General features: G+C 43.0%; 2 protein-coding genes across 3 annotated transcripts; both read right to left on the bottom strand.

The window, feature by feature from the left end:
- Window positions 1-46,492: 46,492 nt before the first annotated feature.
- ARK2N (arkadia (RNF111) N-terminal like PKA signaling regulator 2N) lies at window positions 46,493-112,128 on the bottom strand. 2 transcript variants are annotated; one of them, XM_050948145.1, is made up of 5 exons: window positions 111,978-112,123; window positions 90,834-91,643; window positions 70,232-70,414; window positions 58,311-58,437; window positions 46,493-49,475 (listed from the first exon to the last, which is right to left on the bottom strand). In XM_050948145.1, exons 2-5 carry the CDS (start codon window positions 91,555-91,557, stop codon window positions 49,286-49,288), a joined length of 1,224 nt encoding a protein of 407 aa, XP_050804102.1. In that variant the 5' UTR covers window positions 91,558-91,643; window positions 111,978-112,123; the 3' UTR covers window positions 46,493-49,285. The 2 variants fall into 2 exon arrangements, with proteins under 2 accessions (XP_050804102.1, XP_050804103.1); XM_050948146.1 differs by lacking the exons at window positions 46,493-49,475; window positions 58,311-58,437; window positions 70,232-70,414 and adding an exon at window positions 76,695-84,155 and having other exon boundaries at window positions 111,978-112,128.
- A 12,010-nt stretch (window positions 112,129-124,138) lies between these two features.
- Window positions 124,139-143,424, bottom strand: HAUS1 (HAUS augmin like complex subunit 1). The gene is made up of 9 exons (XM_050942931.1): window positions 143,322-143,424; window positions 137,389-137,563; window positions 133,934-134,069; window positions 132,374-132,508; window positions 131,354-131,477; window positions 129,650-129,715; window positions 128,180-128,251; window positions 126,022-126,069; window positions 124,139-124,433 (listed from the first exon to the last, which is right to left on the bottom strand). The coding sequence occupies exons 1-9, from the start codon at window positions 143,340-143,342 to the stop codon at window positions 124,350-124,352; spliced, it is 861 nt and encodes a 286-aa protein (XP_050798888.1). The 5' UTR covers window positions 143,343-143,424; the 3' UTR covers window positions 124,139-124,349.
- Between the last annotated feature and the right edge of the window lie 755 nt (window positions 143,425-144,179).

Here is a 144,179-nt window from a genome sequence, read left to right as displayed (position 1 = left end):
GGCAGCCAAAGAGGCAGCCTACCAAAGAGAACAGGCAGCCAAAGAGGCAGCCAAAGAGGCAGCACACAAAAGAAAACTAGAAGAAGAAGAGATGGCCTACCGAAGGAAACAAGCAGAAGATGAGTTGGCCCACAGAAGGAAGCAAGAAGAAGAGGAGGCGGCCCACCGCCGAGACATGGAAAAACACCAAAAAGAAATGGAAAAACAACAAAAAGAAATGGAAAAACAACAAAAAGAGAATGAAGAGAAGGAAAAAACAGAGAAAACATGAACTGGAGATGGCAAAAGCTGGGCTGCCTGTGCCAGCCAACCCTAACAACCCGGCGCCAAATATTGCTCCACAGCACAGAAAATTTCCCACCTACAAGGCAGGTGATGACACCGAGGCCTTCCTGGAAAACTTTGAAAGAGCCTGTCTTGGGTACAGCATTCCCGAAGACCAGTACATGGTAGAATTGAGGTCACAGCTCAGTGGACCTTTAGCAGAGGTGGCAGCTGAAATGCCTAAGCAGCAAATGAATGACTATAAACTTTTTCTAACCAAGGCCAGATACCGAATGGGGATAACCCCAGATCATGCCCGTCGGCGCTTCAGAACCCAAAAGTGGAAACCCGAGGTGTCATTTCCCAAACACGCCTACTACATTGCAAAAAACTATGAGGCCTGGCTAACAGGAAACAACATTCAAACCTTGGAAGAACTGAACCTCCTCATACAAATGGAGCAGTTCTTGGATGGTGTTCCTGAAGACATCACACGGTACATACAAGATGGAAATCCCAAAGATATCGCTGAGGCGGGGGAGATTGGAGCCAAATGGATGGAACTGGCAGAAAGCAAGAAAGCTACTGTCAAGGGGAACGATTACCCCAGGGGGCACACAGACCATAAACCCTACAACCGAGGACAGCCAAAGACCCCACAGACCACCCAAGTAAAGCCACAGATACCCTACCCTTCAACCTCACCAGTCTCCAGTAACTCACCTCGGCCCAGTGACCCATCAGATGGAAGATGCTTTAAGTGTAATGAACTGGGACATATCAAGGCCAAGTGTCCCAAGAACACCATGCGAGTGCAATTCATTACACCACCATCACACCAAAGATCCCCAGGCCCGGATGCCTCTCAAATACCCTTGGAGCGAAGGGAAAATTTGAGAGTGGGCGGAAAGAAGGTTACTGCGTGGAGAGACACGGGGGCACAAGTGTCAGCTATCCACCAATCCTTCGTTGACCCCAAATTCATCAACCCAAAGGCCAAAGTTACAATTTACCCCTTCATGTCACAAGCTGTAGACTTGCCTACAGCTCAACTGCCTGTCCAGTACAAAGGCTGGTCAGGAATGTGGACTTTTGCAGTCTATGACAATTATCCTATCCCCATGCTACTGGGGGAAGACTTGGCCAACCAGGTGAGGCGGGCCAAGAGAGTGGGAATGGTTACACGTAGCCAAACCAGGCAAGCTTCCAGACCCATTCCTGTTCCTGAACCGTCCACAGAGGCCCCGTCTGTGTTACCAGAGACCCAGACAGAGGTAGTGGACCCGGATTCCATGCCTACCACTGAAACAGCCACAGCATCTCCAGTCCCAGGCCCGGAACTGGAACAGCAACCAGCACCAGCAAGTGCAACTACATCTTCAAACTCAACGCCAGAGGGCGCCAGCGAGCCAAAACTGGCAGAAGCAACAGACAGCCATACCCAAAAGGCTCAGCCAGAGCCTGAAATACCCTCAGGTGCACCAGCGGAGAGCGGTTCACCAGCAACGGAAACAACCCCATCACCTACATCGCTTCCAGAGGGACCAAGCCCAAGTCCACAGTCTGAGGAAGAACTGGTGACCCCAGCCTCAAGGGAACAGTTCCAGACTGAGCAGGAAGCGGATGACAGCCTTCAGAAAGCTTGGGCGGCGGCACGGAGCACCCCACCGCCTCTCAGCTCTTCTAATCGATCCCGGTTTGTTATAGACCAAGGACTTTTATACAAGGAAATTCTTTCTGGTGGACACCGGGAAGAATGGCAGCCGCAAAAACAGTTGGTGGTTCCAACTAAGTACCGGGGGAAGCTCTTAAGCTTAGCCCATGATCATCCCAGTGGCCATGCTGGGGTGAACAGAACCAAGGACCGGTTGGGGAAGTCCTTCCACTGGGAGGGGATGGGCAAGGACGTTGCCAAGTATGTCCGGTCTTGTGAGGTATGCCAAAGAGTGGGAAAGCCTCAAGACCAGGTCAAGGCCCCTCTCCAGCCACTCCCCATAATTGAGGTCCCGTTTCAGCGAGTAGCTGTGGATATTCTGGGCCCTTTCCCAAAAAAGACGCCCAGAGGAAAGCAGTACGTACTGACTTTAGTGGACTTTGCTACCCGATGGCCAGAAGCAGTCGCTCTAGGCAACACCAGGGCTAACACTGTGTGCCTGGCCCTAACAGACATCTTTGCCAGGGTAGGTTGGCCCTCTGACATCCTTACAGATTCAGGGTCTAATTTCCTGGCAGGGACCATGGAAAAACTGTGGGAAACTCATGGGGTGAATCACTTGGTTGCCACCCCATACCACCATCAAACCAATGGCCTGGTGGAAAGGTTCAATGGAACTTTGGGGGCCATGATACGAAAATTCATCAACGAATTCTCCAATAATTGGGACCTAGTGTTGCAGCAGTTGCTGTTTGCCTACAGGGCTGTACCACATCCCAGTTTAGGGTTTTCACCATTTGAACTTGTGTATGGTCACGAGGTTAAGGGGCCATTACAGTTGGTGAAGCAGCAATGGGAGGGGTTTACGCCTTCTCCAGGAACTAACATTCTGGACTTTGTAAGCAACCTACAAAGCACCCTCCGACACTCTTTAGCCCTTGCTAGAGAGAACCTAAAGGATGCTCAAGAAGAGCAAAAGGCCTGGTATGACAGACATGCCAGAGAACGTTCCTTCAAGGTAGGAGACCAGGTTATGGTCTTGAAGGCGCAACAGGCCCATAAGATGGAAGCATCATGGGAAGGGCCATTCACGGTCCAAGAGCGCCTGGGAGCTGTAAACTACCTCATAGCATTTCCCAATTCCTCACTAAAGCCTAAAGTGTACCATGTTAATTCTCTCAAGCCTTTCTATTCCAGAGACTTACAGGTTTGTCAGTTTACAGTCCAGGGAGAGGATGCTGAGTGGCCTGACGGTGTCTACTACGACGGGAAAAAAGACGGTGGCGTGGAAGAGGTGAACCTCTCAACCACTCTGGAACGTCTGCAGCGGCAGCAAATCAAGGAGCTGTGCACTAGCTTCGCCCCATTGTTCTCAGCCACCCCAGGACGGACTGAACGGGCATACCACTCCATTGATACAGGTAATGCTCACCCAATCAGAACCCCACCCTACCGAGTGTCTCCTCATGCCCAAGCTGCTATGGAACGGGAGATCCAGAACATGCTACAGATGGGTATAATCCGCCCATCTACCAGTGCATGGGCATCTCCAGTGGTTCTGGTACCCAAACCAGATGGGGAAATACGCTTTTGCGTGGACTACCGTAAGCTAAATGCGGTAACTCGTCCGGACAACTATCCAATGCCACGCACCGATGAGCTATTGGAAAAGTTGGGACGTGCCCAATTCATCTCTACAATAGACTTAACCAAGGGGTACTGGCAAGTACCGCTAGATGAACCTGCCAAGGAGAGGTCAGCATTCGTCACCCATGCGGGGGTGTATGAATTCAATGTCCTTCCTTTCGGCCTTCGAAATGCACCCGCCACCTTCCAGAGGCTGGTAGATGGTCTACTAGCTGGACTGGGAGAATTTGCAGTTGCCTACCTCGATGATGTGGCCATTTTTTCAGACTCCTGGCCCGAACACCTACTACACCTGGAAAAGGTCTTTGAGCGCATCAGGCAGGCAGGACTAACTGTTAAGGCCAAAAAGTGTCAAATAGGCCAAAACAGAGTGACTTACCTGGGGCACCAGGTGGGTCGAGGAACCATTAACCCCCTACAGGCCAAGGTGGATGCTATCCAAAAGTGGCCTGTCCCACGGTCCAAGAAGCAGGTCCAATCCTTCTTAGGCTTGGCCGGATACTACAGGCGATTTGTACCACACTACAGCCAAATCGCTGCCCCATTGACCGACCTGACCAAAAAGACCCAGCCAAATGCCGTTAAGTGGACTAATGAGTGTCAAAAGGCCTTTACCCAACTTAAGGCAACGCTCATGTCTGACCCTGTGCTCAGGGCCCCGGATTTTGACAAGCCATTCCTAGTAACCACAGATGCATCTGAGCGTGGTATAGGAGCAGTGCTCATGCAGGAAGCAACAGATCACAACTTCCATCCTGTCGTGTTTCTCAGCAAGAAACTGTCTGAGAGGGAAAGTCACTGGTCAGTCAGTGAAAAGGAATGCTATGCCATTGTGTACGCCCTGGAAAAGCTACGCCCATATGTTTGGGGACGGCGGTTCCAACTACAAACTGACCATGCTGCACTAAAGTGGCTTCATACTGCCAAGGGGAACAACAAGAAACTTCTTCGTTGGAGTTTAGCTCTCCAAGATTTTGATTTTGAAATTCAACACATCACAGGAGCTTCTAACACAGTAGCTGATGCACTCTCCCGTGAGAGTTTCCCAGAATTCAGTAGTTAAAAAGTTTTCTTAAAATGTAGAAGTCTGTTAGTTATATACTTAGTAGTATATGTAAAGGTGCATGTGTTGTATTAATCTGTTTATTTTCAAGTTCTAGAAGGAAATCGCCGCCAGTGAGCTTCCCCACTGTCTGCAATTTGGGGGGCGTGTCATAAACAGATAGCTAAGGGTTAATGTCTCTTTCACCTGAAGCACCTGACCAGAGGACCAATCAGGAAACCGGATTTTTTCAACTTTGGGTGGAGGGAATTGTGTGTCTGAGTCTTTGTTTTTCTGGCTGCCTGCTTTCTCTGAGCTTTGGAGAAGTAGTTTCTATTTTCTAGTCTTCTGTTTCCAAGTGTAAGGACAAAGAGATCAGATAGTAAGTTATATGGTTTCTTTTCTTTGGTATTTGCATGAATATAAGTGCTGGAGTGCTTTGATTTGTATTCTTTTGGAATAAGGCTGTTTATTCAATATTCTTTTAAGCAATTGACCCTGTGTTGTATCATCTTAATACAGAGAGAACATTTGTACTTATTTTTCTTTCTTTTTATATAAAGCTTTCTTTAAGACCTGTTGGAGTTTTTCTTTACTTCAGGGAAATTGAGTCTGTACTCACCAGGGAATTGGTGGGAGGAAGGAATCGGGGAGATCTGTGTGTTGGATTGCTAGCCTGATTTTTGCATTCCCTCTGGGGGGAATAGGAAAGTACTTTTTGTTTCCAGGATTGGGAACAGAGAGAGAGATTCACTCTGTTTGGGTTCACAGAGCTTGTGTCTGTGTATCTCTCCAGGAGCACCTGGAGGGGGGAAGGGAAAAAGGATTATTTCCCTTGGTTGTGAGACTCAAGGGATTTGGGTCTTGGGGTCCCCAGGGAAGGTTTTTCAGAAGGACCAGAGTGCCCCAAAACACTCTAATTTTTTGGGTGGTGGCAGCAGGTACCAGGTCCAAGCTGGTAACTAAGCTTGGAGGTTTTCATGCTAACCCCCATATTTTGGACGCTAAGGTCCAAATCTGGGACTAAGGTTATTACAGGGGCACCTGGCACTGTCCACTGTCAGAAGACAGGATACTGGGCTAGATGGACCTTTGGTCTGAAGCATTCTTATGTACTGTGAGAATGTGTACGCGAGCAGTGGAATCATGCCCCTAGTTCATAGTGTAGATGTAGCCTGAGTTACAGTGATAGAGCTGCAAACACAGAAAGACGATACACTATTTCCATCCCCAAGCATTCAAAAAAAATCACGAGTCAGTGCCCCCCAAGTTCACAAGAGCAGCTTTAAAATCATGAGGTTTTTTTAAATGATGCATTTGGGGTTCTTTTTTCTTTGCCTTTTTATTTTAGACTTCAGGGTTCAAGTTTTCAACGTTTTTCAGAGGCCTGGAAACTCACTTATCAAAAAATAGAAAGCTGCGAGTCCCACATAATCAAGGCTGTGTGTCTGTCACAGAGGTAACGGAAATCAGATTCCGTGACTTTCCATGACCTCTGAGACTTCTGCAGCGTCCAGTGTTGGTTCAGGGGCTGTCCGAGCTGGGCAGCCCCCAGGCCAGCAGCAGCAGTTTGGGTGTGTGGGAGGGGGCTCAGGGCTCGGTCAGGGGATTGGGGGAGTGCTTATCTAAGGGGGGGTCCCCAGCTCCCACCAGCATGTCCCTGCAGCTCCTAGGTGGATGAGCCAGGGGGCTCCATGCACTGCTGTTCCCGGCCAATGGGAGCTGTGGAGCTGGCGCTTGTGGCAGGAGCAGTGTGCAGAGCCCCCATACCACCCCTCCCCCAAGGAGCTGCAGGAACATGACAGTCGGAGATGGGTAGGGAGCCTGCCAGCCCCGAGGGTCCTAGCCCCAGCACCCATGGGGGTCCCAGCCCAAGTTTTAGTTAGGGGTATTTTTAGTAAAAGTCATGGACAGGTCATGAGCTGTGAATTTTACTAAAAATACCCATGACTGAAATGTAGCCTTACACATAATCACTTGACTCCAGGAGCTGTGGCTTTAAAGAAAAACATCAGATATCATGAGACTCAACGTTGCAAGAGTTGGCAAGACTGCTGATGTAACTGAGAGGAGACTCAAGCTCTAATCCCGTCAGGCTCCCTTCTTATGACCTTCTGACCGCACTCCTGTCCCTGTTCTTTTATTAGTTGTCCCCCAGAAACAGTTGGGTTTTTGAGGTCCTGTAGATCCTCTCCTTAGGCTGGGGGGGGAGGTGGAATCCGTTAGCAATGGGCAGGCTTCCACCCGCCCAGTTCCCAGAAACCCAATAGGTAAAAGCTTGCTGCTGTTTAAACATCATACCTCCCAGTTTTCACTTGTATAAGGAAAGAACAGTAATACTTACTACACCCAATATAAAACATACAATTTGGTTACTTTTCCTGTGGAGTCAACTCAGTCAGAGAATTTCAGAAACTATTGTCTCATTGTTTCCTTGTACGCTCCCATTGGTCTGCCTGTATCCATCTGGTGTCTCATTTTATATTTACTTTGTAAGTCCTTTGGGGCAGGCACCATCTTTTTGTTCTGTGTTTGTCCAGCACCCAGCACAATGAAGTTGCTGACTAAGTCTCCTAGGTGCAATGATAATCGAAATAACCACAAACACTATTTGCAGCATTCTTGAGGTAGCAGGGACGATCAAGCATCCAGGAAACACTTTTAGTTAACCATTGTATCAACAACATGGTAATAGAAATACCCAAAACACAAGAAGAGGTTCTGTAAATGCAGTAGGAGCAAGAGAAAGATGAAGGAAAGTGTTGGTCCACTAGTTACCGGGGAAGCAGAGCTAATAACTGACAACATCAAGAAGGCTGAGGTGTTTAATGCCTATTTTGCTTCATCCCTCACTGGAAAGGATAATTATATCTGACAATTAATATTAAAGGAAGGAACACAAACCAGGAGAGGAAAAGAACAGGGTAAAGAATATTTGGGTAAGTTAGATGTTCGTATTCAAGTTGGCAGGGCCTGATAAAATTCACCCTAGGGTACTTAGGGAACTATCTTCTGAAGCAATCTTGGAACCATTACCAATTACCTTTGAAAGCTCATGGAGGATGGGTGACGTTCCAGAGCACTGAAGAAGGGCAATTATGGTATCTACCTCTAAAAAGGGGAATAAAGAGGATTTGCGGAATTACAGAGCCTGACTTCAATACTGAAAGGATTCTGGAACAAAATCAGTCTGTAAGCACCTAGAGGATAATAGAACAATAAGGAATGGCCAGCATGGCTCTGTTAAGAACAAATCATGCCAGACCAACCTAATTTCCTTGTTTGACAGGGTTACTGGCCTAATGCATGGAGTGAAGGGGAGCAGTAGATGTGATTTATCTTGAGTTTAGTAAGATTTTTGACAGTCCCTCATGACATTCTCATCAGCAAATGAGGGAAATGTGGTATAGATTAAATTACTATAAGATGGGTGCACAACTGGTTGAAAATCTGTACTCAAAAGAGTAGTTATCAATGATTTGCTGTCAAATTGGGAAGACATATCTTGTAGGGTCCTGCAGGAGTCTGTTGAGTCCAGTACTAGTCAGACACTTACGACAGCGATGGAAGGGGTTCCTCCATGTTGTAGCAAATCTACCTCCCTGAGAGGCAGCAGCTAGGCTGATTTTTTTCCCCCATCAGCCTTACGGTGTCTATGCTAGGGCTTAGGTTTGCTTAATTACATCGCACAGAGCGAGACTTTTTCACATCCCTGATTGATGTAGTTACGACAGCCTAACTTTGTAACGTAGACTATCTCCCAGCAACATAGACGCTGGAGTGCAGAACATCCCACTGTGATTCTCTTGGCAGTGACGAATGCCCGTCTCTGCACTTCGGGGTGGTTTGTAGTATCCCAATGTCTCCCGGTGACACCTTAAAGCAGTGGTGCCCAAACAGTTCCTGTCCTGCCACCTCCCCAGTAATGGAATCTGTCCGCATCCCCACTCCATCGCTGCACAGTTGGCTCAGCAGAGGAGCTTGGGCTGAAGACAGTGCTGGGGACAAAACTGGGGATGGCGAAGGGGCTGAGGCTTGAGGCACAGCTGGCCTGGGGGTTGGCCTAGGCCCTGCTGTGCACCCCCCAAACATTCCCCCAGACCCCCTAGGGGGGCCCGCCCCGCCCCATGGGTTGGGAACCACTGCCTTAAGGCCTAGAGTCCGCACAAGGTTGCGCCAGTTTAAGGAAGGAGTGATGTTCCACGGATTTAGTTAAAGCAGTAGTGCTTTGCATGTAGGCACTTTGCCTTTGTTTTAAGCCTTGCTTTCATCAGATGAGCTGCAGGGGTTTAAGGCAGGAAATGGAAGTGAAGTATGTGCGCATATAGCCAGTCTGGCAAAGGCAATGTGTTATGGCAGGAATGGGCATAGTATTTCTTTCCCCTTCCTGTACCTCAGCTTACCTCTCCGCTGGGGTGCAGACCAGAGTCTGGTGTTTTCAGGAGTTTGAGGTTTAGATCTGTCTAGATTAGACAGAGAAATCTCTGATGGCAGGAGAGTGACCGAACCTCAAAAGGAAAACATTTACTAAATCCCTCTTGGTCCATGTGACTACATGACAACGTATGTATAAACCAAGAAACAACTATAAATATTGTCAGCAACAACTCTACAAATCTACACTTCCAGGGGATTTCCCCCCAGGTTTTAGTACTTACTATCACACGTTCAAATGCAATCTATAATTACTCATGTACATACATATGCTTCCTCTTCTCTGGGAGGATTCACCCAGCTCAGTCTCTGAGGAATGGTGTCCAAACCCTCTGTATGGCACATCAGCTCCTTAAAGGAGGGAAAGAAGTGATAGTCCCACAATCTCCTTCAAATTCCCTGTAAGACTTTGCACTATCAGTCTACGATTTGCACAGCCTGCAGTCAATTCTAGCCCTCTTCTTCTCCAGGGGAGTGATGCAACCTGCAGTCTAAAGCCAACAGAATCGGCAGAGTTTCTGGAACACAATCCTTACAGTGGACTCGCCTGGGCTTTGTCAGGGCCGGATTTACACCTTATGCGCCCCTGTGCACAGTGTCTTCAGTGTCCCCCGTGCCTACAGCTCATCTTTGTGTTTTCCATAAAAAATGAAAATTTTAACCCACTTCTAACTTTTAGGTGCTCCTAGGTATGTGCCTACTGTGACTAATTGGAAATCCGGCCTGGGGCTTTGCACTGTTCTGCCACAGACTGCTTCAGTTGGGTTCCCACTTCTATTTATAAACTCCTTGAGTTTCCATTGGTTCCACTCTCAGAGAGTGACTTTGGGCATGTCCTGCCAAGCTGCTTGCCCACAATGGAAATTAACTTCCAAGTAACTTCAAACAGCCAAAGAGCATGCCTAGTGCCTGCCACACCCAAGTTCTGGATGATTCTGGCCCACCCAGCAGAGTTGCCTCACCTAGCTCCACCAAGTCTGCAGGCACACAGAGCCTCTCAGAATGCAAACAAGAACTGTGTATGCTCACCACTGTTTCTTCCCTTATTTACACCACTAAATGCTTCAATATAAGCCTGGGGTTATACACACACACACAAAGCTGTACCAGTTTAACTTCACCAGTGCAGCTTCTTTGTCTCAAATAAGCCCTATCATCAGGCAGGTACCACAGGATGGAAATGTTCATTCCACTCTGTTCAATAATATCTCATGGCTAAACATCCCCACCCCATCTGTTGGTCTCCTGCTATGTTGCTGTGGGATTTTAGTTAGTGTGACAGGGTGGGGATATCCCATCCGGTGCATGGTGAGTGCACCTCATGAATACATCTGCCGGAATTGCCTTGGCCTCAGGGCTGTAAGGCCTACGGCCAGAGTAAAAAGAGTCACCTTTGCTCTCAGAGTTGTAAGGCCTGATGGCCAGAATCAGTATGGCTGCCCCCTCTCTCAGGGCTGAGTGGTCCAGCAGCCAGTCGGACACCAGCTAGAGGTGGGTGACAGCCAGGGTAGGGGGACCTGACTGTTCCTAGGCACATGGCTGCCTCCTCCCTCTGGGCTACTTTGTACCTTGTTCCTTGTAGTCGAGCACCGCCGGGCGTCTCCCGGTGATCCTGGGTTCTCACAGACCTCTGCTGGCTTCTGGGTCTCTACATGGACTTCATTGTCCCTGGTTACCGCAGTCAGAGCCTCTGGCACCTCCCAGGCTGGAGTCCTCAGCAAGTGTCCTTCCTTCTCAGCTGTCAAGCCAGACTGAGCTGAACTGGTCCCTTTTATACTACAGCTACACTTGGAGCATGCCCAGTAGGGTTGAGGGGGTGTGGCTTCCTCAGCCCACAATGCAGAGTTAACTCTTCTCTGTCCATTGGGGGGTGAGTGCACTCTGTCACAGGTAGGTTTAACTTTAAGCGTGGGAATAGTCCCTTGATGGGGACCCCTTTGTGTTTGCATCAAACAAACACAAGTGACAGTCCCTGCCTCAAAGAGCTACCATCTACATAGACAAGACACAATGGAAACAGAGACACAGAGAGTTAAGGGACTTGCCCGCGGCCACAAAACAGTTCAGTGGCAGAGCCAACAACAGATCCCAGCCTTCCAGAGTCCCACACCAGTGCCCTAACCACTGGAGCCGCCTGCTACACATGGTCTAGCATTGTTAGCTCTCATTTTCCTCTGCAGCTCCCTGTTTGGGCACTAAATGCAAAAAGGCTTTTACAATGATGCAGCAACATCCCTGCAACAGCGTGAGGCAAACAGCTGCATTAAATGGGCCAGTATTTTTCTACAAGGTCATTGCTGTTGTACAGGCCATAAATAGGGCTCTCCCCCGACCCTCTATGCGTTCAACAGTTGCTTTTGAAAATGATCACTACCAGGGCTGGCCTTTTAGCAGTTTTCATTTCTTTTGATAGAAACAAAAAGATAGCCCCCTACTGGAAACACCTGTTACTGCACCAGGATTTAAACAGCTCCAGGAATTGAAGTCTACAGGTACATCCAGACTACTCACCGGATTGGCAGGTAGCGATCGGTTTATCAGGGATCGACATATTGCGTTTCATCTAGATGCAATATATCGATCCCCGAACGTGCTCCCCATCGACTCCAGAACTCCACCAGTGCGAGCAGCGGTAGCGGAGTCGACGGGGGAGCCACGGGATCCTGTGCCGTGAGGACGGGAGGTAAGTCGAAATAAGATACTTCGATTTCAGCTATGGCATTCCTGTAGCTGAAGTTGCGTATCTTACATCAACACCACCCCCCAGTGTAGACTAATTTCGTTTGCTAATTACAGCAATCTCAGTGGTTAGTTCAAAGATGCGCAAACTCAAGGTGGTTTTGGTTTTGCGAAGCCTCATTGGTAGGGTGACCCGATAGCAAATGTGAAAAAAATGAGACATGGGTGGGAGGTAATATATACAAGAAAAAGTCCCCAAAAATGGGACTGTCCCTTTAAATATGGGACATCTGGTCACCCTACTCATTGGAGCTGTTTGGCTTTTGAAAAACCAGAGTGTCTTTTCCCAATTTATCTCAACTGCGGAAGTCCAGGGCTGCTAGAGCTGGGTAAATGATCCTGGTTTTTCCTCAACTGTAGTTCTTTTGGGATTACAGCAGAATCATTTCCTGTCACTGTCAGAGTTGGCTGGGCAAGGTTATTTTCCTTCTTTTATGGTTATTTTACATATCATATACTCTCCTACTCCAAATCTGTATAAAAACATATGGGTGGGGGGTTGTTCTCAAATTACTGTCCGAATAAGGAGCGTTATTTGAGCAATAATGTGTCGAGTTTTCTATTTAAACGTGCCTTTTTGGTTTGGCAGCTGAACAGAGGCTAGCCTATGCAGTCACATTTGGGTCTAGGGCCAGATTCCCAACACCCCACAGCTGCAGCTGTTTGGATTCTTTGACACAGCTGTTCAGGGAGCTCCTCGGGTGACCTCTTTGAGCATGTGGCTGTAAAGGGAACAAGATTTCTGACTCCCCTATCTTCTAGTAAGACACTACTGCTAACACTTCCATCCTCAACTTTCTGTGTAACCTTGAGCAAGTCACTTAGCTGCTCAGAGTCTCAGTTCCACATCTGCAAAAACAGGGGAAAACAGCACTTCCCTACCTCACAGGGGTATTGTGGAGATAAATGCATTACAAATTGTGAAGCACTTTAAGATTTATGGATGAGCAGCACTATGTTAAAGCCAGGTATTATTATTACTAAGGTGAGATAGCTCAGGATTGTTATCCCCATGTCACCAATGGGGAAACAGAGGCACAGGACCATGACATGCCTTTCCCCAGGTCACAGTAATAGAGCTGAGTTTGGAAGCCAGGAGTCCTGATCTCCAGTCCTGTGCACCATCCCCATCTTTGTTCCCACTGTTTTCTCTCTCCCTCCCGCCCCCACTCTCTCTCTTTGCCCCTACTTAGGCCTTTCTTCTTGCCTTTTCCCACTGGCTCCTCTGTTCTCAGTTGTCCTGTCTCCCACACAGGCTGCTCTCTCCCTGAATTCCTTTGGCACCTGTCTCCCTCATAATATGGCTGGCTAGTGAGGTTGAGATGCTGCTCGGGGCCAGGGAGAAGCAGGGCTACCTGCTTCTTCCTCCTTACTGTGCTGCACTGAGAAGCACTGATCTGTGGGACAAGGGGGAATATGGTCTGGCTACCTGCAAGGAAGCCCCATGGAGTAGCCTCTCATAGCCAGCAGGAGAAGCTAATGGCCAAGTCTTGCTTCCTGTCTGGATTTAAGCTGGCATGAGAGAGAGTGAGTGACAGCAGAGATTACTGTGTAACTGTGAGGGACCCTTGGCAGCAATGCAGGGCTTTGGTTTGGCCCATCACAAAGCCACTTGCAAAACATAGGTTTGTGTTCATAAGAACAGCCATACTGGGTCAGACCAAAGGTCCATCCAGCCCAGTATCCTGTCTGCCGACAGTGGCCAATGCCAGGTGTCCCAGAGGGAGTGAACCTAACAGGTAATGATCAAGTGCTCTCTCTCCTGCCATCCATCTCCACCCTCTGACAAACAGAGGCTAGGGACACCATTCCTTACCCATCCTTGCTAATAGCCATTAATGGACTTAACCTCCATGAATTTATCTTATTCTCTTTTAAACCCTGGTATAGCCCTAGCCTTCACAATCTCCTCAGGCAAGGAGTTCCACAGGTTGACTGTGTGCTGTGTGAAGAAGAACTTCCTTTTATTTGTTTTAAACTTGCTGCCCATTAATTTCATTTGGTGGCCCCTAGTTCTTATATTATGGGAACAAGTAAATAACTTTTCCTTATCCACTTTCTCCACATCACTCATGATTTTATATGCCTCTATCATATCCTCCCTTAGTCTCCTCTTTTCTCAGCTGAAAAGTCCTAGCCTCTTTAATCTCTCCTCATATGGGACCTGTTCCAAACCCCTAATCATTTTAGTTGCCCTTCTCTGAACCTTTTCTAATGCCAGTATATCTTTTTTGAGATAAGGAGACCACATCTGTACACAGTATTCAAGATGTAGGCATACCATGGATTTATGCAAGGGCAATAAGATATTCTCCGTCTTATTCCCTATCCCTTTTTTAATGATTCCTAATGTCCTGTTTGCTTTTTTGACTGCCTCTGCACACTGTGTGGACATCTTCAGAGAACTATCCACGATGACTCCAAGATCTTTCCTGATCAGTTGTAGCTAAATTAGCCCCCAACATATTGTATGTATAGCTGGGGTTATTTTTTCCAATGTGCATTACTTTACATGTATCCAAAGTTCATTTATCCATCCAGTACATTTATCCATTTGATCAAAGGAACAGATGTCAGTGACAGAAACAGGATGTGTGAGAGAGCATGAGAGCAGGCTTTTCAATGTCCCCTTCCAAGCACCTACGCCTGGCAGCAGTAGGACTGAGAAGACTTGGTGTCACGGATCCACAGGATTAGTGCCACCTCCCCTAGCTTTGCAGCAATCTCTTGGAGGAGCCCCTTTGATGTGCCAAACCAACAAGAGTTCTCACCCTTCCTTCTGGCCAGCCACACGGCCTCCCTGCGTCCCAAGACGGAACCTTTGGGCCTCAGCTCGCCTGCTTCACACCGTGAGCTCCGTTCAGCGAGTCCAGCTGAGACAAGCTCCTGGGAGAGACTCGTACATGCCTCATGGATTAATGCACCTTACCCCTTATTTGCAGGGACACCCCAGCAGCGTTGTCAAAACAGTCAGGTTTATTAGTACACTGGAACACAGCATGGGAAGTCCTTAGGTGAGCAGAGAGAACTGAAGGTTCTTTTGAGCCCAGAGCTCCAGCCAAGCTGTGATGAACATCTCGTTCAGGCTCTGTGTCTCTCTCAGTCCAACCCCCTTAGTTAGTTCTCAGGTGGGAGAGCTCCCAGCTTCCTGCAGAAGCCAGCACTTATCCCCCACGGCACATCTTCCAGTCCTTTGTTCCAGAGCTGGGGTCTTTGTTCAGCTTCCCTATCGAGAGGCAGGGAAATCCATCTCCCTCTATGTCAATGTCCTGGAGATTGGGGTTTCCATTTTCTTCTCTGATTTTCCATTGATATGGGGTCAGCCTAGGCAAGTTCTTTTTAATTACCCATTCAGGCTCAGAGAACTAGGCGACACCCTCTCCCCCATGCCTCTTAGCCTACTGTAGGAGCCAACATAGTCCTGCCCCCTGCCACCCACTGTAGCCATGCAAAATATCAGGGAAACTGAGGCACACATAGGCATCATAAACATCTTACCAAAAATTCCCACTTGGTCACACCAGGTTGTGGGAAGAAGGGCACAGGACACCTGCTTTGAGTTGAGGGGAAGCACAGGGAATGAGATGGGCTGGAGGCCTGCATGGCTGAAGGATGGGGTGGAGGAGACCCGGGAGTGCATAACACAGCAGGCACGCAAGCAAAAAAGAGACTCAGAAAGGAGCAGAGGAGATCTGGATGGGCTGATGGGAAGAAAGACTCTGTCTAGGCAGGGCCGTCCTTAGGATTTATGGGGCCCTAGGCAGTATTATTAAACTGGTGCCCCTATGCCGGATGGCAGCCCAAGCTCACAGCCTGGTGGGGGAGGGGGAGGAGGGACTTGACAGCAAAGGATAATGAGATGCCCAGCCTGCCTCATGGTGCCGGAGAGTCACAGTTCCCGCAGAGACTTCCATGCCCTCTCCCTCATGCAGAATGGACATGAAGAAAGTACCTAATTAAAAGCACTAAAATTTGGGAATAAAAAATGTCAATCACAGGTTTTTTGATATGCCCTGAAGTTTGTCAGAGATTTATTTGCAAAAACTTCATAGTAAGGGTGAGTCAGCTGTCCTGCTGAATACAACATTACATATAATGGAATACATGATGCAGCTCTTCTCTGTTTTACATTTTCTTCATCAGTATTTCTAAGTTGAATTTATATTTTAAATGTACTCAAATCTTAAGCCAGCATTCCAGATTACTACATATTTAACGCACTGAAACAAAGACATTCTTTTAAATTAATCAGAGAGGTTTAGTGTGTTCATAACAATGTTCATTGCTTTTAGAAAAAGGGAACAGTAATTTACTTTGTGCGATCTCCATAACAAGAGACATGGTTATGAAATTTCACCAACTTTAAAAAAAATATGTTTCCAAAGATTTTAGGTATAACAAGGATTTTGTCTTACTAAGGTACTGATTTTGCTGGAGAGTTCTTTTAAAACTAGTTTGTCGGATAGTCAGAAGTAAAGAAAGGGAACTCTTTGTCCAGCTATCTGGAAGGGAAGGACTGTTGTCCCTTTAAGGGCTCTCTTCAGTGGGGAGTGGGGGGAGAAGTGGTGAAGGGATGGACAGAAAGGACAGGAAGACTTGGAAGCAAAACTATGGTAATTAAAATGTGTATTTTAGATAAGGGAGGTCTTTTGAAGGATTTATTTAAAAAACTATTTATTTAAAAAACTATGTCTGAAGATCCACGCATTTAAGGCTAAAGATGATTGTGCATCTAAAACTCTATGCAAGCATTTTTTGGAAATGTGATTTTATAATCTTCACCAGCTCACTAATGAAATATTTTTAAAGCAAATTTTAAACTAAGGTCCTGTAGACCGACATGTTCTGTGTAAATATTACATTAATGCACAACTGTTTTTGTCAGTAAAATCAGAAACTGACAGTATAAAAATTTATTTGGGCATAAGCTTTCGTGGACATCTGATGAAATGGGTTCTAGTCCACAAAAGCTTATGCCCAAATAATTTGTTAGTCTTTGAGGTGACACAAGGACTCATCCTTGTTTTTGCTGATACAGACTAACAGGACTACCACTCTGAAACCTGTCAGTATATACCTTGGGGTTGGCAAATGCCTGTTAAATAGCTTTATTACCCCTTGAATGTCTCTTTAACAGTTTCAGTGTTGTGCTAATAGGTCTGGCAGGCTGGAGGTTTTTTCACTTTTAACTACTAGATTCCCTCCCAAGGAAGACTCACCAGGCTAGAGCAGCCATCTGTGGGAGCCTGCAGGAAGGGTCAGAACAGGGATAGGAAAACAAGAGGGTGGACACTAAGACCCAGTGGTGCCCCAAATTTTCAGGTGCCCTACGCCTATGTTGCCTATGCCTAAGGACGGCCCTGTGTCTAGGGGTAAAGTGTGCTCATGTGATCGAGACCTGCATTAAAGACCTGGATGCTAATCCCAGCTCCTGAAACAACTGGGTGATTCAGCTTACTTTCTGCAGCAAATGGATTCCTTATTTAGCTGCGGATGTCAGAGGAAAGCCTCCAGATTGGGCTCTGGAACTTGGCATTTGTTGCAGTTATTGCCATGCTACACAGCAGAGCAGATGATAGGCAGGTATGTAACCAGCAAAACGCTAACACATTAGCAGAGCACTGTCTGGTTGCATGCTACAAAGTCATGTCAGCTCTGCACATGCCATTTGCTTTAAGAGCCACTGACAGGACTGGCCAGGACTGAATCTTACTTTGTAGATTTCCCGGAAGATTTGCACCTTGCTTTCCTACTTAGCCAGCAGTGTTAGGATTATGACAGCATTCGGCAGGGGAAATGTTTTCAGGATGCTGCAGCTCAAGTCTCATTGCACTTTCTAGCACTGTTCAGACCTCAACAACACCTGTCATTCAATCAGCAGCTTATCCTGCCTGCTCATATATAGACAAGAGGCATGACCACAGAACGCCTCTAGAAATGTCTGCAATGCACGTTTATTGGGTGTGGTTTTGAATTGGGTCCAAAAAAATGTAACTAACTTTGGTGCCATCTAGTGACTTTCCAAGGTCTATTTCTAGTAGGAGACTTTTTGAGCAGAAATATCGGGAACACAAAGCTGTGTAAAGAACAGGAGTACTTGTCGCCAGGGCCGGTGCAAGGAAGTTTCGCGCCCTAGGCGAAACTTCCATCTTGCGCCCCCCCAGCCCTGCAGCAGCTCCTCGCCCTGAAGTCTGCACGGGGAGCCCTGCGGTACCTCCCCACCCCAGCTCACCTCTGCTCCACGTCCTCCCCGAGCACGCTGTCCTGCTCTAATTCTCCTCCCAGGCTTGCGGCACCAAACAGCTGATTGGCGCCGCAAGCCTGGGAGGCGGGAGAAGTGAAGTAGCAACTGCACAGTGGAACCCCTGGGCTGCCGGTGGCACGCTGACCCAGGCATGGGTGGCAAGTTTGTAGAAATTTTGATGGTGCCCAGAACCTGCCCCGCAAACTCTGCCCCCACTTACCTAAGGCTCTGGGAGGGGTTTGGGGGGAGAGCTCTGGGGTACAGGCCCTGAGCTGGGGATTAGGGTACAGGAGGGGTGCAGGATTTGGGATGAAGTTTGGGTGCTGGGTGCAGGCTCTGGGCTGGGGCAGGAGGTGGGTGTGCAGGAGGGTTTGAGGGGTGCAGGCTTTGGGATGGAGTTTGGGTGCAGGCTGGGGGTGGGGGTGTAGGAAAGGGTGAGGGGTGCAGGATCTGGGAGGGAGTTTGGGGTGGGAAGGAGTGTATGGGAAAGGGGAGGTGGTGCACGCTCTGGGAGGGAGTTTGGGGATAGGAGGGAGCGCAGGGGGATGAGGGTTGGGGCTGAGGATGAGGGGTTCATGCTGCAGAGGGGCTCAGAGCTGGGGCAGAGGATCAGGGTGTGGAGGGATGAGGGTTGGGGCTGAGGATGAGGGGTTCATGCTGCGGGGGGGGGCTCAGGGCTGGGACAGAAGATCAGGGTGCGGAGGGATGAGGGTTGGGGCTGAGGATGAGGGATTCATGCTGCGGGGGGGGCTCAGGGCTGAGGCAGAGGATCAGGGTGCAGGGGGATGAGGGTTGGGGCTGAGGATGAGGGGTTCATGCTGCAGGGGGGCTGAGGGCTGGGGAAGAGGATTAGGGTGCAGGGGGATGAGGATTGGGGCTGAGGATGAGGGGTTCATGATGTGGGGGGGCTCAGGGCTGAGGCAGAGGATTAGGGTGTGGGGGGCTGAGGGGTTTGGGGTGTTGGAGAGACTCAGGGCGAGGGCGGAAGCACAGGATAAGGGCAGCCTGCCCTGCCAGTAGGAGATGGGGGGCACTAAGACCTTGGGACAGCAGACAGCAGTTCTGCTGGAAGCCGCTCTGCTCCAGCAACAGAAGCAGGCAGGGGAGAGGTGCTGCGCTGCTTTCTGTCAGGCAGGGACGCGGCGGGCCGTGTGGTGGGGGAGACCCGTGGGGGTCGGAGCTGGGGCTCGATCCAGGCAGGGCCGGGGGAGAGACCCAGCTCCAAATATTGCTGGAGCAGGGCCCCCAGCCCCGAATATTGCTGGTGCTCTAGCACCGCAAACATATAGAACCTGCCCCCTATAAACCCTGGGCTGCCGGCTGCCACGGCAGCGCCCTGACCCAGGGGACACCCTGGGCTGCTGGCTGCGGATGCTGCCGGCAGCTCCGAGTCCCTCTCGATCCCAGCAGCAGCGGCCGCTCAACCACTTAAAAAAAATTTGGGGGCGCTTTTTGGCACCCCCAAATCTTGGCGCCCTAGGCAACCGCCTAGTCTGCCTAAATGGTTGCACCGGCCCTGCTTGTCGCACCTTAGAGACTAATAAATTTATTTCAGCATGAGCTTTTGTGGGCTACAGCTCACTTCCTCGGATGCATAGAATGGAAGTGAGCTGTAGCTGTAGCTCACGAAAGCTCATGCTGAAATAAATTTGTTAGTCTCTAAGGTGCCACAAGTACTCCTGTTCTTTTTAAGATACAAACTAACACGGCTGCTACTCTGAAACAAAGCTGTGTGAGTAGTGTCAGAATTTGTTGATGATGAGTTCAAGAAGGAGACCTAGTAACCTCCAGGCTGGGAAGTTAAACTAAATGAGAGGTGGAACCAGAGATCTTGGACTGTTCCCAACCTCCTAGGCTACCTTGCCCCAGCTTGCTAGCTCTCTTGTCATCAGACAGAGGGTGATACATGAGCGAGCTCAGACAGCACAGATAACAGCTGCGTCTCTATCATGCCCAGATTCCAGAACTGGATTTACTCAGATGATTTGTGGGCAGGAGGGAAGTTGCATCACGTATATATTACATTGAGGAAAGTAGTTTGCTCAAAGGTCTCTTCTCCAATTGCAAATCACTGAGTAACAATTCTGTGGCACTGAAGGATTTCCCATTCACCAGCAACTCTACCACTTGATGTAAAGCAGAATCCCTCTTAGGTGTGCCAGTGTGAAGGCTCTGGGATGACCACTAGAGGGAAACACGCATATACACATCCTTGGACAATCCGACATGTTAGTCAACAGAGGACCCTACTGTATAGATACACTAGCCAGTATATTACAGCCCTGGCCTTCGATGGGACATTGGCTGGTGCTGCCTTGGGTGTGGTACATTTATGACTTGAGAATTGATTTTCTTTCTTCAAAAGCAAAGAGTGCTCATGTGAAATCATTGCTTCATGTTTTTAATGGCAAGGATCTCATTCTGGTTTGTTAAATTAAAGATGTAGTGACACAATGAATTGATGAGGAGAGAGAGAGAGACAACCTCCATTTGACTGGCAACCAAACTCCGGTACATACTAGGATTTTATATTTCTTGGATTAAAAAGAATCCCGCTAGCACATACCTCGGCCAGAGCCTCTCCATTCCCTCCCAAATCAGAAGAAAAGAGAAATGGGGCAGCAAGACTGGGAGGGAAAGTAGTCTGAGAGTCTCCTTGTCCTTGATGTTTTCTGCCTCCTCAAAGAGCAAAGAGTCTCAGGCTTCAGTGAAATGCTTTTAGTTAACCCTTACGTCAGCGATGCAGAATTTGAGTGCAGAATCAGTTGTACTCAGACAGTCCCTCAACTCTATTTGTCTTCATGTCTCTCCAGCAGATCTGGTTCCAATGAAAAATTTTGATGAAAGCAAAATCATTTTTATTTTTGTGTTTTCTTTAATAGTTTTCAGGTTTTCATTAAAAATAAAATAAAATCCAGCATGAAGAAATGGTTTTTTTTTTTCAGTTTTTGGACAAATTTGTTTGGTTTTCATTGGAAGTCTGAAGCATTTCATTGAAAATGGTCATTTCCTGCTTAAACTTCTGTTTTGACCACACACAAAAAAAGCTGTTTTTCATCTCCTCCCCATCTCCCCAAAAAAGTGTTTCAAATTAAAGTTTCATCCTGTTCCACTTTTTAGGATGTTTTCACTTTCTTCTGCACAAATGACCGACAAAGCTGGTGCCCCTGTGACTACTTAGTGAAAAATCTAGAAGGGAACCTTCAAGACCTAGATCCTGTGGGCCCAGCTGGTGCTAAGAGAATGTAATTGGCACGTATATCAGAACATACTGATGATTGTGTGCTGTGCCATATTAACTATGGAGCTGGGAGAGCAAATCCTGGGGCAACAGCAGTCAATGAAGCTCAAGGAAAGGGATCCCAGGATGATTCTTCATTCACGGTTTCTATCTGGGTTTTGATCTGACGGAGTCAGATGTTGCACTCTGGCCAACAGAATGTTCTCTCTCTAATCATTGTATCCAAGGCATTCTCCCATAGCCTGCACTTGATGTTTTGTCTCTTTGCCAGATTCACACCAGTTCCATAGGCAGGTGCATGTGAGATTTTACATCCTGCACATAAGAAGGCCAGGCCAGAGGAACAACATGAGAGCTATTATTTTGAGGTGAGAAATCTGAAGTACCATCCCACATTGATGTGTCAGTACAAGAGGTTTTTAGAACAAACAGATACATTAAACAGTAATAAGTCCTTAGGACCCAGTGGCATTCAGCCAAGAGTTCTGAAGGATTCAGATATGAAATTGTAGAACTAGTAACTGTCCAGTATATAACCTATTGCTGAAACAAGCTTCCGTGCTTGATGACTGGAAGGAAGCTGATGTAACACCAGAGGCAAACCCAGCAATTACAGGCTGGTAGAAGCCTAACTTCAGTACTGGGCAAATTGGTTGGAGCTATAGAAAAGAACAGAATTATCAGACACAGAGATGAACGCCATTTGTTGGTGAAGAGTCAACATGGCTTTTGTAAAGGAAATCATGCCTCGTCAATCTACTAGAATTCTTTGAGTTTATCAGTAAACATGTGGGCAAGGGTGATCCAGTGGATATAGTGTACTTGGCTATTCAGAAAGCCTTCGGCAAGGTCCCTTGCCTGGTACTGATGCTAGGCTTACCAGTCTGTAATTTCTGGGATCAGCACTGCTGGAGCCTTTTTAAAAAATCAGCATTACTTTAGATATCCTTCAATAATCTGGTACAGAGGCCCCCACTCATTGTTGGGCAGGCTTCCTGCTTCTGATGTACTTAAAAATTTTACACTTGACTTGCCATGGAGGCATTTTGTTTGTTTTATTTGGGCTATATATTTAGTTTGAGCCCCTGCTATGGTGTTTTGTTGTAGTTTCCATGTAGCTTGCAGGCACTTCACTCATGTGACTGTTCCTTTTAATTTCTGTTTAACTAGCCTTCTCATTTTTGTGTAGTTCCCCTTTTTCAAGTTGTGACCAGAGTCCTAGGGGGGCACACTGAGATTGCTCAATTAGGGCAAACTGCAAAGAATGGGGCAGACAATCCCCAAAACTGTTGGCTATTCTAATACTTAGATTCATCAAGCCAGCAACAACACAGCTTCCACCATAGGTGCCAGCTTCCTCTGGGCGCGGGAGGGTGCTCAACCCCTCACCTTTCCCCCAAACCCCCACCCCCATCCTGCCTTTTCCTGCCCCTGCTCTGCCCCAGGCCCCACCCTGTCCCTTCCCCCAAGGCCCCACCTGCACCCCACCTCTTCCCACCTAGTTCCACCCTCTCCTCCCAGCACGCCCCATCCCCGCTCTTCCCCCTCCCTCCCAGAGCCTCCTACATGCCACGAGACGGCTGATTGTGGTAGGCAGGGGGCTCTGGGTGGGAGGGGGAGACATTGGATGGTGGGGGGGAGATGCTGGGGTGGGGAAGAGGGAGCTGGGTGCCAATGGGTGCTAAAACCATGGGTGGCATGACTACCAAAACCTTAGTTCACTACAACAAAGGTGCCTCTTCCCACTGAGATGAGTAGTGTTTAACCTCACTGTAGCTAGCTGAGGTCGCCCATATACCCTCACCCGTGGCTGTCCTTGACTAGCTACTTGGAGTGCCTTGTCTGCACTAGGATTTCAGAGCTATCTCCATGTTAAAAAACACACTCTCTTTGCAGGTGTAACCCTTCTGCCCGTCTGAGTTGGCAGCAACAAGGGCCGGGTTCAGTATCTAGGGGTTCTGTTTCAATAAAGCAATGCAAAACCGGCTCGAGCCCCCATCCAGTGACCTGGGACAATTACATACCACTCCCTGGGCGCCTCTAAGAGGCAATACTTCCCCCTTGCAAGCATGGAGTCTGAGTGTAGCAAAATCCTTTTAATAAAGGAGGGAAACACCACAAACAGGATTCATAACACAAACCATGAGCAAAAGATCCACCCCTAAGTAAGTTTGGCAGTATCCTTTTTTCCTCAGGGTCTTAAGTCCAACACCCCAAAAGTCTCTTGAATCCAGCAACCCAAAAATCACCCAAAAGTCCCTGTCCCTGGTCAGTGCAGCCCCAGAGTTCAAAAGTTTATCTGCGGAGTTTTACACACACACCCCAGCCTAGGTAGAAATGGCGGGGGGGGGGAGAAAGGGGCACACAGGATGTTATGGGGCACCTTACATGGTCCAAGGCCGACTGCCCCACCTGTCCGTGGGGTTCTGCTGCAGCCTTCAGCATGAGCCACTCCAGCCGTCCCACAAACTGCTCCACTCTGCCCCGCTTCACTCCACTTGCCGTCCCGTGGACTGCTCCAACCATCCCACAAACTGCTCTGCTTTGCTAGCCGCTTAGCAATATATCTTCAGGCTCCTCCACTAGTTAACAAAGCACTTAGTGATCTCAGCTCTTAATGATTTCTGCTTGTAGTAGGTGAGCCCAAGTGCTGGTGCACTATTAGCCCAAAGTAAATTAAACACAGCAGTCTGTAACTAGACTCTTAATGGAATCAAAATTAGCTCTGCTATTCAACAGTGGAGAGAGGCAGAAGTACAACTGGTGTTTTAGACCCCATACCATCAGATACAAACACCTACCCCAACCCTTTCTCCATTCACTGGCTTTTAGAACCCCTGTCCTTTGTCTAGCAAGTGCTACTTAGTTGATGGTGAGTCCCTCTGTCATAAAACAGTTCCACTGGCCTTGAGTCACATAATCAGGGTAATATCGCTTTATTCTTCCTGCTCCAATAACAGAGAAACTGGGGATCCCACAGCAGCCAAAGTGACCATTTGGGTGGGTTGTGGGCTCATGCTAGGCGGGGTGGGTGTGCCTATGCAAACAAGACCAGCTCCTGAAGTTCATTTCCACAACTCACCACAATTCACCACCAGATGTCAGGGTAGAGCTCATCCTGACTCTGCTTACACAGGATACACATAGCCAAAGTATTTTGATGCCATTTGGAGCAGCAATAACTCATTAGCAGCAAAAATCTGCATCTTCATAGATTTCAATGAAACTATGGACATTTCAGTATCTGTCTAGGCACACAGGGGCACTTTGCCAACAGTCGATATATGCGGCTTCTTCTGAAACTAGAGGAGCCTTGGAAAAGTGTGCTGGACATTTCCCTGTGCTGTAGCTAGGCTTTGTAGACTTAGGTTTTATTATTTTTAGATATAATTTTTACTGATCTTATTCATTTTTAAGCCTGTTTTTCTATTTGGATCCATTTAAATTTTCACAGTTGGGCAAAGTTCTAGGTTTTAAGGATTTTTTATTGTTTTCTTTATTTAAATTTTCATGCTTGTGGGAAATTGAGGGGCAGACAACGGAGGGGAGTCAGACAATAATAATTTAATAACAGACACTGAGTTTTTAAAAGTTAAAGCTCCATAATGGTTAAAACACAAATTGTCAACAACACATGTCAAAACAGACAAAGTAAATCTCCTGAAAGTAAACTCCACAGAGTTCTCAAGCCGCATTCTGCTTACTTTGCCTAACTGTACCTTTCAATCATCATCAAAGGATGCATTTTTTCATCGATTTGTCTGCATTCAGTGAAATCAACAATTACCAGCAAAAGTCTAATCCTTCCGAGCCTAGCTGTAGCCCAATTTTATCAATGTCGCCCTTAGTGGTATAAGAAGTATTGTTGTAGCTGTGTTGGTCCCAGGATATTAGAGAGACAAGATGGGTGAGGTAATATCTTCTATTGGACCAACTTCTGTTGGTGAGAGGGACGAGTTTTCGAGCTTACCCGGAGCTCTTCTTCAGGGGCAGTAACGCCACATCTTCCCCAGCACAGTCCACACAGTTTGCCATTCTCTTCACTAGGTGTCTCTAGCTGCACTCTCTGCTGGTTAGTAGTCTGAACTGAAGCCGGGGGAGCAGATGACAACGGGAGAGGCTCAGAAAAGGAGCTGGAAATGTGGAAAGAGAAAGGCACAAGGAGGAAGGGTTAAAAAAAGAGGAGGAAAATAGAGAGGCGAGGGAGAATTTCAAATCACTGTTTCCAGCAACAGCACTTACATAGCGTCCTACAAACTGCCACGGCCTTACTGCTACCCTGAGAGGTAGGCAAGCATTATTATCCCCATTTTCGGGAACCTATTGATTAGCAAAATCAGTCCCTGTAGTTTAGCAACTGTCAACTGTGGGACAGACACTGGTGATGACACAGTGGGTGTGTTTACACTGTAGTTGGACGAGTAATTCCCAGCTGATCAAGGCAGCAGACTTGCAGCAGTGGAAGCGGTGGGATGGGCCAGTCTGAGACCCTAATGACCAGATGTTCCAGTTTTATAGGGACAGTCCCAATATTCGAGGCTTTGTCTTATATAGACACCTGTTACCCCCCACCCCGATTTTTCACACTTGCTATCTGGTCACCCTACCCTAAGTACCCTAAGTCTGTACTAAGGACGGCTAGACCGCCCCATGCAGCCACAGCTACACTACTATTTTTAGCACGCTAGCTCAATCAAAGCTAGCCCTTGTATATCTACCCAAGCTGGAAATTACACTTCCAATGCCACTGTAGACGTACCCTGAGTCTGTGAGCATTTGCCCCATTGCTGGAATACAGACACTCATTTTGCTTGTGTCGCACAAGCCTTACAGATGAAGAAACTGAGAGACACAGAAAGGTTAGTGACTTGCCCACAATTACACATCAAGTCAGTGTTGAAGCCAAGTTTGGAACACGGGTGTTCCAAGTTCCCATTCCTGTGGTCAGACCACTAGGCCAAGCCTCTCCAGAAACCTCATGTTTTCTAAACATCAGCTCATCACAAGTACATGAGTTGGGTGGGGGTTGAAGGAGAGGGAGGAGGACTCCCAGGGATCTGATTTGCTGGACTGTGAACATCACTAGTTTAAAGGGGTATGCACAAGGGCATGGAGTCCACTACTTGTCTTTCACTAGTAGCCTGTGGGTTTTGTCCTCTGCAGGTAACCTGTCCTCTGCAGGTAACTAGTAGCCTGTGGGTTTTGTCCTCTGCCTTTCTTTACGACTCTGCCCTTTGTCAGCTTGAAGGGGGCAGCTGGATCCTTTCCCCGGCTCTATATAAATGGGCTCCCACCCCATGCATAGCTCCAGGCCACTGAGCGAGGCTCTGGCTGCTGATGCTTTAATGCACACAAGCTTTCTCTTGAGCAGAAGTGTTTAGTAAGCTCCAGGCTGTGAATCATATTGAGTTATTCCAAATAATGAGCTATAACAACCAACACTAAGGCTGCAGTGGTTGCTCTTAAGGTTAGTCACAGCTGAGGTGAGAGGATGTTTAAAACAGATCCATCAGAATAACCTCATTCTGGAACAATCAGCTCCAGTGGAGTGGGTAGGGGAAACCTTGAAAGAGCAAAAAGTGCATCAAAGTGCGGCTCACAGCAGATCCGTTGGGGGAAAGGAATTATGTCAACTTTCTGGGACCTTAGATGGCTTTTTAAACCTGATTTGGAGCTTTGAATAATCCCTAAACAGATAATTCACCTCTGCCTCCAGATTTGCTTGCTTCCTTGTGTTTTTTAGTGTGTTTAAAGTGGCAGTGATGCAGACAGCCAACTCTAGCTCTGGATCTCTGCAAAGGGCAGCTTTTCTTTTAAAATCCATCCTGAGTACAGAAAAGAGCATCAGCCTCTGACAATAAGAGCTACAATTTTAAAATGAGAAACCATGACCAACAGCTGGGAGGCCGAGCTATTGTTCACCTGAGAAGCCAAACTCCTGGATGAATGGAGAAGCATCACGTGGGTAGGAATTCAAAAGCCAGGGGCCAGGATGGCTCATGTCATTGGGAACAAGCCTAGTCTTGCTCTGCTAATTACTTTAATGGGCGACTCATCTGGTTGAGAGTAGTGACAAAAATCCACTGTACTATGAAAACTGTTCAGTAGCCTGTGTGAAATAATACAGGGAGCTTTTTGTGCATGGATCTCTAAGCACAATCCCCATTTCACAGGTAAGGAAACAGAGGCACAGAGATATTAAGCAAATTTATTAACATCACACAGCAAATCAGTGGCTGAACTGGGACTAGATCTGAGGTTCCTTATCAGCTGAGCGACATTGGCTGACCTCAGAGCAGCTTCCATTTGACAAGCGTTTGCATCACGAACGCTAGCCCCATTCATTACACAACAAGATAGTCTCCAAAGGAAAGTGGTGGATGTTCCAGTTGCATGGCACATGGCTACACATAAAGCTTGCACGGGGTTTATATCTGTTTAGCTTAATTATCCTCTGTGTAGCTACTTTGTGGCTGATGGTCATGTTGTCTGGTGATCTCCATGTGAGGTTGTGAGGCCTCTCGTGCTGGAAGAGACAGCCTCCTCTCTTAAGGGAGTTTGTGCCACAGAGAGTAAAGGGCCATTCACCCTTGTAGGTTCAGATGCATTCTGCTGCTGTATCTTTGACTCCCTCTCAGACAGTAGAATTGTTGCAAATGTGCGTCTACCCAAGAGCTAGGCACCTTTTTTGAAGGATGTCAGCATCAGCAAAGGAGCAGAGGTTGGCTTAGATCAGGGGTCGACAACCTTTCAGAAGTGGTGTGCTGAATCTTCATTTATTCACTCTAATTTAAGGTTTTGCGTGCCAGTAATACATTTTAACATTTTTAGAAGGTCTCTTTCTATAAGTGTATAGTATATAATTAAACTATTGTTGTATGTAAAGTAAATAAGGTTTTTAAAATGTTTAAGAAGCTTTATTTAAAATTAAATTAAAATGCAGAGCCCCCCAGACCAATGGCCAGGACCAGGGTAGTGTGAGTGCCACTGAAAAGAAGCTTGTGTGCCATCTTCAGCACCCGTGCCATAGGTTGCCTACCCCTGGCTTAGATCATTGTCTTTGAGTGACCACGTTACAATTTATACTCAACAAGATCACGAAGATGGACAAAAAGGGTGTTCTAGCAATAGGGAAATTCGAGGACAAAGAAACACAGATCAGATTGCACTTAGCAACCATTCCAGGGTTCTACAGGACCAGGCTGATGAAAGTCTAGAAGACTGGTCAAACGGGAAGAAAATGGTATTGAAGACAGCAGCGGAAGTAGCGGGGCTCCAAAGAGGGCAGAAGAAAGAAGCATGGATTCCATCTGGAGCATGGGCTGCAACTGACAAGCAGAAAGCTCTGAAGGCAAAAAAGGAAGAGTGTAAGACACAGGCAGAACTCTTAGAGAGGTGGCTGTAAGTGTGATACTTCCTGGGGACACCCAGGGCTATGAGGCACCTCACTACCACCATGCCTTTAGCATGAGGAAGCTTTCTCTTGCGTGACAGGGGTCGGCTCCCCAACTGCACCATCCATGGGCAACACGACCACTCCCCTCTAGGCCAATGCAGGCCCTGCTGTTTCTCTAGGTGATAGGTACCCTCCAGTCTCCTGGGATAAGAGACAACAGTCTGTAACGGCATAAAAACCAAGGAGAGAGAACAAGATTTAATCCTTCGCCGAGGAGGCAAAATGACAGTGTGGTTGTGTCATGAATAGAGGGCCACAGCCAGCCTATTCTATAGGACAGCTCCATAGAATAGTGAATGGCATCTCAGGAAGACCCTGATCATCCCAAGTAATGCCCATCAGAGACTCGCAGAGACAGATGTTGAAACCACATGAAGAACAAGCCAAACAATGGAAAGAACATTTCCCTCCTGTCTGGAGCTGATGACCACACATACAAGTGTGAGAGAAAAGCCAATGCTAATTTAGAAATAGAAGAGGGACCAGTAACACCCAATGAGATTAAAGCTGCCATCAAAAGCCTTACGCAGGCTCCTGGAGTTGACACAATTCAAGCAGAGGTACTAAAGGCAGGAGGTGAAATTCTGACTGAGCAGCTAACAAAACTCTAACGAAATACAGGTGAAGGAACATGTGCTTCAGGACTGGAAAGATGGAATCATCATGGCATTGCCAAAAAGGGTGATCTTATTCAGGCGTGGTCTATGCTACACAGTTAGGTCAACATAAGCTACCTTGTATCTAACACTTACATTTGTCTCCCACTGATCTAAGCTCTCCTTTACACCAACACAGCAACACCATGTCCCCAAATGGCATTATGTCATAGTCGATGTTCTGAGGTCAACACAACACAAATATAGACACTGTGTTATCTATGTCAACCCTAACAGTCCTCCAGCAGCTGTCCCACAATGCCTGACGCTGACTGCTCTGGTCACAACTGTGAACTTCACTCCCGGGATTATGCAAACCATAAGATTCCCACCTCCCTCACTTAAAGCCCCAAGAATTTTTTAAATGCCTTTTTCTGATTGTCCAGCTTGGCGAGCACACCCAACAGCATGCCATTGTTGTGTGCAACTGCCCAGCTGCTCATACCAGAGGAGGAGACCGGAGATACTGGATCTCCTGGGCCTGTGGGAAGACGAAGCTGTGCAAGCACAGCTACAGACCAGCTGTAGAAATGTGGACAGCTATGAGCAGAGGGCACAGGGGATGCAGGAGAAGAGGTACACCATGGATCAGCAGTAAGGTTGCAGGAAATCAAAGGAGTTGTCAAGTATATCAGAAGGCCAGGGAGGCCAGTCCATCTTGTGCTAAGCTGCAGACCTGCTGAGTGCAGTACTTAGCGGAGACGCTACCACTGACCCAAGCACCACCATGGATACCTGCAAGAAGCCTGACTCACAGGCCCCTGGCATGAACAGCAAGGATGAGGAAAAGGAGGAGAATGGGGGACTCCAAAAAACATTTCCAACCTCAGTTAGTGAAATGGCTAGGGCTGCTCCTGCCCCCACACCTGCCTGCATGGGGTTCTTACACCCTCCTCTGAAACATCTGGTGCTGTCCTCAGTCAGAGATGGGTTACAGGTCTAGATGGACCTGGGTTCTGCTCTGAAGTTCTGGATGAGTTGGGACGACTAAGGGAGAGCTTCTCTATTCACTATTTGTCAATGTGTTCACATATAATTAGCATCTGTTTATATTGCACAAGTGCCCAGAGGCCAGTAATGGGTACAGTCTTCTAAATCAAGCACCTGAACAAGGGTAAATTCTCTCTCCTCTGAAAGGATCCCTAATGCAGAGGGACTATCTCACTAATTTTGCTGAAACTTACCCTGTCCTCACACACATGAATTTTGAGGTCTTAGAGCAGTAGTTTTCAACCTTTTTTCATTTGCAGACCCCTAAAAAATTTCAAATGGAGGTGTGGGCCGCTTCATAAATCTTAGACATAGTCCAGCCCCCCCGGGGTTCGCAGACCACAGGTTGAAAACCACTGCCCTAGAGTCTTCAGTCTCTCCCTTCTTTTTCATAAATAGCTGCACCATTTAGGCTACAGAGTGGAGAAGGAGAGGCTGTACAACAGAACCAAGCAAGGGAAAGCTTTGGAGAGGGAAAGCTCTATATGTTATGCAGCCTTTTAATTCCGTCATCTCTTGGTTCTGTTGTACATCCCCTCCTTCTCCATTGGGTCCTGGCCCAGTAGTGAGCATGGTCACCACCCAGTCACCAGGGATTCTTCCACAATACGCTGACTTTCCTCGGGTGTGAGGTACTACTCACTCCACACCCCTGGGTCACTTCCTATCATGAGTCTTGAAGCCGGGGTCCATTCATCATCAGGGTCTCCAAGCTCTTTGGCGCAGGAAGCTTGTTGGGACTCCGACTCCTGTCAACTGACTGTGGGCAACCGGTCTCTGGTCTGAGTCTCAGACTCTCTGGTTCCTGCTGCCAGGGGCTGAAGTGGCTCCCATGCTGGAGCCTCCATCAAACATCCTTCTTCCCTGGAAGTCAGCCCGGAATAAATTGGGCTGCTTTTCTTTATACTAGTGCAGCATTTGGAACATGCTCAGTCTGGTCTAAGGGGTGGGATTTACACCACCCATAGTATGAGATTAACACTTTCTTGCCTAGTGCAGGGTACGCATGTCCCATCACAGGGTTTTTTACATATATACTTAATGGCATGATCACTCCTGAACTGCACTTCACAAATTTCAGACAAATAAAAGGAAGTATTTCTTCACACAATGCAGTGTCAACTTGTGGAACTCATTGCCGAGGGATGTAAGGCCAAAAGTATAACTGAGTTTTAAACAAAAGGATTAGATAAGTTCTGTGTCTATTAGCCAAGATGGTCTGTGATACAACCCCATGATCTGGGTGTCCCTGAGCCTCTGACTGCCAGAAGCTGGGACTGGACAACAGGGGATGGATCAATTGAAATTGCCTTGTGCCTTTCATTCCCTCTGAAACATCTAGCACTGGACACTGTCAGAGATAGACACCTGGACTAAACTGATCATTGGTCTGACTCACTATAGCTGTTCTTATTTGGTTTGGAATAAGACACAAACATTTCCACAGCATATGAATATATGTTACTCTTTTTTTGGTGGGTGTGTGCTAAGTTTCTCAGCTGAAATACAAAAAACTGTTCTATAAGAAACTGTGCAACACTCTTTTTAGTTGCTCTGCAGAGCATATGCCACAGGAAAAAAAGACACTGCTTCTTCAATTATTGAAGAGCAGGCATCTATTTACTCTCTCCAGTTTAAGTAATACATGATCATTCGAGCAGCACACACTGTCTTCCAAGCCAGCATCCACCAAAAAGCTCAAGGCTTTGTATTTATTTATTTATGTATTTATTTGTTAAGGAAAAGGACTCTGTGAAAGTTATTTACCAGGCAATGCTGTCTCTGTGCAATGAGTACTGTGTCTAGTTATTTAACATATTCCAGTATTGCTAACTCCAGAAGTTCCAAAATCAAGAGACAGGCCCTGCAAAATCATGAGATTTTAAAACAGAACAGTTGGGTTCTTTTTATTCATAGATTCATAGACTCTAGGACTGGAAGGGACCTCGAGAGGTCATCGAGTCCAATCCCCTGCCCTCATGGCAGGACCAAATACTGTCTAGACCATCCCTGATAGACATTTATCTAACCTACTCTTAAATATCTCCAGAGATGGAGATTTCACAACCTCCCTAGGCAATCTATTCCAGTGTTTAACTACCCTGACAGTTAGGAACTTTTTCCTAATGTCCAACCTAAATCTCCCTTGCTGCAGTTTAAGCACATTGCTTCTTGTTCTATTATTAGAGGCTAAGGTGAACAAGTTTTCTCCTTCCTCCTGATGACACCCTTTTAGATACCTGAAAACTGCTATCATGTCCCCTCTCAGTCTTCTCTTTTCCAAACTAAATAAACCCAATTCTTTCAGCCTTCCTTCATAGGTCATGTTCTCAAGACCTTTAATCATTCTTGTTGCTCTTCTCTGGACCCTCTCCAATTTCTCCACATCTTTCTTGAAATGCGGTGCCCAGAACTGGACACAATACTCCAGTCGAGGCCTAAACAGCACAGAGTAGAGTGGAAGAATGACTTCTTGTGTCTTGTTTACAACACACCTGTTAATGCATCCCAGACTCACGTTTGCTTTTTTTGCAACAGTATCACACTGTTGACTCATATTTAGCTTGTGGTCCACTATGACCCCTAGATCTCTTTCTGCCCTACTCCTTCCTAGACAGTCTCTTCCCATTCTGTATGTGTGAAACTGATTGTTCCTTCCTAAGAGGAGCGCTTTGCATTTGTCTTTATTGAACTTCGTCCGGTTTACTTCAGCCCATTTCTCCAATTTGTCCAGATCATTTTGAATTTTGACCCTGTCCTCCAAAGCAGTTGCAATCCCTCCCAGTTTGGTATCATCTGCAAACTTAATAAGCGTACTTTCTATGCCAACATCTGAGTTGTTGATGAAGATATTGAACAGAACCGGTCCCAAAACAGACCCCTGCGGAACGCCACTTGTTATACCTTTCCAGCAGGATTGGGAGCCATTAATAACTACTCTCTGAGTACAGTTATCCAGCCAGTTATGCACCCACCTTATAGTAGCCCCATCTAAATTGTATTTGCCTAGTTTATCGATAATATATCATGTGAGACCATATCAAATGCCTTACTAAAGTCTAGGTATACCACATCCACCGCTTCTCCCTTATCCACAAGACTCGTTATCCTATCAAAGAAGGCTATCAGATTGATTTGAGACGATTTGTTCTTTACAAATCCATGCTGGCTATTCCCTATCACCTTACCGCCTTCCAAGTGTTTGCTGATGATTTTTTTAATTATTTGCTCCATTATCTTCCCTGGCACAGAAGTTAAACTAACTGGTCTGTAGTTATTTGCCCTTGGAAATAAAAACAACCCAGGAAACTACAGACCAGTTAGTTCTGGCATATCTCTGCCATTTCCAAGTTTCCTGTTACTGTTTCTCCCTCCTCACTGAGCAGTGGGCCTACCCTGTCGTTGGTCTTCCTCTTGCTTCTAATGTATTGTTACATAATTATTTGCCCTTTTCCAGTCTTCTGGAATCTCTCCTGTCTCCCATGATTTCCCAAAGATAATAGCTAGAGGCTCAGATACCTCCTCTATTAACTCCTTGAGTATTCTAGGATGCATTTCATCAGGCCCTGTTGACTTGCAGGCATCTAACTTTTCTAAGTGATTTTTAACTTGCTCTTTTTTTATTTTCTCTTCTAAACCTACCCCCTTCCCATAAGCATTCACTATGTTAGACATTCCTTCAGACTTCTCAGTGAAGTCCGAAACAAGGAAGTCATTAAGTATCTCTGCCATTTCCAAGTTTCCTGTTACTGTTTCTCCCTCCTCACTGAGCAGTGGGCCTACCCTGTCCTTGGTCTTCCTCTTGTTTCTAATGTATTGATAAAAAGTCTTCTTGTTTCCCTTTATTCCCATAGCTAGTTTGAGCTCATTTTGTGCCTTTACCTTTCTAATCTTGCCCCTGCATTCCTGTGTTGTTTGCCTATATTCATCCTTTGTAATCTGACCTAGTTTCCATTTTTGATATGACTTCTTTTTATTTTGTAGGTCATGCAAGATCTTGTGGTTAAGCCAAGGTGGTCTTTTGCCACATTTTCTATCTTTCCTACCCATCAGAATAGCTTGCTTTTGGGACCTTAATAGCGTCCCTTTGAAAAACTGCCAACTCTCCTCAGTTGTTTTTCCCCTCAGTCTTGATTCCCATGGGACCTTACCTATCAGCTCTCTGAGCTTACCAAAATCCGCCTTCCTGAAATCCATTGTCTCTATTTTGCTGTACTCCCTTCTACCCTTCCTTAGAATTGCAAACTCTATGATGTCATGATCATTTTCACCCAAGCTTCCTTCTACTTTCAAATTCTCAACGAGTTCCTCCCTATTTGTTAAAATCAAGTCTAGAACAGCTTCCCCCCAGTAGCTTTCTCAACCTTCTGAAATAAAAAGTTGTCTGCAATGCAGTCCAGGAACTTATTGGATAGTCTGTGCCCCGCGGTGTTATTTTCCCAACATATATCTGGATAGTTGAAGTCCCTCATCACCACCAAATCTTGGGCTTTGGATGATTTTGTTAGTTGTTTAAAAAAAGCCTCATCCACCTCTTCCACCTGGTTAGGTGGCCTGTAGTAGACTCCTAGCATGACATCACCCTTGTTTTTTACCCCTTTTATCCTAACCCAGAGACTCTCAACACTTCTGTCTCCTATGTCCATCTCCACCTCAGTCCAAGTGTGTACATTTTTTAATATATAAGGCAACACCTCCTCCCTTTTTCCCCTGTCTATCCTTCCTGAGCAAACTATACCCATCCACACCAACATTCCAGTCGTGTGTATTATCCCACCAAGTTTCAGTAATGCCAACAATGTCATAGTTGTATTTATTTATTAGCACTTCCAGTTCTTCCTGCTTATTACCCATACTTCTTGCATTTGTATATAGGCATCTAAGATACTGGTTTGATCTTGCCTCCCAGTTTTGCCCTGACCTTCCTTTCTCTCTGCCTTCTGGTTCTGAGCCTTTTGGGAGTGCTCAGGCCAAGTTTTAAGGCTACTCTCCACAACGGTGAGGCCTAAAAACGCATCATGACAAGACAGGGCTTCTCCCCAGCTTGCTGAGGATTCACTGCCACTCCCACAGTCTCTTTTAGACATGTTTATTGTCCAAACAAAGGAGTTCCTCAGTGTCACCGTTTACATTTTAGGCTCACTGCCTTCCCTACCAGGGGACTCTGGTGGCATTGGCAGCAGCAGCAGTTGTGCTGGTAGTGATAATTGTGTTGGTGCTGCCTCAGCCAGTTGTGACTCACTGGTGCTTTCTCTCCCTTTTTAGTTCCCAACATATGCTGCAGAATGGCTCGTGGTATTGAAAGCACTCGCTTTATAGCCCCAGGTGCAGCCCTGCCCCCTTAATTCTCTGACTGGGAGCACCTGTTCTGGCACAGGACCTACTTCAGTTACAGGGGCCTGTGACACTTACTTTTTACTTAAACTTGAAGCAGAGATTCTCACATAATCACATGACTCCAGGAGATGAGGATTTAAACAGAACATTGAATATCATTAGCATAATTGTGTTGCAGAACCTTCCTCCTTTGGGCTCAATTCCCACTGATATCAATGGGAGCAGTATGAGGCCCTCGGTTATTTCTACCACCTTTCCCACGGGTTCAATCAATATGTAGCAATTTGCTACAAAAGCAAAATAAACTAATCTGTAGATGGCTGTGAACATAGGATCTAAAGGGATAAGATTTCCTACGTCATGAAGGAGGATACCAATAATATGAGTCTGTCCAATGAATGAAAGGCTTCCATTTCTGAAGCATCAGGCAGGTTTTAAGTCTGTTGGTAGCACTTTTTCAGCATACCTAGCCTATATGCTACCCCCCTTCACCCCAAACATCTAGCTACATTCACATGGCAATCTGGTACCTGCAGAGAACTGTACTGTCCAACAGGGTTGGAGGAGTCTCAAAAGGTCTGGAAGTTCGTTTCAGCTAAGCACACAGAGATGTTTGGTGCCTCTTCAAATTTCTGCACTATCTGATCCTCCTAAATCTGCAGAATTAGGATGGAAATCTTGCTTGAACAGTCTGTCCTTGGCAACACTTACCTTTCCAGTGACAGATAGAGCCAGAAGCTGTCCTAACAATAAAACATACTGGGATATTAGTCCACCCTGCTGTCCCGTCTCTCTGAAATAATCTGGTTCAGGGATAGTTCCAGTTTTGAATTAGGCTTCAAGTTGATTTTTAATTTAACTAAGTAGCCCATGGATGGTATCCAGAGTCTCTGGACTGGGGGAGGGAAGAGTCAGCCGTCAACTACCCATAGTCCCCACGGCCAGACTTTCATTGACACTCACTGGGGATCAGATTTTCAAAACAGCCCAATATTCCCAGTGACAACCTGGCCATTTTATTTCCTTGCCTAAGGGCACTTCTACACTGCAATCAGGTGGGTGTAATGCAGCATATGTAGACATACCTGAGCTAACTTTAAGCTAGCTACTGCCAGGTACCAATAGCAGCAAAGCGTGGGTTTCAGCATAGAGTCTACAAGCTTGGGCCCATGAGTGCGTGCTCGGACAGCAGGCTTGTGCTGAAAGCTGGGCTGCCACAGCTTCACTGCTATTGGTACCCAGCAGAGCTCGATTAAAGCTAGCTCAGGTACGTCTACATGTACTTCAGTCACTCTCTCTCTCTCTCTCACACACACCCCCCCCCCAATTGCAGTGTCTCAATGCATGGATGAGATGATGGTGTAGGGAGGAGAGGTTTAGATTTATTGGGAACTGGGGTCAACCTTTTGGGAAATGTGGAGCCTATACAGGAAGGGTGGGCTCCACCAAAATGGAACCAGATAAAATTTAAAAGGTTGTAGCACTGTTTTTAAACGAAGGGTTGGGGGAAAGCCAACAGGTGCGGAGGAGCACGTGGTTTGGACAGAGACATTCCTTAGGGGAGGATCTATTAATGGAGATTCTCTATGTCCTAGTAAGGAAGAGAGGATGGAAGATAAAATATGGATAAGATCTGATGAAAAAAAGTCCCATTCAATTACATCACGTAACGGCAGACAGCTAAAAAGTAACAATTTTTTAAAACTGCTTATATACAAACGCTAGATGTCTAAATAATAAGATGGGTGAACTAGAGTGCCTCGTATTAAATGAGGATATTGATATAATAGGCATCACAGAAACTTGGTGAAATGAGGATAATCAAAGGGACTCAGTAATACCAGGGCACAGAATGGAAGGACAGAACAGATCGTGTTGGTGGGGGACTGGCACTGTATGTGAAACAAAACGTGGAGTCAAATGAAGTAAAAGTCTTAAATGAACTAACCTGTACCATAGAATCTCTATGAATAGTAATTCTGTGCTTGAATAATAAGAATATAGCAGGAGGGTTATATTACAGACTCCCTGACTAGGATGATGATAGTGACTGTGAAATGATCAGGGAGATTAGAGAGGCTATAAAAATAAAAAAAACTCAATAATAATGGGGGATTTCAACTCTCCCTGTATTGACTGGGTACATGTCACCTCGGGATGGGATGCAGAGATCAAGTTTCTTCACACCTTCAATGACTGCTTCTTGGAGCAGCTAGTCCTGGAACCCACAAGAGGAGAGACAATTCTTGATTTAGTCCTAAGTGGAGCACAGGATCAGGTCCAAGAGGTGATTATAACTGAACCGCTCGGTAATAGTGACCATAATATAATTAAACTTAACATCTCTGTGGCGGGGAAAACACCACAGCAGCCCACCATGTTAGCATTTAATTTCAGAAAGGTACAGTGCCAAAAGGGAAATCTCTGCAAGCTGCATGGAAACTTTAAAGAAACTGTAATAGAAGCTCAACTTAAAAGTATCCCCCAAATTAAAAAAACAGTAAGAGGAACAAAAAAGTGCCACCGGGGCTAAACAACAAAGTAGAAGAAGCAGCAGGAGGCAAAAAGACATCCTTTAAAAAGTGGAAGTTAAATCCTAGTGAGGAAAATAGAAAGGAACATAAACTCTGGCAAATAAAGTGTAAAAAATATAATTAGGAAGGCCAAAAAAAATTTGAAGAACAGCTAGCCAAAGATTCAAAAAGTAATAGCAAAAAAATTTTAAGTGGATCGGAAGCAGGAAGCCTGCTAGTGGGGTCACTGGACGATCAAGATGCTAAAGGAGCACTCAAGGACAATAAGACCATTGCAGAGAAACTAAATGAATTTTTTGCATCGGTCTTCATGGCTGAGAATGTGAGGGAGATTCCCAAACCTGAGCCATTCTTTTTAGGTGATAAATCTGAGGAACTGTCCCAGACTGAGGTGCCATTAGAGGTGGTTTTGGGACAAAGCATAAACTAAACAGTAATAAATCACCAGGACCAAATGATATTCACCCAAGAGTTCTGAAGGAACTCAAATGGGAAATTTTCAGAACTACTAACTGTTGTATGTACCCTATCATTTAAATAGGCTTCTGTACTACATGACTGGAGGATAGCTAATGTGATGTCAATTTTAAAAAAAGGCTCCAGAGGCAATCCCAGCAATTACAGGCTGGTAAGCCTGACTTCAGTACCAGGCAAACTGATAATTCTGTTCTTTACTATAGTTTCAACCAGCCACATAGATGAACACGATTTGATGAGGAAGAGTCAACATGCTTTTGTAAAGGGAAATCATGCCTCACCAATCTACTAGAGTTCTTTGAGGGGGGGCAACAAGCATATGGACAAAGATGATCCAGTGGATATAGTGTACTTAGGTTTTAAGAACGCCTTTGACAAACGGTCCCTCACCAAAGGCTTTTAAGCACAGTAAGCTGTCATGGGACAAGAGGGATCAGTAACTGACTGAAAGCTAGGAAACAAAGGGTAGGAATAAATGATCAATTTTCTGAATGGAGAGAGGTAAATAGTGGTGTCCCCAGGGGTCTGTACTAGGACCAGTCCTAGCCAACATATTCATATATGATCTGGAAAAAGGGGTAAACAGTGAGGTCACAGAATTTGCAGATGATACAAAACTACTCAAGATAGTGAAGTCCAAAGCAATGAAGAATTACAAAGGGATCTCACAAAACTGAGTGACTAGGCAACAGAATGGCAGATGAAATTCAGTGTTGATAAATGCAAAGTAATGCACATAGGAAAACATAATCTCAACTATACATATAAAATGATGAGGTCTAAATGATCTGTAACCACTCAAGAAAGAGATCTTGGAATCACTGTGGATAGTTCTCTGAAAATATCCACTCAATGTGCAGCAGTAGTCAAAAAAGCTAACGATGTTGGGAATCATTAAGAAAGGGATAGACAATAAAACAAAAAATATCATATTGCCTCTGTATAAATCCATGGTACACCCACATCTTGAATACTGCGTGCAGATATGGTCTCCCCATCTCAAAATATATATATATATATTGATATTGATATTGAAATTGGAAAAGGTTCAGAAAAGGACAACAATAATGATTATGGGTGTGGAACAGCTTCTACATCAGGAGAGATTAATAAGATTGGGAATTTTCAGCTTGGGAAAGAGATGACTAAGGGGGGGATATGAGAGAGGTCTATAACATCGTGACTGGTATGGAGAAAGTAAATAAGGAAGTGTTATTTACTCCTTCTCATAACACAAGAACTAGGGGTCACCAAATGAAATGAATAGACAGCAGGTTTAAAAAAAAACAAACCAAGTATTTCTTCACACAACACACAGTCAACCTATGGAACTCTTTGCAAGAGGATGTTGTGAAGGCCAGGACTATAACAAGGTTCAAAAAAGAACTAGACGAATACATGGAGAATAGGTCCATGACTGGCTATTAGCCAGGATGGGCAGGGATGGTGTCCCTAGCCTCAGTTTGCCAGAAGCTGGGAATGGGCAACGGAGGATGGATCACTTGATGATTACCATTCTTATGTTCCATTCCCTCTGGGGTCACCCGGCATTGGCCACTGTCAGAAGACAGGATACGGAGCTAGATGGACCTTTGGTCTGACACAGTATGGCCATTCTTATGTTCTTAAGTGGGAGCTGAGATCTTCTGAAAATCTGCTCTGAAAAGACTCCTTTGGGTACTGTCCTAACCCTCCCTCCCCCACCCCCCAGTCAAAAAGTTCTTTAATGCCTTGTTTTCACAGGGGAACAAAAAGTTTATTTCAACACTGGTTATCTGGTAAATCCTAGGCTTTTGCTGTGGATTTACCTGGACCAGCTAACACATGTTAATATGGCAGCTGCTCCTGTCCACATGAGGCTTTTAACACTTGTTAGTTAACCTGTGTTAAAAATATACAGTTTTTCCTCATGTGGGCATGGTCTTATTCTTCATCTTGGGTTTTATCCTATCACTGCAACACCTGAGCACACTCCTCTAGATTCCCTTTTCCTTCCTTCACTTTGAAAAGCTTTCCTGGTGTTTCACTTTGAAAATCTGACAACCCTGTGTCTCCCCAACATTTAATATTCACTCTAGGATTGGAAAAGCTCACACTAGCAGCCTATTGCCAAGACCTTGATACACAGAAGAAAGGTGTTAAAAAGATGAGTGATTCAACAAAAAACACAGAGAGCTGTTTTCTTTTTCTTCTTCGCTTGTTTCGTTCAGCTTCATCACATACAGATGATGACTTCAAATACTACTTTTAATGCTAAGATCCCAGTTTTGCTACCCTAAGTCAGAGTGAACTGCCCCTCACCCTGTGCATAAGCCCTGTTGATAATCCACAGGTAGGACACAATCATGAAGCTCCGTGAGGATGCAGTTCTGTCCTGCATTGCCTCATTCAAAACTCCAATGATATTTACAGGTTCTCCTCCTGTGTATAAAGGCTAGGTCATCCAATTAAAGAACAGAAACCAGAACCTAGCTGAAGCTTGACAAATTCAGACTACAAAAAAAATTGCACTTTATTTCTAATCAGAGAGGGTCATTAATCACTGGAACAATTTACTATGGCACAAAGTGGATGGTATCATGGTGGTCCATCACTTGCAGTCTTTAAATCAAGACTGGATGTCTTTCTAAATGATATGCTATAGATCAAAGGGAAGTTAGGGGCTTGATACAGGAATTACTGGGTGAGTTTCTATGGCTTGTATTATGCAGGAGGTCAGATTAGATAAGCATAATGGTGCCTTCCAGCCTTAATGTATATAAATCATGTGATTTAAATTACTAATCACACAGCTCACTATCTAACCCCAAATACTCAGAAGACTCCCCAGTATGAACTGTTTGCCCAAATCATAGAATATCAGGGTTGGAAGGGACCTCAGGAGGTCATCTAGTCCAACCCCCTGCTCAAAGCAGGACCAATCCCCAGACAGATTTTTACCCCAGCTCCCTAAATGGCCCCCTCAAGGATTGAATTCACCACCCTGGGTTTAGGAGGCTAATGCACGAACCACTGAGCTATCCCTCCCCACCAGTCTAGTCTCAATAATGAACAAATAAGGAAAAAGTCACAATCTGTTCAGGGACAATGCACAACCAGAAGAAAACTCCACAAAGAAAATCGCTTGTAATGAGTAGTCAGCCAGTTGTCTGCATTGTTAAACAGGGCTCCTCTTTGGCTATTTGTGCAGGTTACAGAACCCATTAAAGCTCTAAAATGTTGGCAGGACCAAGGTATTACTAAGATGTCTGACAATAGACAGCCAGTGTTTAGCCTGTGATTTGTAGCTGGCTGCTCATATCCCATCAAGGGGTATTTTTATTAGGTGTTTTTGTCACACAGATCTCAGGGAGAGTGTTAACAAAGGGCCCCAAAGTAGAAATGTAATCATGTGGAAAAGCAATACAATTATCCTTTCATGAATCCCTCTCATATCCTGCACATCCTCTCGAGCAGGTGAGATGAGCTTAGAGTAAGAACACATCTCATAAAGCAGTATAATAGCACCACATTGCTCATCTGGCTCTTAAAAGCATAACTCCAAGCCAAATATCCGACTCTAACGCTCCCCTTTGGGTTCATATAATAATGAGGCCATCACCAGAGCATAATACAAAGGATAACAGAAACACATCCCGATCTACTCTCGCTGCGGAATTTAAAATGTATACCTGCTGTTACAAAGTCAGTTAGTCCTCAGCCTTATCCTGGACCTTACAATTTGCAGAGCTTTACGGTGTTCCAAAGGGTTATCATTAGGAGTACTGGGACGAAATTGGGCTATTTAAGGCTATCATTAAAATCTGAAAGATCTTCCAAAAAAAAAAAAAAATGTCAGGAAGACTATTGCTTAACTCATTTAAAACTTGCCAGACAACACATCATGAGAGGAATAATGGTTGTGTGATTAGGACGCTTGACTGGGATTCAGGGGATTTGGGTACAAATTTGTAGCTCCGCCAAAAACTGCCTGTGTGATCTTGGGCAAGTCGCTTCATTTTTCTAGATCTCAGGTCTCCATCAGTTATGTAAACACTTTGGGGCAGGGACTGTGTCCCTGAGGTGTATGTGCCGTATCTAGCACAAAGGGGCCCTGATATTGAATAGAGCGCTTACGGCAACTACAGTAATACAAATTATCATCATCTAAACTAGAGGGAAAAGTTCTATTATGTTATCTAGTCCATTTCCCCAAATAGCACCCAGAGTAAACCCATGATTGTTCTAGTATTTAAATAAAAGAGAATAAACTTGCAATGGGCAAGGGACATACCAGATGATGTTAGGCCTTTTCCACCTCTTTCATCTAACAAAGTCAGAGGGCTTGACATACTTATTTTAATAAGGTGAAGGCCAAATGAGTGAAAAGCTACATCTGCTGAACAGGAAGCAATCTATCGAGGTTTCTACATTACATTCATGGCCATAGTACTTGAATGCCTGCTGGAATAGGTGAGCCCCTACACACAACTATAAACTTAGTGTGGAAACAGACGCTGTAATTTTCTGCATCTTCACTTGAGGATTATGGTTTAAAAAAGAGCAAACTCGAACGTCAGCAGGTCTGTGTGAGATTGGCGGCTGGGAGGATGAGGGAGTCTCGGAGAGAAAGCAGGGGAATTGAACTGCCATGTATAATAAGCACTATTTTCCAACAGGCACCATCTCTCTCTATATATAAATACGTACCTCCGTTTTAAACAGGGCTGATGCTTTTTTCATCATGGCCTTCAGCAGCTATGTTAGCTCTTGAATGTGTGTTTTTAATTTATTGTCTCAGACATACAGTGCTCACAAGAGGTATCCAATGGACATGCCTGCAGATTGAACTCCTTTATTTAGCTACAGCAGAGATACTGCCAGCTTCCTTACGTTGCCTCTCCCCTCTCCAAAACATGCCTCAATCCTGAGCTGGAGGGACCCACTGCAAAGAATGAGAAGATAATTTCATACCAATAGAGGTGCCTGCTGTGCTGCAGATACTTATCAGTTAGGAACTAGATGGAGACCGTAACTCCCTTCACATTGGCCATCCAACAACCAGCAAAGTGACTTTCAGTTACTACCACCTTAGTGGGATTCAAACAAGAATCAATCCTAGGTAATAGGCTCCATATCCAATTACCTTTCCCTAGCCCCAGAACACACAAGAAGCACCTTTAAATAAAATCTTTAGGCAGTAGGACAAAATAAAGGTCCTGGGAGAGCAGCAATTTAAACATGATGGAAAGGACAGGACCTTCAGTAGGTAAGGAACATGTAGCAACTCCCTGATGGATGTCACGCTGTGATTCGCCCTTAGTGTTCTGCAGAACTTTGCTTTCTAAACCTTCAGTCGAATCAGGGCTTCCCACTGGAAGCAATAGCATTTCAAACACTTAAGATTTTTCATCAGAAACTTGGGAAAAACAACGTGTTCTAGTTCTTTTGCCCTTTCATCTCTGGCATAGTTTCTCACTTGCCTCTTGCCAATTTCTCACGTGCTATCCCTAAATCGGCAAATCAAGGCAGTAACTCGGGACGTTTATCGGGGGTTAAATGAGTTCATTGGGTTTACCGCTGCCCATTTCACCCCTTTTGCCCCCTTAGATTTACCCTTTGAAAAATGCCATCCCCCTTATCAGCAGCTGGCAGCCAATTTTAATTTTAAGCTGAATTGTAAATACAGCTGAATAACCATCTCCAAGAGAATGCAGGCAGGGTGTGCGGGGGTGTTTTCTACACATCAGTGTACTCATCGAGTCTGTACAGAACACACCCATCTGCTCAGGAACACGTGAATTTTGCTCAGCCCTGGTATCAAGACAGACTCAGGGCTCTGAACTCCTGGACTTTGCCATCTGATTTCAATATTAGGTGGAGACTATTCTTCTTTTTACCTGTTCCAGACCACTTTAAATGCAGGACCTGTTAGTAGTAGCAGTAGTAGTAACCCAGCCTTTGGTGGAGTGCTGCTCTCTTCCCAATGTAAACTGCAGTCATAATTCACTGATGCTCTGGGAAACAAAGCAATAGCAATTGTCATTCAGCCTATGGCATTAAGGTGGCGGGAGGGAGGGGAACAGCATTTCACCAAAGGATACAGAGGTATTTACAAATGCTACTGTGAAAATAGACCACGTTTCAATCCATTTACTTTCAATTCCCATTTCATAGCAGATGGAAGAGCTTTTCAGCCAAGAAATTAATTTGCATCCAGAAGATCCGGGGAGGGGGAATGAGGAAGGGAAGGAAAATCAGGACTGATCTATTAGCTCTTGTGTTGTCCTAGGAATCATGATTTTCATAAAGCAATTGGAAGTGGATCAGCTTGAGCCAGGAGAAAGAGGTAGGTGATTGGGGTGGAACGTCAGATGCTGTATATTTCAATGTATGAAGGCTTAGTTTATGGTACCTTCTGGGTGTGAAGAAAGCAGATTTAAAAAATATAAATGACAGAAAATGGTTAGAAACATATCCAGCCTGTTACTGAAATCTTTCAAAAACAAACAACCAACCAACCCATCAATATCAAAGCAGGAGCTGAATGACTTGCAGGTGCACCTGTTGTCCCCTCTAGCTTTACATCAAACTCTAAAGTGTCAAGCTCTCTACTGATGCCCGCTGTGAAATTAGTTGGAGTCCTCTACCAGTGCACACATTACCACCACCACAATTTGTAATTTCAATACTAAGGCGTGAATGGGTATGAAGAGTGAACTACCCTCAGCACCTGTCCCAATTTATCTTTGTATTTAGTATATATGGCACCTAGTGTAGTACCAGCTTGCACCCTCATCTAACAAAAAGACTGATACTAAACAAAACTCTTCCTCTACCCTCTTCTCCTGCAGGAATAGTTTGAAAGGTAGCAGATTTCTTTTCTTTCCCTTCACTTCCCTCCTATGTACAAGCATTCTGAAAGGTAATGGGAAAGTTTAGTCAAAGTAAGGAACTTTGCATTTCATTCTGAATGCGAAGAGGCCCAGGTCATTCTTATCTACTGCAGGAGCAAGTTCCATAGTCTAGATCGGGGATCGGCAACCTTTCGCACGCAGCCCGGCCGAGCCGGCTTGTTTACCTGCCACGTTCAAGAGTTCAGCTGATTGCGGCTCCCACTGGCCTGGAGCGGTGAACTGCAATTCGCTGAACCTGCGGACGTGGCAGGTAAATAAACTGGCTCGGCCCACCAGGGTGCTTACCTTGGCAGGCCATGTGCCAGAGGTTTCCGGTCCCTGGTCTAGATCCAACTCCAGGGGAAGTTTTGTCTCCTACATTCAGAAGTCTCCCCCTATTGGTCAGTTTCATGGTTCTAATAGAACTTGGCTGACATGGGTGGTCACAGAGGAAGAGGTGTGACCTCCAGGTAGCTGGGGTGAATCCTATGGAAGGCTTTGAGTATCAGGACTGAGACTGAATTGGACATGGTATTCTCATTCCTACGGGTGGTCCCTGTTGGTAAGGTTTAAGGCACATGGTAGGAATAGTTTGTAGAAACCTGTCTTGCTGGTATCCATGGTGTACCTAGGTCCTATCAGTACTATAATCCCATCCCATCAGTGCTGTAATCCAAAATCGTTGTGCTGGACCAAGTCTTTGAAATGCTGGATAAAGGAAAACTTTTGTGGTGAAGAAATAAAATATTTAACACACTAGACAAACTGAATGTCAGAGAAGGGAATAGTGCTGAATTCTAAAAGTATATAACCCACTCTCAGAGCTTAAAGGCTTTATTTTGGAAGCACTTCAAATATCACAGTATTAAATGGAAGTGGAAAAAAACTCCCACACAAGGTAATATTGTTTAAATAATACACTCTATTTTATTTTGTCTTAAAATAGTTTAACCTTTATGCTACAGGCTTGTTTCAAAAAACAGAAGGTCTCATCTTGCACCAAAAATATATATATATTTATTTTTATATATATATATATCTATATAACACTCTTATTATTATTTTTTCCTCCAAAGACCATTAAATACTAGATGGAAAATTAGAACTAAATAATGAGTGTCAAGAACCACCAAATTATTTTTTCACTAGAGTTGCACATTTGAAACATTAAATTCTAAGCAATGATTTGTCTCCACTGCAGAAGATTCCAAGTTCAAACGCTAGAACTGCTGAACCATAAAGGGCTTAAGACAGTGCCCAGTAAAGTCAATGGAAAGCCTCCGATTGCCTTCAGTCGGCTTTGGGATCAGGCCCCAAGTGCATTTGTTCTTAGCCATACAATGGCTAACATTTCACTTTCCTGTCGAGAAGAGCAAAATTGTCCAGGCACCATTTGCGCTCTTAAAAAAATCCCCCAGAACGAAAGAAGAAATACTTCCTAGCTATCCAGTGATTGTGGTTTTTAGATCACTACCCTTTAACATTTGTTAAAAGAATAAAAGAAATATGTAGTGTTTTAAATAAAAGAAAACCAGCATCAGACTAAAATACATGATTTGTTTAAAACAAACACAGTGCACAATTGAAGGAAGTTTGGTTAGGATGCAGTCATTTTTATATATACATGGAAGTCACATCATATACACACTGAGAAACAGAAAGTCTGTTTGCAATTTTTTAAATGGAAGGACTACAAATGGGTCCCTGCAGCTTTCTTAGAAACTGATCTTTTAAAGACAACTTCATGAAACAGTAAAAAGCAGCCACACTAAATCATCTTTCTCAGTTAACGTACAACATGGTGCTAATCTGCTAAAATGATGGATGAGTTATGTAATTAACCAATTAGGAAAAAAGATCAATAGTCACTATTAATATAGTGTACCAATATTACAGGACAGTTCTCTATTGCGATGAGTATGGATTCCATTCACTACACTCCCTCCAACCCCCAAACAAAGAGACCAATTACTAGAAGCACCAAATACATCTTACAGGTTATGGTCATGCAACACGCTGATCACCATTTAATGTTTTAGAATCTTTTAAAACAGAACATAAATCCTTTACCTAGTTGCTCTTTAAAGTGCAGTCACAACCTTTCCACTTTTTGAAGCAAAGCAAACTGTTTACTATTAACAATACTAGAAACTTTTTTTTTTGACAAATCTGTGCTACCAAAGGCAAAATTCTTGTCCATACAGCAAATTTTTGGAAGCCACCCTGCACTCTTGCAAACTGACACCAAGTCAACCAGATCAGGACTCATGGTGTCCTTTCTATTTGCTGTGTAACCCTATCTGGTAAAAATTCTGTGTTGGAACTGTAGAAAAATTCCACTACAAGCATTCTGAATACAAAAGGACACATTTCAATTGCACAATAGAAATGTAAAGTGAACATCCTCTTCTTTTGAAGTTTAGTCTTTGGTTTTTACCTTGAACAGGAGCCAGTGAGTGATTACGGGCTACTTCTACTTACTATAGGGACTAATGCTTACTAGAGTGTCTAGCCCAATTGATTTCACTGTGGTAAACACCCAGCTTTGGTAGGTAAGTGTTTGCAAGATCAGACCCTAAGAGAGGTTCAAACACAAGGATAGAAAACATGACCTAAGAATAGGCAAATGGGGCAAAACTACTTAAAACCAAAGGATAAGCGTAGGTCCTGATCCTGCAAAGTACTTAAGCGCATTCACAGATTTAAGCATTTGAGTAGCCCTGTTGATTTCAATGGGGCTACTCTGGTGCTTAAAATGACACATCTGCTTAAGTGCTGTGCTGGAATGGGGCCTGACAGAGTAAATTTTTGGAGAAGATGATTGAAGGAAAGAGGTGAAGTACAAAAGGAACCTTTCAGAAGGAAGATTGAGAGGCATGGTTTTAAAAAAAAAAAAAGCAGGATCCTATAATGCAAGGGATTCAGATCCCTTTAAAATGGGCAGGGATGCTGGGTCTTTTTATTAATATTTTCTTATGCTTTTGTGCTGATCAGCTGCTATCAAGTCATTGCTATTTGGAAAAAAAAAATGTAACATGCTGTGGCAAATGACTAGTAAAACACTGTAGCCAAGAAAGACAGATGACACAGCACTGAACAGAATGTAAACTATAAATTACATAGAAAACAACAAACCTTTAATTAAGAAGACCAGTGCACATGTTATGGGCCTTTCTATAAAAACGACAGTCCTGCTGGTGAAGAAACCAAATCAAATTGGGTAAATACCGTTGGTCCAATTTTCAGAAGGGCTGAGCACATAGTTCTACTGAAATCAATGGAGGGGGCTCAACGCCTCTCAAGATCAGATCACTGTCTGTGATGTTCACACAGCAAAAACACTAGCTTCTGCAAACAATCAATTTACTGGTAAATTAAAATCATTTTGATATCAGTGGTGGGAGAGGATGGGAGCGTGTATCTGTCTGCACAATTATTTCTTTAGATTAACACACACAATGCATAACGGTAGGTGTCATTTAAATTCAGTGCTATCAAGTTTTCATACTAGGAAAAATCCACCTTTGAGAAGGTAAAATATTTGAAGCGATATTAAAATGACACTGCATTCTGATGGAAAAGGAAGTTCTCCAGGAGTTTGAAGTCCACAGGCTGCTGAAGCTGAAGCTAAAACAATGAACTTCCGTGCCATAAAGAGGGGAAGGGATCGAGGGCAAAAACACAGTGACATTGCATTACAGTAGATATTTGCGTCTGGTATCCTCGTCCAAAGTGAGATCAACTACTTCTGGGGGTGAAGACCAATTCTGCTGGGGGGCCACCGCTGTCCATGACTGTGTTTGCCGAGTGCTAATGTACTGCGAGCCTGAGCCATGCTTCCAGGAAGAGACACTCTGAATCACACCTCCCCTAGGATGGGCACACCTGCAACAAAGCGAAGAGCAAAAGCATTAACACTACTGTCAACTCCCCATACAAGATCCTTAGTTGCAATATTTCAAGGTGTTAATCTGCATCCAATTAACAGGTCTCTTCAAAATTTGCTCGCGCCTTTTTCCATTTGTGGAGTCCATGAAGACCTGCCAACATGACTTACTACAGATTTTATACACACACACTGAACAGTAAACCCTTGAAGCTGAGCTTACAAAAATCACAAACAATGTAAAGCCTAGAATGCAATTTCCCTGCACTCAGTTACTGAAATACAAAGGATCAAATTCAGCTAGTAGAAGTGAGTGAAGCTCCCAGGAAGTCATGTGTGCACAGCTCCCAATATTACAGGGAGAATATGCTCCATAATGTGTAGCATTGTGTACTGTTGAGATAACTGCATTGTACTGGGGGGAAATCAGGTATTTTTTCTGCTGGGAATTACAGCCATTAGTCTTTTTACAGAAGAAATTTTTCAATAGGAGAAACCTTCATGAAAAAAAAAAACTGTATGAGACCAGATTCCCATTAACAGAGAAGATGATACGTGCCTTATAGCAATTACAGTAGACATCTACCTATGTTTTGTACAATTTTTTTTTAAATTAAGCCATTATACTTTATTTCCTTTGGAGCCCAGTGGGCCAGCATACCTGTATTATATTCACTGCTTTGTATTATATTCTGCTTTATTATATTCAACAGTATTGCAAGGAACCTACAGGCTTGTATCTTGTAAGACATTGGCTTCAGCAGTTAGCATGAGGATTGAGGCCTACAAACTTTGGCATAGATAAATTTAGGTAACTCGTTAGTTTTGGGGAACTGGCAGTAAAGAGTAGGGGGGATTGGGTCTATAATGACATCAGCCAACAATAGAAACACGCACCAACTTTTGGAAGGTTTTGGACAGAACATCCAACCGCAAGAGTGCCATGGCAATGAACTGACCTACCTGATGAGTTAAAATCATAAATATACTAACCTATAGAACCTAACATTGGTAAGGGGAGGAAATACAAATAAGGAAGAGGGGAAAAACTCCTACTGAATATGTATTAGACATGGTAACGTCGGCGTAACATTATAAAATTGGCATCCCAGCATGTGGTCAATTGGGGGAGGGGGGGAGAAGATGTAGCCCTTGGGAGGGGCCAGAATGATGGCCACTGGTGAAGATGACGAAGGTGATGGTGATGAGGAAGATAACGGCTAACATTTCAGGCTCTTCTGCAAGGGATGGTGTGAGTATGGATGTTCAGATTTACTTTCTGTATTATCTTTATTTACCTTACTGAGTTAGAGTGTGTGTGATTTTGCTAAGTGTATTAATAGATTATTTATTTGTTAATATAAGAGTTCCTATAATGTGAGTGTTACACCTGTGCACATTGGGGTTCCCAATTATATAATAATTTTAATAATATAGGGCTTGATCTTGGGAAAAGAACCTGTCTAAGCTTAAGGTGATAAATGGGCATTCTTATTCATAATCGATAGCATCAGGCTACAGATTGGAGCCCGAACAGGGACCCCAAGGGCATACAGCCATAATCTCCCTACCTGGCATAGGTAAACTCACCTCTGGTAAAAATCTAAATTAAAATCTAGGTAAACTCTCAGTCACAATTTGGTTCCTGTCAAAAACACTCATTGTAACTCACCAGGGACTTCCTCTTTTTCCCCTCAGCTGTTGTTCCTCTTTTCTAGTTCTTTGCCTCTAGTCTACTATTTCTGCTTTTCTTAGCAAGAGTGGGGAGGGTATGCCCTCCTGGAGGACAGTAGTAACACACACCCACATCAAAACAGAGGAGCACTCGATTTCTTGACCATCAGATTCTCTTGGCATGCCAGAGGCAATGGAGGACAATGGGAGGTAACCACTTGTCTCCCACCATTAGATGCCCATGGAAATTGTAACTGTGTAAGGCTGCAAGTGGGTGATGTGGGACATCAGCCTGATTACACTCCTCACTGGGTATTACTGACGAGTCACTTGGGTTTAGAATCAAGCAAGGAGGGGATTCCTTTATACACGCGTTAAGGGGGCTTTGTAGACTGGTTGTAATTTTGAGGTACCTATAAGAATTGCAATGGCAATTGCATTTGGCCCAATGACCCACACTTTGAGGTGGTGCCAAGAGGCTGCAGCAGCTCAGAACTTGTACAGTCTGGGATACCTTATTTTAGTCCCCTCAGCTCTCCCGGGCTGAGCCCGGATCCATCTATTAGCAGCCTCCCCCGTGCTGCTCTGTAGGTCCCAACTGGGTAATTACCTCTCAATCAGCTAAGAGCACATTAGCCATCGAGGGAAGAGAGAGGGAGCAGAACCCCCATCCCCTCCACTTTTCTTGAGATTTGTTCAAGTAATTGTTGAAACCAGTTAAGGGGTTAATTATTTAAGGAGGGACGCTTCTACATATGTACAGTGCTAAGTGCTTATTGTGCAGAGTTAGGATGAAGCTAGCTAGTCAGATTTAATTGAGCTTGTTTGAAGTAGGAGTTGAAGGTAAGTGTGGTAGAGTCAGCTCAAAAGTCCGGTTGTGGTTGACCAAAACATAGCATACAAACAAAGATTATGGAGGAGGTTTCATACTAATGCAACATTTCCAGGCTATTTTTTAATCACCCTAACTTGCGGGTTTGTTCATATATCTAATGTAACATAACTAATGCTTGTCAGGGGGCAATGATTCAAATGGAGAAATGAGAAGCAATAAGACGGTAAGCAGAGCTGTAAGTATAAACCCAACTTCCACCAAAGCAGGGTGATAAAATCCCAGCAGGCTAAATAAAACAGTAATATAAAGGAATGGTTGAATAAGAAGCATCAAAGGAACAAGGGAAAAACCCTGACTTACCAGAAAATACCAAAGCTTCATCTTAGAGACCTTGTAACTATGCATTTAGCCCATACCCTGTAATCCACCAAGACAACAGGCTCTGTGCCTTTAACCTGTAATTCTAAGTAACCTTCAGCAGCAAAATCACTCAGGCTTTGACCAGCAACTAACATGTTGCTGAAAGGGGAAGTACTTCTGCACTCTGTGCTTGGGAGGAAAAAGGGAAGTAGGAAAAGAAAATTGCTTCTAACTTGAATTTGGCAGAATATTAAAAAGTAGGGACTCATAAAACATCTAATTTTATACATATACACACACATATATACCATATGTATATATACCAATTGTGTGTGTGTGTGTGTGTGTGTACGTACACACACACACATATATACCATAAATTAAGAGATAAGGTTCAGCATCCTTTAGACATGCTAGACATAACCTTGCCTAAATGTGCATGTACCAAGTAAAGCAAACTCTGTTTAACTACTCCTCTAAGTGGTGGGGGAAACAGTGCATAAGAATGGCCATACTGGGTCAGATCAAAGGTCCATCTAGCCCAGTTTCCTGTCTTCCAACAGTGGCCAATGCCAGGTGCCCCAGAGGGAATGAACAGAACAGGTAATCATCAAGTGATCCATCCCCTGTTGTCCACTCCCAGCTACTGGCAAACACAGGCTAGGGACACCATCCCCACCTATGGTGGCTAATATCCATTGATAGACCTATCCTCCATAAGAAAAAGAAAAGGAGTGAGGTAACGACTTTAGAGAATAGTCAAGCATCAAGTATTTATACTGTTTTGTGACTTGTGTGTTTGTATTAGATATATTCCTAATTTAACTGATGAGTTGTGCATTATTATTCCAAAAATAGGTATCAAGTTAGCTGCAATTTCAGACCTACCCAGCATGGTAAAAGAAGTCAGCAACATATTATCTTTCTGCTTCACATAGGAATTATTCTTTTAAGGAACTATCAAAGCCTCTCACAAGTGACAGGTAGAAAACTTTGCTACCACAATATAAATCATGATTATTTTTGGTCCTAATTCACAAAAATAAAATGTTGAATTTATCTAATTGCAATTTCCCCTTTATATTTCCTAAATAAAGGATGTGTTAATATTTTTCTTTTTCGCTCATTTCTGTTTTAATCTAAGATTTAAACATTGAAGAAAAGCAAGCTCCTGACTAAATCTTTAAACTTATTTTACAGACAAACCAAGGATGTAAACCCAGGACAATTAATAAATTTCAACCCTTAGGTTTCCTGGACCTGCTCTGAACAGCAATATTTAATCCACTGGTGGTATGGTTTGTGGTATGTTGGGATTACTTGTTTGGATTTATTTTTATGTTTTGTGTCACATGACTAGGTTATGATTTTTCATACTTTTGTTTCTATTGCAACAACAATCTTTTTGGTGCAAAGGTGTAAACAATAATATTATCAGTAAAACATTTTTCTTTGTGGTACCACACTATTTCAGTATTAGAATTAAAATCTAATTACAATTGGTGTGTCCCTATATGATAGCTGGGGTGGTTCAATCTTTGCAGAAATCAGTCAAAGATTGGTATATTTATCTCAATGAACAATTTAATTTTTACACACACACACACACACACACACGCAATTTTGATTTGGAGTTTGTCAGGCAACGTGGCCAGTTTGGCAGAACCCAGATTAAAATTCAGAAGTTCATTGAGCAAATCACCATCATGCTAATATAGGATCACTAGCTATCTTACAGCTACAATGCAGCAGTCTTATGTCCCAACGGTTTGTTCAGGGAAGCACCTGGCCAATCACGTGCAGACTCTCAAGCTCCAGTGTTTGTACCATGTGAAGGAAGCAAAGAAAACAGACTTTGCTGTAAACCTCCAAATGATGACCTCTAACGCTGAAGTAACTGCGATCTGGAGTCAATGGCAGCAGCTTGGTATAGGACACTCTTTGGTGCACTGGTATCATCTTCAAAGCCATATGATTTTGTCCCCAAATGACAATTTACTGAACTTGGGGAGGACTAATCATCATGGAACAGTACTGAATTTATTGCCTGAACTGATGGTATCAATGTAAAAATGTATTAGAAAACAATATGTACAGTAACTCCTCACTTAATGTAGTTATGTTCCTGAAAAATGGACTTCAAGCACTCACGGTGGCTTTTCCATCAGTTTTCTCCAATCTTTAGGAGTTCTGTATATCTACTAAAGGTTCATTATAAGAAGTTTGGAGCTCTAGCTAAATCTAGAATTTTTTTAAGAAATGCCTTTAATAATAATTTACAAGACAAGACAATGGCCACAGAAAGTATCTCACGATGCTTGAGTCTGCAAGATCATAATAGCTATGGTGCATCGTTCCAGTGTAAAATGACAGTCCCCTGGGCTTGTCTATACTAAGTGTTAAATCAGCGCTGCTGCAACTGATGCAGCGGTGTCAATTTAGTGCGTCTGGTGAAGACACAATGAGTCAAAGGGCGAGTGTTCGCCCATCAACTTCAGTACTTCACCTTTCCAAGAGACAGAAGGTAAGTCAGCAGGAAAGCATCTCACACTGACATAGCGTGGTGTAGACACTGTGTTAGGTCGATGTAAGCTACATTGCTCGGGACACTCCAGAGTGACGTACCTTATATCGACTTAAGCGCCAATGTAGACCTGACCTTTGGGACCTATGCAAAACTAAAAGGTAACTTTTCACCCTGAAGATGACAAAAATCTAGCTATAGATTACTACGTGGAAATGATTCTTAAATAAAATTCATATCCTTGAACAAATCACATACTTCTGTCAACTGCAGAAGGTTCAATCAAACATTAGCTCAAGAAACTTGCTTGACAACCTGAGCGTAAGGTGAATATATCATGAAGTAAATGCAACAAAACCAAAACAGAAAAGGAGGAACAGGAGGAGGATTTATTTCTTAAATACATGCATGGTAGGAAATCCATTCAACAAAATTAAACAAAAGAACAGCACATAACTACCAAAAGGATTCAGTGCTCTAACTAAATGCCAAAGAGATTCTAAATGTAATCAAATCACTAGAATCTAAACCACCACAAATGAAAGACAAATTTAAGTTTCACAGCCCACACCAATCCAGCAACACTACAGAGTATGGAGCAGAGAAATATAGTGCGAACAACAGAACTGAATCCAATCATACAAACTAAGCATGCAAAAAAATACTGATCAAAAATCTAAAACCTTTTCAACATGACAACCCTGACAGAAGCCCATCAATACTTCATAACTGCAAGCCTAGACCTGCAAGAGAAATAAAATTCTAAATAGGAAACAAAACAACCAAAAGGTGCAAGTTTCAAACAGAACTGATGAGAGATGGTCTCCCCAAGACGCAAAATAGTTATAAGCACAAAGAAAAACACAGCTGAGGATGACTTAAGAAAAACAAGCTGGAAAAACAACATCCTCTCTCCTTCCTTTCTGAAGTGCAGGAAGCATTTCCACATTAGCAAGCCTATGTCCACTAAAACTAACTTTGCACTAGCAATTGTGCATTGAATTTAGAAAGGTTTGCATTTTAAGTATTACTGAGGCAAACAACTTAGAAAGTTAAAAAAAGAGAAAGGGATGAAACATGAACGTAATTTCTGTTAGCATTTACATAAACAAGTAGTGGAGGACAAATAAATTTAATTTACAATGGAGGAGAAAGGTCTTCTAAGTATACAGAAACCATGTATTCCAATGGCTCTCAAATGTTTTCACGGGTGACCCCTTTCACATGCAAGCCTATGAGTGTGAGCCCCCTTATGAATTAAACACACAAATATATTTAACACCATTATAAATGCTGGAGGCAAAGTGGGGCTTGGGGTGGAGGTTGACAGTTCATGACCCCCCAGGTAACAACCTCATGACCCCCTGAGGGGTCCCGACCCCTAGTTGGAGAACCCCTGATGTATTCCAAGTGAGATCGTCTTTAAAAGAATTATCAATATTCCATAAGATAAGGCTCAACCTGCACACAAAATGTCATCCGTCTGTCTCTCATCTCCCTCCAATCCCACAGGACTAGGCTGTGCCTCAGTCTTATGGCATCAGACTGAGTAAGGCCTCCTGCATGACTACAAAGGACTGAGATCTTGGGTAATGCATATTTCATACATCCCTCCTCCCACCAGCACACAAGTGGTGAAGGAGCAAAAATGAATAAAGAGTAGGTGGAGCCAGGATTCTACCGCCCTACCCGCAATATCAGACAGCAGAGCTATGCATGCTCCAATCGTGGACAATAACGACTGATTTGTTTTCCCAATTTAGCTTCCCAGAATATAGCAAAGTTTCTATGTGGGCCTCAATCTGTTAATTACTTCATCATACCTGAAATTAAATAAATAAATAATTGGAGATATACCAATCTCCTAGAACTGGAAGGGACCTTGAAAGGTCATTGAGTCCAGCCCCCTGCCTTCACTAGCAGGACCAATTTTTGCCCTAGATCCCTAAGTGGCCCCCTCAAGTATTGAACTCACCACCCTGGGTTTAGCAGGCCAATGCTCAAACCACTGAGCTATCCCTCCCCCCAGATTCCCTAATCACTTCAAGCAAAACACACTGTTTTAAGTAAACATATAAAACAAAATTAACTACCAAAAGATAGATTTAAGTGATTATAAGTAATAACGTACAATAGATTATCATAAGAAATAAAACAAAAACACAGTCTGACTTGTCTCAATTGGACAGGATTTGAATCTCACCCTGTTAGATAGTACAAACAGTCCACCGAGCTTCCATACACAAGCAGGCTTCATTCTTTCCCGCCTGGGACCCCTTTTCCCCAGTTCAGTCTTTGTTCCTCAGGTGTTTGTAGATGTTGTCTTATGGGGGGAGGGAGGCCAAGTGGTCATGTCACCTTCCCCATTTATAGTTTCTTCCATGTGGAGGAAACTTTGGTTTCAAGCCAAGCCCCAAAGTACAATTTGTGAAAAAGTACACACAATGAGATGAAGCTCAGTATCACATGATTTAGTCACATGCCCTTGCATGCTTGGATGAGTAGTGGCAGCCATTACCTATATTTTGGCTGAAGCATCCCCAGGAAAGCTTATTAGGTGAGGCCAAACTTTTCCCATGGCTCACTGTCTTTGCTGATGAGTCATTACCTTGGATGCCCCTTCGCAATGTGCTAGCTAGACTGGATGTAACCAAACTTTGGGGGTGTTACCCAGGAGCAAACACATTTGAAATACAGATGCATAGTCAACTCCAGATACAAAAATGATACATGCATACAAATAGGATAGTCCTTCAGCAAACCATAACTTTTCCATTGACCCCTCACATGACATATTTTGTACAAGATGCATCATAATTATATCACTATGGTGAATATGAAGTGCAGTGTCATAGTAAAAGCAGCAAAGAGTCCTGTGGCACCTTATAGACCAACAGATGTTTTGGAGCATGAGCTTTCGTGGATGAATACCCACTTCGTCAGGTGTCACAGTGAGCATCCTGACATCTATCACATTGACCATGCAAGTATTTAAAGGTCAATGTTCTTAAAATGGCGAATTAAATCAAATATCCAAGAAACCATTTCAATACTGAAATGCAGTAAGTGCACATTTTTAAGGGCACCGTGTACATACATGGTGGAAGCCCTTAAAAACACCTATTTTTTTTGTAAGCCTATTAGTGTGCTCAGTTGTACATGGATTAAACATGTGACATCAGCATCAAGTGTACCTAGCCTATCAATATATTTGATATAGAAATCACATGTGTAATCTGTGTACATCTGAAAATATGAATCGGCTAAAAATGATAGGCAACTCTGATATCACGACGATAGGTAGAGCATACGAACCTAAATAAAACAGTATATATTTCGCATGTTTGGCACTGGTTATGGCTGAAGAACTGTAACATCAGAAGTATGGCAGCATTTTCCTTTTTCATTTATTTTGGCTATTTAAAGAAAAAATATAAGTACCTTGCATGTTCTTGAACTCCCACAATCTCTACTTCACTGTCAGAAGAGGCAATATTAATTTCTTCATTGATCTGTGCATTGCCAGAAGAGGTTCTCTCACTTGCTAGGAAACCTGGATCCAGATGACCTGCATAGAAGAAAAAATGCAAACAGAACCTGAGCCTAAATAACTCAGGAAACCAATGCTGAAAGATACATCCCATCAAACTAACCACAAATAATCAATGAATTTAAGTTAATCTATTAGATCACTTATCAGATCATCTCACGCAACCTTCTCCTACTGCAGGACTGGTTGATACTGTATATTGAAGTGATTTGTCCAGTCTTGTTTTGAATGATTCAAGTGATAGGGCTGTTGCGCAAAAGGTCGTATTCAATAACTGTTATGAGAGCTTTCCAACTCCAGAAATAATTAGATTCTTCACCTATAGTACTTCAAAAGTGCCTTAAAAGAAAGACTGCGCCTGACCAACCCTCAGGTAAAGCCAAATGAAGGCCAAATTATGCCTTATCTTAGAGAAAAGAAAGTTCCTTCAAGTCAGTTACTGAAGTAGCAAGAGGGAAATTTACAACTGTTTTCATTGTACCTTTTCTTAAGATTAAGCCATTTACTCTAAGAACTATTTTTGAATGCAACTTCCAGCACAAGCAATGAATGCATGAAAACCACTAGACAAGGAATTAGCAGTGCCATAGTCATAAGCCCAAGCTCACCCATTACTCAGAAAAAGAAACATTACTGTGAATAAATCAAGAATCACAGGTTAAGAAGAATAAAATCTTCTGTGGTGTTTCCGGTTTATTTTTTAAAAGCCAGGGAAAGAGAACGGGAAATCGTGCAATAAAAAAAATCAACACAAACCATCAGTCCCTTCTTCATGCAGCTTAAACCCTTAAACTCCAACATGTACAAAAAGTAACGAATAAAAGTAGTGTAGCTCTTCTGTCGGCAGAGTGCTCTCTCCCTGATTCTAGAAAACAAATTTCTCTCTCACATGAAACTAGCCTAGCCCCTCTATAAGCTAACTGCCAGTACCTCAGATCAGTGAGGCCCTCTTAGGTGGGACTCTGAAACCCCTGATAGGATTCCATCCCAGGTCCCTGTGCCATTGTCTTGCTGGACAGGACTTCCCTTAGGAGCCTGCTGGAGAGGGGTGTGTAATGGCAAAAGGCTCTCTTCCAGGATATGCCAAATGTTCTGTTCACTGTCACAGACTAACAGGAAGTTACAGTATAAATAGTTTTTCTGGTGACTGATGAGTGAAAGCGTTAGAGAACAGGATACATTCTGCTACCTCTTGCCTATCAGTGAAATCCAGCCAAGGTCAGAAGAGGCTTTTTCCACATGAGGCTGTCTGGTGGTTTAGGAAGTGAGTTGGTGATCTCTGCCTAACTGCCACTGGCCACATCATAAAAACCATCATCACAATTGACCCTTATTAGTATCAGCAGAGAGAATGAACATGGAAACGGAACTACTCTCTTGCCCACAGAGATGGTCTCTTTCTAACAGAGTCAAAGCAGAGGGGTTGGAAGTGAGGACAAACTTTCACTGCTGTTATCTCTGTGTATCTGCTATGCGGATGATGAAAATATTGGTCAAAAGAGTACTTTGTCCTTAGATAGAACTGAATTCATTGGGAAAGGATTTGAGAGGAAACATGATGTTAAATACAAGAGGTAGTAGTAGTTGTTAATCATAATACTATTGTAGTTATCAATTTCTAGTTACAAAATTCAGATATTTAAAATACAGATGCCCGCTGAGAACATAAAATACAGTCTGAAAAATACAGAATTGGCAATGGACTCTCCTGAAATGCATCTCCTGTAAACAAACACTATCAGAGAATCTTTTAGAAAAACATTCATGAAAAGATCAGCAGGTGTATACTGTTTAAAGAACAACTTTTCTGTATCATTCACTGGACATTCACTTGAGTGGTTCAAACAAACAAACAATAAGGATGTTTTAAAAGCTGTTTTACATACTGTGCCAGACACCACATTGCCATGACACAGTAGGTCCTAGCTTTGAAGTGGAAAACACTAAATGTTTAGCATAATTTAGTGAAGAGATGTTAGTCAGGTGTAGAGAACCACAAAAAATACCTAAAATAGATACCCCACCAAAAAAGCACTCAGGTGCTTTGGCGATAAGTTCTCTAGAAAAGTCATCTATCACCAGTGAGTGCTCCAAGGGAAGTTAAAACCTGCATCTCTTTTTAGTGCATACTGGTGAGTTGGGAGAGGTTGGGCAGCCTTGAAGGAGACTGCTTGCTTTTCCAACTGCCTGAGGAAACAGCTGGTTGTTGCACTAGCTGCACTATACAGTGGGAGTGCCGTTCACCCAGAGGAAAAGCACTCAGATAAGAAGGGAGGGGTGTGTTTACATCTAGCTTGGCTGAACATCTGCTAAACGGACAGAGGAGGGGGAAGGGACATGATAACTTCTAGTATTTGAAAAGATCTTGAGAAATGGTTACACATTAGGGTGATGCAACGAAAGGGTGATTAGGAAGAGCAGGTTTAGGCTGGACACTAGAAAAACTTTCTAATGAGATTCTATTAATTGTAAAGATCTCCATTAGACGGTGGAATGACCCCTTCGTGAAGCACTGGAAGCAATATCACTTGAGATATTTAAAACTGTTCTAGACAAAGCACAACAGCAGAGAATACACTGAAGAAAACAACCCTACACTGGGAACAGGGCTGACTTCACTAGATGACCTAATCAGTCTTCCATCCTCAACTTCTATGATGTTATTTGAATGTCCACTTGACCATACCCACTCTGATCCAACCTTCCTGATCACTGCTTTTGGGAAGTGAGGGCCGTCGCCTTGGCGCAGCCTCTGATCATATCAGAAGGGGTATGAAAGCGCTGGGCTCAGATGTGGGATGGGGCCTGCCATCTCAAATAAAATATGAAGATAAAAGATGACTTGTCAGCTGAACTTTAAATGAATAGCAGCTAAGGCCAACTACTTTGATCATTCAAGTTCAACTGAATAACCCTTGACAATTGTTACCAGGCTGTCAGAACTTCTGAGTATTTTGTTATATATATTTCATATGTAATAAAGTGGCAGAGCACACTGTGAAGCATGAAATGGAAGTGCTAAAGAATAGGGCTATATATTACCATGGCTCAGCAATTCACCCAAGAAAGCATGATTAGGACAGCAAATATGAGAAAATATTACAATGAGAAGCTTGGGTACAGGTGAGGATTGAGGTGCAGAGGCAGACTTGAATAGGCAAACTCTTATAGACACAAATGTCATGCCTAGGCTGTTAGTTTCTCACTTTCACAAGCATCAAACTAACACACACAGAAGGTATTTTGTTTACCCTCCAAGATCAGCACTTGCAGAACAACCCAAAGTATTTGCATCCCCATCAAAGAGTTTTTACCACTTCCTAGAAGACATTTTCCATTTTAACACAGAGAAAGCTTCTCATATAAGCCCACAATGTATGATCTACTGGACTTGAACTACTTCAATGGAGGATCTAGGTTTTTTGGCAAGCACAGTGCAAGCATTTATCCAAAGAAACCCAAAGCTTTTAGAGTATGTCTACACTTACCAGGGATTGACACTGAGGCGATTGATGCACCGGGGGGTAGATTTAGTGGGTCTAATGAAGACCCGCTAAATCGGCTGCAGATCACTCTCCCATAGATTCCAGTACTCCACCAGAATGAGAAGCATAAGGTAAGTCGATGGGAAAGTTTCTTCTGTCAACCCAGTGCAGACACTGCAGTAAGTCGACCTAACCTACATTATTCACGTAGTTGGAATTGCGTAACTTAGGTCAACTTACCCCCAGAGTGTAGACAAGGCCTCAGATAAAGAGGGGGTTGGATGAAGATGAAAGCCAATTAGGGGAGAAAAGTGTGTTCCAAATTCCCAATCCTGGAGCACAGTAAAGAGTGACCAGTGAGTTTGGAACACACAACCAGCTTAGAAAAGGTTTGAGGCTTGGAACTCCAAATAAATCCATGAAATGAGTCCTTTATATGACCTATATGACTAGGGCTTTCCTCCGAAGTGAAGCACAGTGCCCTTCTGCTACTGAAAGGGCTAAAGGTTGCAGAAGATCCCTTTAGAAGGGGTAAGAGAAAATACAAATCAATGGTGGAATCATATTGCAAGCTACATTCTAGAATGTGCAAAAAGCCTGCTTTGTGAAACATAAACGAGACTGTTCTTCCCCAATGAGACCTCATGGGAGAATGAAAAAGCTCAAGAGGCTGTGAAGGAAAACTAAAAGTGTTTTAAATTTCAGCAAGCAATGCTCCAACAGCAGAATGTTCCGAAAGATTTGTAAAAAGCCAAAAGAGATTGCAAAGTAAGAGGAATCAGCCACCAAGGTTAAAGCCCGAGAAGGCTTATAAGCCCGTCTTGAAACAAAGGAGAGTGAGAAAGAAACATATAGATTGTGGCTAAGACCCATGGTAAGAGAATTCAGGACACTGGTGAGATCAAAGTTAAAGTGGACATACTTTAATCAAGGAGAACCAGATTAAGGAACGGTGAAAAAATTACTTTGAAAGGCTTATGAATGAAGAGAATCCAAGAGAACTGAGACATGATAAAACCAAGTTGGCATCTGATGGCACCAGTCTTAGAAGCTTTTACAGAAGCACTGAGCAACATGAAAAATAAAGTTTTCAGCTCCTACAGCATACCTGCAAAAGTATGCAAGTGCCTGCGGCAATTAAACATAAACATATTGACACAATTGCTTAATTTCATCATGAGGACTGAGAAGATGCCTGGTGCAAACACATTAATACCAATATTTAAAAGAAAAGGAGACATACAAAACTGTGGTAACTACTGGGGCATTAAACTCTTGAGCCACAAAAAGATATGAGAGACAGTTATTGATAAGAGACTTTGAAGACAAGTCAAGCAGTGCTGTGTCATGCCAAGTCAACAATGGATGCTATCTTTGCATTAAGATTGCTTGTGGAAAAATATAGAGAAAGGCAAAATACTCTGCACATAAGTACTAATCAATCTTGAGCAGCCTTGTGACCACATTCCAAGAGAAATCATCTGATACTGTATGAGAATGAAATAGATACCTGAAAACAGGGTGAATAAAACTAAATGATTTTTAAAAAAAATAAAAAAAAAAGAAGTTTTTATTTAAATCAGATTTTTTAATGCGCTTTTTGAGGAATTAAGATACATTATGGCTCAAAGATATCGCATCCTGGAATAGGGATTAGAAATTTTAATTCTATAGTATGAGACAATATATTCATGTAATGTTTAAGAAAAGTTTTGTAAATGAGTTCCAACAGTTCATGGATTAGGAACCCAATCTTACAGGGCTCCAGGGACATCTGTATAGATTATTTAGGTTAATCTTTTTATCTACTCAGTGCTCAGTCTAGAAGATACCATCAGAGATGCTTAGTTTTGCGGTTCTCAAACTGTGGATTTGTGTCTCCAGAGAGAAACATGCTTGTTAACAGCAAAAATGTTTTTAAATACATTAAATATATAGAAGTGAGAAATAACAGACCTCAATCTTACTGTCCCTCTGCAAATTTGTGTACACAGAATCAATCCCTTACCTCTCTAAAAGTGCAAAGTTTCAAAAAGTTCCATGAACAGAAGATTGTTGGGGGCGGAATAGATCTGGATAAGGAGAAGTCTGGAGATAAACATGAGAAGGGAGGGACAGGCAGTAGAAACAAAAGTGAAACTGTTTGAGCAGCATATTCCAGAAGTCTTGAGTCTTGCTAAGTGTAGCCTTCATTGATTTGAGATCTACCATACCATTCTCTCACTAGAAGGGAAAATCTATAATGGAAGCAGGCCACAAAGAGACTCAGTTTGGGAATATTTTAATGAAGTTCCTCTAGCTGTGGGTACGACAAGCATGCGTGCAAAATGCAAACAATGCAACAAAGAAATGCAAAACCGGGTTGACCAAATGAAACATCGTCATGAGAAGCGTTCCTTCTTAGGAGGAAGCTGCGTTGAAGATGATGAAAGGAACATGTCTGATTAGCTGGAGCAGGGCCAGCCTTAGGGAAAACTGAACCCTGGGCAAACTTGTATTTCCTCCCTGCCAATCACTCTGTGCCCCTCCCCCCCCGGGCTCCCACCCCCCATTCACCTCTGAGCCCTGCTGCCTCCCCCAGTGTTTAATTTGTATTAAAAGAGATGCCAGAGTCTAGAGCTCACTCCTGGCACAAATTAAGCACGGGCAGGGCGGCCTGATACTGGCGGGTGCTGGCCGGGAACCCAGCTCTAAAGGCAACACCACCACCAGCAGCACCACAGAAGTAAGGGTGGCATGGTATATGGTGTATTGCCACCTTTCTGCACTGCTGCTGTGGCTTGTGGTGCCCTGATGCTCGGCATGTGGCTCAAGGCGGGCTTTGTGCTGTCACATGGAGGCTGCATCTTGCCAGAGCCCATGGCCCTCCTGGCTCACCCAGAGCAGCATTTCAGATTTTGATTGGGGGGTGGTAGGGAAGGGGGGACTTTAACCATGATTCCAGTGACTACTTAGCCACCTGATATTTCTAAGGTTTTGCAAATAATTTAGAAATTAGCTGAAAGGAGCACTGTATCTAATTGTTATATAAAGAAAGAAAAAAATAAATATACACAAACTCCAGTGAAAGCCATGTTTACAGTTTACATGTAAAATTAGAACAATAAGGAGATACTACAGCAAGATAGTCCCAATCCCAAACCTTGAAGTATCAGTGCTAGAGCTTTAACACAAATATCAGAAATATACATTTGATACCTTTTACACCATCTTTATTAGAGACACATAAAAATAAATAAAATCTGCTTAAAATTTGTGTTACTGCCACTCCATTTTAGTCAATTGTTTTTCACTAAAAACATAATTTTAACGTGTGATTAAGGGTTTTTTTCTCTTTTATTAAGAAAGAGAACTTTTCTAATTATTTTGGCATTTATGTTCACTGATCACAGTCATGTACGTGACTCACTAACATTTGATTCCATCATTGCTATTGGTATAGTTGAAACTGCATTTATTTTCTTGCTAATTTTAAGTTATTTTACAGATATAACTAAAAATACAATTTGAAAATAAGAAACCTTCATCTGTCTAGTGTCTAAAGTTACGTGTTTAGCTAATGATTTTTAACATTAAAACTGCTAAGTTTAATACAAGCTAAAGTTACATTCTAGAAGGATACTATTTTTTGATTGCACCACTTTAAATAATTATGACAAAGCAAAATATGATAATTAAAAAGTAATAATGATAATTACTCCAGGTTAGGCATTTTAGAACTCACTACTCAAAGAATTAAATTTAAGCATGAGAGAGAAATAAAATTATAAAATGCACAGACCAGTCAAAAAACTAAAATAATAGCACTTTGAAATAATAAAATTACAGAGAACATATATGCATTACAGGAAGTACCAACAAGTAACAACAACATAAGTATGTGTTGGGGACTGAGAGTGAAAGAGACTGTGAGAGAGCTGGGAGAGTGAGAGAGACTGTGCGCTGCCCCTTTAAGAAAGCAGCAATCACCAGCCTGATGGAAAGTTCCTTCAGACACAGCAGCAGCCAGCGCCATCCCTTTCTTGGTGATCCCTGTCCTCACACACCCTGCTCTACAGAGATGGAGTACATGGGTGGTGGTGATGGGGAGGGGGGCGGGACGACACCTTGACAACAGCCAACACACCCCGTACAGCAAACGAGAAGCTCCCAGGAGCAGTTGGCCAGGGGCAGCTCCAAGGCAGGGGGCAGAGCCGTGGGGCTGCAGATGCCAGCAGAGCCGCAGGAAGAGGAGTACCCCTCCTCCAGAGGCACTACGTTTATATAAGCTCCCTGGGCTTTCACCTAGTTTGCCCCTACATAAGACTGGCCGTGCTGTGGCGTTTCCAAGGAAATGCTTCAACATGGACTGGAATGGAGAAGACAGACTTGAAGAGCCAACCCCAAAAAACTGAGACTAATGTTAGATGATGATGATACCCAGCCACTGAGTTCAGTGAAAAGAATGCCATGACCGGTCTTCTCATCTTCAAGGGCTTTAGTGGACATCACTAACTTAAGTTAATCAAGACTATGTTAACCAACTTATATTTTATGCACTTGTGTTAGTCCTGCTTCTTTGGAGAAGTTTCAAGCACTAGCCTTTCCTGGAGCCTGACAGACACTGCAGAGTAGCCCAGGTCTCACAAGAAGATGGAAATGCTTCAGATGGCTGGTTTTACAAACATTATTAGGACAAAGAAAAGAAAGCCCTTGACAGTCAGCTCAGATTAATCCAAAAGTATCTTCAACTTTTTAAATACAGAAAATAGATTGCATTTATAGGATGTTTCCACCAGAATGCAGACAATATCACTTCAACATTTTCTAGTTTTCCACTGGCTTCATCTTCATGGGTGGATTTGTAAACAATATTTGCACTAGTGTGCGTTGAGAGACTGACCATTTGTATTTATCTGCCTTGAAGATACATTTTAAAGTCAGTGCATAAGGAAAGCCAAAGCTTCAGACTCTCATGCCATCAGTAAAGCCAAGTCCCCATGTCCTATGCAGCTAAAGACCTAAATATGCAGTAAGGATGCTGGATTTATGCCATACTACCTACCCCAAACCCGCTTAGTTCTCTGTTTCTCCCCTCTCTACACCCCTAGTCCAGTCCACTACACCTTGTATTATTTATTTTTATATTCAATTCAGTCCATGTTATGCTGCCCCCAAATGTTCAATGTGTTGCAGATTTTTTGTTGACAAAGATAACTGTATTACTGAATTTGCCTGGAAAAAGCTGGAGGATTCAGTAATTCGACAGGGAACAGTTGTCTGTGGGAACCAAGACATTTTGGAGCTGTCCTCAGGAAGCAGTTGAGGCTTCTGGGACTGAGGAAGGAATACTTCTCTTCTTTCCATCCCCCTTTTAGGCAAGAGCAGTGGTGACTTTCAACTTAGAGAAAGGGATGTTTGATTACTTATTACCTTCTCCAGCAAACATTGACAGCCACTACCTGCCTCACTGCATTGTGTCACAAACACAAATGGCCAGGGTGGTCCAAGGGTCTGAGGTGGCACCAAGCTGGCTGGTTCTTGCTCACATGTTCAGGATCTAACAATGCTATACGTGGCAATGACAGAGGTTTTCCACCTTCTTCTAAAGCGTGTGGGGGCAGGTCACTTGCCCGGGTTATCCAAGTATCTCTCACTTAATCATGTCCTTACCACTGCAAGGGCCTCTGCCTTTCAGGCACCTCTGTCCTATTCTCTCCCTGTGGCACATCTCGTCTAGTCTCCTGTGAGCTGTAATACTTTGGTCTAATTTCAGTTGCTGGGTTTAATGTGTGGGTGCTGGGGGATGCTGATATACAGACTAGATGATTCAGTGGTCCCTTCTGGCCTTAAGCTCTCTGACTAAATATCAACCACTACATCCAACAACAATGGATAAGCATTAGCTTAGTTCTGCTAAAATGATCTGTAGTGAAACAGTAAATGGTGACATTTAAATTATCATTAGGTTCCTCTGTCAACTGCCCATTGAGATGAATGGGAGCCATTCACCTCTATCATCCCATCCCACTCAACAACACTTCCCACTGCCCACTCTGACTTGAAGTGGATTTGGCCCATTCTCAGTGACATGTTTGGAAAGGTGGGCAATAAAAGGGAATAAGTAATTTTGATATTAAGGGGACAATAAGAGGAATAGATCCAAAATCTGACTCCCTCATGACCTTCCACCTGTTTGCAAGATCCATGTAATTTCTTGAGATGTGATTATTTTTCTCAAACAAGATGATTCAAATGGTGCCTTGGAGAAAAAAAAAGTCATAGCTCAACACAGAGCTTGAGTTTCAACAACAAGGCTACTCTGCATGCAGCATGTCAGAAAAAGCGGACTTCAGTTTTAAGGCTCCAAGCAGTGGTTTGGGGATGGGGGAAGAGAACAGATTCCCAGCAGTTTTGCGATGAGATAAATCAGAGTCAGGCATTTTTCTAAGTACTAATAAATTTTTCCTTGTGATTAAAAAAAATATACATGTTGCATTTCTATAGCATCTTCCATCCAAGCTCCCCATAGTGCTTTAAAAACTATAAATACTGCAATTCCTTCATACAGCATTGAAATGCAACCAGGTCTTTGGTGAACTGTAAGGTGAGGGCGGAATTTGGGCTTAAAAACACAGGGGCAAACTTTTAGGATCTTTAGTGTCCATGTGCACACACAGAATCTAAGGCCCAGATCCTCAAAGATATTTAGGTGCCTAACTGCCACTGCTTTCAAAGGGAGGATCTGGTTGTTAGGTCTCAAACCTGCAAACTCTTATGACTAATTATAGTGCATAGTACCATGAGGAGACCAATTCTTAAAATCAAAGCAGGAGTAAAAGCGTTTTCAGGATTGATCATTTAGGGCTTGAACCTTGCAAGATGCTGGGCACTCTGGCTCTGATCCAGCCAAGCACTTAAGCACATAATTAATTTTAAATCACATGATTAGTCTATTGGTTTTAAAGGGACTACTTAAGCACTTAAAGCTAAGTACATGTTTAAGTGCTTGGCTAGATTGGGGCAAAGGTGCTCAGCATCTTGCAGACTTGAATTCTTCGCTTTCAAAGGTGTCATCCAAAAGACCTATACATAGTACATTTCATGGGGAGTTATTTTATTTACCTTGGAAGATTGAAGGGTTGAGTTTGACCTTGCTGGGATCTGAACTTTATGGTTACAGATAGCGTGGAATATATCTAACATAGATACTCACAGGCCTGATTCAGTTTCCCCTGGAAACTGATTCCAGCTGTCTTCATTTGGAGCTGATCACATCCTATGTCAGTAGGCCATTTCCAAGCTACTAACTGTGGTCAAAGCATGATGATGTCAGCATATATCTGCCTAAGTATGTACATTGCTCGTGTGTGCACACGTAGCAGCCTGCGTCATACTCATCAGGAGTGCTTGTGTGGATGTAAAGTGCAGTGCACCACAGGTAAGTATCCCAGCGTGCCACGTGCCACCATCCAGTGCATTGCCTTTTGGGAAATTTTTGCAATGGGTTGGTGGGACAGAAATGACATACCCAGGGATCTAGGAGCTAGAGATTAAGTTCTCAGCATTCAACTTTCTCCGTCCCATAATGCCATCCATATCCCATAATTGTCACACTTTTTAAAATCCCACAAACCCATGCAGCATTCTTCCATCTCCGCTACTTCTGACAGAACCATGGAGCCTGCAGAGCTCTGTGCTATTCTCATGAACGTTGAAAATACAGGATGCATAATTCTCCTGCACTTGCAGACCCGCAGGAAGTACAACAACTGGGGACATGAGGATGTCTTCAAGGACAGTTTGCTGAGTGACATGGCAAAAAACAATTCAAGGTTGTTGGTAACATTCAGAGCTGCAGACAGTGGAGCACTGCCTTTGGGGCCCTAGAAATGAGCCCTGACAAGTGGGATTGCATTGTAACGCAGGTATTCGATGACAGGCACTAGCTACACAACCTTTGGATTCCTGGAGGTGATTTTATTGTGTCACTGTAACAGGGCGCTTATGTTGGCCAGAGGCAAATTTAAGCACAGACACATGCACAAATAGGTTGGTGCAAGGTGATTTACATCAATGTAACTTGGTAGTATAGACCAGGCATGGGCAGTCCCTTACTCTGTGAGGAGTCCATTGATTTCAATTAAACGAGTCAGAGAGTAACAGACTACTCAGCATGAGATAGGATGGCAGAAACTGTCCTTAAATAAGAACCAAGTACATTCAGCACACACCTTTCTTCAACATGACCCTTTAATACCTGATCTGTACAATTCTATACTTTTTAGAACTGGTGTCAGGCCACATACATGCTACAGCATCAGAGAAGGAAGTTAATTTAGACGAACCTGTATCAGCATTCTGTTCCTCTAGCAGACCTCTGGTCCTCCAGGTAGCTCCTGTGTCCTGGTTTCCTACTGAATTATTGTGCTCTTGAACTACTGCAGCCGCCAATAGATTGTCCACATTTACTACTTCAGAGTCAGAGTTTGTGTCCGATATATCATAATGAGCTACAACCGGAGGTCCATCTGAGGAGGAAAAGAAAAGCAATGGACATAAGATGAACGCATGTTGTGAAAGACACTTTTAAAACAAATCTCTAGCTCTAGGATCATCACATCTTCCTAAACATGTCCTCACAGAACAGTAAGAGTCACGTATGTTAACTATTACACTTCAACTGGAGGAAGGAAGTCTGACATCAGAGGCATTTTAAATTTTGCATAAATAGAAAAGATACAGAATAACCATCCGTTTAAGCTTGCTCTCTCATATCTTCTAATTACATATTATCCTTTACATTAACCCAGCAAATTCTCCATATTTAACGATGTTACACTTATAATACTAAAACGGATAAGTTTCAGTTTAAGGAAAGAAACAATCTGAATGACGGGACAAAGTATGGCAAGAGAAAATGTTTATGGAATTGTACCTAATTTAAATTACAACTTACATTTTTAGGTATTAATTTGGCTAAAACTACCTACTTTTTTTTTTTGTAATTGATCCAACTACAATACATTTAACACCAGGCAAGTTTCCTTACATAAAATCCACCTGCCAAGGACACTGGCATTTGTCAAAACTGCAGTGGCTTTTTTCATATACAAGTGCAAAAAGATGTAAAAATAGACAAGTGAATAATACCCTTTCAGGCAGAGTTTTCTCTTAAAAGCAAAGCATAGCAACAAGTATGCTTTCAGCACAGTGTTTTCACAGTATGAATCTCACCAAGGGTTTGGGGGAAAGATGTAAACTTTCAGGATTTTGGAGCAAGAAGAGTTTTGGGGGGAGGGGCAGTGTTTTTGCTTTGCTTTGTTTTCTTGCATAGCACTGGGCATATGCAAAATGCCCATTTTCTTTCCTTGAGGGATGAAAAAAACATGTAGCTAGCTTGAGGGGCTACCAGAAGCAGCCCATCCTCAAAATAAAATCAAATTCCATTTAAAAGGTCATTTGGAAGCAGAAGAATTAATAAATATAATTAAGAAAGTCCCCGTTTTCATTCAAAAAAGCCTGTCTCCCTTAATAGCTCTAATTAACTGATCTAGACAGTTTGGAATGCATTGTAAAGGATGAAATCTTCGCTCCATTGAAATCAACCGTAAAACTCCCATTGACTTCAACAGGGCCAGTATTTCCTGCAAAGGAATCATACTTTTGAGTGGCACATGTACAAATATTTGAATATTCTGGACCAAGACTCAGCTGATATCAGCGTAGCATAGCTTTTATTTGCAGTAGGAACAGGATACATTGAAAAGGCTACTACTACTTTTGTCATATAGAATCTTCTAAATTATAAAAACTAAAATACAAATAAAAAAGCAGTTCTCTAAAAGAAACATTTCTTTCAGAAAACTCTGGCTTATTTAGGGGCATAACATGAAAAGTGTTTGGCAGTGAAGAAAAAAAGATATAATTAAAGCTTAAATCTTGGGTCACTGCACAACTGATTCCACCAGAGCTTGTTTTGTTTTTACTTAATCCCTCAGAAAATAATCCAACACAACAATTTTAAAGAATTCTTATTCTGCAGTTAGCAACCCACTTCACTAAAGCACATTATGAAGGAATCTTGCTTAAACTGTGCTGAAGATCAGTTCTGCAACCTGACATGAAAAAATTCACAAACCATTTCAAGTCAGAACGGCCCCCAACATCAGTTTCATAAAACAAAGTTGTTACATTACATATTCAAAACAGACCCAACATAAAAAATAAATGGATAGGTAAATGCCAATGTATAAAAGAGCAAATATGTCACAACGTGAAATACTGATGATTATTACTGGGAAAAAAAATCCTGATGACTAGAGGAAAGAACTGTTTTCTTTTAAAAAGGCAAATTCAAAGTACACTTTATGATTAAATTGGTTGTTTTTGAAGTTTTTTTTGCACGTTTTAGACTAAATTACATGCAGAATTTACAATATAATTGAATGATGCAAAGGCATGTTTTCACAGTCTTATCATCAGAGTTCAGTGTGATATGGTATCAATATATTGTGTGATCTATAAAAATAAATATTTGAGTGCAGAAGATACGAGGGTCAAGTACAATATTGACTATTTGACCATGTTTTCAGTAAGAATATTATCTAAAATTTAAGGAGCTGTGTATAATTCCTTCAATGTTTGGTTTCTCTTTATTACTAATCTTTCTAAGAGCAGAAGCCAAATTTAAATTAAGTAGGCATGTCTACATGAGTCAAATTATAGTTGGAAAATGGTATCAAAAGTCTCAAGTCAAAATTGTACCACTCCTACATGTATAATCATGCAAAAATGTATAATAAATGTATATACATGCAGAGTGATATTCTCTTCACCTACCCATAGAAATAACGTGTGTGAAAGTCTTCATCAGTAGGAAATACAAGCATAAACTTGTTATCTGTAGCTCCACTCTTGTATCTTCCACACTTCCAAACAGCACACCTTATAACTTAGCTTAAATTTAGTATACATCAGACAGACAAATATCTTCAATATAATTTACATTACTGTACAGTAATTTTGTCAATTTGACAGCCACCATTAAAGGACCTTTAAAAATCCACATAATCACAAGCGGACTATTTACAAACCATCCACAAAAAGAGAGAGATTTTTGCTCTTCTCAGTCTTGCCTTTCAAAAATCAGATTTGGAAACAAAATCTGCCATGAATATCAGGGTTATCTAAACCTATCATCAGTAAATGACTGATTACGCCAACGTAATGACTGCAAGACTGGAGCAAAACCTTGAAACTGTCAGCATGCGTGAAGCTAGAATATAAGCCTTACTGAAAAGCTGTGAAGCCCTTTTAAAAAACAAAACAAAAATAACCCAAGATATTCTCCTTAACAAGAAAGGATTAGAGCACTTAGATTTGTACAGCGATAAGTAGCATTTTAAATCCAGCTCATATTGGCACAGACTGAAAGTTGTCAGTGGCCTATGTTAAAAGAGCTGGTGTTTTCAGTCTGATTTCCTTGGACACAGACATACACATGACCAAAGCCACCATTACAAATGGAATCCTTGATGGCAACCTTGACGAACTCCATGCCCTCATCCATGGCAAGGAACAGGGCAGCATGGGGAAGCTAACAGTGCTACTGTCAGTGCTGTACTTCTTTCAAACGGATAAAAAGAATTCTCTAGGTTAGGGCTGTCAATTTGGCATCTGCCATCACAATCTGGATAAAGAAAAAGTTATGGGCTAGATCCTGCGGTGCGGCTGATGAGCACAAAGGGTGACATTACTGCACCCTCTGCAAAGGGACAAAAGACCTATGCACTATTTAAATCTCCCTTACACTTTATTTTGAGGGCTGAGGCCCAGATCCTCAAAGGGATTTAAGCTCCTAAGTCCCATTGATTTCAGTGACCAAAGAAAAGCTCTGTGAAACTTGAAAGCTTCTCTTTCACCAACAGAAACCGGTCCAATAAAAGATATTACCTCATCGACTTTGTCTCTCTAATATCCTGGGACCAACATAGATGCACCACCACTGCAAATACCCATTTCAATTGAAGTTGGAGCACAAGTACTTTGAAAAACTGGGTCTTACTGCATTGGCCTTGTGTTGGTTCTCTGCACAAGGGCAAAGTTCACCCAGACTGGAGATTGAGGGTGCTTATGCAGCTCTTGCACTAGGTTAGGGCAGCCTGATGGATATGACTCTGCTGCAGTCAAAATTGCACCCAAAAACTGGCACAGTATGAGATGTCCTGGCCACGTCCCCTTTCCTTCAACCTGGCTCTCTTTTCCCAGCAGAAATGGAAGTTGCATAAGGGCTCCACTGGTGGATTCCCCTCGCCTCCTCCTTACAGGCCAGTTACACCAGCTTTAGTGCCAGTTTACACTGGTGGTGCAACGCAAAATTACAATATAGCACCAGAAAAATCAGGACATCAGAATATAAGAATGGCCACACTGGGTCAGACCAAAGGTCCATCCAGCCCAGTATCTTGTCTACCGACAGTGGCCAATGCCAGTTGCCCCAGAGGGAGTGAACCTAACAGGTAATGGTGCCCTCTAGTTCTTATATTATGTGAACAAGTAAATAACTTTTCCTTATTCACTTTCTCCACACCACTCATGATTTTATATACTTCTATCATATCCCCCTAGTATCCTCTTTTCCAAGCTGAAAAGTCCTAGCCTCTTTAATCTCTCCTCATATGGGATCCATTCCAAACTCCTAATCATTTGAGTTGCCCTTTTCTGAACTTTTTCGAATGCCAGTATATCTTTTTCGAGATGAGGAGACCACATCTGTACGCAGTAGTCAAGATGTGGGTGTACCATGGATTTATATAAGGAAAATAAGATGTCCTGGCCAGGTCCCCTTCCTACTGATTCTAGGAAGGGAATAACAATGAACTTTACTGAAGAAAAATTCTGTTTTCATTACAAATATCCTTATGAAAAGGATGAAAGAAAATTCAACACTCTTTTTCCAGTTTTCTCACAAGAATTAGGCTACTCTTTCAAAGGAGTGGATTGAGTAAATGGAATTCAAAAGGCACAGAGTTATTAAAGCAGACTCTGAAACAATCAGAAATGATATTCCACATGAGAGAAACAGGAGGATTTTTAGTCAGCTAACAAAAGCTAAACAATATTTTTTCCTCTTTTTAAAAATCAGACTTATTGAGACTCAATTTAGGAGAAACGCTTAAAAAGTTAAATTGGTGGAAAGCTTAAATCCATGATTAATGCAATAAACATGTGGGAAAAGACAAGTCCGAAAATTAACATAAATCAGCAGCAAAATACAGCTGTTGACATTTAACATTAATGCAAAAAAGAGATCAATTTTTTCCTTTCAAAGGCAGAGGCCATCCCGGGTATAAAAACATCAAGGGTCTGAGTCTGTTCTCACCTACTCTGATGTAAATCAGAATTGTTTACACAAGCGTCAATGGAATTTCAACCAGTGTAAAAATCAGGCTCAGGCCTCAACTGTCAGTTTTTTATATTTTTTAAGTTTGCAATATAATTAGTTCACTATCTCACTTAAATTTACTAATCACTTAGTGCCTCTCTTCCTGCTGGTTCCCAAAACACTTTGGGCCATATTCAGCCACCCTTGCTCTCTAAGTCCCGCTGAAATGGTACAGAGCCTGAGCAAGGGTGGCAGAATTAAAATTTGAGTGGTGGGTGATGATTGTTGTATATAAAATTCAGCCTCTTTGTGATGAAACCCAACAGCTGTTTATCGACACACATAATACTGTAGGAGTTTAGGACTAACATGCTGTAGGGAGAATTTAGGCACTACATTTTTATATATAAAACAGGTAAAACAATCTCTCAAAGTGCTTTTCATCAGATCTCAAATCACTTTACAAAGGATGTAAGTATCATTATCTCCATCTTATAGATTGGAGAACTTAGGCACACAGCCGTGACTTGCCCAAGGTCAACAGGCAACCAAGCTGGGAATAGAAGGTTTCCTGAGTTCTAGTCGATCGCTCCAATCAGGATGCTGGGATAGTTCTAAACAGTAAATTACTAATGGTTAAAAAAATTAGCTTCCATGTATTTTCTTGAAACAAAAATTAAAAAGAGTGACAAAGTAGTAGGAGAGGCACTCTGTTAATGGCAAACCAATAAGGATAAGACTTTTTATTCTTGCAATACAGCAATAATTTTGGATCTTATTTGTGGATATTCATAATGCTTTGTAGTATCTGAACTGCATAACCTCACAACAGAGGTTTAATTTTTTGTATCTCTCATGTGAGGAGAATATTAAAAAGTTTAAAAGAAAAATCCCGCAAGAATAAGGTCAGATTCTGCTCTCATTTATATCTAGTATAAATCCAAGGTAACTTTGTTTACATCCATGGAGTTGCACCAAAAATTTTAAAAACTGGCATTTCATGGATTTATAGTTTTTAAGACCAAAACGTATCATCTAGAATCATCTAGTCTGACCTCCTGCATAACACAGGCCAAAGAACACATAACATAGGTTATGCTTAAGAATATTGCCCTACATGACTTCCAAATTTAATTTTAGGCAATATATACTAATGCCTCTGACTCCATAGAAGGATTTTTTTTTTTTAAAGAGTTTGGACTGGATAGATACTTTTTTGTTTAAAAAAAAAAAAAAAAAAACCACCACAATACAAGCTTGATATTATTCAAGACATTAGTTAGAACAAGAGTTTCATAACACATGCATGGTTCAGGTGGCACTGAACCAGACTAGCTGAACTCTAAAATGACTCCCAAATGAGAGGGGGAAAAAATCTTGCCCATTGTCTATAATTTAACAACAAGAAACATTTTATTACTATTTATATTTATTCATTCTAGGTTACAGTAGTTACATTTCAAAATTTACAGGGTTAGGCAAAAGATACACACTGTGAATACAATAAAAACAATAGTGAAACTACATTCTCCCTAAAATCATAAAGTGAACAAAAATTACTATTGAAATTAGTGTTTTTCATATTTTTCCTTCATTTAATAAGATACTTAATTTAATTTACACCACGGCAACAAAATCAGAAGAAAAGTAGAGTATCTGTTATGAGATTGGATGCAAGCTCATTTTAAGATACTATGCCCAGATGTTCAAGCTTTGTAGAGAAACATTCATACTTTCAGGCTATTTGATGGGTAGATGGAAAATATCTTTGTTTTTTTGGATAATACACAAGCGATAAAGTCACTTAGTTGTACTCTGAATAAAGGCACACGGAACATGGCTATGTCCTAAAGATTCTAGGAAATGGTGCATATCGTTTTACAGTGCATGTTTATCTTCTGATGGTATGTTCTGTTTCTATTGTTATTGCATTGTGAGCTAAACATTACAAAAACAATGTCCAGGCACTCTAGCTGGCCAGTCTAAACTTCCATCTGACCTTTTGTGTCCCTTTCACCCAAGGAAACTATTTTCCATGTGCCCTCATTTTCCCAAGCTACTACTACATGGGATTAATAGAATTTGTAAAAAACACACAGAAGTGGGTTTGTGACTTCACTTTTTGCTAGGTACTGTCCACCTTTATCAATCAGCCTGAATATTTAGCTTATACAGTACATATCACACAGCACTCTCATTCTAATGATTTCTTGTGAATGTAGTGTCATGTTGCAGGCCTCCGTTATGCTAAATCTAATCAAGCATATAGTTAGGAGCCTGACCTGCAGACCTTATTCATGCAAATGCCCCATTAAGGTCAATGGGAGTTTTCTTTGAGTAAGAACTGCAGAATTAGCTCCACCGTAATTAAAAATAGGTTTAAATATTGATTCCATGGAAATCCATCTTTTTCCCCCACTGACTTCCATGAAACCAGGATTTCACTCTGTGTTAAAATGGCCAGTAGAGAGAGACAGTATGTGATACAGGAAAAGACAATATATAGCTTCAACAATAAAATCATTTAAATAAATTTAAGGTTGTAACAACTGCCACAAATAATCCCAGAAAATTTTCGGTTCAGATTGATAATCCATCCTTAGCTTTAGCAGCTCTGAAAAATAACCAAAATATTCCTTTCCTAGGCATTAAATATTAGACAAAAAATAGTATTTCTGACAATCATTTTTTACCTACCATTGTTACAAGTCACACTGAGGATCAGTATAAGTGAAAGGTACTGGGCAAAATGTTATTTTTCCTCTATTTTCTCAGGGCTTGTCTACACTTGAAATGCTACAGCATAGCGCTTCAGTGTAGACAATACCTACATCGAAGGGAGAGGTTCTCCTGTCACTAAGTAATCCACCTCCACAAGAGGTGGTAGCTAGGCTGATGGAAGAATTCTTCCATCAACCAGGCACAATCCACAAAGAGACTCAGGTTGGCTTAACTCTCAGGCATATGAATTTTTCACATCCCTGAGCGATGCATCTAGATCAACCTAATTTTCTAGTAAAATGCAACAAAGAGTCCTGTGGCACCTTATAGGCTAACAAATGTATTGGAGAATAAACGTACGTAGGTGAATACCCACTTCGTATTCATTCACATAAGCATATGCTCCAATACATTTGTTAGTTACTCTAAAAGGTGCCTCAGGACTCCCTTGCTTTTTACAGATCCAGACCAACATGGCTACCCCTCTACTAATTTTCTAGTGTAGACCAGACATCGATTTCTTTACTTTGACTACACAAAAAGTGCTGTCAGATTCACAGTTTCATGCTTTCACCTGCAGAGTCCCAATAGCCAGTCAGTTTCTGGTATTGCACCGGGCCAGAGTCCTTCTGAGAGTTTTGTAGGTTTACTATCACAGTTTCCTATTTATTTTAACAAAAAAATTCACATGTTGCTTTGTGACTACACAAACAGGGAAAACTGTCTCTTTTAAAATGACTAGTTTTCAAGCTGATGATGTCTCTAATAAAATATCTATTAATTAAAATACTAGAACTCTTCCAAAGGCATTCAGCTCATGTAAACGTATGTTTAAGAAAGTTTACTGGTACTTTATGAACAAAGAGGCAGATTCAGGCCTTGGATGTATGTATGGACTTCTACTAACTTCAATTAGAGCAACGCAAAAGTATCAGAATTCAATGCATCACATGAAATCATAAGAGCTCTCCCAGCAGTATCATTGGGCATGTCAACTATTTTTTAAATGTGCCTATCACCAGTATATCAAGATGCCTCCTTTGGAGCTCTTGCTGTGTATAAACAGAACAAAGAGGGTAGACCCTTCACCCGTTGAGAGACCTATTGATTTAACTGGGACTCTATATGGAGGTAAGAGTCTGTTCACACATATCAGATCTGCAGGATTGAGGCCAAAGGATGCATGTTAAAAATGCATAGCCATTTAATTGGTTTTGTATTTAAATTTAGTTTTTGTGCATTTACAGCAACCATGGCCACATGTCAGATTTTAGTGTCTTAGCCAAATTAACCCTTTGTCAAATGTGACTTCTGAAATCAAATGATACTTTGGAGAGATAACTTTATGCTATTAGATTTTATCTTATCAGTGTATTAAAATTAACTTTTTAACCAGACGTTTAAAAAAATTGCCCTCAGGTGAAGTCGATGTATGACAAATTTCAGCCCCGAGTAAAATGTTTAGAGCTAAATTATAGAGATTGAAGAATATTAGGCTACCTTGCTTTAAAAATACTTTTCCTTCAGTCCTAGAGACAACTGCTATGTTCTATAACTCTGGACTTCAGGGTAATGTGTTATGTTACAGTTTATTACATTTTGTTTTGCTGTGTACTATTTTAAAAAAAAAATCTAAAATATTTTAAAGTTATAAACTTTTTAAAATAGGACTCTAAGGTAAACAATATATAATTTATAAAACATTAAACCAGTGTCAAACTATCATTTGTATGCTAAGTAAAACAAACTCTTTATTTAAATAAAAGACTTGTGTAACCAACTAGTAAAAGACAGGAAATGCATAATTACAGCCAACACATCCTTCTTCACTTATCCCATTTGCAGGGGAGAGAAGTGGCTCCAAGCCTCCATAAGGAACTACAGGAAAACTTGAGCCTGCAATCAACTAAACTCCAAATCCTCTGAGATTTCAAAGGAGTCTACACATAAACCAATTCCAGTATCTGAATTCTGAATTTCCTGATTCATCAGCTTGACACACATCCTCAGTGGCATTTAAATTAAGTGAGTGTACAAAGATTTAAGTTTCATTTGCAGTTTGTTACAAAAATCATAAATGAAGTAAACGTATTTCAAGTGCACAGAAGCACCAATTCCTAGTTCCTGAATTTCCAGCTGTATGTGTACTTTCATTATTCACATGCATAAGTGTCAGCAGTATTTTAGGTGTCTTTTTCATTCAAGATTTTGCATAAACGAGCATATAAAATTTAAATGGCCAGTTCCTCATCTGGTTTTGAATAGGCACCGCCTTCAGTGGAGCTATGCCAGTTTATACCAATCTGTCCTAACTTATTTATTCTTTCACAGGATTCTGTAAGACTGAGTAATATTTTCTTAAGAAACCAGAATGCTTCAGAATGGAGTAAAGAAACAAAAACCATAGGGCAATCAAAGGCAAGCTACACTCCAATATGCTGTTCCCCCAACATATGCAGAATTCCCATTGGACTCTCCCACAAAAGTATATTTAAACACAACAGTTAATTAAATTTCATTTTTAAAGGCAAAGCTCATACTCTTAAAATAAAAAAGGCCAGACTATTTTATTAGCAGGACGTCAAGGTGGGGGCCAGACCTTATATACTAAAATTTCAGCTCAGAGCACATTTTAACTCCCTGAAAATATTAATTTCAAGTCAAAATCTTTGAAAATAGGAGTTTACAGCAGAAACCATGACAGCCTTAACTGCAGCTGTATGCATATACCACCATGAAATAAAGATACTTCCAGTTTTTCAGAAATATTTTCAAACTGTATAATGCAACCAAAGTCCAGAACTCCATTGAGTTAAAAAAACATGTCAAGTGCTGGCATAAACAATTTAAATACAAACTCAACACTAATGTCAATGTGAAAAGGTCAGTTTTCCTGTAGCACATCACATCTTTTTAATTCATAATCCAAAGCAGCAAAATAGATACTTTTGTTTAACTGTACAACCAAAATGATTGCATATTTTCAAGGAGCATAAAAACAGACCGTTCTTTGACTCAACTATCATTTATACCAAAACAATGCAAGGGGAGATCCCCCGCAACCCCCACAGAAGGAATATAATTCTTGAAACCAGAACACAAGTTAATAGGCCAGATCCTCAGCTTGTATAAAATGACATTGGATTTGAGTTCAAGGAAGCGATACTGACTTATGCCAGTTGAAGATCTGACTCAATATGTTTTGGAGGCAGATAGAGCAACTGACCAAACTAAAACCATTTACACATTCCAGATATTTTAAATATTGTGTAGTTCACATGTGGAAATACTGTTAAATTCTACATCTTTAATCTGAAACATTTTCCTAACAATCAACTGGCTGCCTTTGAACTAAGCTACCCTAAAAAGGGCACCATCTTAAAAAGCATCATCCCATATGCATCAAAATATGTATGTTCCACCACTATTATTTTCTGATTTGTTAACATTCACAGTAATTTACAAGGTAAAAATCAAGTAACATGTTGGTGTTGAAAAGGTTTTTTGAAGCAGAAAGCATATTTTTGTTGTTGCAGGTAGTAACCAAAGCTAGGAATGCTGTTTATTAACACTTAAATTTCAAAGGCGAGTTTCAATAAAAAAAATCCCATCCAGCTTGAATGCGAAGATTTTTCTTTCAAGGTTCCTATGACTTACACAAGGCACAGACGTTAGAGAGAAATTTAATTGACTACAACCATTGCAAAGTTATTATCCAGTTACGACAGAGTTCTAATCAGTATATAAAAGTCTGTATAACAGAGATGAACAAATTCTGCTCAACTCTTAAGGCATGTTTTCAAATGCCTAATCGCTCCATTTTTTTTTAAAAAAGTAATGTTTCAGAGCATGCTTAACATACTGAATAAGTGACACTGTTATACATAAAAGAAACCACTCACTGCTGGAAGCAGCTTCTTTATGCATGGGGAAAATTGTAGAGTTGTCATGCTTTAAATATGCTGCTCATACTATAATTCTAAAAATGTTTATATTATATATATAAAATCTATGAATACTAAAGTTTTTTTTTAAATCAGCAATCAATTTTCCCTGAAAGAGCTTCACTTTTAAACAGATGAGGACAAGTTTGTTAAATTGGCTGGGATAGGAAAAATACTAAAAACTCCATGGTTACTTTTATTTTTAAAAAAAGTTTTAAAAAGTTATTAATGTAGGGCTTGATCAAAAGACTACATAAATTGATTGATTCCCACTGACTTCATCGGGCTTTGTATCAAGCCTATAGAATACACAATGGTATTTTTAACTCGAAGAAAAAGTTTTACTGAAATGATCTAAATAAAAATTCATAAAGCCACCATGGTTTAAAAACTGAAATGCTAAGAGCCCCAAAAGACCTGTTCCATTCTTTTTACTTAAAAGACATCTAGGTAGAAACTTAATTCCTATAATTAAAAGGTTTAACTTTATTTGCATTAGAAACATCTCACCAATACTAAGGGATAATAAACTATATAAATGTATACTTTTGGTCACAAAGGGGAAATTATTCTCTTATGAAGGCCCAACTGTAAAGGCAACACAAAAACATGTATTCTGGCAATGGTGAGGTTATTTCTATAATATATAGCTTAATCCTAATTTAAACATCAAAATTTCAAGCCTGATTACTCAGAATAACTAATTATCAGTATAACAATTAAAACAAAACCCACACAGTAGAGAGTTATATTATTTAAACAAAACTAATGCTATGGCATTCCCAATCACAGGTAATCATTTCAACGGCAGTCAGAGAGGTGGCTCAGAAAATGCTCTTGCTTTAAGACCCAGAAGCAAACAGTGCATTAAGTCCACCACAGTGTTTACCAATCTGAATGTCAGACAGTCGGTTTTAAGTTCTTTGCCCAAGACTCAAATCTACCTACAAACTTTGCTTATCTCAGGACTGACACTGCTCTTTTTATTTCAGTATGAAAGACATAGTTTGACCATATGCATATACACACACAAGAAATTTGTGTGCATATATCGCACACACACAAAAGTGTCTGTGTATACATAATTATATATATGCAAGCATACATACAAAACTGGTGCTTCCCCTAAATATAAATGTCATATGCAACATGGCAACATCATTAATAGAAGCTCTTGTGAGTAAATTAACTACCAAATGGGACATGAATATTATTGAGCACATTCAGTATGTATAGCTAAGCTTTAGGGTAGACTTATTTACGACTTCTGCCAAAAGAGGAGGAAGGAAGGTCAATATGTAGACAAGTTTAAGCTGCAGAATTTAGGTATAAACGGATATTTAAGTATGTATTAATTGTTATGTAGTCAGGTTCACTAAGATTCCTTATGTCTTTAAATTTAAACTTGTATTTCCCTATATAAACTTTTTGGCATGCAAGAGGAACATATGGATGAATACACTGATTGCTTCTACTATAACAAATATAGCTCTACCATTCCAAGGGTATGTTACAAGGATTCTAATTTACATCTTGCCAAACGCTGGTGACAGGAGGTTTTTGTTTTGAGTTTCGCATGTGTGTTTGTGTATGTGTGCATTTTTCTTTGTTTTTTAAAAACCACATAAGTTTTCTTTAAATAAAACAAACATTTACAGTATAATGTTAAAAACCCATCACGGAAAAAAAAAAATACTTGCATGGAGAAAAGCAAATTTTGTTCTTAGCACAATCCAAGGTAATGTCAAGATTTTAAAAACTAAGTTTTTGATTGATTCAAATCATGCTCTGCAATATTCCCATTCTCTGGAAACACAGCTGGAAAATTGTTATTAAAAGTCGCTGGAAACTCTAATGTAGTGTCAACATTTTGATAGCTCACGTAAGAATTAAAGGACTGCTGTGGAAGTACTTGGCTATCAGGCATCTGCATATATGCCCCTGACTGTGTGGTAGGGGGAATTCTTTGGCCAACTAGTTGCATTTTAGGTTCCCTGGGCTCCAGTTGTTGCTTGCTTTCTTCATCTGTGTCAAGACGGGTTAGCTTTTCTATCCACATGCGAAATTTCTCCTCTGTCTGCCTCTGCATCTCGGCAAAGCAGTTCATGGCCTCTTCCAGGACATTGCCTATGCAGTTCCTATCCCACACGGTGCCCCTGTCAAGCAATCCTGGAATTTCCCTGGTCGCTCCTCCAGATCCCCCAGCACGACTGTAGCCAGCTTTAAAGACATTGAGGCCATTTGATAAGACAACGTTAAGTAAGAACATTATAGTGTTTATTAAGGCATGCTAACTCAGGAAACAGTATAAAATCTTTTCTAACTGTGGCCAGATGGATACAATATTGGGAGACCAATCTGCAGCCTCCAAATTAACCAGAAGCATTTACTTCAAAGTAAAAACCCACTGGGCACCACAGAGTTATTACTTCAAGTTCTTGGCTTTAAAAATATTTCATTCTAGATTTTTCTGGTAACTCTGCTTGTAGGTTTTGGAAACGAAATTTAGTCCGATTCCCACAGAAACTTTAGATGCTTTCACTGTTGATTCAAAAATCAAAACATTGTACAATATTTAATGATATAATTCATCCCTCCATTAAACTGAAACACAAAAATATCATAGATTTTAATGGATAAACCTCAATATATACACATTTTACTTAAATAGTTAGCCACCACCACTAAGGGATGGGTAAACACACACAACTGTATACATAACAGAGATAGAGACTGATACTAAAATTGTAGTGTTTCAAGTAGCAAAACCAAAATTTTAGCCCTGTCAGCCTTTACTTCTAAAACACTGGACACTAAAGGAAGAATAAAATGTCACACACACCCCGATCTTGCATGTAGTATGTAAGTAACACCATGCTGCTATATGGGGGAAGGAGGAGTGAAACAGCTTCTGTTTATTTCTGATGGCAAGAAAGACTAACCACACCACAGGGGTAACCCATGCAAAGCCCAAGCCTGCTCAAATTGATATCAGTGGCAAAACTCCCTTTGATACAAATACGAGCAAGGCCTGACCCTTATTCTCCACAGTATCAGAAAAATGGCATTTTGTTTCTAGGAGACCCTCTTTCCTGGGTCCAGTGAGAAGGAAACTGCTTGCTCTCCCTTCTCAGTGAGGTGCTAAAATGACTGTCACCGGAAGGGTCAGAAACAATCTAAGCAGAGGAGCTCATCTTAGATTATTTTAGGTTCTAAACAAAAAAGGCAGGCAACAGTAACCTATGCTTTGGTGCGCAAACTCCTCAAAATGCCACCTCAAAAAGACAGTAACATGAGGATCTGAACCTGTACGAGGAAAAGTCAACAGCGTATACCTGGTACAGTTACGTTGTCCTAATACATAAAGGGTTACTTTATTTAGATGTTTTCACAACTAGACAAGGATCACATTAAGTTATTAAAAACAGGTAATTAACCGACAGAGTTTACATTTAAATTATTAATAAATACATTTAATTAAGTGATTTTTTTTCATGCAACTAAATTTCTGGAAGAGTCTGTTTGGATGTTTACAATTTTTTTTTAATAAACCTAATGACTTGCTATAGGATATGGGTGTCCTAGTAAACAAAGTCATTATTGTTTACAAAATCCATAGGCTATCATATCTTATGAACAACAGAAAATGCCATAAAGTCTAGTTTCAAGGTGCTTTCTGCATGATATTAAAACAACATTTATCTAATAGATCTCTCTGCACTCTAAACTTTATAGCTTTTGAATTTGGCTAGGACACCAAACAGCCTTGGAATCTTTAATGACCATAAAGAGATCAGGATATAAATACTATGCCTCATATGAAACATAGCAGCTCCAACAGAATAACATCCCTCAGTACTGCACTGGGGCAGTGGTTTCAACACTGACTTAGAGATTAGAGCACCAGCTACTGAAATCACCAACACTGTCTATCTACAATAGATGCCTCTTATTAATAATTTTGCTGCCTTTGATAGCCAGCAAAAAGTTGCTGTTACCCATCAGTTGCTGACAAGTAGAAGGCAGCAACCAAGGAAGGAAGTTCTGCTGGGGACAGCAGATTGCATGCCAGGGCTTTCCATAAGGAGCAGGGGTGCTGGGACCCATGGAGCTGCACAGTCTCTCCCTGAGCTTCCTTCCTTGTGTGGGGTCCTCTGGTATGGCACAACCCGGAGAGCACAGGGGGAGGTACCGCAACTCCAGCATCCACGCTGCAGCCCCTCTTCCTGCTACTGCTCTGCCCACAGCTCCCCCCATCTCCTATATGAAGATAAGTTTTAGAGGCTGAAGCCCCAGAAGGAACTGCTAGGATGTGTGTGTATTTTTGCAGGGCTGCAACTGGAGAAAAGTCCCAGCACTACCTTTCCAGCCTCACAAACCTGTCTGCAGGGGGTACTCTGCACATTTTCAAATTGATGTTAATGGGATGGGATTGGTTCCTGGAAATATGTTGCCATTAACTGGAAGTTGCTAATATCAGGATTGCTATTAAGCAGAATCTACTATGTGCGTTCTTTAGGTCTCTCACTCAAGTTACAACTAGGATCAATGTTGTTTAATTTATGAAATCTGGCAAGATCAGTTTAAGATGGTATGCTGCATCTTGTCCCTAGCTATCAATAGTGGGGGTCTCACTTGTTGATACACTAGCCCAATACTTTTAAGGAAAATTGCATACTTTACAGCAAAATCTTTCCAAACAGATTTTTAAATGTACCTGCTCTTGAATAATCATCCTCAGTTAGTCTCTTTGGTTAAAATTCATTCCTTGGCAGAGTGCCAACAAAAGACCTAGGCAGGAAGCTTAGCTGAAATTGAAATGGTTTATTTGCTTTGTGCTGGCCCTCTGCACCAATGTAAATTGCACCATGTGTTAGAAAGGCCTGCATACTAAAAGTCCTTATGAATATACAGGTAATTTACAGACATGAAATAGCAACTTTTCCAACTTGAAATATTTCAACTTTTAACAATATTCCCCCATATATTAGTCTAAAACATGGATTAATGCTCATTTTAACATTCAAAACTGTTTTTGACTTATAGCAGCGCACAATGGTGTGTGGAATAACAATATTATGTTTTTATAGTTTAAGAAGAGTCAAATTGTTTTAAGCCAAATATTGATTCCCAGTATCATTTTGCATGCCGAGTTTTCTTCATCCAGAGCCAGTTTGTACAGTGAAATTGGAAATCCACAAAGAACAAAACCCTAAACAATAATAGAAGTGTAATGGAAGCTGCTGTATCATATTTTACCAGTGCCCAAAGTGAATGCCATCATGTATCCAAGGATTGCTTAGGAATCTTGTATTTTAAAGATTGAACATCAATATTGGCATACAATATAGGCATCTTAATTTGCATGAATTAGAAAGCCATTGTGGTTTACTGGACTGGAGCCCAACTCAGTGCCCATTGAGATAAATTAAAAGGTTCTCACTAACTTCAATGGGTGTGGGATAGTGCCTATAGGGCGTAAAGGAACAAAGTAAAATATTTAAGAATACTGCCTCACAGAATGTACTTTTGTCATGTATGCCACTAATCTAGTTATAATTGTAATGATGTATTAGTAATGAAACCTCATCACAACACTTTGCTATTCAGCCTTAGCTGAGAAGAGAAATAAGACTGCTAATATTTTAATGAAAATTATTGGTTTTGCAGATTAGCAGTGACAATTGAAATTCTATTGCAAAATAGTCTGCTTCAGAAATCGTGTGTTTGAGTGAAAGCAGAAACGCTAGTAAGATTGTTTGTTTATGACATTATTATGCATTTACTGGGACATTTTTCTTCTTAATAATCATCCCAAACTCACTGCAAAAGCAAAAACATATTGTGGGGTTCAAAAATTACTTCTATCTATCTTCACTCTTAAAATGAAAGATGTTCAGTGAAATCCTTTAGCATTAAAGACCCAATTGTATCCTATTAAGTACATCACTTTAATTTTCAAACTACCCACAGGTTTAAAACCAACTTTTTTCTCCTATAACTGTAAAATAATTTTACATGTTCTGACAGAAGATGACAGCAGGAATATTTTACTCTTTTTTTACTGCATCTCTAAATATCTGTGCAAAGAAAAACACCTATAGCAAAGTTATAATCTTGAAGCATCTTTGCTAGCGTAGCTATTTTTCATGCTTATGCTAGACGTGTCTGCAAAACAGCATCTATGGTAAGCTGCTGAGCCAATTTTGAAACAATAACTCATTAGTGCAAGAGCATCCAAGCTTTATGACACTGAGGGGTACAGTGTCATAAGTCATTTCCATGAAGAGGTACAGAATTTTTCAAAATAAGTGAACACATGTGCTCGTTCTTATATTTCCCTTGATAGATGCACAGCAGTTTCTTGTTACTGTAGTTCAGGAGCAATTAAACGTGCAGTTTATCACCAATAGGGGTAAATATTGCTGAACTTGGCCTTCAGGCTGCACTTTGGGCCGCCCTATTAGTGTCTTAGTGGTCTTTCATTTTTAAAGTCTTTAGAGGGTCCTATTCACAACACAATGTCAACTTGCTATGCTCTCTCAATGCTCTCTGTTAAGACAAATAATTATGACTTTAATATAACCAGTTCACTCAAATCGAAGAAGGATCAAGCAGAATAAATATTTATTTTAAGTAAAAGTAGTCATGCCAGATCATTAGCGAGCCACCTACAACGGGAGAGTTAGAAACTCAGGTTAAATTCAAGGCTCAAGTACACCTATTAAATCTATTAATTTTCACTAGCCCACAAAGAGCAATAGGATGCATTCTGGATCATCTCTCTCATGACCCTTTTCATTTAAAGGGTAACTGAAATGTGAAAGAATATATTCTAATCACTGCATCCAATTGGCAAGGATTCGTTAAAAACATGAAGTATGTCTTAAAAACCACTTAAAAAAAAGAATAGTCAAAGAGAAACCCACTATTTAGTGTCAATCAGAACACACGGGCTATGAGAGAAGATATGCAGGTCAGTGCTGTCCTCTAGTGTTTTGTATGCTCACTCCCTGTGTCACATGTAAAATTAGGCCTTGATGCAATGTCCACTGAAGTCAACGAGAGAGTCCTTCCATTGATTTCAGTGGGCACCGGATCAGGCCCTTTGAATGCAAGCACTTCAGGGCCAGGACTGAGGGCCAGATTTACAAAAGGTGTTTAGGCACCTAAAGATGCAACCAGGTGCCTAGTGAAGTTTTCAAAAATTCCTAGGCACCTAACTTCCATTGCAATCCAAGAGAGCTAGGTGCCCAGGTGCTTCTGAAAACCCCATTAGGGCTTATCTGCAACTTTAGGCAGCTAAATACCTTTGAAAAGCTGATCCTGGTCTATTTATTTGTTCTGAAGGACCTGATCCAAAGCCCACTGAAAATCAACAGCAGTCTTCAATGGGTTCTAACTCAGGCCCAAGTGCTGAGAATGCTCTAAAAAAAAAAAATGAAACAAGTGACTGTCAAAGTTATCAGTTACATTGTACTATTTTAATTGGCAAATATAGCTACTGAACCACTATTAAATAAATCTTGTTTAAAAAAAAACCAAAAAGAACAGAATTAACCACATAATTATGGAAGTCTGTGCCTTTCCCATATCTTCCAATGGGAAACTGCATTTCCTATGTTCAATCTACATCCTAGCAAAGAGATGCAGCCTTACAGAGTATAAGCAAAATATCAGTTTTCAAACAGATAGACCAGCACCATTCACCATTATTAAAGTTGAAACAGTTACAGCTATTTGTAAAATCATACGTAAATTTATCTTTAGATATTATATATATATATATATATATATATATATATATACACACACACACCACACACACACACACTCATTTAGCTGTCAAAGTTATTAAGACTGCCATTTTCCTTTACAACTTCCTTTAAACTACAGAAATATGCTGTTATTTAGCATGCAGTTTATCCCCCAAACATCCTCTTTAGTTAGCAGAAAGGGGGAAAGGCAGATCCACCCAGAAAAGACTGGCAAACCAAAAAATTTATTTTAAATTTTATTTTATTTTTTAAGGTTGCCATATGATGAAGGTTTTGAGGTATAGTATACTGGAAAAATAGTTCACACATAATCCTGACCATGGTATTTGCACCAATTAAATAATGAAGACTCACCAGACGAGAAAGTTTAAGAACTTATCTTTCTTCTGCTATAAAAATCATGAGAATGCCCCAATAATTTGCTGCACCCAGCTTGTCAACATGGATATATTGGAGAATTCAGAAATATAAATAATTACAGATTAATATAACACAGAAGGATGGAACTCGCCTACTCCTAAAATTTTGAGACACCAGGAGTGGGGACAATTAGAGCCACATATGAATAATTCTTATTTATGCCCTAAAGTAAGTGGCCAGCTGCAATCTGCATGAATGTAACTAACAAAAAGGTTAAGTAAACTTTAATTTGAAATGTAGAGCTGGAAAGCACAGCGTAAGTGCAACACTGGAGAATGGGGCCTTATGGTAAAATGGGCAATAGATATGCCAAGTTATTTCAAACACAGATGCAGAGGTGCTGTTGTAATATATTAAAGTGCGGTTGCCCACTTATAATAGTGTATTGGCTAATTAGGCTATTATGATTATTACCGTCTAACCAGCACTGATAAGAGTTCATATAGGTTTACAAAGAAAAATCTGAAAATTCCAAGATTTAAGATAGTCCCTTCTACAATTTGCTGTTGTGCAAAAGCAAACTGAAAACCTCAGAACAGATTTTAAAATTTGCCATGTCTTGTTAACACACTGCAGTCTTCAAATTTACAGAGAGCTGCAGTTCTCCTGGGTTTTCTCAAGTGTCACTCATCTAATCTAGCATGACAGCTGAGAAACGATGTCAGGCGCTTTACAGTTCAGTTTAAAAAACATCCTCTACCTGGTATCTCTGCAGTGATTGTCTTGCTGCTCCCTGAAACCTCTTCATCATCTTCTGATGAACTCGTGCTTGAGTCACAGGTCAGGTCACTATCACTGGTACTGCTGTCCTGCAGCAGGTTGTATTTCTTGCGAGCAGCTGCCTCCCGCTTCTGTCTTAATAACCGGATTCTTTCTTTGTGCTTTTGGCTCCGATGACCTTTTACCTTGGTGACTCGTCCATTCTGCTTATCACTAGACTGTCGATTTTTCTTGGCAGCCATAGTTGATGTTTCACTTTCAGACCTGGATCGTCTGGATTTTCTCCCAACTGCAGCCCCAGAAACTCCAGAAGGGTCTCCCTCTACAGGCGCTTCAACCTGACAGGACTCATTCTCTTCTGCGGAAGACAGCGTATCTGAATCAGCCAAATGCCCACTGGAAGAAGGGGAAAGCATGCAGTGATTAGAAGAGTCACTCTCATAAATTTGGCCTCCTGTTGGCTTATCACTCTCTGTAGAGGCCAACTGAGACTCCGAGGAGTCCCGTCTCAGTTCCATCAGTAAGCACGGCATTGAGGAGAGCACCACAGAATCTGCTACAATGGGCACACCATCTTTCTGAGCACACGTGTCTAGTTCTACAGGTCCATCTTCACCAGGAGCTGCCTCTTGTTTTTCAGAGAGTTTTGCTGAGACTTCTGAGTCAATGAGTTCTTCTACTTTTCCCACCGCCTCCATCTTCATTTCAGAGTTCCAAGCTCCTCCTTGTCTCACAGCATGGAGTCTAGAGGACTGGGAGAACTAGATTAGGTTTTCAACAGCAAAGCAACCTGCATAAGAACAAACAGTAATGACAATTTATTCAAATAGCAGAATCTCTTCTACTTTTTTGGTCATGTCCACAATTTCACCCAGTGAGACCACTTCTTTATTCAGTTAAAGCTAGTATGGTACATTACAATTTTGGATGTGGTACTTTTCTTTAGCTTCTGCCTTTTCCTGGTTAACTCGGTCTGTTACACTGACATGCTTAATGTTTTCCCTTTCTTAATGAAAGATGGCACTATCATTGTACAAAATACACCTCCATCTGAGCTAGTTATCACAACAGATCAGAAATAAACATGAATGCAGTTTCTAAGCTCTTACTTTGGAAAGTTTAAATTAATACAATATAAGCAGATTTTGAAATTTAATCTAGAAGCAATTTTTAATACACTTGAAAGGAAATTTCAATATTGGTAAAAAGTAACATATTGAAACCCAAAAAACCTCAAGTCCTCTACCTGGGGAGGCCACCTTTAGGGGTGACAACACAGTTTCGTTTCCATGCCAGTGGGAACCCAATGAGTGTTAGCAGTCCACTTCAAGCACCACTAAATCTGCTGAGGCACTGGTTAGTATCAGCCCAGAGAGAAGTGGCACTGATGGTTCGTTTACAGTTAAGTACTAACAATACTTCATACAACATTTAGGTGTTCATTGAAGGTCTCGGATATGAGTATTGACTCATCCTGACCTGGTTTAGCTGATAAGATCGGTCAAGGGAACAGTATAAAATGGCACAGCTGCTGACAAGAAACATTTTCTATCCACACAAAGTTTCAATCCCATCTTTTACTTCACATTATAATTTGATAAACCACACTGTTCCATCTTAAATGTTAAAATAAAGCTGTATAGAAAGCTAACTTATAGGTCCCCAACCACTGCAGTATTTGAGCACCTCCAAAGCATTATAAATAAAAATAGCATTAATTCTTTCACCTTTATCATAGGTCACCTTCCATCCACATTTTAATTTCAACTTCAACATACCGTAAAACCATACAAAAATCTTTCAATTATCATTCCCACTTATATGTGAATTAAAGGGGACAATCTGTTTAGGCCTAAAAATTGGCATGTGCTAACAAGGTAATTTAACAGTTACTACTGTCAACATTCATTATTTAAAAAAAAATATACAGTGCTATGTTCTAAATTGTGAGAGGGCTTTTTAAAGGCTCTATTTCTGTAGGATCTAGAAAAAGACAATGAGTACTTGTATAACATAAGAATGGCCATAATGGGTCAGAACAAAGGTCCATCTAGCCCAGTATCCTGTCTTCTGTTCATTCCTTCTGGGGCACCTGGCATTGGCCACTGTTAGAACAGGTAATCAAGCGATCCATCCACTGTCACCTATTCCCAGCTTCTGGCAAAGAGGCTAGGGACACAATCCCTGTCCATTCCCATAGGAAGGATCGTCTAAATGGGTAAGGTGCTAATCTAGACTTGGGAGATCCATGTTCAATTCCCTGCTCCATTACAGACTTTCTGTGAGATGCTGGGTGCCTCTGTTCCTCAGTTCCTCTCTGTAAAATGGGAATAATAGTACTTCCTTACCTCACAGGGTGCTGGAAAAAGCTCTAGATTATGTTACTAATCCTTTGAATCATTCTGAATCGAGGGTTTATTTTTTTAATATATTTCACTCCTCCTTAAGGGTCACAATTGTCAGACGCTACAGTTATTGGGGAGGGGGGGTGTAAAAAATGTACACCTCTACCTCAATATAACGCTGCCCTTGGGAGCATTATATCGAACTTGCTTTGACCCACTAGAGTGCGCAGCCCCGTTCCTCCGGAGCACTGCTTTACCGATTGTATCTGAATTCGTGTTACATCGGGTGGTGTTATATTGAGGCAGAGGTGTACTTCAGACAGACACCAGTGAAGGAAGGAAAGCTTAAATTAAGAGAACTTTCATAGAGTTGTGCCGACATTTATTAATTGTATTGGCTACTTAAACAAGGAAATACACTTGCCATATTAGCGTTGGGCAACATGAAAACACCAGGATGACAAATCAAGGTTTACTAAATGAGAAAGTGGAAACTTCTAAGAGAGAATCACAATTACAAATGCTACAGAAGAAAGCATGGCGATATATATAGAGACAAAGCAGTTTACAGTATTTAAATAAGCAAAACTAGTTTGAAACATAGAATATCAGACCTCAGAAGGTCATCTAGTCCAGCACCCTGCTCAAAGCAGGACCAACCCCAACTAAATCATCCCAGCCAGGGCTTCGTCAAGCCTTGACCTTAAAAACCTCTAAGGAAGGAGATGCCACCACCTCCCTAGGTAACCCATTCCAGTGCTTCACGACCTTCCTAGTGAAAAAGTTTTTCCTAATATCCAACCTAAACCTCCCCCACTGCAACTTGAGACCATTTCTCCTTATGCTATCAACTGCTACCACTGAGAACAGTCTAGGTCCATCCTCTTTGGAACCCCCTTTCAGGTAGTTGAAAGCAGCTATCAAATTCCCCCTCATTCTCCTCTAAACAATCTCAGTTCCCTCAGCCTCTCCTCGTAAGTCATGTGCTCCAGCCCCCTAATCATTTTTGCTGCCCTCTGCTGGACAAAATATGAGAAGACCCTTCTGAAGCTGGTAATTTCGACAGTGAATTCTTATGGACAATATATAACTGCATAAGATCCACTTTCACTGCCTCTTTTCAAATGTTACAGCATACATCAAAAAAAAACCTTATAACTAAGAAAGTGAATATACTGAGATGTAAAAGCATCCTAATACTATAATACTTCCATGCACTTCACTGTAATATACCTGTTATACAGATGGAAAACCAGAGGCACAGAGAGGTTAAGTGACTTGTCCCAGGTCAAACATAGGATATATTATACCAGGCAATGGATCCCATGGCTTTGTCTACATTCAATTGTTTTAGTCTGTAATTCGCTTTGGGTGCAGTTCTCTATTGGTAGCACTGGTTAAAGCAGCAGAGTAGACAAGACTCATGTGGGCTCAGGCATTTTTAACCTTGAGTCCATCCAAGCTTTGTCTATATTCATTTTCTCCAGTGCTATAACTGGAGAGGCTATGCCATACGGGAATTAAGGGTCCAAGAAAACTTTGTGGAAATAAAGTAGATGATTCCCTTTCCTTTTAAGCAGGGTGGATTCAGAAGGGAAGCAGCATATGCCTGGGCCAGGGGAAGCTCTGGGAACTTGAGATTTACATAGGGTACAAAAGTCAACAGGGCAAATGGTCAATGATATTCAGCAGTCACGCTTCAGCTCTGTTGATACAGATGCCTGCTGCTTCTCCACTATTTAATTGCACATATGGTAATACACTAAGTCCCAAAGCATGGTGGTGATTTTTTAATCGTGTTTATGGAAATTCTGGATTCCCATAGCCTTCTTGAGCACCATAACCTTCCCTGTTTTCCTCTCATTGGGATCAAAGAAATATGTTCCTGGGGAAGATCTCAGGCAAAGGTGTGAAAATTCTGCTGCCTGATCTCTGCAGGTATACGTATATATTCTTCCACCTCTGCCCCGAACTGCAGAGCATGAAGATTTTGATACCACCATATCACCACTAGACACCAGAAATCACACTACTACATGCCCCTTGCAGATTGGTGATTTTAAAGATTTCATTCTGAAATCAAGATCTGCACCCTGCTGCTTCACAGAAACAAAGATGCTCCAGCTAGAAGTATGAGGACTAGCGCCTTAGAGCACAATCTTCACATACAGTACTGCAGCTGTGCCACTGTAGTGCTTTAGTGAAGATGCTCCTACACCAACGGGAGAGATTCTCCCATCAGCATAGTTAACTTACATCCCTGAGAGGCGGAAGCTATGTCAATGGGAGAAGCTCTCCCATTAATATAGCGCTGCCTATTTAGGGAGTTAGGTTGGTATAACTATGTCACGCAGGGGTGTGGATTTTTCACACCCCTGAGACACATAGTTATAATGATATACATCAGTAGTGAAGACCTGGCATTAGACTTAAAGGCATTGAGATTGAAGAAAAAGCCACTCTTCTCAATCTTAATGTGGCATAAGGGTGGGGAAAGGGCTCATGTCCCAGAGCCTTTTCAGCACCCAGAAACACCTTCAGGAAACATGCAACCTCATTTCCCTAAAGAGGACTAACGGAAGATGTACTGGCACAGGGAAAGGGTACCAATGATTTCTCCTGGTGGCAGTACCTGTCCCTGCTAGCTGTGGCAAGGAGTGAGGAGTACCATTTAGTCAGTCACCTGTAATTGATAATTTATTAGACTCACTCTTGGAAGTACCCACCTGGCCAAGAACAATGCACATTAGGTAGGCTGTGTGGGAAATATTTGTTCTGAGGAGCCAGGTCTGCAGTCTCCACATCTGTCAAACTTTTACTAATACTGAATTTTTTAAAATTAAAAAAAAGTGTCCCTTGTACATAGCAACCCTGAAAGAGATGTCTGCCATGATTCAAAGTGTTCTCGGGCTGCAGGGAAGAACACACAGGGATGAAAGTCTCTGCAAAAAAACTAAGGAAAAACAAATCTTAAGAATTATTATTATTTAGTTCCACTTGAGAAATATAAAGAGGAAAGAAAAGCAAAAAGGTTATGTTGAAATACTCCCACCCTTTCCTGGAAACATGCTACATAAGTTCTCAAGGTAACCTTAAGAGAAAGCCAAGCAGGCTACTTAAATCAGAAAACCACTGCACTGAAAACTAGTTTGTGAAACATCACAGGCTCTAATAGATATTTAGTTACACAATGCCCAAGAATTCCATCCAGCCAAAACAATTTTGTCCTTTTTCTTAGTGAACAAATGTTTGGTTTGAATGTTTGAAAACAGTTCTATAAAACAGTACTGTCAGATCCATGTAACACAAAGGCCTTTCTCCACCCAACAGTGCATGGAAAATGCACATATGCAAAGACACATAAATATCTAACATGATCTTTATAAATTAAATTAATGGAGATATCCTGTCTCCTAGAACTGGAAGGGACCTTGAAAGGTCATCAAGTCCAGCCCCCTGCCTTCACTAGCAGGACTAAGTACAGATTTTTGCTCCAGATCCCTAAGTGGCCCTCTCAGGTATTGCACTCACAACCCTGGGTTGAGCAGGCCAATGCTCATACCACACAGAAATCAACTCATGGGCTCATTTTGACTTCTACTTAAGCAATAAAAATTTATGCATTAATTTACACACTGTCAGATAGGGCACTTTTACTTGAATTACAGTGTATCTTGCAAAAATTCAGGCACTGATCCAGAAGGACTGTGAAACTCAAGAGTTCTGCCTCAATGCATCAACTGCAGGCATAGTAATACTAAGCATTTCTTCCTAATCTTTAATCTGGTTCTCTTAAAGAACTTCAGAAATCCCATTACACACCACAAGACCTCCATAATACGTGTATTACTGTTTCCATTTTACATATGGGTAAATGGAGGCACAAAAAGTTGTTCAAATACCACACCAAGGCAGTGACAGAATAAAGGAGAAAACCAAGAGGCCTTGGTTCTCAGTCTACTGCTCTGTTACTCCTGGGGGAAATCTGCATGACTGCGCACATGCAGAATTCATGTCCCCCGCAGATTTCTTCCCTTCCCCACAGAAAAATGACTTTCTGATGGAGGAACCAAAGGGAAGTTGAAAGAGCAGACATGAGCCCTTCCCCAGCAGTGCGGGTGCACCATTTCGGGCACCTGGAGCAGCCAACAGAGAGGTAAATCACTGCAGGGACTAGGAATACCTCGGCCAGTGGCTCCTACCCTGCATCGGGTTCAGCTGCTAGTCCCTGCTGGGTGGGGGGAGAGACAGGATGTGCTCTTCCCCTGCAAGGAGTGGCCAGGGCCAGGTCAGACCAGATCCACGCCCAGAAACCTGGCTGCAGGAAGCTCTGCAGGCCCCCTACCTCCCACTTCCTGTCCCCATCATTCCTCAGCCATGAGGGAGGAGCTAATGGACAGGGAGCTGCTCCTCCATCTGCCCAACCCCTGTGCATCTGGATGCCCCCATACACAGATCCCCCCCACACCTAGAACCCACCTACCGAGCCCCCATCCCGCTGAGCCTCACCCCCTGCATCCAGAGCCCCTCTCCACTCAAATCCCCCCTCCTGAGCCCTACCCCCCGCACTCAGACCACACCTGTTGAGCCCCCTGCACTCCAACCCTTACACTAATAACCCCGAACCCCCCATACCTGGACCCCCACAACAGACCCCTCCACCTCAACCCCCCCAACCCACTAAGCCCCAACCAGCTGCACCCAGAACCCTACCCCACCAAGCCCCAAGAACCCAGACCCTGCTGCCAAGCTCCCCCACATTCTAGCCCACCCCAAGCCCCATCCCCCAACATACAGACTTCCCTGCTGAGGCCCAACCACCATCACCCAGATCCCCCTACAGAATCCCATTGCCCCTGCACCTAGCTACTCACTGAGCTGCCCACACCCAGACTGCCCCACACAGAATCCTCTCATCCCACACCAAGTCCCTCCACACTTGGATCCTGCCTGCCCACACCTGGTGTGCCTTGCATGGAGAGGTAGGGCCCCAGGGTGTTTCTGGGATAGGCCCGGCCCCTGCGGTGTGCCAGGGGCAGTCTCAGATGTGCCTGACTGAATGAGAGAGACTAGGGATCAGCCAGGCTCTGCATCATGGAGGCTCCCTAACAATCCCTGCCCAAAATCCTTTGTTCCAGTCTTCTCCCACCTACACGCAATAACTTTCCAATTTAGAATACAGAATATAAAGGTTGGAAGGGACCTCAGGAGGTCATCTAGTCCAACCCCCTGCTCAAAGCAGGACCAATCCCCAGACAGATTTTTGCCCCAGATCTCTAAATGGCCCCTTCCCATATTCAGGCTCCTTCCCAGCAATTGCTTCCCTCTCCCTCAGCTCCTCCATCACCCCTGACACCCCCAAGTGGGAAGTACAGGCCACTGGCATATGAGATCACCCTGCAGCTGTACCCACCCACACACATTTTATGCTTGGAACTCACTCCCTCCACTTTCGTACCAATAGGCCACCCCCTCAATTCAAAACTCTTCTTTACTCCTTCCGTGAAGCCCATCAATGATAATCTAACACTGAATTCAAGTTTTATATAACTGTTCAATAACAAAAATATCTACATAACCAAAGGAAAACAAACAAAACTAAATCAATTCAAAATGATGCTCTCTCTGCTGGAAATACTAGCCTCCCTCAAGACAGGTGTGTAAGTATGGATGTTTTCCTTCCCACCCACCACAGTCTGTCATTTTTACTGAGCTCCTGTTCTGATTTACTCTGCAAGCTCCACGACCATATCTTTTTATCTGCTCGTAGAAGGTTCCAGGCATATCCATATACATAAAACAGATGATTGCATGATACTCAGTTTAACTCAAGATAGTGGAGTCACCTTTGCTTGAATTTGAAAGCTGGGCAGCTCTAGAATGTCTAGCCTTTTTCACACCACTATACCATCCACCTTCTGGATATTGTTCTACTTTATATAAATGGTCCTTTGAAAAATACTCTCCTAAAGCTGATTCAAGAGCACGCCATTCTACCTAAGGAACATTTTTGGGGGGTGGACTTGCCTGTTTAACCAGTTAATTCATAACTCAGGCCCAGCAGCAATCCTAAAAGGTTAGACATCCCACCCTTTCCAGCCAATATGGTTACAGAAGCATGAGATGAAAGGATGAAACTAAAGATCTGCTTCAACCAGTTTTGCATAAACAAATGAGGTTAAAAAATAAACTATTTCTATTAAGCCCTCAGACTGTGTATACAAACCATCCAAGACTCAGAAGAAAGGGTACGTTTGTGAAACACCTTTGCAGTCTTGAAAAAGACAGTCCTTTTCCAGCATGAGTAAGCAAGTACTTAGAGTAAAAAAAAAAAAAAAAAAAAAAAAAATCCTCTATTTAAAAATATTAATACAGGTGAACTTGAGAAAGGGAGAACATTAAAGAAAACTAGTCAAGACTGACCAGCCAAGATAATTCAAAACACACTTGTAGGACATGAGCCTGCAGTTAGCACTCTGTACACACTCACCTGTTGAAGGGGAACCAAGCAAAATCATTTTCCTTGCTAAAATAAATTCATAAGTTTAATATACAGGAGAAGAGGATAGAAGATAAGATGTGTTAGCTTTAAGTGTTTCCCTTCCACTATGCCTGGCTGTCCATATTCCATTGTTGTGAGTGGTCAGCATTTTCACATCTACAAGACTTCTTCCTTCTGAGTTCAAGAGTCAAGAGATGGATTTTTATAAACTGCTTGTTCCTAAAAATGGAGACAGAAGACACTAGATCCACAAAGGGACTCAGGTACCCTGCAGGCCAGCTGTATTTACAGCCCCAAGTTAAGTGGCCAGCCTCCCCCTGCATTTTAGGGGGAGAGTTAGGTTCCTAAACTAGCCAGTAAGTGGGGAGCTGCCTAAACTAGCCAGTAAGAATTCCAAGGAGAGGTGCAGTATTGAGCGCCATCCCTCAAAGGTAGCTAGGTGGCTAACTCTAGGCCAGAGGGAAACATCTACCTCTCTCGGGACTCACAGCCACTAACCCCCTCTTGGAGTTAGGCACCTAAGCCAGGTCAGCCCTTGCTCTCATACACACACATTCTCCTAACAGACATCTGCCCCATAATAGCTTGGGCATCTGCCCCATAATAGCTAATAGCCCAGTAGTTAGGGCACTCACCAGAGTTGCACAAAACCACTCAAACTACTGCTCTGCATAATTTGGAGCACCTACTTGAACACACCCGGGTTCAGGTCCCTGCTCCAAATCAGGCAGAGCATGGATTCAAACTTGGATCCATCTATCATTGATAGCTCTTGCATGGAAATCTACAGCACAGTATGACCAAATACAACTGAAAGCTGCTGATAACATCTGGACAAGGGGAGATCCAGTAGATATAGTGTATTTAGATTTTCAGGAAGCCTTTGACAAGGTCCCTCACCAAAGGCTCTTACGCAAAGTGAGCAGTGATGGGATAAGAGGGAAGGTCCTCTTATGGATTGGTAACTGGTTAAAAGATGGGAAACAAAGGGTAGGAATAAATGATCAGTTTTCAGAATAGAGAGAGGTAAATAGTGGTAACCCCCAGGGGTCTGTACTGGGCCCAGTCCTAGTCAACATATTCATAAATGTTTTGGAAAAAGAGGTAAGCAGTTAAGTGGCAAAATTTGCAGAGGCTACAAAACTACTCAAGATACCGTATATACTCGATCATAAGCCAGTTTGTTTAGAAGCTGACCCCCCTACCCCGCAAGGTGGATAAGTACAAATGGAAAAATTTTAGAACCTGTTCATAAGCAGACCCTGTAATTCAGGGGTCAGCAAACTTGCCTCCTGGGCCATCAGGATAAGCCACTGGTGGGTTGAGATGGTTTGTTTACCTCAAGCGTCCGCAGGCCTGGAGGTAAACCTAAGTAAACAAAAAGTGTCCTAGTGCATCAGCTGCTTACCCTGATGGGCCAGGACAGCAACTGGTGGGGAAATTTTTGTGGGGGAAGAAGTTGGGAATCAGGGGAGTAACCCCGGTGACCACCCCTCACATGACCCCCCCCCCCCAGCCCGGGACCCCCACACTCCCCATCCCATCCCGTCCCACCTTATCTGGTGAGGAGGTCTCTGGCCTGGCTGGATCTGCTCCAGCAGGCTAGGCAGCAAGGCCGCAGCCTGTTCTGGCGGGCCAGACTAGGCGGCGCGGCCACAGCATGTTCCAGCAGGCTGGGCCAGGTGGCATGGCTGCAGCATGCTCCAGCGCCCGGGCAGCACAGCCACAGCTTGCTCTGAGGTGCGGGGCCGAGTGGCATGGCTGCAGCCTGCCAGCCCCCGAGTTGCAGCTGCTTCGGAGGCTGTGGGGAGAGCAGCGTGGCCAGAAGCAGAGAGACTCTGGCCCCGCCTCTTCCCTTCTGGCTCTGCTGGCTGTGCTGCCCCTCCTTGCTCGCTCTGTTGGGGGGTGGGGCTGTGTCCCATCTCTCCCCCTCTATACCCGTTCGTAAGCCGACCCTGTTCTCTGGTGCTTCCCTTTTTTACTAAAAAATTTGACTTATAAATGAGTATATATGTAGTTAAGTCCCAGACAGACTGCAAAGAGCTACAAAAGGATCTCTCAAAACTGGGTGAATGGGCAACAAAATGGCAGATGAAATTCAATGTTGATAAATGCAAAGTAACACACACTGGAAAACATAATCCCAACTATACATATCAAATGATGGGGTCTAAATTAGTTGTTACCACTCAAGAGAGAGACCTTGGAGTCAGTGTGGATAATTCTCTAAAAACATTCACTCAATGTGCAGAGGCAGTCAAAAAAACAAACAATGTTGGGAATCATTAAGAAACGGATGGATAGATAATAAGACAGAAAATATCATATTGCCTCTATATAAATCCATAGTTAGCAGGTTTAAAACAAAAAAGTATTTTTTCCACACAATGCAGTCAATCTGTAGAACTCCTTGCCAGAGGATGTTATGAAGGCCAAGACTATAAAAAGGTTCAAAAAAGAACTAGATAAATTCATGGAGAATAGATCCACGAATAGCTGTTAGCCAGGATGGGCAGGGATGGAGTTCCCTAGCCTCTGTTTGACCGAAGGTGGGAATGGATCACTAGATGATTATCTGTTCTGTTCATTCCCTCTGAGGCACCTGGCATTGGCCACTGTCAGAAGACCAGATACTGGGGTAGATGGACCTTTGATCCAACCCAGTATGGCCGTTCTTATAAATCCAGCAGGATGAATATATATACCCATCTGTAAAGGTGGTACCAGTGCCATATCCTCAACTGAAACCTGACTGAAGCGTCTAAGAACATTGGTAAAGATCAGCTGCTGCTGGACTATTCTCAGCACCATTTTCTTGATAATTTTGGGGCAAGAAGGAAGGTTGCTAGCCGGCTTGAGATCTACCTAGATTACTGTACAATTTAGGGTGGTCGGTAGATTGCCCACAATGAGAAACTTTGATAATATTGGTCAACAGAGGACCCAGCTACTCTCCAACAACCACAGGGGTAACAGGTCCATTTCATATAGAACACAGCCTTCTATTTAAGAATTCCCATTTGTACAACTGGGTCACATAGAAGACCATTTCTAATTCTCAGTTTAGACTATAAACCTTTCAGGGTAGGGACTTTTATTCCATGTCTGTACAGCTCTTAATAATGGGACACTGACCACACCTGAGAACCCTAGACACTACTGTAACAAAATAATTTTGTTGATCCTTTCAAAAAAGGAGGCATGAGAGCTCTTATCAACGAGAGGGACTCTGATCTGAAGCTGTCAACTGCAGCCTAGGTTGAGATATTGCAGATGGTGTGGGAGTGAAGATTCTTTTGACCGCTAGCACAGTTGCTCTACTTATGACTGCATAAAATTTCTTGTGATGCTAATGGGAGTCCAAGGATATTTAGCACCAGTTGTATTATAATATTCTGCCCATCAGCTGATGTAGATAAGTAGTAAATTATGATAAGCTATGAGGACAAGGCAGGAGACAAAGAATTTTAGAACTAAAGTTTTGCTGAATGATAGCAGATGATCGTTATGTTTGGACTACACACACTTTGGTTCCATAAATGGACAACATGCTCCTCAACTATTGGCTCAAGGAGGCCCTAGCATGCATGATCAAACCCACTCTCTCACCTCGAGCTGGTAGTAATAGCATCATGGATTGAATGGTAATATCGGTAACTCTAAATAAGAGGCACTTAAAATTAATAGTCACTAGCATAGGACTGTTCTCCTGAGTACTCTGATACCTAGCATTGATTATTTTTTGTTTTTGAAGAATAAGGTAATATTGAATTGGCAGTAGGGAAAAGATAGTTATATCAACCTCACACTGTAGGAAAAGAGTAGACAAGCTGGTAAACCTAGCATGTTTAGAGAACAACACTATTCCCTTTAAACATTCTCACTCAGACTCATGGACTTTAAGGTCAGAAGGGACCATCATGATCATCTAGTCCAGTTGTTTTCAAAACTGCGGGTTGCAACCCACTACTGGGTTGCGGAACGTAAGACACTCAGTCATGGCTGCTCTGGTCAGCACTGCTGACCAGGCTGTTAACAGTCCCGTCAGCAGTGCTGCCCAGCTAAGGCAGGCTAGCCCCTACCTATTCCAACACCGCACTGTGCCCTGGAAGCAGCCAGCAGCAGGTCTGGCTCCCAGGCAAGGGGCCACGGGGCTCCACGCACTGCCCCTGCCCCAAGCACGGGCTCCACACTCACATTGGCCAGTTCCCAGTCAATGGGAGCTGGGGGTTGGTACCTGCGAGTGAGAGCCGCGTGGAGCTGCTTGCATGCCTCCGCTTAGGAGCCGGACCTGCTGCTGGCCACTGCCAGGGCACAGCACAGTCCGCTGTGCCAAGACAGGCAGGAAGCCCGCCTTAGGACCCCTGCTGTGCTGCTGACCAGGAACCGCTGGAGGTAAGCTGGCGCCCCAAATCTTCACTCCAGACTCCTCATCCCCAGCCCCACTCTAGAGCCTGCACCCTCAGCCCAAAACCAGACCCCTTCCCACATCCCAACACTCTGCCCTGACCCCCCCAAACCCAGAGCCCCCTCATACACCCCAAACTCCTCACTCCCCACCCCAGAGCCTACACCCCCAGCCCATTATTAATAATTTTACCATTAGCCTCCACATTTTTATTATAGAAGAGAACAAACAACTACAATACTTCCTCTACTTTTCCTCTTAAAGTGAAATAGTGCTAGTGAAAGGTGATACCGTGACAGCCTGGATACTGGGTTTGCTACAGGCACTGTCAATGTCCCCATGCTAGCCTGCAGTGTGCTTGACCTGACCCGTTTCTCAAATATTGTAATTTTGATACTAAATACTTCTCTTTTATCAAATGTTAAAGTCAGTTATTGCATGTTTTTTCCCCAAAAGGCCAGTTTCTGCTTCACTAAGGACAAAGAAAAGTCGTCTCTTTGCAGCTATTTTGCTGAATTCCTCTAGTCTTGTCAAAGGTGTCTGACTGGCTGGTCGGGACGGATAGCTCAGTGGTTTGAGCATTGGCCTGCTCAACCCAGGGTTGTGAGTTCAATCCTTGAGGGGGCCACTTAGGGATCTGGGGCAAAATTGGTCCTGCTAGTGAAGGCAGGGGGCTGGACTCAATGACCTTTCAAGGTCCCTTCCAGTTCTACGAGACTGGTATATCTCCAATTAATACAAGTGGTAACGGAGGCAACCTATTAGATCTAGTCCATCTAACAGCAATGGCATTATATATTCAATAGGTGACTCACAACACCTCTTTAGGTTACAAGTTTATCCAAAATGCCTTACACTGAAAGTCAACATGCATATTGTTTGTACTGAACCTGTAGTATTAGGGTTTTTTAAATTATTGCCCTGTACCAATGCCCAATGTTAACAGTCCTTATCAGTGGCCATCTAAAGAGGAAAAAGAGAAGCTCTGCATAACGTAGAAAGTTTGAATCAAACTGCTTTGAGGCCCTGTATTTTTTCTGTGGGAGAAGTTTGGTGTTTTGACTCCACACGGTTTATAGAAACTATTACATTAAGTGACCTGAGTTAAAATATTTTAACTTCAGCTATAGTAACAAGCATATGCAATCAGTAGTCAGTCTCCAATCCCCCTCTTGTACTCACCACCTCTTCCCCTAAGAGGCTCTGCCATTCCTTGCTATACAGTCATCTTGAATTCCCTGGGAAAGCATTCTCAGGGAAGATAACTGGCAGAGTGGAGTGGGTGGCCTGGAAGCTGACAACTGATTAGAAAGCCAAGATAAAACTGAAAAGTTTAGTAGTCTTAAACTGTTTTCCTGCTAACAAATGTCAGCCTGATTCTGCAGCATTACCAGAGACGGATATCAGCATTATGACAAACTAATATAGGGCATATTTAAATATTGGAATAATTGCTTAAGCAAAACAGACAATTATCTAACTTGGAACAAAGTACAATAGCAATTGTAATCTAACATTTAGAGTAGATTGAGTCAGGTCTCCTTGGGCATATTTCCAGCTCTGCCACTCACTTTGTAAACTTGGGCAAGTTACTTAACCGCTTCACCTCAGTTTACCCAAAATGGGAACAGTAATGCCAGCTTCTGTGAAAGGAAGCCTTGTACAGTTTTATCAATGACTAAAACACGAGACCATCTGATAAACACTGCTGGAGCAGGCTGGGATAGGAGTTAAATTTCCCATTTGTGGTCAGGCTATGTATGTTCCCCCCTCTGGAAAGTTTAAGAAGGTACAGAGAAACAATGTCTTAAAGGATACTACTAGAAAAAGAGCATTTCATGATAAATACCCCAAGTCATGATTTCAGTAGCCTCTTGAAATTAAAGTGGTGCAAATATACACACTGATACCTACATCTAGCCTTAAATAAATACATATTTGTGATTAAAAGTCGCCTGATGTAATAACAATTTTTAAGATTTCTCCACAAAGATTGAGCATCAAAAGAGGTATAGTATATCTGTGAAAGGAAATCTCTATGTTATTATGCTAAGTGAGCTATGCATATTCTGTTTGAAAGGCAGCTACACACTTAAATTCAGAGAAAACAGACGATACTGGATCACCCAGGACCTGAACTCAACCCATCACATGCCCTTGGGCATATTACTTGACCTTCCTGTGCCTCAGGCAACCCATTTGTAATTGAGTGTGAACAACACCTCACTAATTCAGATGTTGTGCCTGGTTTTTAAATCTTGAATGAGTAAATTACTATACAAGTGTCAAAAATCTAAGCTGTAAGGAAATAAGGTAACATTAATAGTACAATTGTGTTGTCCTCTTCAGCTATTAATGAAAAATGTATTACAGATGTGTGTGAACAGGGAAACATTCTAACCATAGAGAGCACAGGACTGGGAGCAAGGAACTATTAAGTTTTAATCCTGGCTATAACACTGGCCTGGACTTCATCTATACCACCAGTTCAGTTGCAATCTCTCTAGCTCAGTTTCTTATCTAACATAGGGATAATAATTCTCCATGATGAAGGTGTTACCAGTACTGCAGTTTATCTAATGCTAAACACCTAGTATTTTGTGTTATGGATTTTTACATAAACCCCTATATTTCTCTCAATTACAACAGTACAATTAACTAAAGGAAGAAAATACTAATTTTACTGACTTGCTCTTAGGATCGTGTGACTAATGACACACATATGTTAGTGAGAATTGAACAGCCTGGTTTGTCAGTCCACCATGGAAATCATCATCACTATAAATAGACTAAGTGAGATAATACTATTTCATTGGAGCAAGCACTAGTGCTGTGGTAGCTCAGCAACTCCTAGAGCTTTAGATACAGCTAAAAGTTAAATGCAAAACTGAAGGCCCTCTGGGTTGAATGTGGATAAGCATTTTGCAATATGAACACTTGCTCAGCAATCCCCCACCAGTATCTGCAGTTTTAGGTCACATTTTTATATCATTATATTACATATCCAGTGTTATCAATACAGACACTTTTCCTGTGACCTTTCAGTTTTAGGAATATTAAAGGTTACTAGTAACTGTAAGCAATAAAGTGTTGAGGGAGATAAAAGTTCACTGTGTTCCTTTAAAATCTAAAATTTTTCAAAAACTTTCACAGGTAGCACTGTAGGGGGGGGAGGGGATGGGGAGAAGGGGAGCAGGAGGGGGAAATAAACACAGGGTTCTAACCACCATCTTCTTTACACAAATACAACCTGCAGCCACTCCTTTAAATCGTAAGATCTGTGGAAACTACAGGGTCCAAGGGACACAGATGCCTGTGCGATGAAACTTGCATTCTCGGTGGAGGGGAGGAGAGGATATGGGAGTGGTCACAATAAGACAAAAGGAGATGGGTGAGTAAGAACACAGAGCCATGAAGGTCCTTAAAAACAAAGAGCGGAAGTTTGAACTTGATACAGTATAACTGGGAAGACAGTGAAGGGATTCAAAGAGGAGAGATGTGATCAGAGCAACAGGCAAAGTTGACAGCAGGTATGTTACTTGCTGCTTTGACCAAACCATACCCTTCTTTGGATCTCTCCACTGTATCCTTCCCTCTTAATCTTCAAGGCCATTCAGAATTCTGTTTCTATTCTTTGTTCATCCAGTCTTACTTCATTAACCCTCATTTCCTCTGCACTGTTGATGGTTGCCTTATCTACCAGTCTGTCAGCTTCCCACCGGAGCTTCCATGTCTTCTTTTACAATTCAGGAGGATTTACACAGCATGTGCTGTGACCACTGACTATCAGGCTATTCTTAGTTGCCTTGCTGTTGCTTTGCATTTCCTTCATCATCTGTTTGTTGTACAATTTGTTTATTATCTTATAGATTGTAAGCTCTTCAGAGCATGCAGTCTTTTTGTTGCAGTTTTTACAATGTGTATTTTAGTGTGGGCCCAAGTACTACCACAATACAAGCAAACACAAATAACTAAACACAAAAAGTCACTCTTTTCCTCTTTCAAATCTCTACTCCAAACACAGTTCTGCTGAGATGCCTTTAAAAAGTCAGCCAATTAATTATTAGTTTGAAAAGCAAATAGGGATAGCTGGCACTTATAATTAAAAAAATACAAGTGTGTATGTATATAAAAAATGAACCTCAACTGTTATCCTAATCCTTCCGTTCACATGCAGCTACTATATTCAGCAATCATTTTCCAGCATCTTTTCTGCCCCTCCCCCCCCATTATTCACTTAACAAAACACTGGTATTACAGGTAACTGGCATTATTATCTGATATTTTACCAGCCATTCAAGTCTCAAAGTAATGAAACCCTTCTCTGGATCAGTTTCTTTTGTAAACACTTGACTCTTCCAGATCGTTAACCGTGCAGATAAACTGTTCAAGAGGACAGCACTCACACGTTGATCAAGCACATCATTATAGTCTTAGGAATCATTGCTGTGTTGATTGCCAGACTGCACCACATTTCATCTCAATGATTCGGTGATACTGATTTACGTAGACATGCGTCTAAACTCCATGTAGGAGAAAAAGGTTGTGTGCTTGCTAGACCCAAACCACAGAAAATCCTGTGTCACCCAAAACTTTATTTCAAGCTTGTAAAATGAATTCTAGATTTGCAAGGAGGCCTAAGAGAACAGTTGCCCTGGAGAAGGGGAGAAAGTTGCATCTTCCCCAGACACAGCTCTTGGCACTTAATCATAGGAGAAACAATTACACCTAACATTAGGGCTAGGCATGGCAACCACCACAACAGAACTACCTCTGAAGCAGTGGTTCTCAACAAGCAACCCACTTGCAGCCCAATCAGCACACAGCTGCTGCCCATGTGACATCTTCAGGACCACATAGGTAGTATTGGATACAGCCCACATAATACCTCATGGGCTGCATAACAATAAGAAGTAGGTTGAGAACCACTGCTCTGAAGGATGATACTATATTCATTTCCCCATCTCACCACTTTTATCTAAAATGGTTGAAGGGATGCTGTCAGATAGTTGAAGCCAAAAATTAAGTTTTATAAAGACAAATATTTAAATAAGAAACTGTCAGATTTTTAAATCCCTTACTACAGACCTAGAAAAACTAAACTGAAGTAGTCTTGTTCACTCTTCACCTTCTATATGGTTTTTATTTTCAATTTCACTAGCCCAGACAATGAAAATAGACTAGCACGTCATTTGTGTATAATCAGTCTAAATAGCATAACATTATTATCTGGGTTGCAAGTACTGCAGAAGAATGGTTAAAGCTAAATAAACTGTTTTCAGAAGATAATGAAATTTGATATATTTAAAGGAACACTGTTCAGTATTTCAGCAAAGATTTACACTTGGTTGACTTTAATAGCCAAGATTCACTGATGCCAGTAAAACTAGCATTTCTATAAAGGAGTTCTAACAGTCTTTGAAACAAAGTCAGAAACTTTGCGTTACTTATATATTAACACTAGCTATCATCAAAAAAGTTTGAAACTTTGTAGCTATGCTGTTTGAGTTATGACTTCACAAGAAGACTACAAAAGCAAATGTGTAAACTTCTCAGAGCACAAACAATTTGGCTGATTTCTTTCAAGATTAAAAATATTTCAGAGGTGTATTTAAGTTCCATGGGATCAGACAAATTTAAGAATAGTCTTCAGTATTCTGAATAAGAGTGACGACAACTTTGGAAAAGTCTGTCCAAAAATGCCAGAATTTATAACAATGAGTAGGACCAAAAGGAAAAGCTCAAACATTAGAAAATGTCATCTGAAATACATTCAACATATTCGGTTATGTCTATACTAGAGAGTTTACAGCGGTACAGCTGTTCCAATGCAGCTGTGCTGCTGTAAGATCTCTCATACAGCCACTCTATGCCAAGCAACGGAGCTCTCCCGCCAACATAATTAAACCACCCCCATCAAGCGGCAGTAGCTATGTCGGCAGGAGAAGCGCACACCACCACTTATGCCAGCATAATTTATATCGCTCGGGGCGGGGGTGGTGTTTTTTTCACACCCGAGTGACATACATTGCCGGCATAAGCGGTTGGCTAGACATAGCCATAGTGTCTCTCTTAAGCCAAGCAGGACAGTGAAGTTTTATTTTACAGTATTTTTAAAAGATCTTTACACTTAAAGCTTCGAGACAAGTCCTACTGTCATTCAGTAGAAACTCCTATTGAAGTCAATGGGAAATTTGCCTAATTAAGGAAAGCACAATCTGAACTCGTCACAAATTCTTGAATCGGAACTTTTTCATAAATTTAGACAGATCTACTATTTATTACATATATTAGGCATACATTTGTTTCAAGGGACTTTTCAAACAAAACACATTATGGTATCAAATTATGTAAATTTCTTTCTAGAACTATTTAAGTTAAGTAACCAAAAATTTGCTTTCCAGCATTGTCAAGACAGATTCAGCGAGCTAGAGTAAGCAAGTCACAACCGATTATGGGGCTATAAAGAACTGGAAAACTTGAAAGTTGAGTTTTTATGTCAAGATATCATTGAACACAAATCATCACATCACTGCTCACGGGCACTAACCTAGTAAACCTGAATACCAGGAACCGTTATTTCAGTTACCCCTATGTGTTCTCTCTGTCCTCGATAATATTGACTTAAAAAAACACGGTTAAGTAAGATCCCTAAAAGCAGATAGGATGAGCATAAGAGCTTATAACTAGAATGCTAGGCAGCAGAGCTGGAGCAGTGAGGGGGTGGGGGGGGTGGGGGGGGGGAGACACACCTGGCCACTTTTTGACTTGGCCAAACCTGAGGGCACTTTGAGCCCACACTCCATGTTGCAACACCATTCAGGACACTCCTCTGTGATGACGGAGGAGCAGTTGAACCAAATCTGAGTGAACGGCATCCCCACCTGGCACACAGGGTTGTGACAGCACTCAGGTTTGCACCAGGGTCACAATGCCATCTACTCAAATTTGGCCCAGTCGCCCCTCCATCATAATGGAAGGGCAACTGGGTCAGACCTGAGTGGTTCTGCAACCTCACACGCCAGACGGCAGCATCGCTTGTTCAGATTTGGAGAGGATGCATGTAGGGGCTCATGGGCAGGAAGACCAGGTTGCTAGTGGGTGGGGTGCCTGAACAAAGAAGAGAAAGGTCAGGCAGAGAAGCAAATTCTATTGGCCCCCGCTTCAAACAGAACTACAGGGCTTTGACTGGAACAAGTCCAGACACACTAAAGGTCTCTACTGGACTTCTCTTGAAATCAGAAGTGAAGTGTTGCACTCCCACACTTCCTGCCATCTGGTAAAAATGGGCAGGAGTGGGGGCAGAGAGATACATCCAAGGGCTCCGGAAAAGCCACCCCCAAAACGTAGAAGGTTCTTGAAGAGTCATTCTCCTGCTGCGCTGAATTGCATTACCTGGAGCTCAGGGGTGTGGACGTGACCTCCCAGCAGGGCGCACGGCACTCACACACCGCACGGGCCCTGGGGTACTAGAACCACCCCTAAGTGCCCCCCTCCCGCGCAGAACTCACCCTGCGCCTTGGCACCAGAGGGCCCCTCCCGCCCGCGCTGCGCGCTCTAAGGCGCAGGCCCGTGCCTCCTCCCGGCATCCCTTCGGGGCCCAGCCCGGTGCAGCACGCCGGGACCCGGGCCCGGCCTCCGCTCACGGGCTTCCTCCCCGGCCCACAGCGGGGAATTCTACCCGAGGCCCCCTCCTGCCAGTCCCGGCGCGCTGGGGGCGGGTGTACGGGCCTCTTCCTCCCAGCCCGACCTGGCGCGAGGGGGAGGGGGCCAGCGAGCCCGGATCTCGGTGAGAGCGGCCGGGCGGGTCCCCCAACACTGGCTCTGGAGAGGGGCCCGAGCCCCAGCGGCTGAGCGCAGGTCACTCACCAGTGCAGCAGCCGCCGGCACCGCGGCTCCTCCTCGCCTCCCCCTCGCGGGGGAGCAGCTCGGACATGGGGGGCCGAGGCCAAGTCGCCGCCGCCGCCTGCCTCGCTCCCCGCCCTGCGCGCCACCGACAGAAAATGTCACCGGAGGCCGCTCGGCTCCGCTCGCGGCGTCACTTCCGGCGGCCGGGACCGGGCTGCAGCTGACCGGCGAGCGGCGCACAGAGCTGCCCCGCCGCTGGGCCCTGCAGCGCCACCTGCCGGCCCCTGCGGCGCGTCGACCCTGCCGCCCCAACCTGCTCCCCGGAGACTGGGAACCGGCTGAGCCCCTCCCCCAGCCCCAGCAGGGCCCCATAGGGATCGGGGAGCAGCCAGAACCCTTCCTTCCTGCCCCCACCAGGGGAAAGGAACCAGGGAGACCCCTGTCCCCTGACCCCTTCCCCCCTCTCCCCTAGGGAGTCAGGAGGGGCAATAATCCAGAGCCTCCCAACTAGGGTCCCGTCCAGAGGGATGGGACCCAGAGCCTGTTCCCAGCCCCCCTTCTCTCCCACACTCGAGCCCAATGGGAGAGACCCAGAGCCTCACCTGTCAGCTCCCTCCCCCTGTGGGGCCACATGGGAATGGCTTGTGAGCAGTGCTTGTGGTGTCACCCTCTGGAAGGGCAGGGCAGTGCTGGCCGTCCCATGATGGATGGCCGCCTTGTCTGAAACAGAGAAGGCTTGGACACAAACAAGTTAACACCGCAGTCCCATCCTCATGGTCATGTCCAGGGGCTGGATTTGGGGTGCCAGGCTTGAGAAGCACCAGCCAGCAAGTGTGAAAAATCGGGATGGGGTGGGGGTAGTAGACACCTATAGAAGAAAATGTCCCAAATATTGGGACTGCCCTATAAAATAGGGATATCTGGTTACCCTACTCCGGTTGCTGTCTTTGTTGTTAGTGACAAAAGGAAAAATAGAATGTTTGAAGTAAAATGTTTCAGGTGTTCCAGGCACAAATTCATTTTTCACTCACCTCGTACAATGTTCCGGACCTTTGTAGAACCTCATGCAACCGTCCAGATTTTTTGAGAACTACATTTTCTTTGAACCTCCTCGAATGTTGTCAGCCATGCCCTCATGGGTATAGAACAGGTAGTGCGTTGCTAGTCAGTAAGATACAGAGTGAAGTGAGAGCCCAGCTGCAATATTGTGTAATTGTGAGAGTGTACTTGTGTTTTAAGACTTGAAGAGTGTAAATAGTGACTAGTAAAGGACTAATTTAACGAGACACCAGAGATATCTATTGAACCCCTATCTATGCAACAATATAAAAGAAATACTGTTACTTCTTTTGCCGTACTTAACACATAATGTTCAATGACTTTCTAAGACTGCAGAACATAGACTTTTGCTCTCTGTAATACTGTCTGTTCTTCCCCATAGAAAATAAAAGATGCCCCCAGAGAAGCTTTCAGGAGTTCAGTATAGGAAGCAAAAAGTTCAATTGCAATCTCGTTTGAAGCAAGAGGCAAGTTTGATGGGAAAATATCTGAAACAGAACAACACAAACCAGGCTTTAAGCAATAGTGATTGTCCCAGTGCAGAAGAAATTGAGAAGCAAAGTGTAAATGATGGAAGTCCTATTACTAAGGAATTGGCAGATTTACCTGATAAGCAATGGAAATGTGAGGAAAGTGATGAAGAATCATCCAGATTTCTTGGTGGTGTAAAGGAGAGTGATGATAAAGAAAAATCTGGTTTACATGAAAAGGAGAGAAACAATAGAAAAGAATCAGCCTCGCATGATGGCAGAAACAGCAGTAAGAAAAATTGCACCCCACAAATCAATACATCAGATTCTGCTTTATTGCCAGTGATCTTAAACTCTGCTGATACTGATCATAAAATTTTGAATGGACCGGGCTAATTCGAAGATATGTTTCCAGTAAATGAAAAGTGACACTTCTCAAAGTCACACTGCAAAAGAGTACTCAAGAATGGTAAGAAACTGAATTGGCATTGGCTAGTTTACTCAAAATCAACTGACAATGTGTTCTGTTTTTATTGCAAAATATTTGACAAGAATGTCAAATCTTTGGTTGTGCTTTTGGGGTACAATTACTGGCATAACTTAGCTGATGATTTGAAGCAACATGAAAAGGCATCTGTCCATTTTATGGCCTACTCCAAATATATGGAGGTCCAGTCCAGGCTTAAACTGAATAAATACACAGATGCAGAAAACCAGCACATTATTAATGTAGAAATCCAGCACTGAAGGAATACGCTCAAACCTCTGATCTCAATTACCCTCTTCCCTGCAAAGAATAATTTGCCTTTCTGGGGTTCAGATAAGTTGTTCACTGAACATAATGGTAATTTCCTTGATTTGGTAGCGCTCCTTGGGAAATATGACAATATTATGCATGAGCACTTACATTGAATAGTTTGTAAAGAAGCTATGAACCATTACTATAGCAAAACAATTTGTAAGCAGGGTCTGAATGAGTTCTTCCCTGACAGCTAGTTGGAGAGACTTCAGGAGCAAACTGTATTTACATTAACACATCTACCCTGCATAGGTATCCAGCAGACAGGAGCTATGTAGCTCCAAGTGATCAACTTTGGCTGGTGTTAGGTAAAAAATCACTTTAGTACTGAATGGAGGGGTAGTGAGATGAGATAAAACTAGCTAGAGACATAAAGGGAACAAGAAAACATTCTACAAATACACTAGAAGCAAGAGGAAGACTGAGGACAGTGTAGGCCCATTGCTTAATGAGGAGGGGGGAACAATAACAGCAAATGTGGAAATCGCAGAGGTACTTAATGACTTGTTTGTTTCAGTTTTCACCAAGAAGGTTGCTTGGTGATTGGACATCTAACATACTGAATGCCAATGAAAATGAGGTAGGATCAGAGGCTAAAACAGGGAAAGAACAAGTTAAAAATTACTTAGACAAGTTAGATGTCTTCAAGTCACCAGGGCCTGATGAAATGCATCCTAGAATGCTCAAGGAGCTGACTGAGGAGATCTCTGAGCCATTAGTGATTATCTTTGAAAAGTCATGGAAGACAGGAAAGATTTCAGAGGACTGGAAAAGGGCAAATATAGTGCCAATCTATAAAAAAGAAAATAAGGACAACCTGGGGAATGACAGACCAGTCATCTTAACTTCTGTACCTGGAAAGATAATGGAGCAAATAATTAAGCAATCAATTTGCAAGCATCTAAAAGATAATAAGGTGATAAATAACGGTCAGCATACATTTGTCAAGAACAAATCATGTCAAACCAACCTGATAGCTTTCTTTGACAGAGTAACAAGCCTTATGGATGGGGGGAAGTGGTAGATGTGGTATATCTCAACTTTAATAAAGCTTTTGATACCGTCTCACATGACTTTCTCTTAAGCAAACTGGAGAAATGCAATCTAGATGGTGCTACTTTAAGGTGGGCGCATAACTGGTTGGAAAACCGTTCCCAGAGAGTAGTTATCAGTGGTTCACGGTCATGATGGAAGGGCATATCAAGTGGGGTCCCTCAGGGATCAGTTCTGGGTCCAGTTCTGTTCAATAACTTCATCAGTGATTTAGATAACAGCATAGAGAGCACACTTGCATTAAAAGTTTCTTTTTTACGCTCAGACTCTATGCTAGCGAGTGGGAAAGTATTGCCTTTGAGAGGAGCCCAGGGGTGGTGTGTAATTTTCCCAGGTTACTGGGTGGGGGCTTGAGCTGGTTCTGTGTTGTATTGTAGAAAAGAAACCCCTAGATATTGAACTGGTTGCTGCCAGCTCCACCTGGCAGAAGAGTTACAAATTCAAAATGAATTGATTGACCTTATGGCAAGGAAGGCTCTTGATAACATATTGATGCAACTTGGAAAAGTGAAGTACTATGCCATAATAATAGACTGCACTCCCAACATTAGTCACAGGGAAAAGACGTCATTTACAGTAAGATTTGTTGATGACAAGCATGGCTGTATCCAAGTAAAGGAACCCTTAATCTGTTTCCAGTCAGTGGATGACACTACTGGAAAAGGCCTAACAACTGTTTACGAACGTTTTGAATGAGAATAAAATAAAGCTTTAGGACTGCTGCTGCCAAGATTACAACAACAACGTGAATATGAAGGGAAGAAACAGTGGTGTCCAGGCAATAATCCTTATGCTGAATTCAAGAGCTTCCTTCATGCCTTGTGGTTGTCATTCCCTCAAAATGGTTGTGTCAGATGCAGTGTCTTCTTCTTTAGGTTCACTAACTCTCTTCAGAGTACTGCAAGGGCTATATATCCTGTTTTCAGCATCAACTATCAGGTGGAAAATCCTCAAGGTCATGGACAATGCTACAAATCTGACTGTGAAGTCGCTAAGTGACACTTCCTGGGACAGCCACATTGACAGTGTAAGGCCAGTGAGATACCAAGTTTCTGAGGTATACGATGCCCTCATGGAACTAGTGCAGTCAATTAAAGCCAAGGCCAGAATCCAACACAGGGTGCAAAGCCTGGAAAACCAGATTACTGACTTCAAATTTCTGGTCTCAGTTATGGGCTGGCACAATATCCTGTTCCAAGTAAACATTTCAAGCAAGGCATTACAAACTCAGTTGCTGGATATTGTGACCACTACTACTTCAAAGAAAAGCTGCCTCGATTTCATTATAGCCTACAGAGACAATGAATTTGAAGGTGTCATCACTGCTGCCAAAGAAATGGCGGAAAACTGTGGAGTTGAGCCTGTCTTCAAGGAAACTCGTATTCATCAGAAGAGACAGTTTGGTTATGAGGGCAGAGATGGGGAGCTTGGAAGAAAAATTAAAGAGGGAGGTTTTTTGCTCATTCATTTACATTGCTTTAGACTCCATCGAAGAAAGGTTTGGACAAATGAAGCGCCACAAAAGGACCTGGGGCAGTTGTATTACCTTAGTAACATTCTTGAACAATTGTACAGACCTTCACCAGACACTGACAGATGGGGAATGTAATGTTCAGACGCAGGGCCATCCTTAGGCATACACAGCTGCCTAGGGCACTGTGACGGTGCGGTTCTGGCGGGACCCAACTGAGAGTGCAAATTCAGGACCAATCGCTTAAAACGGGGCAGTCACAGCCCAAGGCTGGGGTTTTTCCACCTCTAAGGCAAACCAAACCAACCAGACAAAGAGGACTTTGGTCTCACCCCACTGGCTAACCACAAGTCACACAAGCAATTCCCTTAGACACTCCAGTTTCCCAGTATCACCACCAGTCCCACTCGTCCTGGGGATAAATGGTTATGAAAACCAACACTCCAATAAAAGAAAAAGGTTCTCTTGATCCCAAAGAATCAAGCCCCAGTCCCAGGTCAATATACATATCAGATCTTACACACAAATCACGCTGTTGCCAATCCTTTAGAATCTAAAATCTAAAGGTTTATTCATAAAAGGAAAAAGATAGAGATGAGAGCTAGAATTGGTTAAATAGAATCAATTACATACAGTAATGGCAAAGTTCTTAGTTCAGGCTTGTAGCAGTGATGGAATAAACTGCAGGTTCAAATCAAGTCTCTGGAGCACATCCCCAGCTGGGATGGGTCATTCAGTCCTTTGTGTAGAGCTTCCATTTGTAGCAAAGTCCCTCCAGAGGTAAGAAGCAGAATTGAAGACCAGATGGAGATGAGGCATCAGCCTTTTATAGGCTTTTCCAGGTGTAAGAACAGCTGTTCGTTCATACTGTGGAAAATTATAGCAAAATGGAGTCTGGAGTCACATGGGCAAGTTCCTGCATGCTTTGCTGAGTTACAAGGCATATCTGTCTTCTCTCAATAGGTCAATTCTATAGCTGATGGTCTTTAATGGGCCATCAAGCAGGCTAGGCAGAGCTAACACCAATTTGAAGTACAGACAGTATAGAGCCAATATTCATAACTTTAACTAAAAAATAACACATGCATATAGACAGCATAATCATAACCAGCACCCCATAACCTGGTCTTAGACACCTTATATGACCGCCTTTACATAAAATTTGGTGCCAATAGAGGACCTTGGTTGCAACCATGTTCTGTATGGTCCCAGATTATATCGATAAGGTCACAGGCACCATGAAATTTGGGGCACCAAATTGCCCCAAATTTCATGGTACCCTAGGCAGCTGCGTGCTGCATACGTGGCAGCACCAGCCCCGGCGACCAGCCCTATCCCTTGGCCGGCTCCCCCTGTAAGGGGCAGGGCCATTTCTAGAGGGTGTGGGGCCCCAGAAAACTCCCTCTGCCCTGCCTCTTACTCTTCCCCTAGCTCTGCCCCTGACCCACCCCCATTCCACCTGTTCCCTCAGAGACCCTGCCCTCACCGGCAGCGGTGGGAACTGGAGCAACCTGGCTCCAGCCTGCTCTACTCCGCCAGCTCCCAGCCACGGTGCTCTGCTTCCTGCCACCAGTGAGTGTGGGGAAAGGATCGCCCCTCACACTGGTGGTGGGAAGCAGAGAGACGCGGTCCCAACCCACTCCGTTTCCCTTGCCCTGGCCCCAGCCATGTCGCTTGAGTTGGAGAAAGTATCACCCACCCTGCACTCACCAGCGGTAGGAAGCAGAGCGCCTCACCTGGGAGCTGGTGGAGTAGAGTGGGCTGGAGCTGGGATGCTCCACTTCCCGCCTCTGCCAGTGACTGGGGGAATCCATTCCCCCAAGTCCCCTCCCCCAGGCGACACAGCTGGGGCCAGAGTGAGGGAAGCAGAATGGGCTGCTCCCAGCCCGCCCCCCACTCCCTCGGGCCACTCTGGGCCTGTGGGACCCCCAAAAGTGTCCCCCCACAGCTCCTACCTCCCAGAACCTGGGGGGGAGGCCTAGGGCCCACACACAGCCCCCCTGCACTGGGCAGGGGTGTGCTGCGTAGGATACCCAAACGGCTAAGGACAGCCCTGTTCAGATATCAATGATAAAGATCTCTATGTTGAATCGAAGAACATCCATCACATTTTGCAACACGGGAAGCACTCTCCAGCCCAAATTCTCCAATTCATTCATAATGCAGAGCTGAAGGACACTTTTCCAAATGTGTGGATAGCTTTGAGGATTCTGCTCACGCTGCCAGTCACAGTTGTAAGTGGTGAGCACAGCTTTTCAAAGCTCTGGCTCATTAAAACCAGGGGCGGCTCCAGGCACCAGCACGCCAAGCACATGCTTGGGGCGGCAAGCCACTGGGGGCGCTCTGCCGGTCTCCACGAGGGTGTCAGGCAGACTGCCTTTGGCATCTTGCCTGCGGAGGGTCCGCTGGTCCTGTGGCTTCAGGACAGCGGACCCTCCACAGGCATGCCGCCGAAGGCAGCCTGCCTGCAATGCTTGGGGCAGCAAAATGCCTAGAGCTGCCCCTGATTAAAACATATATTCGATCGACAGTAGCTGATGAGAGACTGACATTGCTTGCTATTTTTTCACTTGAAAATGCCATTGGCCAATCTTTGGATTTCTCGCTGATGCTGTGGTTCAGTTCACAAGGGCAAAGGTGACAAAAGCGACCTTTTGAACTACAGGACTAGGGTCAACCTTCCAAGGTTGTCACCTATTGTAATGTGATTTAATACCAGTCTACCCGGTGTTGAGGCACAGTTCCATTTCTTGATGTTAGTACGTTTCAGTTATTCTTAAAATTAAAAAGTTTCTATAAGCTTAGAGGAAACTAATTTTTGTATTTGCTTATATATGGCATGAATAAATACAGATTTACAGATCCTAGTGTTCAAATGTGTCACATGGTGAGGATAACTCATGCTTGAAAATTGTGCATCAAAATCATGAAATGGGCTACAAATGCAATTAAAAAAATAAGATATTCAAAAGTTTAGCAAATGGAGAGAGGGCATGGCAGAAGCTCTTCATCCAGGGCTGGCCCCAATGATGCCTATAAAACAATCAGGCATTAGCAATGGCCTAAGCCCACTGGGGAGGGCTTGGAAGGATTAGATTTTTATGAGTGTCGGTAAATGTCTATTTCATGGTACACACATAAACCCACAAAATATATTTCCAGTGATAATAAATGAAATTTACAGATAGGCAACATAAAAAAATGCAGCTGGGGAACTTTGATTCAAAATCCAGTGATTTAGAGAGTGAATTAGGCTTGTTTACAATGGATTACCAAATGAATAGGAACAACAGGTATGATTTGCATATTTACTGTGTATATTTTAGCATGTGACACTGACAGTTTGTGTTTAATGGTTTATAAAACTTTTTGATTCTCAACATCTACTGTCAATAAGTAGTGGTCTGACCCTCCCCCATAATTCACACATCTGTAAAAATAAATGCTTAAAAATAATAAATATCAACCATCAAAAGTTATTTAAAAAATCAAATTTGCCAATCCTAAAGCTAAGTGGCTTTTTATAACCAAACCAAATTCAAGTGTCTGTATTATAGGAAGTGCTTGCAGCTCAGCCTATTTATTAAGATTGCCCACTTCCCATGATATGACCCTGTTTCCTTGTTTATATAACTTTGCCAAACTTTAACCATTTAGGCTGAAATTTCCCATGCTGGGTGTCTGCCTCATGATGAATTGTTTTGGAAAGTTTAAGCCAAAATGGTTCCAACGTTTCTGAGAATGAGGATAGGGAAAGGCCATGTTAGAAGTTTCTTAGTCTTTTTGTTGGTGAGCTCTAATGCCCCCATGCTTTGGAGCAACGACCTGAAATTTGGCTGGGGAGTTGTCTGCATCTCAGCAATGTGCCTTTTGCAGTTTTTATGAAAATCCACCCAGATTTGGCAAAGTTATAAATCATTGAAAAACTGCAATTTGCATATGCTCAGTAAAGACTTCTCAGAGCTTCACAGCTAAAAGACTCTAACTCTCTCTGCACCACGCATGCTTGAGCCCTATCCAGGGCATTATTTGCCCAGTTTACTCAGTCTTAAATGCATCATTAAAAATCCATCTAAATTATCAAATCACTCTGCTATTTCTCTCACAATAGACCACACTCAAATTAGGCCACAACCTCTTTCATACTCACAACCTAGATCAGGGGTGGGCAAACTTTTTGGCTCAAGGGCCACAATGGGGTTGTGCAACTGTATGGAGGGCCAGGTAGGGAAGGCTGTGCCTCCCCAAACAGCCTGGGCCCTGCCCCCTAACTGCCCCCTTCAAAACCCCCAACCCATCCAACCCCTGCCCCCGCTCCTTGTCCCTTGACTGCCCTCTCCCGGGACCCCCCCACCCCTAACTGCCCACTGGGATCCCACTCCCCTTGCTCCCTGTCCCGACTGCCCTCCTGACCCCTATCCACATCCCCGCCCCCCGACAACCCCCCCGGGACTCTCACTCCCAACCCTCCCTGTCCCCCATCCCCTGACCGCCCCCCAGAACCTCTGCCCCATCCACCCACCCACCCCCTCCTCCCTGACTGCCCCCTAGGACTCCACTGCTCCCCGCCCCCTTACCAGCAGCAGGAGCCAGCTGCACTCCCCATGCTGCCTAGCAGGAGCGGTGGGCCAGAGCACAGCCCGGCTGCGGTGGATGGGGAACAGCGGGGGAGGAGCCGGGGACTAGGCTCCCTGGCTGGGAGCTCAGGGGCTGGGCAGGATGGTCCCACGGGCCAGATGTGGCCCACTGGCTGTAGTTTGCCCACGTCTGACCTAGATAGACTTTCTAAGGACATGGCCACACTTGTGAATTAAAGCGCATTAAAGCAGCCCAGTGCGCTCTAACTCACAACAAGTCCACACCGGCAAGGCACATAGAACGCTCTAACTCACAACAAGTCCACACCGGCAAGGCACATAAAGCGCTCTGACTCCACAGTTAGAGCGTTCCTGGTACTCCACCTCAGCGAGTGGAATAACATTTGACGCACCCCTGCTGTAACGCCACAGTGCCAGTGTGGACGCCCTGGTCTGTTAATGTGCTCTGATCAGCCTCCAGAAGTATCCCACAATGCCTGTTCTAGCCCCTCTGGTCATCAGTTTGAACTCTACTGCCCTGCCCTCAGGTGATCAACAGCCAGACTCACCCTTTACATTCTCTGAGAATTTTGAAAATCTCCTGTTTGCACAGCAAGGTGTGCAGCACTCTCAGCAAATCTTTCCAGGTGACCATGCCTCCACGCGCCAGGTGATCCCCAATATGGAGCAATGGCAAGGTGCTGGACCTCATCAGTGTTTGAGCAGAGAAAGCTGTCCAATCCCAGCTGTACTCCAGCCATAGGAATCACGATACCTTTGGGCAGATATCAAGGGACATGATGGAAAGGGACCATGACAGGGATGCACTGCAGTGCAGGGTTAAAGTGAAGGAGCTGCGGAACGCCTACCACAAAGCCCGCGAGGCAAACTGCCACTCCGGTGCTGCCCCCACCACCTGCTGTTTCTACAAAGAGCTGGATGCAATACTTGGGGGCAACCCCTCCTCCACTCCGACTACCACCATGGACACTTCAGAGGCCAGTTCAACAAGGCAGGAGGAAGAGCAGCAAAGCAGGAGCAAGGATGCTGAGGCAGAGGAATACATCCTGGAATCCCTAGATGCATGCAGCCAGGAGCTGTTCTGAAGCCAGGAGGAAGGTAGCCAGTCGCAGCGGCAGGCAGGTGCTTGGGGAAGGACAAACACCAGAGGAGGTTCCTGATAAGCAGCTTTTATTTTGGGAAGGAAGTTATTCGGTGTGTGCTCTTAGGGCGAGGAGGGTTAGGGCTGTATGCATGCTTATGTTACCGAAATATCGGGTTTGCCTAGCTGAGAGCCAATTAACAGCCTGACAGGGATAAGGAAAAATGCTTTATTCTGCAGAAAAAGGAGAGCCTGTACCTTGGTATAAAAGACTCTGTCTTACACAAATTTCACAAACCTTTTATACACATTCAGACAAAGACCCTTGCGTGTTAATACTTGATTGGTAAGTGTAAAATCTCGTGCTCCCGTTATCTGGGTAGTACTGACTGTTTTGGAGCAGGATCTTCCTGCTTTGAGGCAGAGGAAAAGAGATAGTGCAAAAATTCAGGCTACTGTGTCCATGAGCAGTACTCACCCCCCACCACCTACTGGCCGCTTGTAATCTATTAAGGGGGGGGTCAGCCAGCTTTCACAATCCCCCCTTCAGGCCTGGCAAGCCCAGATTGCCAGGCCTGTTACGTAATTTACGATTAAGCTGAAGAGACAGGTACTGAGTTGTCTTACGGACAACAGAACCTTTGGTTACAGCATTATACAGATATTTTGCGCATTGTATTACTATTCAAACAATACATAGGAAGAACAGACAGAAAATAATCCATTTAACAATTGTACGGAAAAGGCCAGTAAACCATGACCCAAGGTCTGGGAGAAGATCCTCAAAATTGAAGGTGTGATCAAGAGATACAGCATGAAAAACAACAGCAGCGTTCTTAATAGTCTGTAAATCCTGTTCAATTAAGCCAGAGTGATTGACATAAAAGCAACATTTTTCCCCGATGCGAGCACAAGCCCCCCCTAATTCAGCATTCATAGCATTTAGCACACGTCTACTTTGCATAGCTACTTTTGCTACTTTATCAATGTCTCGTTGCAACTTTTGGAAAGCGTCTATTAATGCATTAGCTGCTTTACCAAGCTTTGCAGAAATATTTACAACTGCTCTCTTGGGCTTAGCCACCCCCAGCTCAGGAATGAGTGCACGGACAAAAGAATGGAATCCTGTTTGTCTGACAACTAAGGGATTGGGGCACTGACTATAAATCAGTTAGGTATACCAGGTGAAACTGGTATCAGTCACTTCAATTTCTGTCTGCAGCAGGCACCTGTTATGTTAAAGTAGGGAAAGTAATTAAGCTTTGTCTTAACAGCTAGAACTCTACATTCATTTTAAAAAAGGATTTGAAGAGGAGAAGAGAAAAGTGATTGATGTTGGCTGAGGAGACTCATCTCACAAGACATAACAAATGCTGTCTAGCTTCCCTCGACTCACCAATAGAAGACTCTTCTAAGGCTAGAGATCTAGAACCTGGCAGGGGAGAAGAAGAGACCAAGACTGACCAGAGAGCTTTCTGTCAAGCCTCAACTCCTTCCTCCCTCCCTTTCCCCCCAGTTGAGCTAATTTAGTAAAACAGAAGATACCTAGTACAGAAATTTAACCAAACATGAAACTGCTTGTTTGCTGATTAGGTCACCATCTGGAGGTCATTTACCAGTTTTAGCTCGTATTTATAAAAGTGGACAGAGAAAGAAGCCTTGTTTTTATTATTCAGTCTTACAGAAAAATACATATTTTTTACAAAACCAAAGCTATGAGAAACCATCAAAATCTGTGTGCTTGGAAGAAAGATGGCAAGTGTGCAGGCCCCAACAGTGAAGAATACACCACCATGTTTAGGAGTGCAAAAAGTCTGCCTTAAAAAAAAAAAAAAAGAAGTCCTTTTCCCACACAGTTGACGTCAGGTAAATCGGCGTTTGCTAGGCTCTGGTACTGACAGTGCCATCATGTCCACTTTACTGGAGAACTCAGCCTCAAGAGCATTCTAGAGGGAGAAAGAAACAAGAGAAATCAGTGGCAATGCAAATCACTTTTACATCGCTGTTAGACAAATATGTTGCTAATGGTCAAATCCCATTGGACATCATTTGTATGCATTAACCCAAATAACTGAAAGAGCATTATTGGTGTGGGATGTTTACCAGTACTCAGTACAATGCATGGTTAGTTGAAAATATAATAGGTGACTCAGCATGTAGCAGCTCATGAACAGAGAAAAATGAGTCATCATAAAAAGCCAAAAATTAGCATTACTAATCAGAATGATGACCCAAAAAGATATACAGTATTCTTTAATATTATGACAATGTTACATTGTTCCCAGGACAATCTCCAAACATCAAACCCTAATAAAGCATCCACCGTTATACTTATAGTCTACAAATAAACTTATTGCCAGGTAGCTAAAAGGCTAAATCACAGTAATTATTTCCAAACTGACACCACTGGTTCATGTTGTGTGATCCACATGGCCCTTGGAATGCAACATTTTTATAACCAAGCAGCTGGTGAACAGGGGGTGAATAGAGAGTCCATGACACAATCTCTTACAGTGTGATGCACGGAACAGGAATATTGAAGAACTTTGTACTCTTGTTTTACTGAGCTTAACATACAAATTCCACATGTATGCACAAAAACAGCAAAATGCTAGTCACATGTGGTGGGCTTCCCATCATGCTTGGAATGGTTATTAGACAGATAGGCTGCCAAAGCATATTACTAAGGTGAAAAACTCTCACTTGAAAAAGCCCTACCAGTGGTGAAGTGGGATCAAATTCATGAAATAAGTGCCTCACCACTGATCCTACTGATACAGTCCAAAGAGATGGATGGTCTCATAATTGTGATCCTGACTGTTTAGGGCCTTAATGATTATCAACACCTTCAATTGCATCTAGAAGCAAATAGGAAGCTAGTGCAAAAACTTAAACACAGGTTTTATGTACACACTGGTCCATGACATTCAGGAGAAAGGCAGCTGCAGTCCCATGTGGACTTCAAAGGCAACTCTATATACAGCACTTAGCAGCAATCAAGCCTGCAGGAGACAAATGCATGGATGACCTTTGTGTAGTCTATTTTATAGAGAAACGGCTGTACTCCTGTCCAACTGCTGATTAAAAAATGCATTACAAGCCACAACTACTGTCTGAGAATCCAGCAGCAGTGATGTATCCAAAAGGGCCTAGAGACTGCAAAGCGTTCTAGCAAAAAGCATCCTTGAAAGGTGGCACAAACACTTCTGCACAGTTCTTCAAAGCTATTTAGGTGATTAACTTCCACTCATTGCAGTAAGACTAAGGCATCTAAATAACTCTGAAAAGCTGGGCCGCCCTTCAACATGTTCCTCCTTATCAACAAGAATCACTTCCATGTAACCTGAGCCACATTTCTACCCAGATCTTTATCTCTGGAGAGCATCAAGATTAGAATCGGAGGCAGATAAACCCAAACCTAACCATCATCAATGTTGGAGTTTTGGATGATTTTTTTTTTGGGGGGGGGGGGGGGAGGGTGGGAGCGGAGTGCCAGGGTCCAATTAAATCTCTGTAAGCAACAAAAGCCCCTACCAGCTCCCGCTTTGCTTCTTCAATCTTCACTCGAGCAAGGGAAGGATTCTAAAAGAAAGAAAAATGGCATGTTAACCGCACGTAGCGACAGTCCCACTTCAGCTTGAAGCACAGGGTTTCTCCTCACCCAGAAGATTTTAATAAAGGGTAGGAGAAAAGTGGGGGATAATCAAACGATCTCCGTGTTCCCCCAAGATGCAAAAAGTGCTGCAATTAAAGACACAGAACAACCCAAACCTGAATGGATTTTGAAAGAGCTTTTACGAAGCCTAATGTTAAAAGAAACATTTCCATGAAAAATTCACAAAGCTCTTGACCAAGAGAGCCGGGCTTTAAACATTCCCGGCAGTGTTTGCAGCCCAGACGCTGAACAGGAAGGTGCCCACATGTGCACATAGCCTCCTCTCCTGCTCAGCATCTCAGGCACTCAGCCAGTGGTGAGAGAAGCACAAAGGCTAAGGGGCAGGGCTGAGCCTTCCACATTCACTGAAAGCAAGATAGGGAAAATGGGAAGAATAAAAGCCAATTCTGGTGTCTCGAGTCCCTTGATAGAACCAAGCAAACTGCCTCTGGGGACTAGGATAGAGGGGGGTATGCAGAGGTCTTCCAGAGGGTATGTCAACTCATCTGGATATTTGCCTAGTTTTACAAAAGGCTACATGAAAAGCTCTAGCAAAATCAGAACAAACTAAAATTTCATATTGACAATGAGTTGTTTATACTGCTCTATATGCTATATCAGTGTTTCACAACTGGGGGTGCGTGTGTTGCGATTTGGTTTACAATTACATGGTAAAAAGGAGAAAGGAAGCAATTTTTCACTAATAGTGTGCTGAGACACTTTCGCATTTTTATGTCTGTTTTTTAAGCAAGTAGTTTTTAAATGAGGTGAACCTTGAGGTACGCAAGACAAATCAGCCTCCTGAAAAGGGTCCAGTAGTTTGGAAAGGTTGAGAACCATTGATCTAAGGTGAGGGAGTCAGGCCTACAGCAAGGATGTGCGTAGTGGGGGAACTCACTGCAAGGAGCAGATTGGTGAAGAGAAGAAGGATGGTCCAGTGGTTAGGGGCATTAGCTGAGGACCTAGGAGACCTGGATTCAGTTCCCTGTTCCAGCACAGCTCCCCATGTGACCTGGGGCAAGTCATTTAATGGCTCTGTGCCTCATTTCCCCATCTGAGATAAGGGATAATAGAACTTCCCTACCTCACAGGGTGCTGTGAGGATAAATACATTAAAGATTGTGAGGCACCCAGAGACTACAGTAATGGGACCAGATAAATACGAGAGGTAGAATGGTGAATCTCGACACACAGGTTCATTTAATAAATCAAAATGCTACCCCTCACAATTGTTGCAGCATCTTCGCTATGTCCAAGAGAGAGAATCCCTCACTACTGATTTGAGAAAGGAACATGAATTTTGTGTTTCATCCACTTTCAGAGGAGCTCTGCAAGTGCTGCAGTTAGATCGTCCCCCAAACACCACATACAGGTGACCTGTCCACTTCATGCAAAGACAGGGTTTGGATACCTCTCACTTTGTGGATTAATAAACTACTGTTGGCTCTAATCTCTTTGAATTACTGTACAGTTGTTTACAGAAGTTCCCTTGACTGAACTCCAACTACTGCACAATGCTGTAACCATTTATACTGCTACATAAATGATTAATAGTAATGGTGGTATGTACCAGCAGATTCAAAGTTTGATGTATATACCTTTTAAAATGACTGATAATCTTTGGAAAATAATTGTGCCATAGATTTTTGTTTTCCTCTCAACTTTTCCAGATAATTCACCTGATGCCTAGCTTATCCAACCAGTTTATTTTGGTTCAATTCCCATGCATTGTGGTAGGTGAGAGCAAAATCTATCTAGTGGAACTTTTTAAAACATGCTGCTATTTAAGCAAAATCCTTCCGTACACAGAGTTTGGAAACAGCATAACTGTGAGCCTGTCAACTCATTGCAACAGAATTTATTTACATTTTGATGTCTAGCTATATCTAAAATATTTCAGCTACAAAACATCCCCTGAAGTTAATTTGACGTGAAATTAATGCCTAAGTTATAGCACCTAAAGAGAAGCAATTCCATTTTCTTATATATACACACATACACATTTAGGATAATAATAGTAGTAGCAGAAATAATTACAGGAGTTAAGTCCAAGTAGGACTCCAGTTTCTTCTTCAAAGGCACAGTCTGTTGCTTTAGTTCAGTCAGTTTCTGTGAAAAGGGCAAAGCACCAGGTTATATTTCTGCAATCTAATTTAGTATAAGTGATGCAAATCAGTAAAACAAAGCATTTACGAATTTGCAAATGTTTTATTCTGTATAGCTTTTAAGGGAGCCCATCGTTGCCGTAATTCTGATTAAGGATCTATAACTCTTCCCAGATTTAATATTCCAACAATTTTATTTAGTCAAATCCAGTTGAAGTTTTATATTGGGGTAAAAAAGCAAATTTTTGCATACGTCTTTTCATACAGTGTACCATTTGGTGGCTGTCCGCTGGTCTGTGGTGATCTCAATCTATAACCCAGAGGACAGATGTCCACGTCACCTTCGCAACGGGCACTGAGACCCTTGCTGGTGATCTCAGCACAGGCCAAGACTGAATAGATCACTAAGAATGAGTTACACACTAATACCTAGAGGCTGCCCTGCCAGAACAGGGCTGAGCCACATTGGTGGGACAGCGTGGGGAACCTTCTACCACCACTTTTGGTGCTGTAACCATTCAGTGCACAAAGAGAAGAGTTAACTTGAGGATTACTAAATCAAGCAACTTTCAGTAGCTCTAAAGCCATTTAAAAATCAAAGATAAACCTATGATGCATTATGATGCAGTAATTTACACCCCCTTCACCCCAAATATTTGTTCAGCACTCTGCAAAACTGATAAAAGAACACCGTCAAGTCAAACTTGCCCGCATATTTAGGCTCTATTAGAAAACAAGTTTTACAAAACCAAGACCTAGGTAGAAGTTTCCATGATTTTTTTAAATTTAAGATTTCAATGGGAACATTTTTCAACCAGCATTTTGCAATCCACATACTGCCAAATAATGCTAGTTCATGACATCCACAAAGTGAAACTGACTAGGCTATATTCATCATTCAAACTAACTAATAAGCAAGAAATAAAACAACACAAATGGCAAAAAGCACATTACACGTTTGGATTTCTCTCTGTTATAATAACAGGGTGTGATATCAGTGTTGTGACAACAGAAAGAACAGACTCAGACAGACATCATGTGCAGCATCACACAGCTGGAGAATCCACAATTAGAAACACAGGAAACAGGTTTTTTTAAAAATGAAAGTATTGTGACAGTGTCTCTTTAACAAATTACACCATTCACAATTATATCAAAAAATGTTATTTTCACCTAAAATTGGAGGTGGCCTCAGGACGTAAAATTTGGATCACAGATTAGATTTTGGACACCCCCACAGATCAGAGACATTTGGATGTGGATGTTAGTTTGGGCCTATTTCTAACATACACATGTACTCAAATATCCATATGAATAAATGTTATTTCTTTAAAACTATCCAAACAAATGCTGATTCACATGCACCACTTCAGAAATGTCCATCTTGTCACAACACACCCACCTCTGAGAGGCTCACTAATGACTGATGTGTCAAGGAAGGATCCATCCCGCTTGCAGAAAGCTGTTCCTACAAGAGAAAAGACAGTTCACAGTTTGTACAGCACACTCGGCTCCTCTACTGAACAGACAGTGTACAATATATTATGCATTTTCTGTTTAAAGTTTTGCTATGAATAGAGATATTCTGATGCTTACTTGTATTTTAACATAAGCAGGGAAAAAGAAAAAAAAAGTCAACTACAGCAAGAATTTAATGCTGTTTTAAGTGCTAATCTCGAAGCAACTTTAAACTGTGCAACCAGTGGCTAATGAAACATGCATAAACAGCAATATACCGACTAGAAAACTAGCAGGACTAGAGCATTCAATGAGGACATGAGTAGGTTTACCTAGTAAAATGTCATCACACTAATAGAATATTTATCCCTCAGAATTGACAGACTATTGTACATAGTCATTTTGTCAAAGTGGAATCTAACACTCACCCTTACTTGCTTCATAAGGGGGTTGGGAAACTTCATTTCTCATATAGCACTTAACTAGTCCAACAATGGTTTCAGAATCAGTCAAGTAACCAATATGCAATGCACGTTACACTGTACCACTACTGAAATGGACACTGGAAGAGAACATGCTCTCTGATATCATCTGTATAGACAAGTACGTGAAGAGTAATTCCAACTATAGCCCATGCTTATACATTTTTAAATTTATGAAAGTTCCCCAAATTTATGAAGGTTCCTGCTTTGAGCAGAGAGTTGGACTAGACCTCCTGAGGGGTCTCTTCCAACCCTAATCTTCTATGATTCTATATCAAGGAACAACTGTACAAAATTGCTCTTATTCAACAGAAAAATAGCTATGGGGGATGTAAATTTACTTACTGTTATGAGCTTATGCTCAAATAAATTTGTTAGTCTCTAAGATGCCACAAGTACTCCTGTTCTTCTTACCTGTAATTGTTGCTTTAAGGTCCCAGTTCTCCAACACTTAAAGCCCATGTGTAACTTTGACTTTATGGGACAATTCATGTGAGCAAAAAGCTACACATTTGCTTACGTATTTGCATTTGTCCTTCCAGTATACAGTTAAGGCTACATTATTGGCATAACAGTTACGTTCATGGTAATAATTCATTTTAATAAAGTCAATTTAATAAAGCCACAATTGTGGGGTGAGCTCATTCTTCAATCCCCCACTCCCAGACCGTAACCTTTCTGTAAGCATGGTTCCCCACTGCCTGCCCAAACACACAGACACACCACACACAAACACACACACACACACACACCTGTTATGAAATTGACTAAAAATTTGTTTAACAAAATCATAGCCTTATACACAATTAGTGGGAACTTCCTTAACTTTAAAATATTGGGGCAACTACTTGCCACCCCACTCCAGCAGGGGACACATTCAACCCCTAAGGCCTCTCTTACCTTTTAAGCAAAAGGATCCAAGCATCACAGCATCCATCCACTTATCCCCAGCTCTGCAGGAAAGGTGACGGGGGATCACTCACAACTGATTCCCTGCAGGGACCAACCATTCTTTATTTCCAAGTATCAGCTGTAATAGATTCCCCCTCTTGAAGGCTAAGAAGCTCCAAAGATGTCACTAATAGTGAAACCATACATTTTAGGGCCCAATTTGACACGATCACGTATTCCTTCAACAATACTGGTAGAAGACGTTTATCACCAACCTCTGCAGCCTTTATCCTGAATTTGAAGTCCTCAGATTTATCCTTCAGGAACTTCATGTTCTGGGTTCGGCTGTCAGCTTTGGCTTTTTCCATTGCCAGATGTTCTTCTGTTTTTTTAAGGTCCCTTTAAGAAGAAAATTGTGGTGAATGTATGTGGCTTACTAACCTTCAGCCAAATTAACACTCTCAAGTAAACACCCACAGGAGGGACAGAGTTTCACACTCTGTCTCTCCACCAGTTTAGTTATTGGTGGAATGAAATTTCCATGTGCACAGATACCCCACAGATTCCCAAGACCCTGGGATATCCCTACTGATAGCAAGGCAACTGCATGAAAAGCCAGGACATCTATACAACTGACACTAATAACCCGGTGGATCACTATAATAGATTAGTTAATAGAGAATCTAGGAATACAACTGTTAAGTGACTTAACTAAAATCATGCAGTGTGGTAATGGCAGAGCTGGGACAAGTACACAGGAATGCTAGTTCTACAACATTAACTATGCTGCTGCTGCTATCAGTGCCACAATAGTTAGATTTTACTCTAACGCCCCTCATTGTTGTAGCCAAACACTTCAATGTAAATGAAACTTGCATGGTGAGGTTGCTGGTGGACTTAGTGGAATTTTATAATCTTTTGGTTAATCTTCTTTGATCTAACCCAGTCCCTTATTTTTATCACTAAACCACACTGCTCAGGCTCAGAAAAATATGCTCACTTTGAATCTATGCACAAAGCAGTAAGTGGGAGATGCAGGCATGTACTTGTGAGCACTATTCACCCCATAATATTTAATTTCATCATTGTAGGCTTGGGATTTTTAAACCTTTTTCGACTATCTGAAGTAAATTTTCTGCAAGGACTTTGAATAGTGGTTTAAATTGCTGTGAAGTAGAGCAATATTGAACTGAATATTCAGATATCCTTGTTACTGTTCATAGACTATAAAGTTGCTGAGAACAGGAAACCAGCAAACCCCATTCAGCTCTTTCCCTTTCTCCCCCACTACTCACTCTTGGAGATGTTTTTCCAACACCAGAGCTGCAGTTAGCTTTTTCCTAAGGCTGGTCAATTCAAGCTCCATTTCTCTGTTTCTTGATTCTGTCGCATGTAAATCTGAGGTCAAATCATTGATAGCAGGAATGAAGCTAATGAAACAAGAGATTTCATTGATCTGTTTAGAAGTCAACTCCGCCAAAGCTCAGGGTTATACAATCCCTTATTTTCTTTCACACTTTCCATAAACTTTTTGTAGGATTGTTCTCAAATAATGGCAAATCTGATAACAGTTACGTCTGTCTAAACGATCTTACAATCCAAATAGCTAAGAACTTCTATAAGCCAGGGTTTGACAATGTACACAAAATTCAAAATAGCTTAACATTTTAATTGCAATGCAATACACATTTATGCGGCTCCTTTTATCATGAAGCATTTCACAAGCTATAAACATGCACTAACTGAACTGCAACCGCTTTTGGGACAGATCATGGCATGCAGCCTGAGCACACCACACTGTTTCTATCCTTCCTACTCCAGCTGTTGTGCAGAGGCAGAAATTGATATTTTAGCTAAAGGCACGTGGAAAACCCCTAGTTTTATTAAGGGAGCCAGACTGAACCTCATTTTTGTAAGGTTTCATCTGAGAAATCGATGCAGGGTGCACAGCCAAATACTTCATTTAAATCTCTCCAAAAGGATGAAGGGCTGAGCAGATTCTGGCAGGTTTTAGGCAATCAGATTTGAAATACTGAGGTGTCCAACCTATGGCTCTTGAGGGTGACTACATTAAGGAAAAGTCTATTTAATTAAGAATTGAATATGCAATCCCTGAAACCACACCCTGCAATTCTTCAGCAGAAACATCTGAATTAGCCAACCACCGCAGCTACCCACTGAGCAGCTATCAGTCCTTCTCTGCTGCAAGTGCTCAACAGCACCCCTGCTGGCCGCCTGCACCACCACAGGAATAGGAAGTGAGAGTAACATTGACTATTCCATTGCCTGCTTCCTGGCTAGCTGTGGGGGCCCCAGGAAGAGCCGGACAGCAGTTAGACTGGCTCCCTCTGGGCCTTTTAAAGTGGCTAGCAAAGGCTGGCTCCCACTCCCACACACACTGACTCAGAGCAGCCCAAGAGGTGGGAAAAAGAGGAGAAGCTGGGAATGAGCAGCCAGTTACAGCTCCCTGATTCCTTAGCTGAGTCCAGGTTAGAGTAGTCTGGGAGCTGCTATAAATTGTGCCTGCTAGTATAAGAGCCCCCAGGGAGGGACCATATGCCAGCAGGGGATAGCTGGAGTGCAGCATCCTTCAACTACTCCCCCTCCCCACCCTTGACTTATCGCAGGGAGTACAGGGAGGGAGGGAGGAGTAGGAGATGGCCATTTCATCTCTACATCTACTGGGAGCTCCTCCACCACGGAATTCTGGGTGCTTTCCTCTCACTTTGTGCTGCATAAGTGACACAGAGAAATGGAACAGGGCAGAAAATTGGCCCCAGGGAACTGATTGTGGCCTCAAGCTGAGAAGGCTGGACATCACTGATCCAGACTTCAGCAAACTGTGGAAGAATTACCTTGCCAGGGAAGTGTCCCTTGTTTCAAGTGCCATTGCACTGTCTACCAATGCATTCAGATAGCTGGTGCCTGCGCTAGAGAGACTGTTGAAGGAAAGATTCACACTCTCCATGAGAAGATCCTGTAGATAGTTGACTGAAAAAACAAAGAGTTACTTTCATTTAATATTTGTCACAGGTGTGCATGGGACTATACACATTTAGAATACAAAGTCCCTGCTTCAAGGTGCTTACAGCCTGAACAGACACAAAAGACACAGTTTAAGGTTCAATGTTCTGTGCTCCATTTTGTAAGTATTACATAAACAATCTATTGGCTGGATCTTAAAAAGAGTCCTACAAAAAGTAGAAACTAGGTCAACCTACAAAGGATGGATATAAACAAACAACACAAGTATGTAGGGACAAAATTAGAAAGGCCAAGGCACAAAACAAGATTAAACTAGCTAGCAACATAAAGGATAACAAGAAAACATTCTACAAATGCATTTACAGCAGTTCTCAAACTGTGGGTTGGGACCTCAAAGTGTGTTGCAATTCCATTTTAATGGGGATCACCAGGGCCAGCATTAGACTTGCTGGGACACAGGGTTGACGCTGAAGCCTGAGCACCACCCTCACCCAGGGAGGCGGGGATGAGGCTACAGCCCCTTCTCCCCGTCCCCATGGTGGTAGGGTCAGGCTCCAGCCCTCCCCCAGGGTCATAAAGTAACTGTTGTCTGAAAGGGGTGGCAGTGCAGTAAAGTTTGAGAATCCCTGAAGCAAGAGGAAGACCAAGGACAGGTTAGGCCCACTACTCAATTTGGGGTGGGGGGGGGGGGCGCAATAACAGAAAAGGTGAAAATGGCAGAAGTGCTAAATTACTTTCTTGTTTCAGTTTTCACTAAAAAGGTTAGTAGTGACTGGATGTGAATGCTAGTGAAAATGAGGTAGGATCAGAGGTTAAAATAGGAAAAGAAAAAATTAAAAATTACTTAGGCCTGGTCTACACAGGGGGGAATTGTTCTAAGATACACAACTTCAGCTATGAGAATAGTGTAGCTGAAGTTGACATATCTTAGGTCAACTAGCCTTGCATCACCACGGCATGGGATCAACTGCTGCCACTCCGCCATCGACTCCGCTTCCGCCGCTCACCGTGGTGGAGTACAGGAGTCAACGGCAGAGCAATCGGGGATCAATTTATTGCGTATACACTAGACGCGATAAATCAATCCCCAATAGATCGATCACTACCCGCCGATCCAGGAGGTAGTGTAGACGTACCCTTAGACAAGTCAGATGTCTTCAAGTCACAAGAGTCTGATGAAATGCATCCTAGAGTATTCAGGGAGCTGACTGAGCAGATATCTGAGCCCTTAGCGATTATCTTTGAAAAGTAATGGAAGACTGGAGAGATTTCAGAGGACTGGAAAAGGGCAAATATAGTGCCAGACAATTTAGGGAATTACAGACCAGTCAGCTTAACTTCAGTAGCCAGAAAGATAATGGAGCAAATAATTAAGCAATCAACTTGCAAAAACCTAGAAGATAATAAGGTGATAAGTAACAGTCAACATGGATTTGCCAAGAAGAAGCTGAACCTAATAGCTTTCTTTGACAGGGTAACAAACCTTCTGGATGGATGGAGGGGGAGTGGTAGATGTGGCATATCTTGACTTTGGTAAGGCTTTTGATACTGTCTCACATGACCTTCTCATAAACAAACTACAGATGGAGCTACTATAAGGTGGATGCATAACTGGTTGGAAAACTGTTCCCAGAGAGTAGTTATCAGTGGTTAAGTTATGCTGGAAGGGCATATCCAGTGCGGTCCCGCAGGGATCAGTTCTGGGTCTAGTTCTGTTCCATATCTTCACCAGTGATTTAGATAACAGCACAGAGAGCACACATAAAGTTTGCAGATGATACCAAACTGTGCACGATTGCAAGCGCTTTGGAGGATAGGATTAAAATTCAAAATGATCTGGACAAAAACTGGAAGTAAATAGGATGAAATTCAATAAGGACACTCCACTTAGGAAGGAACAATCAGTCGCACGCATACAAAAGGGGAAATGACTGCCTAGGAAAGAGTATTGCAGAAAGGAATCTGGGGGTCATAGTGGATCATAAGCTAAATATGTGTGAACAATGTAACACTGTTGCAAAAAAAGCAAATATTCTGGGATGTATTAGCAGGAGTGTTGTAAGCAAGACACAAGAAGTAATTCTGCTCTATTCCATGCTGTTTAGGCCTCAGCTGGAATATTGTGTCCAGTTCTGAACATCACATTTCAGGAAAGATGTGGACAAATTGGAGAAAGTCTAGGGAAGAGCAACAAAAATTATTAAAGGTCTAGAAAACATGACCTATGAGGGAAGATTGAAAAAATTGGATGTGTTTAGTCTGGAGAAAAGACGACTCAGAGGAGACATGATAATTTCTTATGTACTTGAAAACTGTTGTTACAAGGAGGTGGGAGGTCAATTGTTCTCGTTAACCTCTGAGGACAGACAAGAAGCAATGGCTTAATTTGAAGCAAGAGCAGTTTAGGAAAAACTTCCCAATTGTCAGGGTAGGTAAGCAATGGAATAAATTGCCTAGGGAGGTTGTGGAATCTCCATAATTGGAGATTTTTAAGACAGGTTAGACAAACACCTCTCAGGGATAGTCTAAATAATACTTAGTCCTGCCAAGAGTGTAGGGGACTGGACTAGATGACTCTCAAGGTCCCTTTCAGTCCTACAAGTCTACGATTCATTGGGAGACTACACAGGAAAAAACAAAACAAAACAAAAACAACACACACATTTTTGGGAGTGATTAGGAAAGGAGAAAAAAATTCTCCTCTATATAGTATCAGAATTCTTATATCATTAACTTATAGAATCCTACCTAATTAAAACCTTGCAACTGGTTTTTATTTAGTATATGAAATGTTAAAATAAGAATGATTATGGTGGCCTGAGTTGAGAGGTCACTCCAGAAATACTGATTGCTGTTCTCCACTTTATCCAATGCTCACTCCCTATGATTAGCTAAGGAGTTGCTAAATAACATCGCTGCTGTTTCAAAATCTTAAATTGCTCCCCTCAGTTAGAGATTAACATTGGCTCAGACACTTGAGATCAGCACTAACCCTGACCCCCACCCTTGTACATACAGTATCTCTATTTCAGTGCTGTGCCATCTAGCTTGGCAGTGTAGAAAGTTCAGCAGCTAAGATGCTTGTCAGCCTTTACAGCCTGCTCAAGTTGATTTAAGAAATTGTTGTTGGCCAATCTGATGTCACAGTTGGGAGAAAAGCATTTGTGTATGACACTATATAGCTGGAATTCAAGGAAATCTGAGCCTATTGCTACTTTTTCACACTTCTTATAAAATATTACAGCGAATAGTAAAGAGAAACTCTATAGGGTCACTTAGAAAAAGGCGTTTTTACTGTAATTGGAGTTTGAAGCACCAAGCTCACCTTCTGACTCATATTCTGCAGTCTTCTGCTTCATGTCATCTATCACGAGGGAGACATCCCTGTCTCTGGTTTCATTGCATTCCACAAGCTCATATAAAATATCAACAGTCCGTGAATTCACTTCGTATTGTGGAATGGGTTGATCCCCAAATGTCTTTTTTAGCCATAAAGTAACCTGCCAAGAAAGTGGGAGTAAAGAAGGTAAATGGTTTAATTTAAGGAAAGGGAATTAAATATCAGACAAGAGAACTGGAATGTAGAGCCATCAACCACAAATCTTACTCCAGTCTGAGGGGTTTTGTCTACCTTAGACTTTTTTTTTTTTTTTTTGGGAGGGGGATCGTCCATTGTTGCACTACCATTGGTTGTAGCAATGGTAGAAGCACAAACGTAGACTGGAAGAACAGGGTTCACCCCCAAATTTAGTCTGCAGGTTGGATCATTAGCTTCCCTGTCCAGGTACTGACAGGGAGCACGACATGAATGCTTATCCATGTCACTCTTTGCAACCATGAAGAAGCACATGAAGCTCACATGCAAAATGGGGCAAGACTTCAGGACAACGCTCTCACAAGACAATGAAACAGTAGACTACAAGTGGTAAAATCTAAGAGTCTGGAATTTCCAATACTATGCAAAACTGTTTGGCATGCTAATATAGATAAGGCTAAACAGTTTCTAAGGTATGTTGTGATTGAATTCAGTTCATGGTCAATTCATATTTAAATAAATTATTTAAAACCATAATTGGCTTTTAGGCAACCCAGTTACCCCTCCAGCAACTGGTGTTAAATATAGTTTTTCTTCAGCATTCAACTGTAGCTTTGATTAGAAGCTGTTTGGCTGATCTGCTCTAGCCAGACAAACAGGCAGAACACACTGTGGCTCCTGTTACCATAGTATCTCAGCATCCCACACTGTTGAATTTACCCTATCAACAGTCCTGTGAAATAGGGGAATGTTATTATTCTGATTTTACAAATTAGGAACAAAGGACCAGATCCTCAAACTTCCTCCAGGGACATTAGGACCCTAAATATCTTTAAGGATCAAGGAGTCTAATTGACTTGCCCAAAGTCACATAGGAAGTCTGTGGCAGAGTAGGAATTTGAACCTAGGTCTCCCATATTGCAGAGTAGTGCCCTAACCACTGAACTATTCTTCCTGTCAGCTTAGCCTGAAATGGTTTTATATTGAGTTTAAATGTTGATAACAGACGGATTATTGTGGGACATTAAAGAGGCCAAAAGACATTTGTTGTTGTGTCCCCCTCATTCTAAAAACAAGCCATGCACGTGGATTCCTCCCATCAGCTGAGCTTGCAGCTCAGAGCACAATGGAGGAGGGGTAGAAAGACATCTAAAAAGAAAGAACTGGATCTCTATGCTGCTTAAAGTCTGAGGAACAAGGTTTTCCAAGCATAAACAAGAGGTCCATAGCCTCTTAGCCTGGGTTAGTCCTAAAGCAGTAGTTTTCAACCTTTTTTTATTTGTGGACCCCTAACAAATTTTGAATGGAGATGCAGACCCCATTTGAAGTTCAACCTGTAGTCCGTGGACCCCTACTACAGAAGTCTTAGACTGATAACTGACTGAACAGAATTCAACTACCACTGCTGTGTGTTCTTGGCAGGGCATTTGACATAGTGTGAAAAAGGGTGCTAAACTGTGGGCTTCTATGGTAATGACAACACTTCCAGGGTTTTGACAATGGGAGGCGGGGGAGTGTGTGTGTGAAGGGGTGTCATAAACAGATGGTTAAGGGTTAATGCCTCTTTTACCTGTAAAGGGTTAAAAAGTTCACTTAGCCTAGCTAACACCTGACCAGAGGAACCAATGGGGGAACAAGATGTTTCAAAAGGAAGGAGGGAAGTTTTTCCTTTGTTTAGAGTTTCAGTTTCAGCAGGAGTGAAAAAGATCAGGGAACTAGCCTCTTATCAGAGTAGTAAGTTTTACAAAGGAATAAATAGGTTTATGTTTATTTCTTTGTAACCTGTCTTATGCAAATAGAGACAGAATCAAATTGGGTATTTTTTTTGTGTAACTAAATTTGTGCCCAGGGGAACATCCTCTGTGTTTTGAATCTGTTGTCTGTGACAGTAGCTGGTATGCTAATCTCTCCCAGAGGGTTTTTCTTTTACCTTTCTTTTCTTTAATTAAAAGCCTTTTTCTTAATATCTGATTGATTTTTCCTTGTTTTTTAGATCCAAGGGGGTTGGATCTGGATCCACCAGGAGTTGGTGGGAGAAAGGGAGGGAGATGGTTAATCTCTCAAGACTATCCAGGAAAAAAGGTGGTACTTGGCGGGGGGGGGGGAGGGGGTGGCGGCGATACCAGATCTAAGCTAGTAATTAAGCTTAGAAGTGTCCATGCAGGTCCCCACATCTGTACCCTAAATTTCAGAGTGGGGAAGGAACCTTGACAAGGGGAAAGGATTCACATACTTTTGATTCAAACTTTATTTTCATAGTCACCTTTTGCAAACCCCTTAAATACAGTCTGTGGACCCCCCAGGGTCCTAAGGGGCATATAGAACTTGCTGAATACAGAAGCTTCTATTACCTTTGGAAACTTAAGACTGTAACTCATTTGGGTGTGAATGTTCACCTGCTTTAATTTTATAAATAACTCATTTCCTTTTCCAACTTAATATATTTTGTACAGTTTATTATAAGATTGGCTACAAGCATCATCTTTAGTGTAAGATCTAGTGGTCTTGGATTACCTGGAGTAAGTAACTGATCCTTTGAGACTGTGTGTAACCTGAATATTGCTGTGATTCTTGGTGTAAGGAACCATCTATCACAAAGATAAGCTTAGCTGGATGGCAAGATAGTGCCCAAGGGGACTGTCTGTGACTGCATGTTAAGGCTGTACAGTAACTCCTCACTTATAATCGTCCCAGTTAATGTAGTTTCATTGTTATGTTGCTGATCAATTAGGGAACATGCTTGTTTAAAGTTGTGTAATGTTTCCTTCTCACATTGTTTGGCAGCTGTCTGCTTTGTCCACTGCTTGCAAGAAGAGCAGCCCCTTGCAGCTAGCTGGTAGGGGCTTGGAACCAGGGTGAACTGGCAGCACCCCCACCAGCTCCCCGCTCCCCTAAATTCCCTGTGCAGCAGCTGCTGCGCAGCCTAGCAATTGCCGGCAGTTCAGCTGTCCCTCCACGCACTGCCATGTGCTGTTCCTGCCCTCTGCCTTGGCGCTGTTCCCCAAGACTCCTGTTTGCTGTGCAGGGGGAGGAGAGGAAGAGGAGGGCTCTCAGGGTGTCCCCCTTCCCCGCCCAATCCTATCTTCCATAGAGCAGGGGGGACACATGACAGGGCTCAGGACAGAGGGAGCTTGCTGGCAGCAGCTGGGGTCTCAGCAAGCTGATCTAATTAACAAGGCATTGTACTTAAGAGTAAGGTCAGCGAAATGTGCATCTCTCTCTCTCACACATGGTATGTGTCTCTGTCTCTATCTGCAATGCTGTCTCCCCTCCCTCCATTCCTGCTGCCTTGTAGAGTGTGAGAGGTAAACTTGAGGGCTCAGCCAGTTGCTAGTTCATCATTTAGCAGTAAGGCATTCCCTGGGAAATATCCCACCCTCTGACTCCTCCACCTCAACCAAGCTTCATAATCATCTCACTGTATACCAGTATTAAATTGTTTGTTTAAAACGTATAGTCTGTGTGCGTGTATATATATATATATTAGTCTTTTGTCTGGTGAAAAAAATTTCCCTGGAACCTAATCCCCTCGTTTACATTAATTCTTATGGGAAATTGGATTTGCTTAACATCATTTTGTTTAAAGTCACGTTTTTCAGGAACATAACTACAATGTTAAATGAGGAGTTACTGTATAGCATCTGAGGAGCTTACACTTGATAACTGTTTGGTGTAATCTAATAATAGAACTCTCAACCAATTTGGTGTTTGTGCTCTCCTTCCTAACAGTCTGCCCTGAGTCTGGTACTCCTGTTTTTGAGTCACTGCAGGCAACTTTACATCAGCAAATCACAATTTTCTGACACATAAGATCTATCTTAATAGTATAGTACCTTAAACCTGCCAAGGCTACCAGCCCAAACATCATTTAAGGCACACTGAATTAGGGCTGACTATTTTTTTAATGGGACTTTGCTTTGTTTTAAACATTCCCCTTCCTTTTCTTCCAGTTACAAACATAACAAGAAAGCAAGGTTTTCAGTTTAATGCTCCATATAAACAGGAGGTAGGAAAGCACTTATCTAGGATAACACAGGTGTAAACCAGCCTATGCTACTGAAGTGGCATGCAGAAGTTGCATCCCCTGTTCTTCCTGAGCACAAACACCTACTTCTCTACAAACTTCTGTGCAAACCACAATGTCTAGCTAAACACAGCTCATAAGCTACAGATTTCCTATGTCCCAAAATTGTTGAAAGAGGTCAGAGGGCTTTGAGTAAGCCCAAGTGACCCACCCATCAGTAATATACAGAGTAAGATAATTATGAACATGCCCCTCCACATTCCATAGGACAAGTGGAGAAGTATATGCAGTGGACTGTTTTGTTTAGGAAATGTTTTTTGATAAACATTTGATAAATGGGCTGGGAGGGACACGGAGGCAAACCCCGGGGGGCGGGGGCAGGCCACGGGCTGAGCGGGGGCACGGAGGCAAACCCCCAGGGGGCGGGGGCAGGCCACGGAGGCAAACCCCCAGGGGGCGGGGGCAGGCCACGGGCTGAGCGGGGGCGGGGGCAGGCCACGGGCTGAGCGGGGGCAGGCCACGGGCTGAGCGGGGGCGTGGAAGCAAACCCCGTGTGGGCACTGGGAGTAGGGGGAACCCATGGGCTGGGGGGACGCAGAGGCAAACCCCATGGGGGCCTTGGGAGCAGGGGAGGCATGGGCTGGGGGGACGCAGAGGCAACCCCTGTGAGGGCACTGGGAACAGGGTGGGGGACATGAGCTGGGGGGATGCAGAGACAAACCCCAGGGGGATATTGGGAGCGGGGGGGAGTACGAGCTGGGGACACGCGGAGACAAACCCCGTGGGGGGAGCAAGGGCTGAGGGGACGCGGAGACAAACCCCGGGGGGACATTGGGAGCGGGGGGGGGAGTACGAGCTGGGGACACGCGGAGACAAACCCCGGGGGGGCATGGGCTGGGGGAACGCGGAGGCAACCCCTGTGAGGGCACTGGGAACAGGGTGGGGGACATGAGCTGGGGGGATGCAGAGACAAACCCCAGGGGGACATTGGGAGCGGGGGGGGGGAGTACGAGCTGGGGACACGCGGAGACAAACCCCGTGGGGGGAGCAAGGGCTGAGGGGACGCGGAGACAAACCCCGGGGGGGGGCATTGGGAGCGGGGGGGAGTACGAGCTGGGGACACGCAGAGACAAACCCCGTGGGGGGAGCAAGGGCTGACGGGACGCGGAGACAAACCCCGGGGGGGCATTGGGAGCGTGCAGCGGGGGGGCATGGGCTGGGGGAACGCGGAGGCAAACCCTGGGGGGGCACGGGCGAGGGGTGGGAAGCGGAGGCAAACCCCCGAGGGGGGCCACGGGTTGGGGAAGACGAGGAGGCAAACCCCCGGGGGGCCCCCATGGGCTGGGGGCGCGGGGGACGCGGAGGCAAACCCCCGGGGGGGCACTGGAACGGGGGCGGAACGGGCTGGGGAGACGCAGAGGCAACCCCTGGGGGGCACTGGGAGCGGGGGGGAGCATGGCCTGGGGGTCGCGGAGGCAAACGCGCCGGGGGCAGGAGGCACGGGGGATGGGAAGAGCGTGGGGGCACTGCCAGGAAGAGGCCAGAGGGCACGGGAGGCGCACAGTGAGGAGGGGTCAGGGATGCAGGAGTATCCCGGGCGGGCGGGCGGGCGGACTCGGGTCGGACAAGTCCCCCCTCTGTGCGGACCCCCCGCCCCCGGACTGTCAGTCAGGGGCAGCGCCCGCCCGGTGACCGTTACCCGTCTGAGCTTCTCCTCCATCTCAGCCTCCGCCGCTTGAATTTCGCCTCCTTCCCGGCAGCCTCCGCGCACTGCCGCAGCCAGCACTGAGGAAAACGAGGCCGCTAACGGATGACCTCAGTGCCGCGGGGCTTGCTGGGAGTTGTAGTTCGCAGCGGGTGTCCGCTCTCAGACTCCGCCCCCTCCCTAAACCACGCCCAGAAGGGACTGACAGGCTGGTGGCAGCTCCCCTTGTCCTAGAGACAGCACACCAGGGGCCTGGGCTGTGACCCTCTGTCTAAAATGAGGGGCCTCACCTTTCTCAGCCTGGGCAAGAAGAATGTTGCAGAATTCGCAAAAGCCCCATGCAACCTTACAGTACAATAACCAAGACCCCAGCGGGGAACCTATCACTGTGATGTGTCGACACAGAATCATGAAATCTGTCACCATGTCAGGACAACATGGGTCGTCTCCCCCGCTCCTCTCCAAAAAAACCCACTGTTGTATCACAATGTATTGATGCTGTCAGGAAACCCATCACTGTGTCTTGGCGTGGTGACATGGTGTCCCAAAATCTTGTGATTGTACCATAGTGTCATTTTCAGGAAAACATCATGTCTTATCCCAGTGACACAGTGTCAAGAAAACCATCACCATGTTGTTATTCATACTGTGATGACATACTTTTGTTCTGAGATTAGGACATAATGTAGTTAAAAACTTACCATGTTAAAAATAATATTTAAAATGTTACCATGTAACGCCACTTCCACTCAGTCTTAAAAAATAACCACTATGCTGTTATATGTGATGATTTAATTCTATAAAGAAATCATGTTGTGCAAAGATTACAAGAAAAAAGGAACTGATATTACT

This window comes from Gopherus flavomarginatus, chromosome 3 (assembly GCF_025201925.1).
Source record: "Gopherus flavomarginatus isolate rGopFla2 chromosome 3, rGopFla2.mat.asm, whole genome shotgun sequence".
Classification (NCBI taxonomy): Eukaryota; Metazoa; Chordata; order Testudines; family Testudinidae; genus Gopherus; species Gopherus flavomarginatus.
This window is presented reverse-complemented; position numbering and strand designations above follow the sequence as displayed.

What these genes read in the sequence shown, in the direction of transcription:
- ARK2N (XM_050948145.1), bottom strand. Translation starts at nt 91,557, where the DNA reads ATGAAGATGGAGGCGGTGGGAAAAGTAGAAGAACTCATTGACTCAGAA. An exon ending in GGAACAGAATGCTGATACAG is followed by an intron (nt 58,438 to 70,231) that starts GTTCGTCTAAAT and finishes TCTTCTATGCAG; the next exon opens with GTCATCTGGATCCAGGTTTC. An exon ending in GGAGTTCAAGAACATGCAAG is followed by an intron (nt 49,476 to 58,310) that starts GTACTTATATTT and finishes GCTTTGTTGCAG; the next exon opens with GTGTGCCCATCCTAGGGGAG.
- HAUS1 (XM_050942931.1), bottom strand. Translation starts at nt 143,342, where the DNA reads ATGGAGGAGAAGCTCAGACGG. An exon ending in TGCAGAATATGAGTCAGAAG is followed by an intron (nt 134,070 to 137,388) that starts GTGAGCTTGGTG and finishes TTGTTTTTTCAG; the next exon opens with TCAACTATCTACAGGATCTT. An exon ending in TTGGAAAAACATCTCCAAGA is followed by an intron (nt 131,478 to 132,373) that starts GTGAGTAGTGGG and finishes TTCTTCTTAAAG; the next exon opens with GGACCTTAAAAAAACAGAAG.